At 40.0% G+C, this 142,060-nt stretch overlaps 11 protein-coding genes across 22 annotated transcripts in view; 4 read left to right on the top strand and 7 right to left on the bottom strand.

Moving 5' to 3' along the window:
• eral1 (Era-like 12S mitochondrial rRNA chaperone 1) overlaps positions 1-394 on the top strand; it is an 8,371-nt gene extending 7,977 nt beyond the window's left edge. For all 3 annotated transcript variants that reach the window (XM_040151150.1, XM_040151151.1, XM_040151153.1), the window contains exon 11: positions 1-394. This exon is cut by the window's left edge and continues 890 nt beyond it. The gene's annotated coding sequence lies outside the window, so the exon portion shown is untranslated.
• A 5,909-nt stretch (positions 395-6,303) lies between these two features.
• Positions 6,304-30,533, bottom strand: LOC120803064 (flotillin-2a). 5 transcript variants are annotated; one of them, XM_040151364.1, is made up of 11 exons: positions 30,423-30,533; positions 24,838-24,919; positions 17,912-18,002; positions 13,676-13,799; positions 11,658-11,776; positions 11,419-11,532; positions 11,138-11,257; positions 10,843-11,057; positions 10,162-10,345; positions 9,413-9,562; positions 6,304-8,247 (listed from the first exon to the last, which is right to left on the bottom strand). In XM_040151364.1, exons 3-11 carry the CDS (start codon positions 17,984-17,986, stop codon positions 8,197-8,199), a joined length of 1,152 nt encoding a protein of 383 aa, XP_040007298.1. In that variant the 5' UTR covers positions 17,987-18,002; positions 24,838-24,919; positions 30,423-30,533; the 3' UTR covers positions 6,304-8,196. The 5 variants fall into 5 exon arrangements, with proteins under 5 accessions (XP_040007298.1, XP_040007301.1, XP_040007296.1 ...); XM_040151367.1 differs by lacking the exons at positions 17,912-18,002; positions 30,423-30,533 and adding exons at positions 20,212-20,302; positions 28,411-28,594; XM_040151362.1 differs by lacking the exon at positions 30,423-30,533 and adding an exon at positions 28,411-28,459.
• Positions 28,011-37,463, top strand: si:ch211-283g2.1 (sodium- and chloride-dependent GABA transporter ine). 3 transcript variants are annotated; one of them, XM_040151361.1, is made up of 14 exons: positions 28,011-28,121; positions 30,451-30,616; positions 31,087-31,221; positions 31,338-31,536; positions 34,151-34,283; positions 34,377-34,511; positions 34,697-34,800; positions 34,899-35,023; positions 35,305-35,417; positions 35,535-35,675; positions 35,785-35,884; positions 36,116-36,216; positions 36,358-36,525; positions 36,658-37,463. In XM_040151361.1, the coding sequence occupies exons 2-14, from the start codon at positions 30,490-30,492 to the stop codon at positions 36,808-36,810; spliced, it is 1,734 nt and encodes a 577-aa protein (XP_040007295.1). In that variant the 5' UTR covers positions 28,011-28,121; positions 30,451-30,489; the 3' UTR covers positions 36,811-37,463. The 3 variants fall into 3 exon arrangements, with proteins under 3 accessions (XP_040007295.1, XP_040007293.1, XP_040007294.1); XM_040151359.1 differs by lacking the exon at positions 28,011-28,121 and adding an exon at positions 28,852-28,946; XM_040151360.1 differs by lacking the exon at positions 28,011-28,121 and adding an exon at positions 29,076-29,331.
• Positions 37,464-37,730: 267 nt separating this feature from the next.
• On the bottom strand, positions 37,731-54,950 carry dhrs11a (dehydrogenase/reductase 11a). Its single transcript, XM_040151368.1, has 7 exons — positions 54,520-54,950; positions 40,668-40,877; positions 39,797-39,891; positions 39,158-39,287; positions 38,876-38,968; positions 38,726-38,791; positions 37,731-38,643 (listed from the first exon to the last, which is right to left on the bottom strand). Exons 1-7 carry the CDS (start codon positions 54,649-54,651, stop codon positions 38,602-38,604), a joined length of 768 nt encoding a protein of 255 aa, XP_040007302.1. The 5' UTR covers positions 54,652-54,950; the 3' UTR covers positions 37,731-38,601.
• A 796-nt stretch (positions 54,951-55,746) lies between these two features.
• ggnbp2 (gametogenetin binding protein 2) lies at positions 55,747-64,285 on the bottom strand. Of its 2 annotated transcripts, none has more exons than XM_040151394.1 (14): positions 64,170-64,285; positions 63,204-63,332; positions 62,448-62,528; positions 60,795-61,048; positions 60,275-60,373; positions 58,604-58,717; positions 58,273-58,482; positions 57,959-58,133; positions 57,662-57,850; positions 57,397-57,529; positions 57,136-57,261; positions 56,894-57,042; positions 56,597-56,809; positions 55,747-56,478 (listed from the first exon to the last, which is right to left on the bottom strand). In XM_040151394.1, exons 2-14 carry the CDS (start codon positions 63,294-63,296, stop codon positions 56,275-56,277), a joined length of 2,040 nt encoding a protein of 679 aa, XP_040007328.1. In that variant the 5' UTR covers positions 63,297-63,332; positions 64,170-64,285; the 3' UTR covers positions 55,747-56,274. The 2 variants fall into 2 exon arrangements, with proteins under 2 accessions (XP_040007328.1, XP_040007327.1); XM_040151393.1 differs by lacking the exon at positions 64,170-64,285 and adding an exon at positions 64,090-64,139.
• Positions 64,286-64,591: 306 nt separating this feature from the next.
• Positions 64,592-67,241, bottom strand: pigw (phosphatidylinositol glycan anchor biosynthesis, class W). Its single transcript, XM_040149987.1, has 2 exons — positions 66,462-67,241; positions 64,592-66,227 (listed from the first exon to the last, which is right to left on the bottom strand). Exon 2 carries the CDS (start codon positions 66,222-66,224, stop codon positions 64,731-64,733), a length of 1,494 nt encoding a protein of 497 aa, XP_040005921.1. The 5' UTR covers positions 66,225-66,227; positions 66,462-67,241; the 3' UTR covers positions 64,592-64,730.
• Positions 67,201-79,408, top strand: LOC120802308 (unconventional myosin-XIX). The gene is made up of 24 exons (XM_040149985.1): positions 67,201-67,260; positions 68,678-68,825; positions 69,793-69,941; positions 70,465-70,578; positions 71,764-71,896; positions 71,981-72,050; positions 72,180-72,282; positions 72,388-72,484; positions 72,631-72,707; positions 72,822-72,912; positions 73,181-73,346; positions 73,597-73,670; positions 73,783-73,904; positions 74,127-74,240; positions 74,574-74,750; positions 74,834-74,971; positions 75,086-75,193; positions 75,320-75,390; positions 75,482-75,561; positions 76,279-76,442; positions 76,681-76,810; positions 77,169-77,254; positions 77,360-77,683; positions 77,792-79,408. The coding sequence occupies exons 1-24, from the start codon at positions 67,201-67,203 to the stop codon at positions 77,903-77,905; spliced, it is 2,910 nt and encodes a 969-aa protein (XP_040005919.1). The 3' UTR covers positions 77,906-79,408.
• Positions 79,409-79,664: 256 nt separating this feature from the next.
• On the bottom strand, positions 79,665-81,753 carry znhit3 (zinc finger, HIT-type containing 3). Its single transcript, XM_040149989.1, has 5 exons — positions 81,554-81,753; positions 80,840-80,871; positions 80,667-80,732; positions 80,029-80,106; positions 79,665-79,864 (listed from the first exon to the last, which is right to left on the bottom strand). Exons 1-5 carry the CDS (start codon positions 81,619-81,621, stop codon positions 79,689-79,691), a joined length of 420 nt encoding a protein of 139 aa, XP_040005923.1. The 5' UTR covers positions 81,622-81,753; the 3' UTR covers positions 79,665-79,688.
• A 2,260-nt stretch (positions 81,754-84,013) lies between these two features.
• Positions 84,014-93,946, top strand: vkorc1l1 (vitamin K epoxide reductase complex, subunit 1-like 1). Its single transcript, XM_040149988.1, has 3 exons — positions 84,014-84,880; positions 87,739-87,848; positions 89,485-93,946. The coding sequence occupies exons 1-3, from the start codon at positions 84,657-84,659 to the stop codon at positions 89,709-89,711; spliced, it is 561 nt and encodes a 186-aa protein (XP_040005922.1). The 5' UTR covers positions 84,014-84,656; the 3' UTR covers positions 89,712-93,946.
• Positions 93,947-96,042: 2,096 nt separating this feature from the next.
• gusb (glucuronidase, beta) lies at positions 96,043-106,632 on the bottom strand. Its single transcript, XM_040149986.1, has 12 exons — positions 106,396-106,632; positions 105,967-106,152; positions 105,540-105,721; positions 104,559-104,701; positions 104,195-104,382; positions 102,434-102,586; positions 102,055-102,233; positions 100,715-100,861; positions 99,974-100,058; positions 97,800-97,976; positions 97,552-97,687; positions 96,043-96,973 (listed from the first exon to the last, which is right to left on the bottom strand). Exons 1-12 carry the CDS (start codon positions 106,600-106,602, stop codon positions 96,822-96,824), a joined length of 1,935 nt encoding a protein of 644 aa, XP_040005920.1. The 5' UTR covers positions 106,603-106,632; the 3' UTR covers positions 96,043-96,821.
• Positions 106,633-134,790: 28,158 nt separating this feature from the next.
• The window catches only part of ca4a (carbonic anhydrase IV a), a 9,354-nt gene continuing 2,084 nt past the window's right edge, over positions 134,791-142,060 (bottom strand). The window contains exons 1-8 of one of the 3 annotated variants that reach the window (XM_040150674.1): positions 141,313-141,475; positions 140,323-140,367; positions 139,111-139,275; positions 138,874-139,019; positions 138,171-138,263; positions 137,995-138,061; positions 137,743-137,906; positions 134,791-136,568 (exon numbers count right to left, since the gene is read on the bottom strand). In XM_040150674.1, coding sequence (XP_040006608.1) covers positions 136,389-136,568; positions 137,743-137,906; positions 137,995-138,061; positions 138,171-138,263; positions 138,874-139,019; positions 139,111-139,275; positions 140,323-140,367; positions 141,313-141,388 — 936 coding nt within the window. In that variant the 5' untranslated portion in view covers positions 141,389-141,475 and the 3' untranslated portion in view covers positions 134,791-136,388. Of the gene's footprint in view, positions 136,569-137,742; positions 137,907-137,994; positions 138,062-138,170; positions 138,264-138,873; positions 139,020-139,110; positions 139,276-140,322; positions 140,368-140,865; positions 141,262-141,312; positions 141,476-142,060 lie in introns of those variants that run through there. The other 2 variants (XM_040150671.1, XM_040150672.1) reach the window with 2 other exon arrangements.

Below are 142,060 nucleotides of genomic sequence, written 5' to 3' on the forward strand. Positions count from 1 at the left end.
CCTGCACAGTCATGTTCACTCAGATGTCCCTGATGTACCATCCACCCCTGTTCCCTGCACTCCCACATCACTTTAGCCTTCTCCACTGCCTTTGAAGTGTGGCCATCCATCCCTCTGACTATCACTTTTTGTTCTCCTGCTTCTTCCCCTTTTTCTCTCTCCTCCTCCCTGCCCCCTCTCACTGCCTCTGCTTTTTTGGCTCTTATGATTTTCAGCTCTGCCCCCGAGGGCTGAATTGTCTCCCTAATGGATGGCAAAATGGAGCACTAACCTGATGCTAAAATGGGTCAGATAATGGTGATTAGATTCATTCCTGCTGCCTGTGAGTTAACTCGACAGTTACTCTATCCGGGGCATCTTGATGAATAACCAGCCAGTGGCCTAAAGCAAGGGCGATGGGAGGGAGGGCGGGAGAGGCCTTGAATGTCTCACAGAAGCTGTGTCAACCCCTCAAGCTCTTTCTGCAATGGCTGCTTCCCAGTGATTAGACAAGCCAGTTGCACAGCAGAGATCACCACTTAGACAAGCCAACTGCTGCTTGAAAATATTATAGTTTATTGTGTGTCAGCTGGAACATTTAAACAGTTCTTCAAACACAAGATGCTGATACCCTGCTTCAGATGTGTGTTTTTTTCCAAAATAATGAGTTACTCATTTGTTTGGGAGCCACAAGCTTTATTTTACATGCATCCACAAGTACATCTAAAAACGGAATCAAAAAGCTCTCTTTCAGAATCCCATGAATAACACATCAATCACAGACTTTTCCTTTGGCTCATCCTGCTGGTCCAGATGACATTGAGCGAGGGCCATATAACCCTTACCATTACTAAAACTCAGTAATGGTAACGGTTTGACGGCCCTCCTCCGCAGTGTGTGCAGCCAACAGTCAGTTAGGAATGAGTGTGTGCCGGTAGCGCCAGAGTGGGAATGAAACCCTGGATAGTACATCATCTATACTGTAGTGTCTCTTTATTAAACTTACAGTATAAGATGATATCCTGTCCAGGGCACAATACATGGCTGTTAGCAGCGGCTTGTTGTAATCTGCAAGGTGAAGGTAGACAACTCATTAGCGATGCAAACAGAGGTGGTCAATCAATGAAAATAATATGTTAATAATATGGTAAAGATGCTAATAAATTAACTTGGCATGTGTTTGAATACGGAAGAAAATTCCCTTTTCAATAAAGTGTACTGTAAAATGAGCCTCAGCGACCTCCTCTCTGTGCTACATACTCACCTTCTTGCATGCGGTGTTGCATCTGTTATGGCTCGCTGACACTTCTCTCCTCAATGTGTTCATATTTCAGGGTTGCTCTGTGTCCACATGAGGTTCACAGTCTCCTAACTGGTCTCCTGGCTGGGCTCCGGCACTTAAAAGGCTCCTGGCTCATTAGCATACCCTGATGACATCTGGGGTGGACCAGACAGCACGGGTTGAACTTTTTTCTTATCTGTCCAGTGATGGTCCACACCCTTATTACACCCAGCTGGACTTACAAATATCTGCACAAATATCCCACATGAATCCCATTTTTATTTTTTACAGCATAAACTCTAAACTGTAATTTAAAAAGAAAACCAGAGGACAGAAGCGTGAATCTGTGCGGACAATACTTTTTTTGAGTAAAAGTATTTATTGATATCATCTGCCTTTTTCAGTAGTATATAGTACCATTTTGTACCAAAGTGGATTTTTACCAGCAGCTTTATAAGTACTTTTCTGGAAGCCCCTAATCTTCTCTTATTTCTGCAGAATTCTTTGTGTCCAAAGCCACTTCACAGAATTTGGTTGTGAGCTTTGACCTTTACTGTTCATACACTTAGCAGTAAGCCAAAACATGACTTCTCTATTCTCTATGAAAAAAGCTCTGAGCTTTATGTGGATTTATGCAAGATGGTTTTTTGGATTGGGATTTAATGCTTGCGATGTGTCAGCTGATGACATGTTTTCTGACTTATTCTGTGGATTTCTCTTTCATATGCCTAGATAGATTACAGGATATGGAGAGGTGATATCTAATTTTTATTAGATATGTCTCTCTCTCACACACACACACACACACACACACACACACTGCATATCAAATTATGCCTGGACAACGATAGAGCAGGTTACCTGCTGTAGTTTGTCCTAATCCCATAAAAACATTATTTTGGAAGAGAAAAGGAGTCTTCCTGGGGCATTTTTTTTTTCAGTTTACTTTTTTCTGACTTGGACATAACAACAGCTAAGCCCTTATACCTTATTTTAGAAACTCTGGATTCATTGAATTGAACTCCAAAAATTGCTGCTAAAGCTTGTTGAGTGGTACCTGAAAACGGTCAATCATACATAGGTACATGGAATACACAGGTATAGTGACTTCTCCAGCAACACTGATGAATGCACAGGCTCCAACACCAAGTCATTAACATAGAAACATTGACAGTATGCTCACGTCTTCATTCACCACTACACCACTATTTTAAGGTGAAGTTCATTTATCACAGTTACTCGTGTAAAGGAAGAACTGGAAGTCTTGATATTTTAACAACAACCCAATAATTCAATTCAGTACAAATGTCTTTCTTTCTTAATGGAAGCTGTATGGGTGACATGTTCTTTAGGAAGGTCTGGGTTAGGTGGGACATGACAGTTGCCATGGCAACGCACTCCCTGGGCAGGGTGTGGGAGCTGGTTCGGGGTGTGAGAGGTCCTCCTGTAGGCACAGATAAAGATGGAGGTAGGACTATCTGGGTGGTTTGGTTTCCCTCCAGCTCTTTATCTGCTGCAGAAATGCGCCTGCCTTTTCTACAAATTTCCATTTGCGTTCAAAGATAAGTTTTTTTTATTCTTTAGTGCTCACAGAGACAAAAAGGGAGGACGCTCCCATCGTGCAACAAGCCAGTTTTATCGAGAGCGATCAGGGGAACTTGTTGGGGTTTGATTAAACTGTTTGCAGTTTAGAGAAGGCAAGAATCTTAATGACATCATGTCCCTCATCCCCCATTGCTCCCCCTCCCTCCTCACCCCCAACCCTGCCCACACAAGACCCACTGGCTCAGAGCAAATGCAACATTGTGGGAATATATTATATACGGAATTGGAATTTTTTTTCTTTTTTTTTTAAATCCATCTGTCATTAACCGTGCATAGGTGATGCCACCATTTCAGAAGTCTGAAACATCTGGCAGGGAGTAATTTGAGCCACATCATTTATTTTTATTGGGAGGGAGATTGTGTCCTCTGGGAAGGCCACAAACACAGCTTTGGTTTAACTGGCACAACAGCTATTATGTCTGTGAAGGTTGTGTACGTATTTGCCAGGATGTTAACGACTCGGACATGAGCAGTGTGGCAGCTGAACGCTTGCACTTATTTCACACTTATTCCTTCTTTATGGGGAAAAAAAGCGCATTCAATTGTGCATTAAACTCCTCCGCCACATTTCATTGGGAAATATTGGACTTTTTACCCCATCAAAGGCATCTGACAACTATAATTACTGGCCACATTTCAGATTAAGATTTTCCATTATATATATGAAAATATACAGTGCCTTGTTACAGATAAAGCCAGTGGTTTCCAATGAGAGGACAGAAAATGCAAAGAACAATTAATTGAAATTTGTGTTGTAGAACTTGGCTGTTTCTTCTTTCCTCTCCCATCAATCATCTCATGACCCCTCAGATTTTGCTTGTGACCCGCAAGTTAAAAATGAACTGGAGCATCAGGTCTCCATTTGGGTCCATAAATGAATTTTGATCTTGATTAACAAAACAAAAAAAAAGTTTTGTAATATAATTAGCTTTGGTATACCAGGTAAAATTTGGAAGAGACTTGTCATCTGAGGTTTTGAAAGAGGGGAGATGATGTTTCCCCAAAGGAATGCAAAGCATAGTAACACAGGCCAAAAAATCCTGTTGATCAAAGTCATCTAAGGAAATGCAACATTGAAATTCTGTGTATTGGTACTAACTTGGTAATCAAATGCACGATACAATGAGTCAGAGAATTAAGCAGAGACTTTAATATTTTTTATGCAATTTCTGTCTGACATCCACTGGTTTCCATTCATTTTTACGCAGCAAAAAGTCCATCGCAGCAAGCATCGTATTAACTCATCATTATTCTCATTATCTTGCAGTACAACACTAAATATAACTTTGACAACATCAAGGATGATAGATGATGCTCCTGATGTTTAATGTCTGCGGGTTCCCAGGTATTATTCCTTAACAGCGGTGTGATCGGGGTTTTGCTGCTGCTGCAGCGTCTGTGTTCTCAGCTAGCGTTTGTGAGATGACTCTGACTGCCCTCTTCAGGCTGAATAGGAACGGTCTCGGGGTCAGGCTGTCCAGGCATGCCCCCCCCCCCCCCCCCCCCTTCAGCTGCAGTTTTAAAAAACCCACTGGAAGCACAGTAAGACGCGGCTGAGGACAACAATAAAATAAGCATGTGCGTAAAATTCTAGTAAATACTGAGAGTCCATACACACCCGAGTCCTGCAAAGCAGACTATCTGGGAATAGACACATGTCCCATGTCGGTGTTTTTCTGTCTAGCACTCTTGAGATGCTGCTTGTGCAGGGAAAAAAACAAACCAAAACACACGACTTACAGGTTGTTCAGCTTGTTTGGGTCCAGCTTGTGCCACAAGTAAGAAACGATCGCTGCATCCAGGTACAGTTTGGCTACTATAGCTGTTAGGAAATTTCTCATGTACCTATGATCGGTTGAATAGCGCCATGATGACAGGCCCAACGTATCAGTTTCGCTCTCCATTGTTTCACTGAGAAACCATTATAATCTCATCTAATGGTGTTGGAAGTACCTGCGATTTTGAACATATGGATAAGATTTTCACTGCTTCGCCATGTTTATTTCACCAGCATCGTCGTATCTTTTCCTTGCGGCCTTTCCTTTTCTCTCTCTCTCTCAAACTATTCCTGCGTGGGACCATCAATGACATTTTTGCACGTTCAGCACATGTTGTGATGTGGTTTTTCTCCCCGTGAGCGGGCAGTGGAGTCTTTCTAAGCCATCGGGGCGAGATGCCAGATCAGGCCTTCCTAACTTCATTTCCTGTAACAGACAAGACACGGAGGCCGGCGGCAGGTGGTATGGCGTTTATTATAGGGCGGCACACAACACAGATGAATAATGAACACAGGCTCAACGTGGGTCGGTTCCGCGAAGGCCAGTGTTACACGAGGAGCCACAAGATGAACCCGCAATATAGTTGTCATTACAGATTAATTTCCATGATGGACAACAGATGCACAGATGAAGACAAGAGTTATATTTGGTCTTAAACCAACATTCGCTTCGTGAGCTCTACTTGGCCTAACGGGACAATGCAAATCAAGAAAATGGATTTTCGGCACAGGATATTATGACCAGAATAAGGAATGAAAATACATCATCCAAGAGGTCCAGATTCTATTTGAAAAGCTGTTAAATGCTACTTAATGCTACGTTTGTATTTATCATATAAGTAGATATATAACTGTGTTCCCTTATACAGTTGTAGTACTGTGTGTCATAAAGTACAGTACATAAAAGATAAATAGGAGAAAGAGCTATACTTACAGTTGAATACTATATATGAATAAAGTTCTCATATTCTACAAGTCAATCTTGGTCCTACAGTAAATTCATGATGGAACATCCCATTGGTATTCCCATGTGTATGATTGATACAGTTAACAAACTGCACAATAAATGATCAGATCTCCGCATTATTCAACAAAGGCACTGTGCATAGAAACAAAGTCAGCTTTTCTCAATAAAAGGAGCATTGCAAAATGTAATATTACATTTTTCACAGATGAGCCACCGTGTTTTTAGAGTTTAAAAGTGGACTGTTAGAAACTGGTGCAGCCACTCAATCAGGTGTGTGAAGGTTTCATGTTGACAGATCTGTCAGTCATGTATTGTATAGCTGACTGTAAGGGATGTTTGTCTCAGTCTCACTCTCCCACAGCCTCACCAGACCACAGTGAAGTGAAACACTGGAGAGCTCTGCCAGGCTGCAGTGAATTATCGCAGTGTGAAAATGGGCCAGTTTATCCACGATCAGGTGATCTCTCTCAGGTTTGAATGGCTAATGACTAATATTAGTTGCTACTTATCACTTGTAACAAAATACTGCCATTTCAAATTATGGTAAAGAAACCTGTTACTAATATTGTATTTGCAAAAAGCCAGGCAGTGTTTTTCAACAAAATTTACAGCAGTTAAAATAGCTGCAGAAATGCATTAGAATTTGGAGGGAACTTTAAAATCTGTCGAAAACAGAAACAAGATGAAATTCTCTCAGAGCAAACAAGCAACAAGCATTATATTTATTTTACAGAAAATAAGAAAAATGGCGTGATAATGATAACTTTATAATGGTCACATAGTAAAACAAAAATATTTAAGCTCACAGACTCTGAAAAGTGGTTAATGAACATTCATGCTGTGATTTACCAGACACAAAACACACACACACACAAAAAAAAAAAAAAAAAAAAAAAAAAAAAAGCCGCCAAACTAACTATAGTATGCAGGTTGGATAATGCAGCAAAACAGCAGAGTTTGATATGAAAACATGAAGCGAGGTTTGGAACTGGCAGCAAAAAAAAAAAAAGGCTCATTCAGTTTAATGATGAACTTAATATGGGTTAAAATCCCGGAGACCCTGCCATCTAGAGACCGAATCTTACGTGTTACACACTGATCCCACAGTGATGATTTCATACTGGACCACTGCACTGATCACTGGCTCTCATCTGGATTTCAGCGTTTTAAGGATTGTAACAATTTCTATGTAGTAATTAGACTGACCTGTTGCTGTAGGTGTAGTCATTGGGCCAACTGCCTCACCCATACATAATGTTCACATTACACTTTGCAAACTGAAGACCACCCGAGCTCAAACACCGTGTACAGTGTTTGAAGCCTGATCATATGCTTATTTTTCCAACTTCTGGCTGAATGGAATCACAGATTGGATGTGGTCAGAGGTGCAAAACAGTGGCAAGTTTAAACCCACAGAGGTCAGAGGTCACTTTTTTTGCCATAAAAAAATTTAGTATAGGGTTACTCTTTAAAGTTGTAAAATATCTACACAATCTGCAAAAGTGAACATTTTTAACAACATCTGAGGAACACACTACCACATCTGAGTATAGGAGAACTAACACTTCATCGCAGAATTAAAGCTCAGACCCTGAACATCTACCAGGTGCTACTTGAGGTAATATGGAAATGTTCAGTAAGCCTGGCAGGCATCCAGGGTCTGTATTAAGGCTACTCTTATCTAAGAATGGCTTTGTGTTATGTGTTTGCTTAGAGTTATATCTGTCTTTGTGTCCAAATGTGACAAAAGTGAAGAGTAAACACTATTGTTAGTATAAGCAGATGTTATGTGAATAGGGAGCATTATTTAAACATCATCCATCTATAACAGTGATACACTCTGACATAAATCCAGCTAAAGCCAAACCACTGTCCTAAGGTTTGGGCACTTGAGTGGTGAACAGGCACTGCACATCAGAAAGAACAAGAACAAGACAGGCAACATGACAACTTACCGCAAGCTAAGGATTATCAATACAGGAATACAAATGATTCAAAAACCAGATATTGTACACAACTGTAAATCTTACAATCACAGTGGGTGAAGATCTGGTGAGCCTTAAGTGTAACAGCGGTTTGGTAATCAATCAAGTCCTCTCTGAGTTAGAGATAAATCTAAATATTCTATAAGAAATCATTTTAAAAGTACAGAGGAAATAAAAGCAACCCATTTCACACTGTGCTCAGTCTGCTGCAAGCTATTTCACCAGCTGGGCTCTGAGCACTAGATGAACTTATCTCTCAAAATTGCCCAACTCAGCTTTGGATGACCTGTAGGACTGAACAGGACTGCGGCATTTAATCCTGGCTAACTAGTGCAGTGATAAAAATCAATGTGTCTACAACATGAACTAAAAACAACAGAAGAAACATATAGTCTGGTCCTTTAGAAGTAAGGCCCCAGCTTTTTTTCCTTTAGAAAATTAAAAACCTCTTAAAAATACAAAGTAAATACAGATCTCAAGTGCTCCTGGTCAAAGGCAGTTGCATAAAAGGGTCAGAGGCTGAAAACTGTTTTCATGCTTGAGGCAGATATATGTCGGAGGATTTGGAGGATTCAGAGTAACGAGTCTTTGGCCTGATTCATCAGATGGCTGCTTGGCACTGTGGGCTGGTCATCTTCTGGAGCAGAGGGATCTGTGGGATCAGACGACAGAAGGTTTTGCTGGTTTTAACAGAGAGTAATGAACAGAAGGGCCTAGTGAACAGTGATGTCACACATTCAGAAACTATAGCTATATATTATATTACTCTGTCAAAGCATTTTTCCACTTTGGAATGAAATCCGAAACATTTTTTCTGAAGAAAATGCAGGTGATTGCTGCCAAGTAAAAGAGAATGAAAGCAAGGATGTTCTTTGGACACATTCATCTCCTGAATTCCATTACAAAGTATGGCAGGAGATTTTTAAAGAGTCAATTTGGCACCCTCCGATGGCCAATCGTGGCTAACAAGGGGTAGACATTGAAAAATTTCCGCAGAATTACCCTGAGTCAGTAGGTGCCTGTGTTGACTAAATTACGCTGCAACTGCACCACGCATTTAAATGTTACTTCTATTAATTATGGCCTCCCTTTTCAACTTTTAGCTTATCCTAATATGTTTTGGAAAACATTTGTTTAGACTGGATGAAATATGTAGAAATGATGAATTGATCTGGAAAAAAGAAAAATCTAAAAAAGGTGAAAAATCTTGGTAATTACACTTCATTTCTGTTTAGTCTTAAAGCTGCATTTAATCCATTTTCAGCCACTCAGGGAGCAGCTGGACAAGCTGAAAATTCAACACTGACATATGATCACCTCATAGAGTTGTTATGGTGACCGTGGTAGCAAACTGTTGCCTATTTACACAATAACATTTTCACCTTTTAAGCATAACTACTGTACTTGTAGGCTGTGAAATTCCCCATGTAACTTCCCAGGCTGCTCCTAAACTGCGCTACATTCTGGTGCTATTTTATTGGAAAGTCCCTGAAGACGTGAATGATAAACCAACAGCACGGAAGCTGCAACTTGGCAGGATGGAGAATTGTTGAGCGTCGGTGGGTGTTTCTGCTCTTTTAAGTGCCCTGTGGTCAGTTCCTGTAATAATGTTTTCAATTTCAAATATATGCATCAACAACAGTATTATAAGGCTGCTTAGTATTCTATTTTTTGCTGAAGAAGTTCAAACATCAAAATATTCCAGCAATCACAAGCAAGTAAACATCTTGAAGATAAGAGTCAATATAAGGATTAAGCTTCAGAAGAGGCAATTGATGAGATAAATCAACTCTTTTGGAGAACAGCGCCACTCTCACCTTAGTCAGATCCACCCCAGTGAGGGCATTGACAGTGACAGGGAGTTCAGCTAATAAACGGTTCACCTCTCCAGTCACGCGGCTGCCTTCTCCACTCAGGATGACAATCTCGTTGGTCTTAGACAGGGGTGCAGACACCTTACTGGCAATCTGATAAAACACAGTGAGCATGTGTTTGTTATTTCACGGACAAACAACTCCATTCCACACCATCTATACATGAGATAAACACGTACTGTACCCTTCATTCTCTTCCATTTCTCAGGAAAAAACAACAACAAAAAAAACTTCTTGGGGTTTTTGCCCCACCAATGTGCGTGCTGAGGCTTTAACAAATACTATGTTAAGACATTGTAGGGGATTAGTATTACTCTATATCTGTAAGGCAGGAGAGTAAGCTCACTTTAATAATACATATAATAATGACAATGGCAGAATGTTAATTTTTTTGATTCATAATTGACTTGAGTGATGACCAGTTTGTGGATATGGAGTAAAAAAATCCATACCAACTTCAGGATAGTAAATATTATTTCTCATTTTAATACACCAACTATGATTTTTTAATCACATTATGTGTTTCATTTTTAGCATTCACATGGAAAAAGCGGTTTCAAGAAGACACAGAGATGATTTTGGTGCCAATCCTCTCATGGTGAGAATATTGGGTAATTAAGCCAATACACCAAACCTCCCAAATGTTTGTGATTTCTTTGAAAACCAGTGGTGTATAAATGTATACCACAGACCTTGGGCAGAGCCTCCAGGACCAGAGCTGTCTTAGCAGCCTCTCCATACTGCAGGTAGGCTTCAGCTTTAAGCCTCATTTTCTCAGCCTCTGCCTTTCCCACTGCTTCAATGGAGGCGGCCTCTGCCTCACCGATACAGCGGATCTTCTCAGCCTCTGCCTGCGCCGTCAGGACCTTCCTTATCCTGGTGTAGGGTTAGAGAAGCATCAAGATGGCTGTTTACTGTTTACTTACATTTTCAGGAAGTCATGTACAGTTCTGCAATGTGTCAAATGTGCTATTTCAAAGTATTTAGTATACATTTTAGCATAAAAATCATAGGTTTCTGAATATATCTATCTGTGTCTGTGTGTGTGTGTGTATGCACAGTTTCTCATATCTCATTCACAATTTTGGATTACGGTACAAGGGATGTACCATCATGTGCTGTTGTTCACTGACTGTTGCACCATGGATTCTTCTGTTTAAGGAATTGTGTTGAAAGAAATGCTTAATTTAAGGCAGAGTGCTGTACTGCTGTCAGTTCAATGACACTGGATTCATGAAAATTATTAAAACATTTGCGATGCGAACAAGCATTTAGCATTTCCCCCTGAGAATGGAAACATTACAAGTAAAATAATAGTGAAAGATTTTCTGTGGAGTGTAATGAATGGAGCAAACTGTGTGGGATCCACTCACTTCTGTCCCTCAGCCAACTGCTGCATCTTGTAGGCTTCAGCCTCAGCGGGTCTCTTCACAGTGGCGATGAGCTCCTTGTCAGTACGGTCGATCTCCTTCTCCTCAATTGTGATCTGCTTCTTCCGCTGCACCACCTCAATTTCTATCTCCTCCAGACGGATCTTCTGCTGCTCTTTGGCTGCTTGCAGCTCATACGCCAGCTGAGCCTCTGCTTTCTAGGAAAGGCAGGACGTTTTATTAATACTCTACTTTCATGTTTGATTGTTGAAGATATATTCAGACCTCTCTATTATACCTTTGTGTTCACTTCCTGGTTGAAGGAAGCTTTCTGCATTTCCAGCTCTCGTTTTGAGTCGGCCATTTTTGTGTCAGCTAAGAACTTAACATCCATCATTTCTTTCTTACACTCAGCTTCCTGTAAAAGACAGTATGTGAGAGGTAATGACAGGAAGATGGATTAAGAGCAGTTTGTGGGTTTCCTAATATGATAGCCATTATCCCTTAGTAATCAGAGAATGGATGTTTTTTTAATTGCTCATGTTTGTTGTTTTAATTTCCTCTTAAAGCTCCTCTTACCCTGATGCCAGCATCTCTCTCTGCCTCTGCCACTCCAATGTCTGCATCCCTCTGTACTGCAGCTGTCTGAGTTTTACCCAGTGAGCTGAGGTACTCCACTTTATCGTATACATCCTGTCAGAAAGGTGAATAAATGTGGAGATATAGTATGGTAAGTTATTAAATTATTGTAATTTAAACTGGAAACAGATATTTCATCGATGAATGCATAATGAAACAGTTGTTTCTATTTCTCATACCTTGATGGTGAAGCTGAGGATCTCGATGCCCATGCGACCAACATCAGGTGCTGCCACCTCTCGCACCAGGGTCGCAAATTTGTCTCTGTCTTGGTAAATCTGCTCAACAGTTAAGGTGCCTGAAAGATGGAAACAGTGGTTAGTGCCTTCTCATCCAAACTGTTACTTCTACGATCAATGTCATTTAATAGGCTTCTTTAAAATTGAACACGTCGACTAAGATGGTCAATATGTTGAGAGCTAAATGGCCAAAATAACATTGACATTGTCACATATATAAACCCTCATTTTGTTATTCTCTGCAAACCACTGATGTAACACAGTAATGATTAAAGCTAGAGTCCACCACAGCTTTTATATTCATTTTTTTAAAAATCTGCTCCTCTGACACAGAGGATGTAATACAGCGATCAGCTACAACATCAAAACCAGTTACTGGTTTAAATGTTTTGGCTGAATGGTGTACATATACAGTTACTTAAATAAGTATTTGGACAGTGACACAATTTTTGTAATTTTGTCTCTGTACACCACCAGAATGGATTTGGAATGAAGCCATCAAGATGTGATTGACTGTAGATTTCAGCTCTAATTCACCTTAAGGGGTTTAACAAAAATATCCCATTATTCGTTTAGGAATTACAGCCATTTTTACACACAGTCCCTCATTTTCAGATGCTACAAAGTATTTGGACAAACCAACATAATTATAAATATCAGGATTATTTCTAATACTTGAATGAAAATCCTCGAGTCCTTAAGTCTGGAACCCATGGACATCACCAAATACTGAGTTTCCTCCCTTGAGATGCTTTGCCTGGCCTTTACTGCAGCCATCTTGAGTTGCTGCTTATTTGTGGGTCTTTTTTCCTTCAGTTTTGTCATCAGGAAGTGAAAAGTATGTTCAACTTGGTAGAGGTCAGGTGACTGACTTGGCCATTGAAAAATATTCCACTGCTTTGCCCTGAGAAGCTTTTGGGTTGCTTTCATAGTATGTTTTATGTAATTATCCATCTGTACTGTGAAGCTTTGTCCTATCAGTTTTGCAGCATTTGGCTGAATCTGAGCAGATAGTAGAGCCCTATAGACTTCAGAATTCATCCTGCTACTTGTATCAGCAGTCACATCATCAATAAACACCAGTGACCCATTTCCGTTGGCAGCCATACATGCCCATGCCATAACACTGCCTCCACCATGTTTCACAGATGATGTGGTTTGCTTTGGAGCATGATCCTTTGCTTTTCTTCCCCATACTCTTCTCTTCCCATCATTCTGGTAAAAGTTCATCTTGGTTTCATCTGTCCAAAAAACTTGTTCCAGGACTGGGCAGGTTTTTTTAGATTTTTTCTGGCAAAGTCTAATCTGGCCTTTTTGTTCTTGAGTGTTACCGGTGGTTTGCACCTTGTGGTAAACCCTCTGTGTTTTCATTCATGACTGTGTTTCCTGATTGTAGACTTTGTCAATGATACGCCTACCTCCTCGAGAGTGTTCTTGACCTGGCTAGATGTTGTGAAGGGTTTTTCTTCACCAAGGAAAGAATTCTGTGATCATCCACTTTAGTTGTTTTCCGTGGTCTTCCAGGCCTTTTGGTGTTGCTGAGCTCTCCAGTGCAATCCTTCTTTTTAAGAATGTACCAGATTGTTGATTTAGCTACTCCTTAAATTATAGCCAACTGTCTAATAGGTTTGTTTTGTTTTTTCAGCCTAATGGTGACCTCGAGGAGGCCATGAAACTGATCGTTCAATTACTTTTGAGCGTCAGTATGTATAAAAATGGCTGTAATTCCTAAACAGTTAATGGGATATCTTTGTCAGACCCCTTGAATTAAAGCTGAAAGTCTACAATTCTTTTACACATTTCAAAACTACTGTGGTGGTATACAGAGGCAAAGCTATGAACATTGTATCACCGCCCTAATACTTATGTACCTAACAGTATGTTGGGAAAAAAAAAAACAAAAAAACAACCAACCAACCAAACACGGAGTGACCATTCAGCTTAGGGAAGGTACCCACCAAGGATGGCACGCAGGTGACCCTCGAGGGTCTGCAGTATGACACTTTTGATCTCCACGACCGACTTCCCCAGAAACTGTTCGCAGGCGTAACCCAGCAGTTCGTTCTCTGTCATCACCTTCACCTGGTGCCAACATGGACAAAGATCATCAGCTGAACACACATACACAAATAGCCGCCCAACACAAGCACAAATAGAGGCATACATCAAAACATGACAAATACTAGTTTTTGTGGTATCATCCAACAATCATTTTCTATCTAATCAGTTATCATTATACCATCAGTAATGTATAGAAAAAAGCTGGAAGTTCAAAAGAAATTATAACATAATGAGAAATCAACACACAATTAGAATTTAAGGAATTTTTACAGAGTCTGCAATGCATTAGTGACATAACCCCCTAAATCCTTGATTGTTTTGAAGCACTTTGAGTTACAAGTACCTGAAACTTATGATCATGCATCATTGGTATGGATTTGGCAAAAACACCTTGCACTGTGATGAACTGCTTCAGTTCTTATACAGAAAAAGGGACTATTAAGACATTACTAAAGCAGCAACCTGCTGCACAGCAGGTGCTGGCGATGGAGGACTGTGGGGATGATCACTGTACTTGTTATCTTGTAACCAGTCAGCATGCCTGATTAAACAGGGGTTTAGAAAATATTACCCAAAACTGACATAGATGACATGGCGCAGTCTATATTGCCAGATAAATTACCAATTCTTATAGAACCTACTGAGTTTACATTTATCTTAATTTTAGAGAAGTGAATTTTTAATTTTTGTCATTATCTCTATTAAATCATCATAGTGTAAGTGAACTCAGTGTAGACAACAGAATTCATGAAACCATGGTCAGTAATCAACTTCGCTGTTGAATATCAGCAAATGCAGACATATATTGGACTTCCAACCTCTTCCTTTTGGGCTTATGATAATAGGCAAAGCATGTACTGTACATGCATACCTGTAAATGAAAAAACTACACTAAAACTTCTTGATGCACAGAATTAAATACAAGGATATAGGCCCTGTTAAGTTCTACATTTGAGTAACAATTACACTGAAGAAAATCTGTCATCTAAGAGGGATTCATGCCAACGCAGTGCGAGTCGAAAACACAGAAATCTACTTTCTGGTCCTGTTACAAGGTCAAAAAACAATGAACAGGATCATTTAAATTTGAAGGAATTAAAGGAGGAAAAAAAATAAGAGGAATCAATTACATTAAAATAAAACAAAGAAAATCAATGGCAATGACCTGAGGTTTACAAGATACACACAAGGGCAGTCAGTGAAAGCACGAGAGCTCACTTAGACAGTTGAAAAATCAAAAATATGTGTAAGACAGAAAGTATTGGGTGATGTACTCCACTGGAGCTGTAAGAAGAGAAAGGGTGAACTGGGTCCTTAGGCGAGAGGTCTGCACATGGTTTTGTTTTGCAACATGCACTCATAACAGGAATGAGGGCAACACAATGTCAGGGAAGATGGATATAATTCCAAGTAAACACGCCTGAAAGCAGAAAAGGCCACAACCCAGCCACACAACCACACACAGGCCAGCTCAGACAGCAGGGGGAGCCGTGCCTTGCAATGGCCGCGACTTGAATGAGGACTTGTGTGCAAAGGTAATTTCTTGCCCTTCACTCCTGTCCTGCCCCCCCCCCCCAATCCCGTTCGTGACACCACCCTTCGTCCTGCCTCCTCCAAACCCACAGCTCCTTAAAGATAGAAAACTACAAAGCACAAGTAAAGGAAATGTGACAGGAAGAAATAGCAAAAACATTTTCTCACAACTATTTCTTCAACTCATATTGTTACACAAAGTTCAGAAAATATTCTTTAAAGGTGATGGATTTGTCGGGTCTTTCAACTGATGTGGTTTTACTGAAACTGACCAGTAGAATGTCCAAATAGACAAAAATAATCCTGCTCAAAGTCACGTGGCAAAATGTGATGGAAGAATGTGATTGATTTGTTGGCCTAGATTAACATTCTGCTCTGGTTTGCTTTAAATTAATTCTGCTGGAATGCAGGGTCTAAACATTTGTGTCTCTTTAGTTCAAGAAGTTCACACCACCCCTGTTGCCATGGAACACACACTCCACAATGGCTGTGGCTTAGGTTGGACCAATCAAACGGTGGCATGATGAGCCTCTCTGTGAAGTGAACTGTGTGAGAGCGACGGGCTTTTCAGCTCCAAACAGTAGGCTCATTGTCAGCATGGATGTAGGAAAACACAGCCGAAAGGAACGTCAGTGTCAGTGGCCAAAATGCAGAACTGATAATGAGGCATATTTTAAAAAGAAGTACTGGCATGCGGACAAAAAAAAAAAAAAAAAGGGAAATTCAAAACAGGATATCATTTGAAATGGAAATGCAGAAAATAATGGTATATTATTTTCCAAGTTATAAAAGGAAAATCCACCATAAAACAGATTTCACTTTTTATTACACTTGTTTAGAATTCTGTCAACACTTGTTGACGACAGCACGTTTCCTCAAGACTCAAGACAAGGCAAGACTACGTATCCATGACTATTATACTGACCTGTAGTCAGTCATCTGCACAGAAGGTCCAAGGACAGGGACAGCCGACAAGAGGTAGGGATTCAGGTTGTTGCTCAATGACACTTAAAACTGCTTAAAGTATATTTCCCAATAGTATTGTTTTAACTTTCTTTCATTGACTTTTTTATAGAGTAACAATGCAAAGGTTTGCTTTCTCTCATTAATGAATTAGAAGACTATTCCCAATCACCATGTCTACCGTGTTTCATGGACTGTGATAGAGAACGACAATCACTGAGAGCAGAAGCAGTGGAGATAGCTTTGCCTGAAAACCAGTAGATTACTGAGCCTTTTCTTAACTTGCCTAATGTTTTTTCAACCAGCATCAGAAACTTGGAGGAGAAAATGACACCAGCCCAAACTGACCAATCACAGTTCTTTCAGCCTCCATGACCACTGCAGCCACTGTCAGGCTGACATGTAGTTCCATTTTTGAGTAGGTGCTCATCAGTTATGGTGTAGCCAGCGGCATCACTGTGGTTGCTATGGCAGAGCCTAATGCACAACTATGATACCTGCTTAAGGCAAGCAATCCTCACTAGTACATGCTTTTATCTCATTCATGCTTGATTGCTATAATGTGCATTTTTCTTGTCCGAACAGAAGAAATATAAACTGACTGCAGCTTGTGCAGAATGCTGCCCACTCAAAGAAAAGACCAAATAAGTACAGTCCTGCAATTACCTGACTGGCTGTCGACTTTAGATTTGCAAGATTTTACTGCTGGTTTTTAAAGCTTTGCATGATCATGCTCCTGCTTTATACCTATGATCTGTTAAGCCCCATGAATATTTGAAATAGTTTCTTTTTTCACAATTGTATTTTAGTTTACTTGAAATCCTCTGCTACTGCTATCTTTGTTTTTATGTTTTAAAGAATTCTGAAGAACTTTGTAACATGGAAAAGTGCTATAAATAAAGAATATAATCGTGTATTTAGTGTCCATGTCTGCTGCTAACTTCTAATGTGTAAGCATAGTTACCTGAATAGACTGTCAAGTAGATATACAGTATAGTGAATTTTATTTTAAAGTGGATTTTCTCTTCAACATTTCAAGTGGTCAGCCTAAAAGAGTTCATTTTGGCACTGATCAGGTTTGAAATACTAAATGGCAGGCGCAAAAAAAAAAAAAAAAAAAAAAAAAAATCCACAGAGAGTGATACGGATGCACATCAGGCTCGACAAAAACCCTTCTCCTGTCACACTAGGACCAAGTTAAATAAGACTGTGTCAACAAAATGCAAGAAGATAATGAAACACGAACCAGGAAATCCAGTTTGAGTGGCAACTGAATTGTACTAATTCTGTGGTCGCATTAAAATGAATAACAAGGCTGTGTGCATTTTTTGGGGATTTTTTTGACACAGCACTACTGTCAGTCTGACTGCAGCTTGGTCAGATTAGTTTAACTAGGTATATTCTGCCTAGATATTAGGATAAATCATGCAGACGTCAATTTGAGCCAACATAAAAAAAAAAAAAAAAAAAAAAAAAAAAAATACAGGTGTACATTTTAACTTGAGCCCTCTGTATGAAAAACCACCTCTGCTGTGATTATGGGGTGATGCCAGAGAAAAGAAGAGTGTAAGGGAGGGTGGGGAGGTGTGGGTTAGTGGAGTCTAAACTGTCATTCCTAGAAAAGTGTGGTGATTTACCTGAGCCACCCCAGTGACAGTAATAGCTACACCCTCCGCTGTCTCTACATCCTCACACTTGGGCTGCAGGGTCATAATCTCAAGCGTTATCCTGTGAAGAATGTGGAAAAATATAAAATAAAAATTGACATGTTCGGAGGGAAAACAAATGAAGGGAAAAGAAAAAGAAAACAGGACAAAGTGAAACCATTCACCCAAGGACTCCAGATCACTAACAACGGAGCAAAATGAGATGCTGTCCACAATTCAAATCTTGTAGGATTTAAGTTTTTGTCGTAATTATTTTCAAATGTAGCTTCATTCGAATAACGCAATCTGGTTCATGCTGTGTCAAATCAGAAGGTTTGTTGCAGCGCTGTCTCAGATTTTGTTCAAACTTTGACTATTTCACGAATGGGTCCCACACCTAAGGCCTGTAAAAATATTTCTGTTCAAATACTATGTTTTTATATTTTTTCAGCCCTTGATATTAGTTCATTTTAATAGCCTCAAAAACACCTTATCTGGGAAGCCATGGTTGGGTATTAATATCTTCACAAGTACTGTTCCTAGCCATACCAAACTTCATAGGATGGAAGACAAACATATTTTCTGTATGCAAAAACCATTAAAAGCCTTACTGTATGCCTTTTTTTTTTAATATAAAAGGCCCTAGATTTGAAAAAGGTACAAAACTCTACACAAGAGTGATATTGAGGGTACTACAAACCCACATTTTTGCACCAATATGATATCAATCATTATTTTTTCTGCAAATTCAATCTTTAATTATTTTTTTTTCCCCCAATATTTGAGGCCTCTACCACCAATGGACATAAATATATAAAGAATAAAACAGGGAATGGTAGCATTTTTCAGTCATATTCATAGAACCAAAACTGGACAGTGGCAAGAAAAAGTTTGAGCACCCCTGTTCAAAATTTCTGTTGCTGTGAGTAGTTAAGTGAGTAGAAGATGAACTGATCTCTAAAAAGGCATCAAGTTAAAGGTGAAAGATTCTTTTCAACATTTTAAGTAAGATTAGTGTATTATTTTTGTTTTGTAAAATTTTAGAGTGAAAAATAATAAACTTTCAGCTTGTAGGATTGTTAGAAAGCCAAATCAAAACCCCTTCTTGACTGCAAAAGACTCTGGAATGGTGGTGCACTGTTCTACTGTAGAGTGACACCTGCACAAATATTATGCAATATGCTTGAAGCATTTTGGAAACAAGTCCTGTGGACTGATGAAGCTAAAATAGAACTTTCTTGCTACAATGAGTAAAAGTATTTTTGGAGAAAAAAGGGTGCAGAGTTTCATGAAAACAGAAACATTTCAGGACTAGTTAAGTAGTTTGCATAACACGTAAATTCTAGTACATAATTTGGTACATTGCACATCATTTTCAATAAAGTTATTTGAATCTTTTGTTAAGTATCTTACTATTTGTTAGGTACGGAATATAAAATGTAACCACTTCAATGAATATGGCATATATCAGAGCTAATGACTTATTCTATAACCATGATAGTAAAGAATATAGCTTGCATTAATGAACTATAGTAAAATGAGCCTAAGGAAAACTTTAATTTCTTTACTCCAATCAATATTTCAGAGGCTGGGACACACATAAGTAGAGGTAATAAGGGCAGACCATGGCACAAAATTAATAAAAGATTGTATTTGAAGAAAAAATAATGACTGATATCATGTGTGCAAAAATCACTCTTGGAATTTTGCACTTTGTTCCAAATCTAAGGCCATGTATAAAATCAACAGGCATGCAGTACAGGTTTTTAATCGTTCAGTCATACTGAGAATATGTTTGGTTTCCGCCCTACAAAGTTTGGATTGTGCTAAGAATAATACTTTAAGTTATTAATTCCCAACCATGGCTTCTATGATTAGGTGTTTTTGAAAGTGTAAAAAATTAAAAAATATCAAGGGCCAAAAAAATATAAAAACATCAGAATCAAACAATAATATTTTACAGGCCTTAGTTGACAGACAAACGTGGAATGAAAAAAAAAAGATCTGCCTTTTGCATTTTTTTTTTTTTTTTTTTTTTAAGCCATTTCTATAGCATTCATTTCATGACACCGTTGCCAAAGGTGAGTCAGAGTTCAGATTTATGGCGAAGCCCAAGTTAGTGACAGCCGATTGTCTCCTTTTGACTGCAGAAGAAAACAGTAATGAAGATGAGAAAAACAAACACACACAGACAACGTTAGCTTGCTAGTTGAACCATTTTCCTGTGTCTTCCTTTGGTCTCGAGCACCAGCCACTGCTGTTTTTTCTTAGGGTCTTTAGAAGTGCATTACCTGAGCCACCCCTGTCACATCCAGGGGAACACCCTCCGAGGTTTCGATATTCTCACAGCGACAGAGGATGGTCATAACCTCCAGAGACATTCTATGCAGGCAGGCAGGCAGCAGGAATAGCAGAGGCAAAACAGTAAGTTGGACAACAGCTGTTAGGAATGTCAGAAACCAAGGTCAAGAAGAAGAAGGAAGAGAGAAGGGGGTGGAGAAATAACTTGACCCCGTTTTGCTGGTTTTAGCCCTGAAGACTGTTTAATGCATGTACGTGCTGCTGACGACAGCTCTTACAAAACCAGACCTGTCACAGCTACAACAGAGCTGCTCTTGTATCTGTTAATAAATATTTAAATAAACTGGGACAAAAAGCAAGATCCGTAGGTAAAAACTGAAGTCGGTATTGACAGGATTCTTGATCCCAGTGACTCCTGAAGATTACATTTTCCTTGGTGATTACACAGGAATGTCCTTTACAAACAATCATATCATCAGCTTCGATTCTAGTCTGGCTGAATTGTTTATGTGAGGTTATGTTTCAAAGGTGATAAAACAGACAGAGCTGTTCCTTTACAATAAATCCTGACTTGTTGTCTGAGTCAGCTTCGGAGTCCAAGATATGGGAAGCTGACTGCAGCAACACTTGGAGATAAGACGCTCTGGTTATAAGATCCGTCTCCTCCTTCTTTCCAGAAGTATTGGATCAATGAGTCACAGGCCTGGACATTAACATGATTACTGCAGCATGAGCGGGAAGCCACACTCCCTCAACGTTTTTGTAATGCTGTCAAGCTACTGGCTTATGCACACAGGGCTTTTAGCTCGTGTTCACTACCTTGAGGAGGAGCAGGAGCATCTCTCCTTTTTTCCTCATCCAAGAAAGCATCTGCAATGTCAACCAAACTGCATATGACCAAAATGTAGAATAAAACTAGAGGAGAGGGGATTCTTAGGACAGCTTGTCTCTAAATGGGGATTTATAAATCCAGACATGCATCTACTTTATTTTGTTGTCGAGGCCTACCATGACGTTTCCTAGCAACTAAAGACAAAGAGCAGCACTTTACGGGAAATGGGGAAACCTGAAGGAGAGACACTAGGGTTGAGACAGGGTGAGATCTACACCAGACAGAGCAAAGCATGTTAGCAAAGTAGAAACAAAGAGGCAGGAAAACACTGAATAACACCTTATTTAAAACCAGGAGCTCCAGAGACAAGGAGTATTATCACGGATTAGTTCATTTTCATAAGATTACTGTACACTATCTTTCCCAGTTAGCTTTGCAACAGTACAACATTTTAAGTGAAAAATAAATACATTACAAAACGGGTTTAGATAATTTCCCATTGTTTTGGGCAGTTCAGTCTAAATCTGTGATCACTCAGACATTAAAAAGTCTCATTGAAAGCCAGTCACGAGATAGCGCAGAGACTGCAAACAGTTTAATTGCAAAAAAAGTTGCTTCACTGGAATTAAATCAGTAACTTGTGCCACAATTCTGAGATTGTACAGGGATATACGGGCACATTTTACAGTACGTAGCTTAATGCTTAGGGTTAAAGATTAAACACAGAGTGTGCAAGTCTAAAAAGTGTCAGTGTTTCAGTTGCAGGTTTTGCTTCTTTTCAGAATGAGACTTGATTAAGATCAGACTAAAGATTTTGTTTTCTGCTTTCAAATTCTGGCAAAGAGCTAGTTCTATAGAAACACAAATTCTATTTTTTGTTTTTGTCAAATAAAATAATATGCAGCTTCTTTTCAGTTTCTTTTTCCTTTGTTAATTATTTTCACTGTCAGTGGTTCAAAATGGTAGCTCTGTAAATATTTTGTTTGTAGCTTCCCCTGACTTTGCCGTTATGCACCATCTATTTATTTTTCCAGTGTTATCTCTGAAGCTGTCCTGTTGAAGTCGCATTTAAAATCAGTGGACAGTGATGAGCCGCTGTGTTTACACATCTGTTAAACATTAGGTTTTAATATTGATGTTGTTTGTCTCAATTCATCCTAACTTGTTTATTCTTCATTGACTGTATAAGGGTGGGAAAGAGTGAACAGCCATGCCTCTTCTCTTAAATAACTAAATTAACCTTTTCAGAGTGTCTGCAAAGCCAAACTTAAAACATCTGTATTTTAATGCTACATAGACATGAAAATTAGACTATTTTTATAATGAAAATTGAAACTGAAAAAGACAAACTTTTTATTCTCAATTTTTTAAGTATAAGTTGGGCAATACTGCTTATTTTTAATCATTGCTAACAAATTCCAAGAAAACACCCAAACCATCAATGGATTGATTCTGTCCATCTCCCAAAACTTTCCATTTTCCCTCTGACTGTAGCACCCAGCAAGAAGCCCATTTCTTTCTACTTAAGGTGTAAATCTTTAAAAACAAGTCCCAAATGTATAGTTTAAATTTTATAAAAGGCTCAGTATTTCCTAAAACAGCTGGTCAAGCTGTTTTTAGCAAAAATCACATCACAAAATTAAATAGTGTATTTGTCAGGAACTATTTTCAGCTGTGGATTAATACGTTTTTTCTATGCTAGGACAGTGTATATGTGGTTGACTCAAAATAAACTACGGTCCTGATGTTCATCATTATAAAGCAACACATCATCCAGTGCAATGGTTTCACTCACTTATGTGTTTTTAATAGTTTTTGCACATCAATGGAGCTCTGTGGAATAACAAACATGTGTATCAGGCTTTGTTGGCTTGTTCTTTTCATTGGATTTGTTGACAACAAAAAGAAACAGAATATCACAAGCCTTATCCTTTAATTACACCTGCTTTATAAATTATGAGATATAGTATCTAGTTCGTGTGTGAAGTTGACAAATGGCCTGAGGCTGGTGCTTAAGAAAAGCTCATGACATGTCCAAAATGGAAAGATATTAATTGCTGAGAAGCATGAATGCACTCCACAAATCCATGACAGACTGGTCAATAGATTTTGATATATGTTGTTCCACAAGCTAAAGATTTTTATATTATATATATATATAAAATATATATATTTACAAACACACACACACACACACACACACAACTGATTTTTAAGGACAAAATTTAGAATATCTTCAGTGATAAATGCAAATTAACCAATTCTGTAACCAGGATATTTAATAAAATGTCCAAAATTCCTGAACACAAACAAAAAAAAACCTTTCAAACATTGAACTAAAAACTACAGATATAAAATGTAAACTTGACACAATTATTGGCACCCTTTTGACGAATTTATATAAGTTTCTCAAACAAAATAAATTTAAAAAAAGAGTCACGTGTTTAGTTTTCAGTGTTCAAATGACCTGAATTAACCAAAGAATGATGGTTTTATTGCATAAAAAGGGACTGATTGTAGTCATTGCAAAGACAGGAGAGCTGTCAGAGCATCAGGAATGCTATTATCAAAAAACATAACAATTGCAATGACTACAAGGAAATTGCCAAAGATCTTAAATTCCCTGTTTCAACAGTTAGTAATGTCGTAAGTTTAACAGTCATAAAACTGTTAAGACATTTCCAGGACGTGGTGCTAAAAAGAAACTAAAGCATGTGAACGTTGATACGGATTGTGGAAAAAACACCGGGCAAGACATCTAGGAGCTTCAGGCTGACCTGGAACAATCTGGAGTGGTGGTTCCGGCCTGTGCCATACACTACAGACTAAACCAAGCAGGGCTCCATGAGTGAAAGCCAAGGAGGACGCAACTATTGAAAGAAAATAACAAAAAGGTGGGACTTTGGACAGATGACAGATGAAACCCAAGTAGAGCTCATTGAGAACGCAGTGCATCAGTTTTTTATAGGCAACGAAATGAAGCCCATAAGGAAAAGAACACCCTACCTACAGTTAAACATGGTGGAGGTTCTGTCATGCTGTGGAGCTCCTTTGCTGCGTCTGGTTCTGGAGGCATTGAATGTATCAATGGAATGATGAAATCAGAAGATTACCAAGACATTCTAAAGAGAAATGTGTTACCCAGTGTCAGAAAACTAGGTTTGAGGCAAAGGTCTTGGGTACTCAGCAGGATGACAACCAAAAGCAAACCTTTAGAAGCAGAAAAGAATGGTTGAAAAGATGGACTGTTTTAAACTGGCCATCAATGAGTCCTGACCTAAATCCCGTTGAAAACCATTGGACAGAGCTGAAATCTGCCATTGCAAGAAGGACTCCTGCAAACTTAAAAGAGCTCGACCTCATAGCAATAGAACAGTGGCAGAAACTACCAGCAGACAGGTGCAGGAAGCTTCTAGATGGCTACAGGAAATGTTTAGAGGCTGCCATTGTTGCCAAAGGTTTTGCAGCCAAATATTATTGAAGGGTGCCAATAATTGTGTCCAGGACACAGTTTGTGTCTGTATTATTTCACTATAATGTAAGTTTTGTTTTTTAAATTTTCTTTTGTTCGGTAACCTTGGACATTTTATTAAAATATTTTAATTATACAACATTGGCTAATTAGCATTTATTTCTGTAGATATTCTAAATTCTGTACTTAAAATTCAGGGGTGCCAATCATTTCAACCAGGACTGTATATTATTACATTATATATTATGCAGAAAACTCTCTGTTAATTCTGTCTTGTGCTTAAGACACCTGCAGGGTAAAAGAATCTGTTACCTCTGGATGTCAGAGATTAGCCACCATGCCCATGCCCAGCCTCCAACGACGTATGTCTTCTGATCTGAGCCACAGCAGCCACCTTTGGAAAAACACAGATGAAATGGATGTAAAGTGGATGTAAAAAACATACTGTAGTAGTGTCAGTTAATAATAGTGAACAAAAACAAGGCCTAATGCAATAGGCTTGGCCATTACTGCAGCAATTTGATATGAATTGTTTAGACCTTTCAAATCACCAACCAACTGACTACTTTCTTAAACAGCTGGAAACAATATTCTGTATGCAGTTAATTTAACACATCTGTACAGGATGCATGCATGTGTACAAAGCAAGTAAATTCATTCAACAGCTCACTGTAAGGAAAACATTTATAATAATACATAAATACATAGTCCTATATCTAACTAGCAGCAGATTTTATTTTAAACTCAAAGTAGTGTATAAGTATTGAGAAAGATCTATCAGACAGGGATCAAGTTTTCATGTTCTGCAACCAGTTTCTACAACTAGTTTCTAAGGATCAGGATCATGTGCTGTTTAGAAAGTCATAAAAACATGCACCACTGTTATCTTCCAACCACAGTCCCAAGGATGTTTACTACTGTGGTGTTACACTAGCAGCAGTAGTTTATCTCTGCTTTCTGGTGCCATTTTAATCTCTTGATTAGATGTTACCTCCCTCCCCTCTCACACACTGGTACTACTACTGTATCACAACTGCAAGCACGTGAGAGGGGAAACACTTGTGTGTTATAAAAGTAAAAATGCTTAGTCTTTTTTTCACCCACTCTGATTTAGATGTTCTTCCTGACTTGGAACTTAGTCAGCCTTGTTAAATGCTATGCGCATGTGGTGCAGCATAAGGTTTATCTGACGGCGGGGATTTATGTGATTTAATGCAAACCATTTATCCAACACATACATCATATTAAACTTTCTGGACGGTGTTCATAAGAGCAACTCAAACAAACAGTTTTTTCTACACAATACACACACCTATTATTTTCCTGTAGGGAAATGTAGAACACAAGAGAAATATCCAATGTCAAAACTCCATGTGCCAGTACCCTCCTAATAAAACACTGTAGAAATTACAGTGAAAGTTTTAAAGTGAGTGTCAGATCTTTCCAGATGAGATGCAAATTGGGTTAAACAACACCTATCAGTCCCATTCAGTGGCCTCAGTTTGATAGTTTAATCTCAACTGTTTAGTGTGACATTCCCAGCTGTCACAAGTTAACTGACAGTGGAGGGGACGGAGCTGCGCTATCTTTACTAACACATGCAGCCCCAACAACCAAACATTACAGCAGGCCATACTGAATCACATCACTGATGTTTCCATAACATTCACATCAAAAGAACTCTTACTAAAAAACTCTTAGTGGCATATTGTGAAATTTCAAGTCTAAAGCAGAAATCTATATTATGCAAATAATGCACTTTTCTGGTGTGACTTCACAATATCCCACAGTAAACAGTAGCGTTGTAATGTGCAGACCAAGAAAAAGACATGGAGTACTTGGAAAGGTGAGCAATACTCTCAACTTGAATTCAAGATGATAACCAATTGAGCTAGTTTGTCATGCAGGTCTTTATGTTGCCACATTTCCCTTGTTCTTGCTTCAAACAATTCAATGCCGGAATTTTTTGTAGTTTTTAATTATAATTATACTGACTTTTTAAAATCAATCAACTAATTTTCATTTTTGCCTTTTGCCTTCTTGTATCCTGACAGTTTGACCCGAGACTGACTACAAGCAAAAAGTATACCATGAAAGGATTTTTTTGGATATGCTCTCTTACGATAGAATCTAATTTATACATACTAGAAGGGGAATTTCAATGAAGGAATGTGGTTGGGACAGGTTTTTACTATTTTTACTATTAAAATCCACCTAACTCCTGCAAAATCCCAGTGCAGACTAAAAAGGCATAATCAGGAGCTATAGAAATACTTTGAGCTACAGACCATTTTAGTCCCAGTTGCTCTAGTCTACCAGTGGCATGACTGAGATTCCTGACTGTGTTCACTCAACAGTGGAGGTGGGAGGGGCTCCTTGCAAAGGAATGAGAATTTACAAGCTTAAAAAAAAAAAATCCTCTCTTCAACTTTAGTTTTCTTGATGCTGGGTTTTGTTCTTGAAAAGTGATGCCAGCCTTAACTCACAACACGCAGGTAAGGTAGTGTATTTTTGACACACTTCAAACCAGGCCAATAAAGGAAATTCTGCTTTGGCACCCATCCTCCTCAAAATACAGAAAGTAATTTATTTTCAAATTGTGAAATGAATCGGTCCTGGGATCAGGGTGTGCAAGCCAACTCTGCTCTCAATCTACATTCCTCTATGCGGTGACTGACACGCTCTTGCAATTTTGTTCAAAATGGAAAATCCCAAAGCTGTTTCTGGTTTTTGTTCATCAACAGTGCATAGACAGTAAACTGTCCTAACAGATTCAGTTACAGAGGTGTGCTAGAAATCTTTTACGCACTACACTGCCAATCCACATTTATAAACTGAGGCATGATTTTTTTTTTTTCCAAAGATCAGGGATTCCTAAAATTTTACTTTTACTTATTGACAGAAATTAGTTACTGGCTGTATAGGATGAGTGTTGTGATCTGAGATTTGACTCTTAGATGTTAGTTTCCAAAAACTCTCTTCAAAACACTAGGGAGAATTTTGATTAAAACAAAATCCAATGCCAGTCTGTGGGATCAAAACTTTGACACAAACGAAGGGGCCTGGGGTTGTATATGGGGTGGGGCCCTAGGATCAAGTCCTGGGTGTCCTGTGTCCTGAGTATTAGAAACTTTAGCTGATGGGGTGTGTCAAGCAGACAGTTCATCGGCGATTCCCTTGTCATTTACTTAATTTAACTGTAACCTTATTCCCTCTTCCGCAGAGAGCCACCATATCCTGCCACCAATGTTCAGACAGAGCTATAAAATAAACTCATTATACGTTTTAGTCCAGATTCCGTACATCTCAAGTTCTATAAATATTTGGATAATGGCGGTTTGATTATAATAAAGTGGACAAGTGGATGCAGTTCCACGTGAAAATGTCACACTCTGAAACCAAAGTAAGAACAGATGTGGAGCCAAAACTAATCTAATTCCAACCACAGAGACGTTGGAAGGACACTTGGGCACGCACTACAGCAATGATGCAATATATTTCAAAAAGGATGTTAAACAGAGAAAACAGGTGGATTTATAATGAGAACATTCCAGAAATACTTCGGAGGAGAAACGCGTAAACGTCGGCATGATATGGTGAATATTAGGACTTGTCCCTGTCTCGTCTTCTTTCTCTCGGAGGTTTGGGTGGACCTGTCAACTGCCGTACATAAAGTACCTAAATGGTTCCGTGGTTTGTTTTGTCGTATTACATGTCATGTTATCTTCCGTTTTGACACAGTTATGAGTTAATCTTCAACTCAATGTTAGGAGAGTGTCGTGATAACCTCCCGGGGTCTTGTCTGCAAGCCCTTCGCCGAGCCTGACGAGCCAGGCGGGAGTCCAGGGGCTCTAGTACACATCGTGCGAAAAGGCTTTACGTTACCTGAAACTACAAGGGCCTCGTTTGGTCCAACGGTGTGGCAGTTTCCCATTTTACCGACAGAAAAGAATCGTATCCACGCCTACAAATCTAATTCTGCTTATAAAAACAATTTCCCTCTCTTTTCACCACACTTTCAGTGATTTCTTCCCAACATTCATACAGTTACTCCACGCCCCGATCAATGTTTTTTTTTTTTTTTTTTCCAAAATGGAGTCGAGTAACGCTTGGGTCAGTGGTCCGTAATGAGACGGCGAGCTTCCGTTTACGACTTTCAACATAAAATTCACGTGGATGAACATCTTTGTAAGTCATCGTTTCGATCTTATTTTGAGGGTTACATTGCCGAACTTCCGTTCTCGTTTTCCTATCACTTGACTGAGCTGATCAGCCACCCCTCCTCCACAAGCAGAGGATGCCGTTTCGTAATAATTAAAAATAGGCGTGGTTGTTTAAATGTCCTCTTACCCAAGCGGCCCGCAGCAACAATCACGGCAATTTCCCTGAAAGAGGCTGGTGTTCAATGACCAGAACACGTAGTATGTATCTCCTTTGGTATCATTACCATGGTCGTGGATTGCTGTGATACAGTCATATTGTTATTATGCCACGAACTGCACCATAGCAGGTACCTCCGTATGCATGGTGAACCAGCTGATAAACCCTGTTTTGGGGTGGTCGATCCACATGGCCCACGTTTAGATTCCCAACCTTTGCAGAGTTAAGGTCTCGGACTGGTTTTGATCGGTCAGATTAAGCTTGGTGATGGTTCACTTGTCAGCTTCTTCAAAATATCTTTTTCCACTAACACCCAAACAACCCGCTGAGCGTTCTAGGACTGCCTGTGTACTATATGGGGCCTCGACTTCTCATGCTGCAAGGGCAAGAACTTCAGGCTAACAGACGGCCCCAATGAAGCTAGTGGTGAGGCCCATATACAGCAACGGAATCTCTTCAAGCAATATAACATGTTGTTGAAACATGATTTTTTCTGAACTAACCTTTATTTTGCGGGCAATCACCGAATAATGTTTATTTGTCAAATAGAGTTAAAACATTGTCTCTAAAATGTCGAGGTGAGAAATATGTTGATTCCTCATGAGTGATATGGGACAATGAAGGAAATCAATTAATATCCAACTGGGACATGAACCTAATTGCAAAGACAAGTGAAAACAAAGAGAGCTAGTTGATAAATGCTCTGTAGAGAGCTGATGTGTGGTTTTGTTTGTTGTTTTTCTTCATGGTTACACATTTAAAGAGCCACTATCCATATCTCTGCTTATAATAAAGGTTATCACTGTAGGAAAATCTGTGTGAAATCTGTGTTATAACATGTGTTGCTAAGAACAAATTATGTAATTTTTCCAGAAACTCACATGTGGCATACGAAACAACCTGGTCATAAAAGTGTTTAGATTTCTTGTGGATGTAAAGATCTTGGTGTTACAGAGGAGCAGAGCGCATGTTGACTTTATTAGAAGTCTAAATGAATAGTTATGTCCTGTCGCCTTTCTTTGCATGAGCTTCTTAACTCCATAGATAATTGCTGACCCAATCAACTTTGTCAATGATATTTTAAAAACATGAAGCTGAATGTACTGTCCCTGCAAAATTGAGAATTTTCACACTTACTAAGCAATCAATGTAAAAAAAAGTTTTGAATAATGTACAAAAAAAAGGGAAGCCTTTTCACATCCAGCTAGAAGAGTTATAGTAACTGTCCTGTTAAAAGGGACTTATTTTGGCCTTCAACAGAGTAATTAAGGTTGCCTGTATTGTGAATAACTGTGTTAAAAATTTGCTTTTCAAAAAAAAAATATATATATCTGCACATTTATTTAACCCTTGTGCATTTTACATGTTATTCAACACTACAAATCTGATGAGTTTTGTAACACCTAATAACTTAGACAGACATTTCCCTCTCCGGAGCCTAGAAGCCGTTGCATGCTGGAGTGTTTCTGCTAAGCTAATCATTAAGGATAATAAAAAGGAAGGTCACCCAGACTCACTTAAAATCCTGCCAATGTTTCCATGGAGCTGGGTCCAGACGAGCGACAGTGATCACTGGAAGCAGAAATGGATCAACAGCTCAGCAGACCAACATGGAGCAGGCAGATAGAGTTCACTCTGGCTGGGATCGGCTGTGCTGTAGGTCTGGGCAACGTTTGGAGGTTCCCCTATCTCTGCTACAGGAGTGGAGGAGGTGAGAAACCAGAAACCAGATAAATCATCTTCACACAGAATTATGGAACCAGACCACCCTCTGTACATAATGTATATATACACAGGTCGCAAAACTGGTTCTGAAGGTTACTATAATGTGTTATTGGTGAGCCCTAATTCAAACACTTTGTTGGTAATACTGATTGTGTTGAAAAAGGTTCAAACTGTTTTATTTTGTTCAAAAATTCTGAAATGATCTCAGTGCATTTCCTGTAAGAGTATGTGTCACAAGCCCAACTGTACAGTAAAGTTCTACATGCACAGCTTGTAGGAACATTGGTTTACAATAATAAAAATGTAAAATGACCCAAGATATAAGGTAAGACATTTAGGTGCAGCATGACTTTCACAGCAGTTAAAGATTAGAGGACACCATAAAACTAGCACAGCCGTAACCTCCTTTGCGAGCAAAATGTGTACGACAGTTGACTCGCTGTCACTTCCTGTCAGGTGCCTTTCTGGTGCCCTACCTGTTCATGCTGGTGGTGTTGGGGATCCCTCTGCTCTACATGGAGCTGACTGTGGGTCAGTACATGAGGAGAGGGCCTGTCCATGCTCTGGCTAATGTCTGCCCACTGTTAAAAGGTACTATGTGGCATGAATGAATGTTTCCGGTCACTGAAAAGTGTCCAAACTGGAACATGGAATTTTGTCGGACTGTGAAAAAACTTTATTCTGACATTATTTTTGTCTGTCCTCAGGAGTGGGCATGGCATCAGTGGCAATCTCCTTCATAATGTGCACCTACTACAATGTTGTCATCACCTGGGCTCTTTATTATCTCTTCAGCTCCTTCCAGGAACCCCTACCCTGGCAGAACTGCAACAACACCTGGAACACACCTAACTGTGATAATCAGGCCACCAACAGCAGCTCCACAGCTAGCCAGGAGTTCTTCAAGTATGTTTCACTGTGTGGGAGAAAGCAGTGCTGCTGCTCAGAATTCTAAAAGCAGACTAGATAGTGATTACATTATAACAGGATTACAGAATCGCTGTAGTTTGACAAGAGGCTGGGCTGCCTTGTAACACAAACTCTGCCGATTATATCAGGAGTGAAAAAAAAGCCTAATCTGAACATAAAATTAAATCGAAACCACATATTTAGTAAAAAGCAAATGTCGGTAGATTGGCTGAGGAGTACTGTTTCACAGATCCAGGTAACAAAAAGCAGGTCCTCTTCGGATCCAAGGCACACTGCTTTGCAAAAATTAAAAGCCTTTAATAAATGTACTTACCGCCTTCAACTCACAGCCTTCATTGGGGCATGTAAAAACAAGAGACAGCTCACAGGTAGAACTGGCCGCCAGGCAATCAGAGTAGCACCAGGTGCAGCCAAGAAAGTGGGAGTGCACATAATTAGGTAAATTCCAGCAGGGCATCAATATCTTAAAGATCAGCAAATTCATCACAGGCAATCAATAACATCAGATATTCACAAACAATCATATAGAAAAATAATTTCAAAAACAACATATCCTAGCTTATGATATAAAACATATATAGAGATGATTTCTCATTTTAAAAACCACTACTTCACTGAAGTCAATCCCCTTTAAAGAGGAGAGAGGTGACTAAGGAATGTAAAGGGATTAAAAAAAAGGTTTTGACTAAATCAAAGCAGTAGGTATAAAAGCCATAGGAATGTTCAGGAGGCGGGGAGATTAACTAAAAACATGGTTACAAAGAGGAACATTTTGGAACGTCAAGTTAAGGGCCACTATGAGTCCAGGTGCGAATGAAGAGTTGGACTCTGTTTAGTATCTGTAAATATAGTTGTGATGGGAGGATTACCCCCCCCCCCACATGACATATTGATCACAAAGCAAAGTACATGTCATACCTCCCTCTTTTTTCTCTTTTTTTCGGTTTCATTAACCACATCTTATCACTGACATGTGTGGGATATCACTCAAGGTGAAGGTTAGTGATAAGACTCTGGCAAACAAATAAAATATCTTAAGGAAGAGTGGAAATGTTACTTTTAACCTTTTAACTTCATCAATAGTCTGATGTAAAATGTGAAGAAAAAAATGGGAAGAATTGGGATTCGCTTGCCAGTATGCACTGATGTCATGCAGAAGATTTTCATCCTAGATTCTTCATTGTGGATAGCTTGCTGTTTAGACAGTGGAATGAAACATCACATTTTCAAATTGGTTTACTTATTAACTTGTTTAACTGCAGTTAGTGGATCAACGTGGGAATGGAATGCATGTCGAGGTTAAAACATTTTAAATTACGTGGAATTTGTCAGCCAAGCAAGTGATTGTTAAATTTTAGTGAATTATTTGGTGGTGACTGCCAAAACTCCCTTGTGATTGCTTAGGAAATGATTCATTTGTCAAAAGTCATAGCGGGAAGCTTGTTTGGTCGGCAGTTACAGGGTTACTCTTGGTAGACAAACACATTAAGGCTCCTGCTCCCACATGATTTAAACTCTAGAAACTCTCATGTCTTTGGGCTGTGGACGGAAACCCAAATGAACATGCAAAATCATTTTTGCTGTAAAGCATTAGCAGTAATCACTGATCAGTCAGTCAGAGGGAACTTTTATTTTGTGTGACAACAGTCCCCGTTGAGAGTCCACACCCACACTAGTGGCTCTGTTGGGCTGTCATGTTCTTTGTATGGACAACCAATTTGTTAGATAGATAAAGGTTCATGTTCCAAAATTAGTTTTTGATCTTTAGTAGATGTGTTGAAATGAATATAATAATTGGCCAGAGGGTGGTGTCAGAATGAAGGTTTTTGGCAAACTACATTAGAAAGGTTTATCACGTTGTGAGCATTAGTGTGTTAAGAGATGTGTGTGTAAGTATTCATGAAGGTATTGAACAAATCCAAATTTTTATCTGTTGATGGTGCTAGATGAAAAGTAAGGGATCACAAAAAATTCACACAGACAAAGAATATCTGGAACGTGTTGCATGGTAATCCAAAGTCAGGGGATCACAAAAATCTTTGGGGTTCATCTTCTGGGTACCATGAACAAACTAAATTCCATAGCAATCCATCTAGATGTTGAGGTATTTCACTCTGGACCGAAGTGGTTGACCATCCCTAAAATGAAAATCCATATTGAAATTAGAATTTCCCACCTGAGGTCACAATAACTTGACATCGAATCATATTACCATTTGCATCATATCAGGGAAGAGATATTGCTGGGCAATACTCTGGCAAATAAACACTTACAGAGATAGTATTTAGTTGATAAAAATGGTAAGCAATCAAGGGTGGTCAGACTATGTCAAAACTAAAACCAGAATGGATCGGAAAAATTAAAAGGCCCAAAATGGAACCCTGTTGTCCACCACATGTAAATGCTTCCCTGCCCAATGTCCATCTGATTGCAATGACTACTTCATCACGACAGGAAATAATTTTGGACTCATCAGTATGTTAAAGCCTGTAGTGTGTTCATTTTAGAGGCATAATTAGAGGATTAATGTAGAATGTAATCAAGAGTTTAATAACTTCTATGATGTCTCTTTTTTTTGGCTTCTTTGGAGATATAAGATGCTGGAGCAGACTAGTGGTTTGGAGGAGACAGGAGTGATACGGTGGGAACTTTGCCTTATCCTTCTCCTGGCTTGGATCCTCATTTACTTTTGCATCTTCAAGGGGGTGAAATCAACTGGCAAGGTGAGGGAATAGAGAGAGAAAGGGAGACTGAGACCGGGAGAAAGACTGCTGGACAAGGACTGAATAACACACCTTGTTTGTTTCTGTGTGTAGGTGGTGTACTTCACTGCTCTGTTCCCGTATGTTATCCTGATCGCACTGCTCATTAATAATGTGCAGCTTCCTGGAGCATTAGATGGAATAAACTTCTTCATTGTGCCAGAGTGGGACAACCTGCTCTCAGTGGAGGTAAGAAAGACGACAGAGCACTCCAGGAATTCGAAAAAAATACTGGTTCTGTCCGACCTGACTGGAATATGAGAGCAGTTAGCTAAAGATTTATACTGTTAGTATTGGCATAGGTATTGCTGATTGGTACTAGCAGTGAACAGTGTTAATCAATAGTTTTGAATGAACATCCCTCTGTGTTGCAGGTGTGGGTGAATGCTGCAGCTCAGATCTTTAACTCCATTGGGATTGGTTTTGGCTCCCTCTTCGTCATGTCCAGCTACAACTCTTTCAACAACAATGTTCTGAAGTAATAAGTCAGAAATCCTCACCCCCCCCCCCCCGAGTTGCAAAACTGATCTCTGTGCAGTAAGAAAGTGATATAAAGAACATCTTCTCTGCCCGCAGGGACACCCTGACTATATCCATCATCAACTCCCTCACCAGTATCCTGGCAGGTTTCGTCATTTTCTCTGCCTTTGGATACATGTCTCATCTGCAGGGCATTCCCGTCAGCGATCTGGCTGTTGATGGTAACAAAAGTATCGGTATTCTTGCAAGACAATGGTCCTGTTCCTGGTACATATGTTACAGTAATTTTTATAAATGTATATAAGAATTTGGACTATAGAAAAGTCAAGTGACCAAGCTACAATCCAATGAAATATGAGTCATACTGGCAAAATAAAAAAAAATGATGATACGACAAAGGAGAGGAGAAACTCAGTTTAAAAACGCCGACTGAAAAGAAGTTCATTCTTTAGAATGTAAACTTTTTAGTCGGCAATGTCACATTGACATCTTGTGTATTCAGGTCCAGGACTCGTTTATGTCGTGTACCCACAAGCCTTTGCCAACATGCCAGTGTCTCAGCTCTGGGCTGTGATGTTCTTCTTCATGCTGTTTTGCCTTGGACTGGACAGTGAGGTAGTTAATTGGAAAATCAGGGAAACAACATTGCAACTCTGGTAATAATCTGGAGGGGGAAAAAAAACTCTTAAGGAGCTACAGTACAACTCAGATTTCTTTTTTCTTTTTTCTCAGTTTGCAATGGTTGAAGTGATGGCGACCAGCCTCATGGATCAATTCTACCCACAACTGATTACATTTTTCAAGCGGAAGGAGCTCTTTGTTCTTGCTGTTTGTGGTATAGCCTACCTTTTAGGAATACCTTGTGTCATGCAGGTACAGAGTTTGACTCTACTTCACTGGACTTTTAACCAAATTATATCCAAATTATAAGAACTTCAGTCTTGTACGTGCCGTGCTTAAGAGTGTTTCTCTCTCTGTCCAGGTGGGAATCTATGTTTTCCAGCTGATGGACCATTACACTGCAATAGTGTCCATCATGTTTCTGGCATTCTTTGAGGTTATAGCCATCTGTTGGAGTTATGGTGAGAAAATCATGTTGAGCTATATTCCTTTTTCAGTGGCCAGTTAATGTGATGATACACAGCAGCTTGCTCCAAAGGTAGACCCATCTTACCCATTTTAAGGCTATATATAGTATCTGACCTTCATTTTTATAGCCACAATGCTATAAAACTACAGCAACGTGAAAATAAAATATGCATGTCTGTTCGCTGACAGGTGAGGATTTGTCTGAAGTAACTTTCCACTTACAGGTGTGAATCGGCTTTCAGACAACCTAGAAGAGATGAATGGAAAAAGAGCAAATATCTTCCTCAGACTGTGTTGGTTAATAGTTGCTCCTGTGCTGATCGCTGTAAGTCAGCAGGCTTTTTTTTTTTGTTTGTTTTCTTGTTTTTTTACATCAGCTAGATTTAGATTTTTATTTTCCCTCTAAAGCAAAACTGAGATTCATCTAAGAGTGTCACGACTAAACTTTAAATGTTTCTTCCTGCAGGTCATCCTCGTTTTCTCCATCATCAAGTTCAAACCAGCCCGCTATGAGGACTATGTCTTCCCTCCTTGGGCTCAGGGGGTTGGTTGGGTCATTGCCATGGCCTCCATCATCTGGATTCCTTTGGGCGCAATTCACACATTGTGGGTGCTGCCTGGCTCACTCATGCAGGTAACCCACACTTACCATTTGCTTGTTCTCCATTCAAAACACTGCATGTAATACCCATGTGCCTCCGTTACCATGTCATGTTCATATAAGATCAAGTGGTGTGTTCATATTTTTGGTACATTTCTCCAACAGAAACTGAGGCTGTCAATCACTCCATACAGCCTGGATGAGATGTCAAAAAAACCATATTATGATAGGGGAGGAAGAGACAGATATCCAGTCATAGCTGTCATCAGCTCCAACATCTGTGTACCTGAAAAACCTCCTGTCCAGACGAACTTCTGATACCTTTTTCCTTTACACAACCAAAATGTTCACCATGCCACCGTTAATGGCAGATTGTTAACAAGCTCAAGTTAATCAGAACGTGTTTGCCATTACTCTTTAATCTTGAACAAGCTTCTGGTAAAAAAAAATAAATAAAATAAACAGAAGTATGCTACAGAAATTATTTACATGATTGTGAAAACGTGCTGCTGCATGTCTGCCGTGCAGATAATTTAAAATGCTCTGCAATGCAATTTTTTGTAAGCCTGTTCATTAAACATGAACAAAACAGCAGAGGTTCAACAAAATCTCACAATTTTGCTGGACCTCGGCTGTTTTGTTCATGTTTAATGTGACAAGATTTTGTGGACAGATACGTGTTTACAAGAAGAATGTTCGTGTATGCATTCTTGTGTGCATCTTCAACATCTGGCCCGCATTTCCTGTCATGAGAGCTCCCAAGGACAAAGGAGTGGCCCTCAGGACTAAACAGATGTTTCACTAGCCTCATTTGTGGACTTTACTTTGCTAAGAGCGCCATCTTTTGGCCATGTTTATTGATGCACTTGTGAGTGTTGACAAATCTATGATCAGATACTGTACTTAAATGTAGCACTTACATTCTAGCTAATGAAATGACAAAGTGCCACTATTTAACATTCACAGTTCATACATCTTCCCTTAAAACTTAAAGCACTGTTGACCAGTTCATTGTGGCTAACACATTTATTAGGTCAAATGCAACAGGGCACTGCTGATGAAAATGATATGTGCTGGTGGTTAACAGATGACAACATGGGTCATGCAACTCTTACATCATGTCATGTAAGGTGTAATAAAAACATAACAACAAAGTCCACAGCTTGGATCTTATTTCTGCAATGAAAAGTTGATGCTAACAGTCTGTCTGGTGAACACAACACAAAACATTACTTACGTCTGGGCAGAAGTTTTTATTTAGTCATTTAATGAGAAATTTCCACTGAAAGGTACACATTTCTAGGGTATACATGTGCACTGAGTTAGTTTCCTCCCATATGTAAGTTGCCAGTGTTTCCTTCTGATAACTCCCCACAAATTAATCAAAAGTGCAGAAGAACTGAAATTACACAGGCAAATTAGAGAAACCCCTGTGCTTAACAGACAATGGAATCTCTGTTTTATTCTTTTCCTGATTCCTTATATGGGGCTGAAAACCGGATAGATCCAAACAAGGGTAACCCAATGAAGATGGTGAGTACAGGTGGCAGGATGGACACACTGTTGCCGGTTAGTTACAGCGAGTATGAGATAGTATTTTCTATGGTTAGTGAATGAGACCACATCTATCTATGATCAGAAGTTAAAATATTCATAAAAAAATTATAAACAGCAATTACTCTATTTAATTCCAAAACGATATGTCATATGACCTACAAAAACAAAACAAAAAAACATGTGCAATCAATGGCATACTCATCCCTCTGAAGTGATGGTCGTGCAGATGACCGCACAGCAGAGCAGCAACTCTCCTTTGTCATTTGTTCCTACTGTAGTCTGGAGTCAGCCCAGTTCAGGACTGGGCTCAATAATTCACACATACCAGGTTGCCGCATTCAGTAGTATTATTGTAGTGGTTTACCAAGTCCACACCCTTCATTTCCTTGCACAGCCTCCTTGAGGCTCCATCACTCCTTGACCACATCTCTGCAGATCCAAAACAGCTGTAGTTGATTTATTTTACCCCCCCTTCCCTTGCCCAGCAGAGGTCGCTAAGGAGTCACCATGGCTGCCATCTTTCTGCTCCTCCTTCAGCTTCCTGTTTAACTGCTATGACACCTGCTCTACTGGCCTCATCTGCACATCTCCAATCTGACAAAAAGAACAAGGGAGATCAATACAGAAACCAAACCATGCACTTACTGGTATAAAAGCAAGAGTAAGACAGAGATACCTGGACGTGAGGAGGGGCACTGAGGACAAACGTGACTGCACTGGCTATGTCTTCTGCTTTCAAACACTGAAAAATGCAGAAAAGAGGTATTATTGATGCAACAGTACTCGGGGTATTTTCACTTTGTGAAACACATCTGTTGACTCTTACTTTCATACTCTCATACACTGCAGCTGCTTTCTCTGGATCACTGTTATGGTGCCGGAAGGCAAACTCAGTCTCCACTATTCCAGGGGATATACACTGCAGAGGAGGTGAAATGCGTGAGAAATGTACTGCTTACTGTTGTCAAATGCATTCACAGAGAAAAACACACTGTCTCTCATTTCAAAGTGAAGGCCTATTGTAGAGATCAATTTTGTCATCCAGTAAGTTACCAATGGCACAGGCCAAAGAAGGACCTACGCACTCTGGTGGTGAAAACTAACTTACTGTGGCTCTAATGTGGGTATTTGCTTCTCGAAGCTCTTGGCGTATCCCCTCAGTTAGAGCAGTCACAGCGTATTTAGTGGCACAGTAGAAATGCTCATCAGCACTTGGCACCATTCGGTGCCCACCCATACTGTAGAAGATAGAAGAAGAGATAGAGATGTATGAGACAGAAACTACATTTTGTATCTTAATCTTGATTCAATCCAAATTAAGGTAATAAATTCCTAATCCCTACAGTCTCTGATTTACTTGTCATGTTATTTTAAATGCCTCCAGTTGCTCACTTATACAGCAATATTTCTCACAAGTCAAGTTTATTTGTATGGTTGAATATCATATACAATGTCTTAGTGCGTTTTAGAGGTAAAGAAGGGTTCCCAAAAATAGCCATTAAATCAGTTAATAGATCTACAAAATTCAACAAGTCTATAATAAATTCAACTTTTACTATAATGCCAATTAAATAATTGAATATCAGTCCTTCACATTGTTAGGTGTCCAGAATGGGCCAGGTGGGGCTCAAAATTGGCTTTATTTATTGCCTGCTGGATGAAAATCATCCCGAACAAACAGGCTGAAGTATCATCAGATTAATTTTTACATTTTCTCTGAGATTTGAAGGTTGTCCGTATAGTTTACCTGTTAATATTGATGATGTGGCCATCATCCACATTCCTCTCCTTCATTGATTTGTATGCCTCACGGGTGCAGATAGACAAGGCTAAGACATTCACCTGCAGGGGAGATGAAGAGAGCAACTTCATTTAACCATTTATGTATCATCAATGTGCTCAATCATTTACAGAACTTAATTGTGTTTTATTGTTAAATCTTATTTAAGAATGCCACTTGATAGCACTATCAATTCAGATGACTGATCTTTACTGGGTCAGTGGGTTAGATCATCTGAACCTGCTGTTCCAGTACAGGTTGTAGCCTCTAATCTGCTACTGTTACTCATAGATGGCAGGTTAAAGCCAACATGGTGGCAAGATAGGGAGGTGACCAAACAAGGTCAGCGTACAGATTAAACACTGGCTAAAAATAATCTGCTACACACATTCATGTGGGCTGCCATGACAACAGATGGACAAGTGTTACGAATGCAGGACTCTGGCGACAGAGACTTCAGAGCAGGGGGTCCTCAGTGGTCAAGAGCTCAGTGAATCAGGATGTAAAGTCACAACAAGAGAAATAGTGCTGGCTTTCATTAGTGGGCCTCTGCTGTGCCAGGGGTTCTCCTCAGAGCCACTGAAGCTGCCTCTGGGAGACGAGGGGATCCACACATTTCTGCTTTAGCTGTTACTCTACAAACTCGAGATTTCCACTCACACTGGAAAATCATTTCAGCTCCTCCCTCTGCTTCTCCCTTTGAGCAGAGCAACCTCAAAATCTATAAAACATTCATGTAAGGAGATAATTCTACTCTCATCCCAGCTAAAAATTACAATTTTCTTTCCAGCTTGTTTCTGCCTAAGCATTAACATTTGTGTGTCAGTGATCCACCCACATCAATCATGTTCCTCCAGCCCTCTGTCCGTCCGCTGAGCAAGGGCTCATTGTGGGCCAGTCCAGCATTGTTGATGCATACGTCCACGCCCTTGTGCTGCGTCTTGATTGCTGAAAACATGGACAGGATCTCCTCCTCATTGGACAGGTCACACTTGTAAGGGATAAGTGTGCCACTGTAGCCTGCACTCTGACATTCTGCTGCCAGCTTCTGAAAAACACAAATCAGACCCAATTTGACAACACGCATAACTGTTCAAAGATAATAAACACCACAGTTTTGACAATATAAGATGCCACATATGTGGCCATAAAGTTATTATCAGGACTGAGACACTGTTAGGCAAGAGATACAAATGATTAACCTCCACCACCATAATTAAGACAGAGTCCCACCCTACGCCCTACTGACTCAAACACTGAGAAGGCAGTGAGAATGTGCAGCCATAAAATCAACACCACATCAGTAGAAGGCCAGAGTCAGCAGCAGTGTAGCCAAAACCACTCCAGTCTGATTATGTTTTTTCCTGATAATAAAAAGCATATTAATAGAAATTCCACCTTCTACCAAAGTCCAAATCGTGACCCTGGATGAAAAGAAGCAAGCTTTGCACCGATGGGATCCCTCTTTCTTTGGGATACAACTGGGCTGAGCCTGCAGCAGGCCGAGCAGGCTACACTCCAACCAGGTCAGCTGGCTGTCCACCACTGTGGGGTTTGATACCAACTGACACATATCACCCCCGCTAGGCACAGCTGCACCAGTCACCTGATGTCTCATTCTGGGTGCCAGTCAGACAGGAGGAGTGTGGGTGATATGGGCGGGGCTGGTGGCAGACAGAGATGATGGACAGCACTGTGTAACACTCTGCCTGTGTTAGTGTCTGTGCAGCCAAGAGGATTAAATCTTCAAGACGTCTAAAGAAAAACTGAGCCTCTAAACCTTTTACAACATCTTACAAAAGCTCCTGTGCCCTGAAATAATGAGTACATTTTGTGTTGGTCTTACTTGATACATGAACACGAAGTTGCATGCGGATATTTTCAGCACAGGTACAATGGAACCTGATAGCATTTTTTTTTTTTCAGAGATCTAAACCTGTGGTTCACGGCCTTATTTGTCTGACATACCTTCACAGCCCTCTCAGATGAGCTCATCGAAACCACCTGTCATGCTCCAAATATGCCCTTATGATTGGATTATAAACTGGTCATTTAACACTACAGATTACATAAAAGTGGAGATAGTTATCATTTCCATGCAACTGATTTTAAATGTTGAGGCTTGCTTTGGTCAAGTTTACATCCATTCTACAACCACTTAGAGTGGTAGAAGCTGGATGTTTCAACCACTTGTCCAGTATTTTCAGCTATCAATTCCATCTGTTTATACAATACTTTTAGCAAATGATTCCACGTGGTTGGGTATCACAGATTTAAACAATCAAAAATAAATGTTGGCATTGGTTTCAGTCCAACATAAGGAAACAGCAAGAGCTTATTTTCAGATTCATCACTGTACTGTTGTCCAACCACAGAAGAAGAGGTCCATCAAAACACTGTTAGAAGTACTAACTCTGGACAATCTGTAATGATAACAGAACAGAATTCAGAGCAGCAACGTGACATGTCGAGGGGGTTGACCATGAGTATTTAAAATAATCAAGCCAGCTAAATATAAAAAGGTCAGGATTTACTTATACCTATGGCTATCTGTGGATGAAAGCAACAAGTTCACCACAAAAATGGCGTTGTGAGTAATGTGGTAAATCACAAAGAGAAGTCAATTAAACTTGGCATTCAATCACATCAAAATTCATGATATCTACCTGGCCAAGAGTATGAGAGGGTTGGACTGGTTCTTTCACTCCTGTCCAGGCATGCAGTTAATAGATTTGTACAAACCCCACAACTTTCAACCATTTCTTTAAGGTCCACAAACACAATTAGCCCGTAACGACATAATCCCCCTTTATATTTGCAAAATTCCTTCAGTTGAGTTGCATTGTAGGCAGAACGTAGCATGTAGTAAAGATAGGAAGTACATATCCAAGGTCACAAATGTTGTGCACTTCCTGGGATAAAGCTAAGAGGCAGCGTGATCTGATATCTGAAATTTCATGACAGTTTACATCCAGAACATAAATTAAGAAAGCAGCAGCAGAAAGTTTGAAAATCATCATATGTAGTAGTGTGGATAAATGTAACTATGTTGTGGGATTATCTTTTCAATGACTGACACTTGGACATACTGTTTGTACTGCAGTATATCTGCTGATCACAGCAGCCACTGCTGCAGCTCCTTAAGGAAACTAAGTATATTTGTGAAGACTGCTTTTTATAATCAGGATGAAATTGGATAGAGGGATCACTTTGGCTTTTTTGTAACAAAATGAGTAATAGAGTGAATGCACCCTATCTCACACTTGGAGTTTGCAGATTTCCCTGCTCTTCCTCTAAGCTGTTTAACATGGATTATCCAGAGAGAAGGCATTACATGAATAAAGCTGTCAAAATGCTAAACACTGAAAACACTTGTCTTATCTGTAAAGACTAAAACCAACTCTTTTGACCATATTGTAGAAAGGTGAAGCTCTCCCTTTTGTCCATTCCCTTACTGTGAAGTTGTGATCACAGTCCTGTTCAACTGAAGTAACATCTTTAAAGTTAAGTGTTCGAGCTGCCTTTAGACCACGGCTCTTAAATTCAGACTTGCCTGAATCAGGAAGGAGAAGGTAGACGGACTAGTGGAGAGGCTCTTCTCTATTCAGAAAGGAGGTTACCATAGAGGGGAAGCCAGGCCTGTCTTTTGTTAGAATTAGTTGTGTTACTAAGACTTAAGTAGGAGCAGCAGAGCAAACAGGCTATGATCTTGGTCCAACTACAGGAAGTCTCAGGCTGTGAGTGTGTGTGTGTGTGTGTGTGTGTGTGTGTGTGTGTGTGTGTGTGTGTGTGTGTGTGTGTGTGTGTGTGAGTGTGAGTGTGAGTGAGAGAGAGAGAGAGAGAGCGCGAGAGCGAGGGAGCTCTGGAACCAGCTGTAATGCTTCGGTCAGTAGCAGCCCTCATGCTGGCCATGCCTACAGAAATAGCACTACACCGCACTGTCCCACAGGTAAGCAACCAAGCCTGAAAGTGAAGCGACAGCAGCATAGTTGGCAAAATGCAGTCTACACACCGTTCATTCATCCCAATCCAAACTGAAACAGGATATCTTCAGGTTTTGGCATGCTCAGCATCACACCTTTAAAGGGCTAAGAAATGAGTGTGAGACAAGCATACACCATTTCTCAGTGACAGACTCACACCACAGCGCTGCTAAATGAGCCTTGGTGAAATGAAAAATAAAACGAAGCTACATTAGGTATGTTTGAGGGCAAAGTGTACTGGAGGTGCCCAGGACACACCCAAATCAACCGAATACAACATCAGAATCCAATAAACCAAAATGGAAACAGCTAATGACATTATGTAACTCTTTTTCTCTCAATGCAACATTCATGTTCTGAACTACTTGGTGTACTAATTTTATTTTTCCATGTTACTGGTTTTCTTTGGACAATATTTATGAAATTCAAAACATTTTAAACACACAAACCTATTTTCATATCACTTGTATTATCAGTTACTTTCATATGGTTTGGTCTTGTGTGGACTGCACAGATACAAAGAACTCTGTGACTTAAATAGAATCGCTGTTTGCAATTACCCACACAGTCTTGATAAGACCAATACCGAAGATAAAAACCTACAAAAAGGTCATAAAGCCTTTACATGTTAGAGTAATGGGTGTACATACACCCACGCAGCACTCTCAGATATACTGTATGTGTACATGCCCACATAGTTACATTCATGGCCTTTAAGCCCTTCAGGGGGCTGTTATATAAGGTCAATGCAAGGGACATTGCTGTCCCACACCATGGTTATCAATCATTCACCCACTCACGTGGAACTGGTGTAAATGGACCAGCAAAACAATTCGCTTTAGAAGGTGAAAATAAAGATGCTGTAGCGCTGACGGCAGACAAGCTTTAGGAGGTGAGCCAGATCAGTAGCACAAGGCAGTAGCGATGAGCAGAGACAGCTGAGAAATATCTGTCTCAAGTTGACTGCTGAGTTCTCCAAGACACAAGAGGGTTTGTGTTTTAGGGCGCTGTGCCTCCTCTTATTCTCTGAAAAGACTAGTAGGCGGTTAAAAAAAGAAAAAGAAAAAAAGAATTAATGCATCCATAATTCAGCCAGTAACCCCTCCCCTTTTCATCCTCTCTGTCTTGTCTCTTAAGTACCTGTGACACACAAAACAATTTTGCCTGTCATGATGCATTTTCATCCTCATTACCCAGACTGTTGTCCAGTGATCACAGAAAGTGTGCACAAGGAGGGAGGAAAGGGGGAGGGAGGGTTGGCAGCCAGAAAGTGAAACAGAAGGAGCGAGAGAGAGAGAGAGAGACAGAAAACAAAACCTGAAGCATACTGCATTAAAGCTGATCAAAATGCATTCAGATTTCATTTTGATATACTCTGTAAGAAGGCAGGAGAACAGTAGCACAGGAGGGTCCTGCAAGTAGAACTGCATGGAAAAATCCACCCAATAGATGAACTCACTTATGACTAATGTAGTGCCATTATCTTCACAAGTGTAACCACTGAATTGTAAGAAACGATTCCTCCTAAAGCCATGAATCAGAGAGCCAAATGGTGCTTGAAGCCACTCCACAGAAAATGAGTAAAATTCATCCCTCATTTTATTTTGAAAACAACAAAGAAGGTCTCTGAGGAACACATCCAGTTGTGATGGTTTATTCTGCTAAGTCCTCTAACTCATTATGCAGCTGAACTACTGTTGTGCGACATACAAATAAACTCTTTCAGGTTTCACCTGAGCACAATCATACCAAGTGTGGGGTCAAAGGTGACAGCAGACTGTATAATATGATTGCAGCAGGATAGAAGGGATGGTTGTGCTATTATCTCTTCTTCACAAACTGAAAGATTGCCGCTAAAGGGTCTAAAGGTTGAACAGGGTGGCTTTACAGTACTTCCCTCAGGAATGTCTAATCAAGCCGGGGAGATAAGAAAAATAATTACACTCTTTGTTAGTAACTAACAAATTAACATAACCATGGGGTAATTCAGAAAACCTAGCAGCACTCTGAAATACAGTAATGGGTTTACTGAAAAACACTGTCTATGATTACAAGTACATAACAACTGATGTTCGGTATAAGTATCAGGCTTAAATGAAAAGGCTTTTATAACCCTGAAAGACTACAGACAGAGCAGGCAGCCAGGTGTTGTGTAACAGACTGGTGTAACCAGTGCGGTTGGATGTTATTTTCCCAAACAAAGTGATTAAAACCAGGAAGAGTCAGACACAGGTATTTATCCTAAATAAGAAAGAAAACTGTGCGAGTTTGACATTTCTGCAATACTTCAATACTACAGTAACTACAGAGAGCAGCCTTTATTCATAATATTCACATGGGCATCAGATGATAAAAATGGCTCTCCATTTCTGTTGTTTGTAGTTAAAACATGCTGAGGGGTGAAGCTACTTTCTTGTGAAAAGCATGAATCACATGCCTCTTCTATCTCATGTGATGTGTTTTTTCTGCACCTGATGCTGGCCATTGGTACAACATTGCTCTCACCGCAGGCCTGAGGATGGCCCTAATGCTGGCTATGACCCACATTTTAATGCATACTAAGTTTATGATAACTTGAGCCCTGACCAGACAACAAAAAACAGACATAGGAGAATCTCATGAAGACAGCATTGATCTGACACAGTCCAAAATGAAAACCTTTCAAACTGGGCCAGCCTGGGCTGGGTCTTTTCAGCATGTGAACTTAAAGTAGGCATAAAATGTTTCCAATATCAAACAAACACTCAGCAACTAATCCAATTTGGCTGCTGTTGATGCCAAAACAATCAAATTTGCATTCTTTCTTGTCAGCCCCAACCCCAAATGGAAATACTGAACTTGGTGAACTCAAGTTGTTTTTGTGTTTGTGTTTTAGATTCATATAATCCTTTCACCACAAAGTGCTTTCTTTCTCATTCTGCTCACTCTACTCCAAATATATACATCCACTGAGCACTATATTAGGAAAACCATACTAATACTAGGTAGGGCCTCCCTTTGCTCTCAAAACAGTCGAAATTCTTCGTGGCCTGGATTCCACAAGATGTTGGAAAATGTACCCACTCTGATGTTTGATGTGAACATTAACTGAAGTTCCTGACATGTGTCTGCGTGGTTTTATGCATTACTCTGCTGCCTCATGATTGGGTGATTGGATAACTGCATGGATAAGCAGGTGTACAGGTGTTCCTAAATAAAGCGCTTGGTGAGTGTACATTCAATTACAAGTGCTGGCCTGCTGCTGCAGTTGCATTTAGCAGTTACATGACATCTTCCTCCCTTGCACGTCAGGCCTCACACACACACACACACACACACACACACACACACACACACACACACACACACACACACACACACACACACACACACACACACACACACACACACACACACTGAGAGGAGCTTTCCAGCAAGTCTTCAACAGGACAGGACAGGACAGGACAGGAAGCACCCTACCTATCATAGCAGGAGGCCCGGGGAGGGAATGTCAATGCCAGTAAACCTTACATCTTGAAAGATAAGCACAGAGAGGACAGCACAGTGGTGGTTTAGGGGGAATGATTCATAGGGGTCACTGAGCTGTCTAGAAAATCAGACTGTTAACTGTATGAGACCCAGGTGATCTAGCAAAAATAAGTAATTAAAACAAACTTGACCCAAGAGTTTTAGGTAATTTATAGAGTACTGAGAAATGTAACTGATTGAAGTGTTTTTTTGATATATATATATGCAGCAATACTGGTTGTATTATAGAACTGCATTGGTGAAACTGAAATCTTAATATCTGATTCCACTGGCTCTTTCAGGGGGTATCAAGCCATCAGTCTCCTACGTATTGTATCTACCTATTCAGGTGTGTTTTTTTTAACCCTTGTTTTGACCCTACACATGTCAGCTACACAAGCCGATTGCTGTAGCCTAATAAAGTATCGTACAGGTGAGGGTTGACCCATATGCAGAACAGATACATTTATTGAAAATGATTCATCAGTTTATCACCGTTATTGTAGGATTTTTTCATGATAATGATCAAGTTCAGTTTTATCTCCCAGCCCCATCTGGACGGCTGCTTTGGGAGGATTCATACATGAGGAAATTCTGTGATCTGTTGTGGTGGTGCGAATGGTGCTTCTCTTGGGGGCAGAATCCATGGACACACGATGGATTATTAGTTAGGTATATGTCTTTGTCAGCTCACAGCTGTAGTGGAAAATATACAGTCAGTGGAAAAGCTTTTTGCATTGGTAAGACAAAAGCTTGTGAGCTGAAAAAGCCATGAGGTCACTCAATAAATTCAGGAGGAGTTTGACACAGGAAATAAAATAGCCACTGTGCAGGTTAAGCAGTGCTGTGATTTTTTTGTACAACTGATGACAAGTGACATGCCAAAAAGCACAATCTTAAAACAAAGTGATTGGACTATTCACAGATACTATATTTAATGCACATAGGCTAAATGGGGTTTTGCAACACATAAGTGAATTTGGGAAATGTTTAAACAAGCACCCAACTGTACATTATCACATCACACATATCACTAAACTTATAAAACTTGAAGAACAAGATAGAAAATATATAAAGAAGAATCAGGACACAAACTAAAAGAGAAATAGAAACACAAAGTGAGGCAGAGAGTGTGAGACAAAGAGAGTAAAGCTTTCTGACCTGACCCACTTCAAATCCTTCCTGAAGTGAAATCTAATTCACTTTGAATAGACGAGCTGTCCAGACACAACCTACAGGGGGTGGTTGAGACAGCTTCAGATTTTCAGACAGAGACACACTGATTGACTTTTGTTGTGTCACCTCAGCTTTTGAAGCATGACTGAGCATCTTTTAGCTCCTTCAGAATGGGCACCGAATCAAAGCTGGTCAGCCAAGGTCTGGAATTAACCTTCTGGCTCACCTGCCAAGGGCTTTGAGTTTTATTTTAGGATTTACTCACTCAAATAAAAGATGCTTAGGCTAGTTAAAAAAAGGCTTCTAAAAAGAGGCTTTTGCTTTGTGCAGAGCTGCATTAACAGGCAGCCAATCAGGAGTCTGTTAGATACATACCCACTGGAATAGTGTATTGGTCAGCGTCGACAAAGTCTTAAAAGAGGCAGAAACTGAATATGACTACTGAGTTCAAATGCCATTATCTAAAAGGCGTTGCCAGCTAGAGTGGTGGGTGGGCCATACTGATTTAGCATTTGGTGGGTACAACTTCAAAAACTCTGACAGTCTTACAAATCTCTGCTGAATCTTATCCAAAGGCCAACAGTACTGTAAATCCAGAAAAAAAAAATCATCTGTCTATCACTTATGCTGCTTGTTTTCTCAGTATTGTTATCATAACCTGCTTGTCTTTAATGCTGAGCACAATAATTTGACATAGATTAGATTCTTTGGGCATCTTTAATGCAGAATCTCTTCCAAATCTCTTGCTAACACAAGCCAACCACAAATCTGTTTAACACTAAAAAGCCAGAAATTATGTTTGCTAAATTTATCTGATCTAAAGTTTCAGCAGCCAAAGTTTTGAATTTTGCCTTTGTTGTGTGTAGCGTCAAAGCACACAAGAAAAGTCCGTTTCACTTTATCAGTTTTGAACGGACTTGTCCAAACAAACAGATTTATTATCCTGACGCAAATGTTCTTTCGGCATTTAGCCTGGGTTAAAAACAAATGTGACTACTTGCTGTTTAAAACACTGAATCATTAAGTAAAGAGACATACTAGACAGTAAATAAATTATCAGTAAATTATTTTATTAACCACTGAAGTGACACCAACTAAGCTTGTGGCCATTCCTTCTGGCCGAAATAAAAAGCCATATTCATTAATTTGTGATGAATTCTTTTAAACAAGCGTAAAGAATCAGTTTTTGATGCTTCTGGATACAAAGCGACACAAACTATACTTTTTAGATGCATAAAAGATCTTTAGATGCACTGATTTTGATGGATTATGTGACCTCCTGGAGGTCAGCCTACTGGGGGTCTCCTCCCCCAGAGCAACAGCGGCACTGACACTAATTTCCTCTACACAAGCCCTGACCTGCAGATGATGTAAAAACATAAAAATTATACTTATGGTTATCTTATATTTACAAGGTATATACGCATATGCTAAATAAAACTCATATTGGCAAAACCAGTTATAGAAGATTCAGAGAGCAAATACATTTCAGTGCAACCTATCCAAGCTTCATTTGTAAAATCGAGTTTATTAAGTAAGTAAGTAATAACTGATCTATCTTCAGGGCGGGCGGTATACCAGTATGGAATTTCCCAGCCAAATATGGCAAAGAAAACAAATAAATAGTGTCATCAATCTAATATTTTTGTTTTTAAAATCAGGGATTTTTTGAGTTGTGGTGATTAGCAACAGGAGTTCATACTCCCATAACTGGGTATTTACTACTGCATTATATTTTGCTAGGTAAGCAGATACCTCAAACCCACAGATAGGGGCTATGTGGGCCAGAGCGCCTTAGAGGTCAAAGTAAAAAAGCTCTATTCAGTCATTAACTAGGTGTCCTCTTCTTCCTCTGAGTCAGATGTGAACATCAGACTTAAAATCCTTCTAATATGGCAGCAGTTTAAAAAAAACAAAACATGCATACAGGTTTTTCTAGATGCCCCCTCTGTTTGACGGTGTCTCTCCTCACCACTCAACTCAGATGCTGCAGTGCTTGGTTGTACTGAATATGTGCATACATATGCCTCTCAATGGCACACTTTTGGACTGCACTGTCCTAAGCTCAGGGGCCACTTTTAAACTTTCTGTCACCTCAAAGAATACATTGTTTGCACGTGAAGAGATTTTTCTTCAAGCTAAATAAAAGCTTCTTCCCCTGGTTTTGGAGGGTTTAACAAGAGTTAATGAGAAGCTGTGTTGCTGCTACTTGGATGTCATCTCCATTCCTGCACAGAGCCCATGGTGACCACACGTTTCCCTTCAGCTTGCTGCTCCCCCAACTGCCTACTACATAGTCTCAGAGACACCAAACAATACTGCTGCCACAACTCTCCACTCCCCTCTCTCCATGTTTTGTTTACAGAGAAAAACAGAAACCTAAAACATATGAATACATTTCTGCCTTTCATCATTGGTTTATCTAGTTTACTATGGAGGTGAGAATATTGCTGTTTGAAAAATTGACCATAAAAGCTTTATTTCACCATGTAAAGAAATAAACACCAAAAAGGAAGTCAGGAACAATTACTTAGTGATGGACACTTGCATCCCCCACTAGCAGCATGCCAGCTTTGGCACTATTACAACAAGAACCAAGTTTATATAGCAGAGAGAGTACAATACTGGCTTAGTCCCTCAACTCACACAGACATCTTGTACAAGTGATGAAATCTTTCATAGAATTGAAGAGTTGGAAACCTGTCACTCTATCTATCTATAGTTCGGCCAAATATTTACTAAGGTGAATCTAGGTTTTGGTTTCACGTATTGTAATCCATAATAAAGAATAGTTAAGATTCCTCTGGCTGTGATGTAGTCAGCTCTTTAATGCTGACTGACAAAAGCAGTATAAAGATTTTAAATGTTGTGACCTTGTTTTAGTCTTGCACAAGTCACAGACAAGTCCTGAAATGAGCTGCAGCAGTTAACTATTGACAGGAGGCACCATGTGACCAGAGTATGAATGGAGGGAGGCTATCTATTGCGTAATTCACACTCACTATATGCATGTATGGGCATGGGTGTGTGTGTGTGTGTGTGTGTGTGTGTGCAGTCAAGGAGGGGAAAATACTTGCATGTCAAAAACAATAGCTGACCGAAATATGGGGGGGAAAAAAAAAAAGCCCAATTTTTTAATCACTGGAAAGGAAACAAATACTAAAACTTTGAAATAACATACACGCCTGTTTTTCATGCTTTCATAATACCATCATCAGCAGAGTTCCTGAAACTGATGTTACTCCCATACTAATCTCAAGTTTTGCAATGTTATTGTTACTGTAGCTATGTTATTGCAAACTGTAAATAGTGCAGCAGTAGAAATGGGTATAACAGCAGTAGTACCTTATAGAGTTGAAACGATAAGTTGTTTAATCGATTAACTGATTGCTGTAAAAATAATTTTGATAATCAGCTAATTGTTTCAGTTTCTTTTTCAAGCCAAAAGACACAAAAAGCTACACATTTTCTAGTTTCAGGTTCTCCAGTGTGACGACTTGTTGCTTCTCTTTGTCTTTAATAGATGTAAACTGAAGACCTTTTGGTTTTTGGCTGGGCGAAACAAGACATTTGAAGATATACCCTGGGTTTTTGGAAGCTTTGATGGGCATTTCTGAAAATATGAAAAATAATGAAATGAAAATAATAATTAGTTGCAGCCCTAGTACTGAATAGCGCACTATAGGGAGAAAAGGTTGACTCGAGATGACGATGTATTCTAAGTAAATCCCATCCCTTGCTTGTGGTCTTCTGTAAACGGCTTGACTGGAGTATCAGAGGTGATCAAGTCCAATGTAACACAGTATCGCATTGATGACCCCTTGTTAAGAAATGCAGACTAATCCGGAAGGCACTGCTCTAAACATCAACTGTGAACCATGTTAAGATGTACTGTACCTTATTCATCTCTTCAGCCAACCTCTCTCCCAACTTAGTTACAATTAGTTGTAACTATTTCCAATTCACTTCAAATTGATTTAAGTTCATATCAGTTAAATTAGCTACATTGGCCTGAAGAAGATTTAATCTATTTAGGCTACCTACATTAGTGGGAAAACTAAATGTTTGGGGGAAGGAAAAAAAAAAAAAAAGTAATTTCTGTGACACCTACCATAATATTTTACTATATTGTGTTATTCACAGTAGATAATATTCTACACATATGAACATACTTAAGTGACATTCTACAGTTCAAACATGAAAATATTTAAATTTGACAGTTTTGTTAAAGTCACGCATGCTGAGCTCCACTCCTCCTTTTTAAGAAAAAACAAACACTAGTTGCCTAAAAACTGGCTAAAAATAAGTGTGGTAGGCATTCTGAAGTCCAGTGCTTGAAGCTAGGAAATCGGTGGAGGGAGAAGAGTAAGGCTTAATTATTGTCCGACAAGATAAGCAAGGTGCAGTGCCTTATGGCTTACGGTTAGACAAGAGTTAGTGGGGTGGGGCCAGTGACACTTGTCCTGGAGGAGATGTCTGCCTTCATGTCAATCTCCACCAAAGTCTTTGTGCCAGAATGTGTGTCACACAAGATGAAATACACTAACTGCAATTCATTTGAAATTTTGCCTCATATGTTAGTTGCAGTCATAAATTCATGGGTTCTATACGCAGTTGACAAATTTGCATGCAGTACAAAAAATAATCACCCCCGGCACCAATTACTTTCAGACTTTCAGTGAGAGCAGAACTTAAATAATGTTTGGAACTGTGTTTTCATCTCTCTATGATACAGCTAATGAGCACTGACCTCAAAAATGTGATGTGTATCAGATCATGTTTGTCCCAAAGCTCATCAGAAATTAATAGTGCTGCACAAAGTCTAAGTACGAAAAATGAAATAAAGGAGTACATCAGTGAAACAGTTGGTAAACTTAAATTTACTTGGCTTGGGTTGTTGCAAAATTGATTTTAGACAACATATACATGGTTACATAAGGTAGAAAATTTGGGTCATTTTTGTCAGGATGATTTTGTTGTTCAGCCTGTTGAGAGACAGTGGAGAGGCTGAAACCTATGCTCAGGAAAGACAGTCTTATAAACAGTATACAACCCTTTATTTACAGTGTCCTACAAGACTGGGTGACACCCCGACTCTCCCGTGGGCATCCACTGACACCTCCTCTTTGGAAAGTGGGGTGAGGTAGCTTGACTCTACCGGAAGAAGTTTATTACTAACACTGGCAGCGGGTGAATTAGGGATTGACAGGGTGACCTACTATTTACTGGCCCACACAACGATCAGTTGTTAGCAGGTACCTCCCTTACTCAAGTGTCTTTCAGCGCGCGCGCGCACACACACACACACACACACACACACACACACAGAATAACTGACAACTCTGTAAATGCTGGTCTGCTGCTGCTGACCCTGAACTCCAGCCTCACTAGACTGGGTCAGCTAAAAGAAAGTGATTTTTTTTTTCCAGCAAGGATTAATAACAGAGATTATTACAGATTAAGGGTGTGTGGGATATGCGGAGTGAGCGGAGCTGGTGTAAGAGCATCATTACTGCCTTATTTGGTAGGAGGCAGTGTGTGCCATCCCTTCACTTATCAGTGTTGAGGTACAAGGTACAACAAACATCCCTGAAATATTTATTTGGGAAGTTGGTACCGGCAGCTTGTCGTGATAAAGCTATGGTTGACACCCCTCGTGACGCCACTCTCGGTGTCATCTATAGTTATTTTTGGATGAAATATAAGTAAAATATATCATCCTCATGAAACTACTGGGATTAACGAGGCACTTCTTCCTTGGTGAAATCGGTCGCCCCACGTTACGTCGTGCCTGACTTGTTCATTTCAAGAGAGCTACAACGGCGGCGTTACCTACATTTCACAAATAGCGCTGGACAGCGTCCAACGCTGGGCTAAAGGTTTCTAGCTGAAGTTGTAAAGCTAATGTTAGCTAGCGGTTAACCTCAGTAAGCTAGTTCTTGTTGCTCTAATAGAGCTAGCTTCTCCTGTGTGTCGGACCGACTCAATTCACAGCTGTTAATGACATTAAATTGAATTGCCCACCTCTATTTTGTCGACATTCCTGGCACAGCCGACAACCCTCATGCCTTGCTGGACTAGTGCCCGGGCTGTAGCCGCTCCAATCCCCACGGAGGCTCCGGTCACCAGGGCCACTCTGCCTTTCCACCGCTCCATCTCCTCCGTACTGTCTACACCGACACGGTACACGAAACAACAGCTCCTGTGCTGTGCGTCTTGCCTGCTTAGTTCAAACTGTCACAGTTGCAGCGGTCAGTATTTTTGCGATAATTTTCAAATGGAGGGATGCAGCAGCCACAGCCCCCTGTCTCAGTCTGTGCAGCATCCAGAACGGCGACGGCCAGTGCGCGTAAGCCCGGATCCATGCGCTCCCCTGGATGAAATACGAAGAGCCTCGGAGTGTGTAACTGTTAGGTTCACATCACCTCCCACTTTCTGTTTGAGCCCTCGGGCCTGGAGTGCTCTCCGTGTGGTTATCTACCGCCACCCAGTGGAACAAAATAAAACAACACAAGTGTTTTGCATGTTGCCTTCACGTATTCCCCGTGATCACAGCTTTTAGTCGGGACATATTACAAAAGTAGCTGTAAACGAACTAACGCTAGTGTTACAGCTATCCTGATATTTCTAGAAATCAAGCCTCACTGAGATATTCTGTGCTAAACTTGCGATGCAACACAACTGACATTTCAAAGGATTTCTTCAACTAAAACAGAATTAAAAAACATACAGCGATGCCGTTAACACATCGTACAATGTCCCAACTGTAAAAGACGCCACTGTATCAGAGAACTCAGCACTATCGAAGTATAGTGCTATAATATATATAGGGATCAAGGTGTGACACAAATACGCTCAAATGAAACAGACTCCTTCAATGGTGAAAGTGAGCTGTGCAGCAGTAAATTTGAGAATTTGTCTCATTCACTTACACTTACAGTAAAATACGCATTGGATTAATCAAGAACTGTGCTCTCGGGTGTTCAACTGAACCGGGGAAATAAATGATCACGGGTAAATACAAGAGAGTTCCTCATGTAATTATTGGTTTGATATGAAAACCCTTAAGTATTCGACTGTGAAAGGAAACTGGAGGGTCATGTATTCCTAGTGGTTACTTGATAAAGGCCAGGACTCACAGAACTGGCTCACAGAATAAGAACTCTAGTAATTACCGATCCTCGAAGATCAAAATATAAATGAACTCTCATAAGGTCAAGAAAAAAAAAAACAACAACAAACAAACAAATGTATAATGCATACTAATAAATATTCTTTATTTAGTAAATTTTGCACATTGCGCTCTTAACATCACACCCAAATCCTTATTACAAATGGATGTTTATTCTCTGTAAAATCTCTATGTTTAGAATTTCTGTACACATTTAATGGTACAACCTTTACCACTACACTGAAGTGTCACCAAAGAGAAACGAGAAAAAGAAGAAGAAAATAAATCCCCCCGTAAAATAAGACTCCTAAAATTTAGCAAAGCTCGATTACTGATCCCACTGTGCTCTTACCCAACAACAAATAGCTAGGCTTGGTCAAAGAGAACAATTACAGGTGAGAAAGTGGCAAAGAAAAGAGATGGAAAAGTGTGTTGGTGTACAAGTGCAAAAGAGAGAGAGAGATGACCAACAGAAATTAAGAATTACATTTACTTTAAAGGAGAAAGACTGAACAAGACACCAAATGTAAGTCAGAATTTCATCTTTCTAAACATGTTGCAGCAGTGGTCATGAGTGTTTTTCCCAGGGGAAGATGTCATTAGTGCAGTTAGTTGACACTGGTGGTGGCAAACCACTTTCCGCAGACTGGCTTACTCCGCTCATTGGAGCGGCAGTAGTTGGTGAATTTCTCTTTCAGGAGTTGTCGGTACTGGTGGCGGTTGTTGTAGAAGGATTGGTTTCTTTCTAGAAATGCCTGGATTTCATCCTGTGTCAGACAGTTCTCTTCATCGGAACTCACCTCGGAATCATCCTGTATTGAGAACATAACGGGAGTAGAGGAGGTTACATAAGTGCTAGAATTAAACAGCAGATTGTCTGCTGTGACAAAGGTGTATTTCTAATCATTTTAAATGACATTTCTCACTAACCAGAAGCTCGACAAGACTTATGTTTGCCTCTGGAGGCCTAGCGTGAAGGCTGAGGTTCTTTTGATGTACTGTCCATGGTAACCGTAGTGCAATGCTGGCAAATGTATCGCCACATAAGGAAGAGAAGATTTCTTTGGTTCGGCAAGTGTGCGATGATGGTGGACTGTGGCCTGCTGTGTCCCCAGCTGACATACAACTTTCACCTTTTTGTACCTGTAGAAATGTGCATACTTATATTGGTACACAGCTTGGTATTTTCTGCATACAGCATATGAATTCTGAAGCTTGTTCTCTCACCTGATCGTTGCATAAACCCTTGCCCTTCCTTTTCTTTTTTTTACTCTTGCATTGAGTGTTTTCCTCAGAGTGTTGCCAGCAGTCCACACAACTGTCTATTCCATCCTCCTCCTTGTCTTCAGTACAGTGATGGACATTCTGGTCATCTCCTTCAGAAGGTAAACAAAAACAGACTGTGAGAAAACAGACTAAACTACACAACACTGTTTGCTTTCAGAGTCCGTAGCATCTTAGAGCCTGACCTGCTTCGTCATGGTTGCATATTCCCTCAGAGCAGGCAATATCAGAGCCTTCTCGTGATCCTGTCTCACTGCCCTCCATGCTAGAAGAGTAGCCGCAGTCACTGCCAATGCTGTGGGGCAACAAATCTGGAGAAATAGGGAAAAAACATTTTCCTCTCAGGGTCATTATTTGTCCTTATAATAGTCTTGTCTTGCTAATGCAGTAACCCCCACGAATATACAGGTTTAATGGCTTGTGGTGATGTCTGTGTGCATCTTTACCTTGTTTGGTGTTGTCTGGGCAGCTACAGGAAGTGCTTTCATTGGCAGCGATGCCCTCCTCACAGACAGCCTCCTCCTCCTCATCGTGGCTACCACAGACCTTGCAACTGCCCTCCACAGACTCAAGAGAACCCTGCAACAGACCAAATGGGTCAGACTGAAATAAAGGCAAACAAACATCTAGATGCAGAAGAACACAGACGTCTTAATATAATGTGAAATGGGAGCGTTGTGCTCCAGACTCTCAGTGTTAGTGGAGGATTACCTCTTCCAGATTTTTTTCCTTGTCCTCTGCCTCTTGTTCAGTTATGTCATAGCCACACTTGTTTTTGCGTCGATTTTTTCGCTTTTGCCTCTTTTTCTCTTGCTTCAGCTCTTTGGCCCTCTCCTCCTCAGACAACTCCTCGACAAACTGTTCTAGCCGACTGATCCCCTGCATCTTCTCCACTGCCATCTAGGGACACGATAAAACAGATACAATATAACACAGCCATAACGCATTAATTATCTGATAAATCAGTTTGAATTATACCATACACATACTGGCTTAGAAGTTGTGTACCTCAAAACTTTTGCGTAGTGCATCAATTCCCAAATGGAACAATATCTGCCAGGTCTGCTCCTCTGCTCGTAGTTTCTGCCAGATCCTGTGCAGCCGCTCGTAGAGGTGAATACCCAGACAAGTCAGGACCTCCTCTTGTGCAATGTCAATGGTCTTGGCATGTCTCTCTCTGCGTCTTTAAAAAATAATATCAATAATTGAATGTATACTACACAGAAAGAATCAAGGTGTGAAAGAAACTGGCTCAAATAATAAAGACCTCTTCAATGGTGAATGTGAGCTGTGCACCAGTCACTGTATAAACCTTTACTCACTCATATCCTCCTGCAAACTCAGGCTCTGCCCGACCAAGGAGGTGAGCGATGAAGTCCGTTTCACAGCAGACATGGATGTGGCGCTCATGGGGGCAACAGCATAGTCCTTCATATAAGGCAGCACAGTACCCCTTCTCTTTATTGCAGTCCAACTCCCCCACCAGGATGTTATATGCCCTCAACACTTTATTCTTACAGTCGGTGCAAAACCTGTGGACAACAAAGTATTATGCAATTGATCCAGTTCTTTTTAAACTTCTAACGAATTTATATGAGGGGGAAAAAAAAAAAAGACATGTTGGAAATAAAGGCTATGACAGTAACACATTACCTGTGTTTACGCAAGTATGTCTCCAGCGTCTCTAGGAGACAGGCACTATCAATGAGCACCACCTCATCCCTGCACTCCTGAGACATCAGCTCCCATACATCCATCCAGCTTCCCCTGTAAGCGAACATACAATTATTATAGCAATGCTATCACAATGCACAATTAGCATCTCTTAAACCTACAATGACTGATTTTTTTTAGCTACTTGGGGGCAGCGGAAATAAGCTGTATATGCAGCAATGACATATCTCTTAAGCTGCTGTGGTGAAATTGTTGTCTACTTACACTTTTAGCAGATAGAGAGCAACATTAACATTCATTAGGAGTTGTGTTTCTGGCCACCTGGTGAATCTAATTCCAATATTCGTTTTCCTTTTAGTTCTGTTTTGGCCTCTACCGACTCCTGAGGGAAATATCTGCTAAATGCTCCAATATGGTCACTGCACTTAAACAACACTAGGATATCTGACTGACGCTGCCTATTCAGTGTCCACCGTCTGGCTTAAAAGCATTGAACTGCTGCTGTATGTCCCCAAACACTGCCTAAGATTTTCTAACAGGAAGAATTATTCAAATATTAAAGCAGAAGTGCTAAGTTATGGATATGTGTTAATGCCTTGGTTTAAACTACACTATAATTATCAGTTTCAGAAGGATTAACATGATTCTGTCTGTTTTATTTAACAAATTTGAATCCCAACTAAATCATTCACTGAAAGGTCTTCAGTATTTACATAAACCAACACAAGATAAGAATGATACAAAGTGTTAGTGCAAGTGGGGATTGTACCTTTTTTAGTAGAAAAACATTCAGTAGTACATGTAGATAAATGAATCTCCAGGATTGTTTTCATAGTGCTACCTTCTGATTTAAAAACACCGGTCAAATACCAAGCGATCTGTTCTCATTCATAATGCTGTTACAAGCACATACAGTCTATAGTGTAGTTATGCAACTAGGCTATATACTACAGTTTTAAATAAAACTGTAGTATACTTTTTTTTTTTTAGTACTTTAAAAAAAAAAAAAAAAATCATCATTGGCCAGAGGTATCAAAGTTTCTATATCTTGGAGCTACAAAATGTTACATTCACCACATTACATAATTCTTGGTAAAAACCACAACCCTGGTCGAAAGCTGTATACATCAAAAAGCTTTGACAGTGAGACAACTTCTTAAAAAGCCTCAAACACCCCATATTGGTTTCTAACTAATTTTTCATTTGTCAGCAATAAAGCTAACCAACTTTTGAGACTGAAGTTTATGTTTGTGTATATTATCAACTGTAGGGGAAAAAAAGAAACAAAAAACATGAAGTAAAAAGTGATGATTTACATAAACAAAGATATTCTGAAGGCTGGAGAAAGAGCTAAACTGCCTTTTCTAACTTGTGTTTACCTCCAGGGGGACAAATGCTGTTCAAAGGAAAATAAGATACTACATAATCTCTCTTCCAGTGCAATTCATAAAACCTACCACTCTCTCTGTCCCCCCTTCACTATAGTTTGATAGAAGACAACTTAAACACATTGGTCCTGCCTGCTAGGGACAGCTGCTATTCCACTTCTCAAATGCAGCGTCTAAACAATACTTTGATAACATTCTGGAAAAAAACAACATATACAACAGTTTGATTTGGAAAACAGATGAAAACAAGCATATTACTCACCCCAAAGGTTTAGGTTTGTGTGTGTCTAAGGAGTGTAACTGGCACCGCTTGTTCTTTTTACTTTTTGGAATGGCATCAATCATTTCATTCAGCTTTGACCTGTAAAAAGTCCAATAATGTTTTCATGAATTAATAAATACACCACGATCATCTTTGTATTTGACACTGAACAAAAAAAGTATCAGTACTACAATATTTTACAGTTTGTGCATAGTCTGAGGTTCATTTGTTTGAACCCTCTCACATCCATGTCTCAAAAGGACTTAACATTTGAAAAAATAAAATCAGTACAATTACAGCATACTAAAGAGAAGAGTACTGGATCAGAGCAGTGTTTCAACTTGGTGTAGCATTATCCTTATATAGTATCCCAGAAAGCACTGTTGATATCTTGGTTCTCTGGATGGTAACTAACAGCTGTTTTCATATTAATGACAACGGTTTTGGTTGATCTCTTTTGATACACGGTTTAATCAATTTTGCAATGAAAATGAAAGAAACACATTTCTCTATATCTTACCCATGGACGTAGAAGAGGGTGTAAAGCTTCTTTACATCTGCTAAACAGGCCTTGGTGACAGAGAGCATGCCCGTTGGTTTCACTGTGAGGGGCTCCAGGGCCGGGTTCCCTGATTCCACCAAATGTGAGAAGAGGCGCTCCACACTTCGTCTGCAGCCCACGCATGGCACTAGCTGAGATAATGCAATGTACACCTCTCTGGACGTCACCATCAGGGCGATATTCAAGTCCTGTTGCTTCAACTTTGAGTGATACTAAAGGCGAAGGAGTCATACATCTGTCACCACTTTGCTGACAAGTCACATGAGTACAAACTATACACCTTTCAGGTCAGTTTATATACAGTGGCATTAAAAAGTTTCTGGTACCGTGAATAGTAAAATGAGTAGAAGATTAACTGATTTCCAAAAGGTGTAACGTTAAAGATGAAACATTATTTTCAACATTTTAAGCAAGATTAGTGTATTACTTTTGTTTTGTACTAGTTTAGAGTGAAAAAAAGGAAAGGAGCACCATACAAAGGTTTGGGCACCCCAAGAGAATTGAGCTCTCATAACTTTTACCAAGGTCTCAGACCTTAATTATCTTGGTAGGGCTATGACATGTTCACAGTCATTGTTAGGAAAGGACAAGTGATGTAAATTTCAAAGCTTTATAAATACTCGGACTCCTCAAACCTTGTTCCAACAATCAGCAGCCATGGGCTCCTCTAAGCAGCTGACTCTGAAAATTCAAATAACTGATGCCCACAAAGCAGCAGAGGCTTTAAGAAGATAGCAAAGTGTTTTCAGGTAGTTGTTTCCTCTGTTTATAATGTAATTAAGACAAGTTAAAAGTTATGGTGGAGGTCAAGATCAGGTCTGGAAGACCAAGAAGAGAGAACTGCTCGGGGGTGGATCCATCATGCTTTGGGCTTGTGTTGCAATCAGTGGTACAGGGAACATTTCACTGGTAGAGTGAAGAATAGATTCAATTTAATACCAGCAAATTCTGGGAGCAAACCTCACACTGTCTGTAAAAAAGCTGAGGATGAAAAGAGGATGGCTTCTGCAACAGGATAATGACCTTAACAAAACACCTCAAAATCCACAATGGACTACCTCAAGAGGAGTATGTTGAAGGTTTTGCCATGACCCTCACAGTCCCCCGACCTACATATCATTGAAAATCTATGGATAGACCTCAAAGAGCAGTGCACGCTAGACGTCCCAAGACACTGAACTAGAAGACTTTTGCAGGAAGAATGAGTCGAAATTCCCCCCCAAACAAGAACCGAAAGACTCTCAGCTGCTACAAAAATCCTTTACACGCTGTGATACTTGTGAAAGGGGGTATTACTAAGTACTGACCATGCAGGGTGCCTAAACTTTTGTCTGAGGCCCTTTTCCTTTTTTGTTATTTTGAAACTGTAAAAGATGGAAATAAAAAAGTAATCTTGAATAAAATATTAAAAGGTATGTGTTGTCTTAAACTTTATGCCTTTTGGAAATCAGTTGAGCTTCGACTCACGTAATTATTCACAGTAACAGACCTTTCGATCAGGGGGGCCCAAACTTTATCATGCCACTGTATATAGGCAAAGAGCAAAAAAAAAAAATCAGATGCTTCTCTACATTAAGAGGGGCCACTATGTATAAAAGTAAAACTACTCACCTCAGAAAATTGTTTCCAATGAGAAATGTTTATTTCACGGCTGTCAACATCCATGACACTATCAGAAAATTCCATCACCATCTGACAACATGATAAGACAATACACAACAGTTAATGTACATCAATGTGTCTGAGAATGTTCTGTGTCAATGTTTACATTATTAATGTGTCACTTTCTAGGCATATGAATATCACATGCCAATAATCAAAGTCAGGATCGTCCTCTTGGTTGTTTAAGTTTGTACAATTGCCATTAAAAATTCTTGAAATTTAGTGCCTGTGAGGTGGCCATTATTTTCGTGAAACATGGGACAATAGCAGGACAATAACCTTCGAGGTGTACATTGGGGTGTATAACTGTAATATGTCATGTATTATTAAAGAAATGTATCTGCACCACCCTAACATGGTAAGAAAGTCAAGCTAGTTGAATGCCTTACAGCTTATATAGTGTATCATCTCTCATCTCTACAGGGCCATAGAAATGTACTTATTTGTCTATTCCTTAAGCTTTCTTTAATTGGCTGTCTAATTGATTGTGCATAAAAGTCAATAAAACTGAAAAAAATGTTTGTCCCCCAGGTTGGGACTTCATACTTGCTGGGCAATAACTAAGCCTTTGCATCAGATGTTATGAAACTGATATGGAGTGCTAACACCTGACCCAAAGAGGGTTATGGTTGGGTTTATAACTTCACATCTGTGATCTTAATAGCTATTCTCCTTGTGGTCATAAATATGGGAAAGCTTGCTTACCGTGAGAGTATCATCGATATACAGTGGAATCTGTCTGGCGAGAAATGGGTAGTCCTCTTCCCCTTCCCTGCAAACTGCTACCAGACGTGCCATGACTTCTCCCTGTTTCTCGTTTGTGGTGCAGCTCGCCTGCAGGTGACACACAAGGGACCAACTGACAAGATCTGACATCAGCACAGGCTACAAGAAGCTAATGCTAAACGATTGCAGGTCATTGCGGGGCTAGCTAAAACATCACCTTGTCACTAAAGTAAAGCCTGTCTTTCAGATTACCCGTAACTAAAACACGATTCAAAATGTCAGCTATTTGTTGACGTTGAAAACATCTGATTTAACATCACTAATACTGCTGCAGAATATACAGATTTGCCTTGACCCAGATTTAACCAGCTAAATTAGCAGAACAACTTGGCAAACGAGTGTTCGTCCGGGGAAGGGGCATGATGTTTCAGTATGTAAAACCAGTTTTCAGGTTTTTTGTCTAAAAGTATTGAAGTTATGCAGACAGGTTTAATCAAGCTAATATCTATCAGTTGGGTAGGATAAAACAGTTATCGGCGGCTAGCCAGTTCGGGTTAGCCTTTTAGCTAAATGCATTTGCCATTACGGTTTTAGATATAGAGGAAGCCGGTTAGTGTATTCTGTGCCCAATATTCTCAAGCGATTATTATACACTTAAATTTCTAATACCTAAGCAAATAATAAATATGTTGCAGTGATGATATAGTTTGGCGCCCTGTCGATGTCAGCAAACTTGGCTAACTTACTAGTTAGCATAGCTATCCTACAACGCTAACGTTAGCAAGCTTGAATGCGGCTAATACAAAGTTAAAGTAGGTGACTGGCCACTTAGCAACTGTCACTTTCATAAGCTTCTCTAACTAACCTTTAAAGGGTTGACCATACACTGTCACCTTGACAAAATAAACGGACGAATGAATAAAACGAATTACTGTTCGTACTTACCCGCTTCCAAAAGTTCTTCTTAAAAAAAAATAAACAAGTGCGACAGTGAGAGACGCTGCTACGGTGGCGGAATCTTCATGTCTGATTTGACCTTTGCCCTCCGACGTCGTAACCGACGTTATAATACGTGTCGCCTCCAGGGGGCGCGTTGTGGCTCTATTTTGAGATTGAGAAATGTTCAGTCATTCATACAAGCAACTCTTACAAATCCGGTTTGATCCATTGCTGCACATTTTAAATTCTGTCTCTTTCATGAAAGTTCAGGCTGTTGCTTACCCAGTCTTAAAATCCGAATAACCAGATCCAATATAAATGGAATGCATTATTTATCAGCAATGGCTAGACTTTTTTTTTGTTTTTTAACAAAAACAAATGCAAATCAGTTGGAAACACTTGACACAGTCTGATTTCAGATCCTCACTTATTCAGATTTTTACTCAAACATGTATTTATTTTCATAAATTAACATATCAGGCACAATAATATCTTCAGCATTACAGATCATATCTTCTTATAACATTAAAACTTACAGGTGAACCATATCGTTTTACAAATGTAATTTTACCAGAATTTCAATGTGATTCCACAGAGATGTAAAAAATATATTACAAAGCAATTCATGAACATGTACAACAGCAAAACACACACTGAAAATGAACTGCTACAGCTAAGTGTGTCCACTATTGAGTTGGTCAGTCCTGTCATGACATTTGCAACCAAGAAAAATAACAACTGATTCCTGCTGACAGCTTGAACAAGGCAGAATCTTTCTATTTCACCAGTCTTTTTGTCAGAGACTGAGTCTGATTGTTTTTGATGCAAATTCCACGACGAGGGTACACAGTGACTGCCTGATGTTCTTTTGGAAAACAGTAAAACCATATCAACTATACCAAGACAGGAAATAAAAAACAAAGACTGAGCAACACTCCAGAGGCAGAAAGGTAAATTAGATAAGCGGCGAGACACTGGCTCCACCAGTGTCTGACATGTGTACAAGGCAGCGTACAGCAAAAAACTACCAAACAAAAGGTTTAAAAGTGCTTTGAGCCAGTCTTTAACCTGGGATCTCGGCTGCATCACATAAAGTCCAACTTGAACCCCTGCCATGTAGATGGCTACATAGCCCACTACAGAGAATATGCCCTCCTTGTTAGCATGCAGAAAGTCCTTTTCTCTATTATTGTTGTGGATGATGAATGCCTTCAGCCCTGAATTCTCCAGAGTGAACTGATAAAGCCCACTGATCAGAAGGGAAAAGACCCACGACTGACTGGCTGGTAAAACGGTCAAAATCATAGAAGCCACAACTCTGACGATCGCTAGTGTGAAGAAGAAATTCCAGTGGACGCCATACTCTGTCACATGCTCGTGGTAGTTGGTCATTTTGACGCTCACTAGTCTTCCCATACCAAGAAAGACCAGGGGCCAGACAGACACGAGCTGCTTTGTGATATGATTCATCTTGGATCCTGAGATGTTCTTCCTCCGTGCCTCTGGACAGACGAGGGCATTTGCAAAGACATACGCTCCAACGCCAAAGTCCATAACCCCTGTCCCATAGGTTTCTGTTTTGGCATAGCGCCGTGGGAAAACACTAAAGTCTACAGCAAGAATGCTGATGGCCGTTTTTACATTTACAAACACTCTAAACAAGGTCACAAAGGGAACCTGGTTGAACTGAACATGACTCTGAAGGAAGGTGCTGACTGTGGTTTTTGGGTGCTGAGTCGAAGGGTGACCGCTGGTGCGATTGATATAGCAAAACATAGAAGCCGAAACAAAGGTTAAACTCATGATGACCTGGTGAAGGATGCCGCTCAGGACGGTGCATGACATGACGAGGGGAAGAATAAGCACAGTGAAGTCTAGAAGCAGGTGAGAGATCAGTGGAAGTGGCAGTGGAAGAGTCCCTTTGGCCTGATGGTAGAGGATCAGAATCAGTCCTCTGTTGATGAAGCATACTGGCGAGAGAAAGGAGCCCAGTGCCACCTCCTGCAGACTGGTCCCATTGAGATTACTGACAAAGTCTTCCTTCAGTCCCCTCTGAGACATGGCCTGCAAACAATATAATTCATTATTTACTTTAAGAAAGACTGTACTTAGAAACAATCTGAATATGCTGTTTATGACACTATGACATCACCCATGTTAAATATACAGGGATATTGCTACTCTGATTTAGAGCTGTAAAAGAAAGTGTTATCTAATTACGAGTGGAGTCAATTAAGTTCTCCAATCTACAGTACGACGTTTCATAAGAAAGTTGTGTGTCTAGTTACCATTACTTACCACGGGTTTATCGCTTAGGCGGTCGGAAATGCAGGTTCACAAAAATACCCGTTTTACAGCATAGCTCTTTGCAGTTGCTTTCAAATCCCAGCCTGACCCAACCATGATGGCTACAACAACACGATAGCGCCCTCCCTTGCTTCCGCATTCAGTCCCGTGACGCATTCAGGACAGCTCGGATTTCTGGAAACTTCCGAACTAACTGGGACATGTTTTCTAGCGTGACAAAAATATTCCGAAAAAGTGCTCTTAGTACTAAAACTAGAATAAGTATATCATGAAGACCTCTGGTTTACTATCTGTTTCAGAAAACTGATAAATGCAGGTTGTCCAGAGGGGTGTGAGTCGACACTATTAGATACGAATAAGGAAAACTAGACATAAATTGATAAATATAATTTCAAGTGTAATTATGTGGCAATAAAAAAATAAGTCCCCAAAGCAACAAGGTTTTAAAGTAAGAGAAATATAAATTTGGGCAGTGGTGGTGGACAGCTGGGCCCATGGAGCATCAGGATGAGGGCGGGAATAAGAGTGTGGTTTGGGAGGCAGTCGGACAGGCAGAAGGCAGTCGGGAAGTTGTTGTCCTTGAGGAATTCCTGACGGTAATGGAAAATGTTGAGGTTCGGGACTGCAGAGTAGAGTAACCACAACTCGCCCTTATCAAATTCAGACATAGTTCTTGTCAACGATTTTCCCGCTGAGTTTTAGGACAGACACGAGCGTCACTGGAAAATCAATGACTTCTGCGGACGACCGACGTCACGTTAGAGCTGGATTCAGAAATGGAGGGGGATCGGTAAGTTAGGACACTACAATTTCGCAACTGGTGGTTTAGGGGGTTTCTTTTTTAAACTGGAAAATGTAAAAGTAAATGATAAGTTTAACTTTACCTTTAGTACCTTTACCGAGCGCTACCGGTGCTCTGTTTTGATTGGTCGGTTCGTTTTCAAACGCTTTGTAAAAGGTATGAACTCATACCTGTGACCGAATTACAAAAACCTAAGATGAAAATAGTCCGTACAATGCATGCAGTAAATTACGCCAAATTTGGTAGAAAAAAATTGGCAACAATTTTCTGTCTTTTCCTAACACACACACACACACACACACACACACACACACACACACACACACACACACACACACACACACACACACACTGTGGAACGTGACTGAAGACTGTCAAATTGTTGTGGGCCACTTTAACTCGCAACAACAGCTATTTCATTAAATTTCAGCTCGTAGACATGGTTTACGCAAGCGGCCCGAAACGCTTTGTGTCTATCAGCGGCTCAGAATATTATGGTAGTTGCAAGTGTACATGACAAAATTAACTAAATTGTTAGATTTTTGACTGCAGTTTGGTAGGAGAACAGCAGTCAAGGACGAATGAGACAAATATCTACCTCTATATGATTGTTATACCAGCAGTATTTACTCTTTGGACGCGTCTTGCTTTCTCAAATGATAATACAACACACTGCTATAACATGGAACGTTGTAGTGTTAATTGTACTGCATATGTTGAGATGTATTGTGTATCAAGGATAGTATATGTGTAGCGTTAGATATAAAATTAATGTCATTAAGACCATTTACATGGTTTAAAATAGCGTCACAGAATGATGGCATCTAGGCTACCTGCTATTGGATTAAATCTGTCTGCACAAACGCCTCAGACTGATGACAGTCCTCAGGTCAGGCAGCAGGTCCAGGCCACTTAATCCTGGCAGGGGTAGGGTATGCTTCCATTTGTCAGTCTGAGGTGCCTGTGACTGAATGAATTACACATGTCACGTCGTCCAGTAAGTAGTTCTGTAAAAAAAATCACAGAGCAAATTACCTGTGTAAGACGATGGGCTGTTTTAGCTTCTAAATTAAACCACTGATCATGAAAATATGACTTTTGCCAAGAATCTCAAACTGCTGCAGACTGGCAGGTTCAGACTTGATGTCATGAGAACATCAGAGGTTTTAGGCACAGCTGTCTGCTATCTGACCTCTGGAAAGAGGTGTTCACGATTCAATATATTTGCAGGAATAACAAAAACAATATACATAAAAAACAATCCGTCCTCTTCCTGGTTTTTGTTTAGTCATGTTTTTTTGTTTTTTTTCAGAATGTTAGTTTTGTTTAGTTTTTTTGACTATTCCTGTTTTAAGCACAATATCCTCTCTGTGTGTTGGCCTCACATTTGGCCTCATACACATAGGTGAAAGGATTTGTCCACAAAGACCACTCTCCTCACCCGTCCCTAGATGATTCACTGGAGGGGGAAATTCAGGCTTTCCTTACTGATGAAGACCAACTCCACACTTATGACGACCTCACCAAAGTCAACCCTGTGACCCCTACAACAGGTAACAAGTGAACATGGGGGGCACTTAAGTCTCTTCTAGAGTCTCTAAAGTACTTTGAAGACATGATATGTCGTGGAGCTTGGAGGTGGTAGTTCTAAATGGTCGTTTTGATGAACATTGTACCTCTTCCACTTAATATGCTGATCTTGAAACCTCTACCATTGTATGTCAGTGTCTGCTGAGTGTTTGATACGTTGCATAAACCTTGCCTTTATTTATAAATAGGCAGCCAGTGTGACACAGTGTTTTCCAGCTCATGTCACCTTGAACTGCAAAATTTACTGTGTGTTGTTTACACACGTCATGATAAAATCTGCAGGGATGATTTAAAAAAAAAAAAAAATGAATGCATGAATGATTGCAGTGTGTCCAAAAATGCTGCACAAAATGACAGTTTTCACTTGGGCATGATTTACTTTTCTTGCATACACATGCCTCCAAAAGAAAAAAAAACAATAATTCTTGGTTTCCTTATACATTTGTGATATGATAGGACCATAGGTAAATATGAAGCACAATTTCTTAAAGTTTCTGTGTGCAAGATTTTTTAAAAGAATTTTTCATTTTTACTCTCCACTTTTTGTCTTGACATAAACATGCAGTGTCATTGTATCGGGTAAGAAAAGATTAGCATTTGTCACCGATACTCTGCGAAGACTTTTAATATAAATTTCAAGGTGCTATTCATTTCAGCCCAAGGGAGAAAACTTAACAGTACAGCTTATTAACAGCAGAGGTCAGGGTAACAGCATGGGATTGCTATAAAACTCTTGTACTGATTATGCTGCACCTGTTATATGAAACATGTTTGTTTAAATGGTCAAAGAATGTTACTATTAGATAAACATATCTTTGCCGTTTAATGCTACTGTGAGTTCCCTTGTTCCTGCCTCTGGTGGTTACCATCTGTGAAATATTGGCTAGTCAGTTATTTTCCTGTTAAAATCTAATGATGTTTCCCTGGCAGTGCTGAAATGCCTGCAGGCCAGGTACAGTGTGAAGGTGTTTTACACCCATGCTGGCTGCACCTTGGTGGCTCTCAACCCCTTCCAGCCAATCCCAGACCTCTACTCTCTGGATGTGATGAAGGAGTATCACTGTGCTCCTCAACCCCAGGTATTTACAGCATCACAGCAGTCTCTCACTCTCATCCAGCTAACTTATGTACATTTCTCTCTCGGGTTTTTCATTATGTTGGGGAAAGATGGATGGTGGCCGCAAGCAGGGGTGTGGATGTTGAGGGTGGGCGTGGGTTCTGTGCATTGTAAGAGCCTGGCTTTTTCAAAGGGCTGTTTCCTGGACGTCAGCATTAAATCACACACTAATGCACACTTAAAAAAATGACCCATCTGGTACCATGAGTGTGTCAACAAACCAGCAATAGAGGTTTCATCAGTATGTCAGATGTTTAACAACTTTGCAGAGTTTTGAAGTGAGGAAAAAAAACCCCAAACTATCCCTGTTTATGGTCACTTAAACCACCACTTCAAACATAAACTCCACAGTTCTTCGTCTTCCTCCTTTTGTCAGCTTCAAAGTCAAACTCATTAAACATGGGAAACTCTGCAAGGCACTTACGGCTCTCCCTGCGTTCGTGAATGACCAGCATCCTAATAAGTCTGTATTTTCTTGTCGACAGGAGTTCAAACCACATATCTTTATCGTGGCAGAAGAAGCCTACAGGAATGTTCAGGGTCAGCTGGAGCCAGTGAACCAGTCCTTGGTGGTCAGCGGTGAGAGCGGTGCAGGAAAGGTAAACCAGCACACAGTGTGCTATAACCAAAGTCTAAACATAACATTCTGCATCAGTCAGGGTTTCGGGATGTCATTTTATTTCCTTTTTTTTCCTTGCAACACCACGGATTCAACTCATCAAGGTGGGATATTGGTCAATTTACAATGTATAGACTAAGCTGATTAGAGTTTTGTAAGGTGGCTTGTTTAAGAATTTTAGGTTTTTGCGTGATTCATGCCCTGAAAACTATTACTGCATATTTGTCAGCAAAATGGTGTTCATTATTTTTCCTTGTTGTTATTCACTTAGTTCAAGATCTTATAGGCAGCTTGGATGTTTGTATGTGTTGGTACTTCACTGATTGATGTAAAAGCAATTCAGCATATTTGACATGGTCTATATACCCAAATAATCCTCAAAGCCACAGGAAGTGAGTGATATGTCTTAGTTTTCTAAGTTTTAAACACCAACAGTGGCTGGTTGTGATGAAACAGAACCTTTGCTGGTTTCAGCTTTTGACACACAAGAATGTTTATCCTCTCATATCATTGTTTTTTAATAATTTAGCTGCTTATGGGATTTTGTCCGGTCAGACCAAATAAGCAATATTGAAAAATTACTTTAGGCTACAAGGTTTTAATTACAACCTTAGTTGATTTTTCTCATTTCACAGACTTATTATTAATTAGTTGATTAATAGAAAAAACAAGAATAATCAGTGAGGAAGATAGGTGGAACATCCTACTTTTGGTCAGACAAAGCAAACAATTTCAACATCCACCTATAGCCACAATGCCAGAGAATCTCACAACATCATCATTTGAAAGATGTCACACTGTTTGATAGTTGATCTCGGAATATATAACAGCAATTAGCCTTTAGCAAAGAAGATTGCACTAAAATCAAACAAAAAGAATAACATGGGTAGAGTTGATTAGTTGCCCAATAGAAAATTAGTTTTCCACAGTTTAGATAATCGATTAATCATATGAGTTGTTTATCAAGCAAAATGCCATATGTTTCCTCATAATGTGAGGATCTGATGTTTAGGAATATTGAATAACTGAGTATTTGACTGTTGGACAGACAAAGCAAACAATTTGAATCTATGTAAATTAGTTTGCAATTTAGTTGACTAATGATTTGTTTTGTCAGGCTGAGGTCTAACTCTCGGTGGTCTGTGAATGGTTTGTTTCTTTACAGACGTGGACATCCCGTTGTCTGATGAAATACTACGCCACTGTGGCGGCCTCCTCCTCAGTGGTGAAGAGTCAGGACACAGTGGAGAGGATAGAGAAGAGGGTGCTGGACTCCAACCCCCTCATGGAAGCTTTTGGTGAGACAACAGATCACTGGCGTCTTGGTAATGTGAAAATTACTACGGTAGACAGTCACTCATCAAAAATGTACTCTTCATTAGGCAATTCATGCACGCTACGCAACAACAACAGCAGCCGCTTTGGAAAGTACATCCAGCTCCAGCTAGACGGGTACCTAAGTCCTACTTCCTTCATCATCACATGAGATAACATCTGCCACCTGGCATCAGCTCACTCCCTAAAAAGTCAACTATAGGATAGGTTATTTAATCTGTCCTACATCTTATTTTTTACATGAAGGTGCCAGCTGTTAGTGGGGGCGTCTGTGCAGACGTATTTGCTGGAGAAGACCAGGGTGGCCTGCCAACCGGCTAACGAGAGGAACTTCCACATCTTTTATCAGGTGATTTAACAGACTCACACTAAAGTCTAAATCCTAATGTGGTGTTTTAGTTTAATATTGAGGCATTTATACAGATGTAAATGTTATGAGCATATTGTTTTTCAGATGATGAAAGGGGCCACAGATGAGCAGAGGAAGGAGTGGAGGATGCCACGTGGCCAACGTTTTGTGTGGCTGCCGAATGCTGAAAAAACAGTTGAGGGTTCGTTTTTAATTTTCATATGCACTTAGGATTTTTTTGTCTTTTTTTTATTTACAAATTTTATCCATTTTTTTAAACAGTGATTTTTTATTTTTTTTTTTATTTTTTTTTTTACAAGTAAGTGCTGTTCATTTGATGTTTTGTAGAGGATGGTTTTCATGAGACTGTCGAGGCAATGGTTCATCTGGGCATTAATGCAGAAAGGCAGACACAAATATTCAGGGTAAGATATTTATCCTCAACTTTCAGTGTAGTTTTGTGTGCATTTTCTAAAAATGATCTTTATTCCTCTGTAAGCATAGGCTTTAATTTCTCTGTTTATTGTAATACTTTACAGATATTAGCAGGGATTCTGCAGCTGGGGAATGTGCATTTCTCCTCTTCAATGGATGACTCACAACCTTGTAACCTAGAAGAACAGTCTAAAGGTATCAGATATGATTTTGTTTAAGATATTTAATCAACTCTTATCAATAAAATCCTATTTCTGAGTGCTTAAAATCTCTATTACTTATACATTTAAGGCTAACATAAACAATGTGACGTTAGAGGGATTTGTTTTGAAAGACCTTATAGAGGTTGTACTTTTATGTGTCATGCTGCTGACTGAAGAATAAATTCCCTGACATTATCTATCGACAAAGATGTTGAGAACAAGATGTGGTTAACAGCCTTCCTCTCCTGCCGGTGTTTCAGACTTCTTGCAGAGGGCTGCTGAGCTGCTGTGTGTCCCTGCTGAGGAGCTTCAGGTGTGTTTAAGAGTGAGGACTCTGAAGGCGGGGAAGCAGAGCGTGCTCAAGCCCTGCTCCCAGGCAGAGTGCAGCATGAGGAGAGACTGCCTGGCCAAGGTCATCTACGCCCAGTAAGAATGCGCATTTGACCATCAAATAACACAGCAGCCTGCGATGTTATGTGATAACGGCTGGTCCTGCAGGATCTTGTTTTTGTCCTGTGACTAAGGCCCTGTTGTCGTCAAACACTTCTTTCCACCAAAAATTGAAATGTGAAACCAACCTGCCTTTTTGTTTAGAATAAACAGTCAGGAAGAAGTCTGATAAATGATACTCACTTTTTATTTTCGTAGGAATAAATGTGTCACTTTTTTCCAACAGAATATTTGAATGGCTGGTTACATTCATCAACAACAGCATATGTGCAGACAAATCCACGTGGTGCAACTTTATAGGTGAGAGCAGTATTTATTTATTTATTTATTTATTTATTTAGACTACATTGAATACACATCTCCAGCTTCTTTTCATAAGCTCACACATTCCTCTTCTCTCTATAACCTCCAGGAGTCCTAGACGTGTACGGGTTTGAGTGTTTCCAGATCAATAACCTGGAGCAGCTGTGCATCAACTACACCAACGAGAAACTGCAGCAGCACTTTGTGGCCCATTATCTCAGGGCTCAACAGGTAGTGATAGTGTCCATCAGTTTTCAGCTTCCATGCAGAGAGATCTCAGCAGAGCCATAGAGTCTCTGATGGTAATCTGCTCATTGTGTTGATGTCCAGGCCTCACACAGTCAGGAGGCTTCTTCAGTCTTTATGGAATCTCTTACCGAAAACAACAACTTGTCGCACCTTATGTGTAATATGAGAAATACTTTACTGTTTATACTGCACATGTTTTTCCAGGAGGAATATGTGTCAGAGGGACTGCAGTGGTCTTTTGTCAAATACCAAGACAACCAGAGCTGTCTGGATCTCATAGAGGGGAGCCCAGTCAGTGTGTTTTCTCTTCTTAATGAGGTACCTTGGTCCTTTTCTTGTTATTTATTTCTTTATATAATTATTTTTATATTTTTATTCTTAAAATGATAACAAAGCTAATATTAGTTTTTCAAAATAAATTATACAAGTAGGGATTTATCTTTTTGCGTAGAAAGCAGTTGTAATTTTTTTATAAAGGGACAAAATAGACATAATTTTCCTCCAGCCCTTTTTAAGGTTTTTTTTTTTTCCATGCTTAAGAGATTCCAATCATTTTCTTTGTTAATAAATACAGTGATTTTATTACTAAATGTACAGTAGGTATCTATAGTAAGTGGATGTTAGACAGCTTTTTACACACCTGTTTTACAGGAGAGTCGTCTTAATCGAGCCTCGGACGCCAAGATGTTCAGGGTTCGCTTGGAGAAGGAGCTCTCTGGCAATGTCAACATCAGCTGGGACAAGTTCAGCAAGGTGCCGCACTTCACTGTGGCCCATTACGCTGGTAAAGTCCACTACCAGATACAGGGCATGGTGGAGAAAAACAAGGTAAGAAAAGCTTTTAAACTGCTTTCAGAGAGGTTGAACATACAGATCCATCCACTCATCTTCTACTGGATTCTGTGTTTTAGGACCCAGTGCCACCAGAGCTCACCAGCCTGCTTCAGAAGTCTGATAACTCCCTGCTTCACCAAATATTCACTGACAAGGAAACTGAGAACCTGACTACCAAGGGGCTCAGTAAAGTCACAGTGGTCTCCAAGTTCAAGGTGGGAGACAGCTAAAGCCTATATCACCAGGGTTGTATAAACCTGTCTGGCCCCGTAGAGTTCCCCCTGAGAGGATTTAGTCACGGCACTAATGATGTTAATGTCTGATTGTAGAACTCTCTGGAGAGCCTGATGAGGATCCTCCACGCCACAACTCCTCATTACACTCGCTGCATCAAACCGAACCCAGACTGCAAGCCGCTGACCTTCAAAAAGGAGGAGGTAGATGTTCCACACACATTTAATACTGTTCTATTTTTCAGCAGGACCAGAATGACAATGAGAGGCAGTGGTTTCTACATTCACGAAAGGGAAAGATTCTCATGGACATTTCTTTTCTGTTGTCAGGTTATCATGCAGCTGGAGGCCTGCGGGATTGTGGAGACCATACACATTAGTGCTGCTGGCTTTCCAATAAGGTGAAATATTTTTCGTTTGTTCAGCTCTTAATCTTGACATATTGCTCTGTCTCTCTAGGATCTTGGTTCACCTGTCATTTCTATCGTGCAGAATTCCTTTCAGAAGCTTCATGAAACGTTATGGACTGATTGTGAAATATTCAAAGTTCAAGTCAGAGTGTCATTGTGTTGGTAAGTCCAGTTTGTTGCTGTGCCCATTATTGGTCAATTGTGGTGTGCTGACTATGGACAAAGATTGATTTTCTTTCCTTTCTTTAGGTCTGCTGGTTTATTCTCCTTTTCCTTCACTAGACCTCTTAGTAAATTTGACCCTCAGTTCTCTACTCTCCTTGGGAGTTTTCAATTTGGTCTATAAAAACGGGCCTTTCTAACAAAATTTACCACTCCTTATGAACTTTGAAGGTAAATGCATGTACCTCTGGCTATCGGATCTTGCTTTGCATGTTGTTTAATGCTGTCTAGTGTGTTTCATTTCTGTAATCATTCTTGATGGAGCTTATTTGTCTTAACCCACTGTTCAGCTGCTTTTTGTGCCAATGTTCAAAGAACCTACTCACTAAAGCTGATATTGCCAATTATTTAGTTAACTCTTCACATCTCTACTCTGTCTTCATATGCATTTGCATGTTATCAGGTTTGAAAGATACATTGCCTCCACAGTAATAATATCAGAGTCTGTGGAAGCTGTGCTGTCGGCTCTGATGGATTTCTTTGTGCTCTCAAGCTTAATCCTCTAAACACTTTTCACCTCAATGACTGACATACTCTCAAACAAATGCTATGTGGGAAAACTGAATCTCTAGACGGTTTGAGTGCTGCTCAGCCATTACTTGAATTACGTTTCTAGTGCTTCACTCTGTCTGACTCATGTTTGCCTCTCCGTCTCAGATTTGGAGGCTGACGGCGATGACATTCTTCGGCAAGAGGTGGAGAAGCTCCTCGGGGTGGTGTTACACCACCAGGCTTCAGATCCCTCACACTGCCTTGACAATGAAAAACACAATTCATGGGTGCACTGCGGAAGGACTAAAGTTTTTCTCACCCAGTCAATGGTCAGTCATTTATATACACAGGCATTGTCACACACAATATTAAGTATATGTATGACTTTGTACGAATATGCAAGGAAAATAGTTTTCAAATTTACTTCATTATTCCAAGAATGTCTTACTCAATCTGATCATATAGCCCTTAGAGCGTGTTTTAAATGCTGAGTTACTGGACTGTCGAGCAAGTTAGCGCTCTGGTCTCTTTTGGGAGTACTGACCGGCCTTGGCCCTTGTCTCACAGCTAGATTTGCTGGAGGATCAGAGGAAGGAGATCCTGTGTCAGTGTGCCTTCTCCATTCAGTGCTGCTGGCTGCGGTATCAGCGCCGCAGACGCCACACCCGTCAGAAGTCTGCTAGTCTGATCCAAGCAGGTAAACTCTTAATACCCTGGCCAGGTACGGCTGAGTGGAATAAGCAGAGCTCTGTGGGCCTACTCCCACTGTGAGAGTCTGCTGGCTGTGACCTGACTTGACTGGCCAACAGGAACCAGCTGCTGGAGTCTGTACACACATCTGTTTGCAGGCTGGCAATGTTTATCCTTTCAGAAGCAACAAGCTGCAACACATGAAAACTCATCTGATTAACGGTTAACGACAAATGTTCTTATGATACTTCCTTCTGAATGGGAGTGTATGCACATTTCTAACCACAGTGAGACAAACTGTGCACAGATTAAACTTGCAGAATGAATGGCTGTCAGATGTTTAAATGTTTTTATGCTGGCTGCAGCGGTGCGGTCCTGGCTGGTCAGGAGGCAGGTCCAGAGATGGAACAGAGCAGCTGCAACCATCCAGTACACCTGGAGGAAGTGGAGGGTGAGATTTGTAAAGAACATGTAACATCATATGTTATGTTCTCTTGCTCATTCTCCATGTGTAGTTTTGAATAATATGTTAATTACTGTTTGGTTCTCGTGGCAGGCTCTGTTGAAATCCTTGGCTGAGGCAGAACTTGATGATGCAAAGGACCTCGTGGGAGAGGACTTGCCAGCGTTGAACCCAGTTATCAGGGAACGGGGCTCGGTGCAGCTCTCCACCATCCAGGAGCCTGTCACAGTGCGAGGGTGGCCCATGGGCCTGGCTCTGGCTTCGGCCCCCTCCATCACCGTGTCTCTGACAGCCACGGGCTTCCAGAAGATGATGTCTGTGATGGCCTCACTCAACCTGCCCTCCAGGAGAGGGGAGTACAAGGTGGAGACCAACCAGTACAAGCAGGGGCTCGCCTCAATACGGGCTCAACCCAAGGTAGGGGCACAAGTTCACACAAGTTCTCTTAATTCATCTGTAAAGTTTTTGTCAGCTGGGTGATTTTGATGATTGTTCTTTTGAGATGCATTTTACTTTCCTACATAGGGATCTGTGAAGCTGCACTATCAGCGATCTCCACTTCTCTATGCTGACAGGCAACCAGACCTGAAGAGGGATGTGACAGGGTTCAATGAGATCCTGCTAGAGAAAACTTTGTAAGAGGTCCCTCTTTTCAGAACACTAAAGGCTGAATTCATGGATCCAGATAAAATATAATCTGACACAGTGGGAACAAACCTGGTATTTTATGCTGACATTTCACATTTTTGCATCTAACTTAAAACAGTAATTGACTTAAAGAATGGCAAGCTTTATCTTACTAAGTATTATACAAGGGTGCAAAGACTTGCAAAACCTGCACCTTTGCATAATAATTACGTTTTACCTAACAGGAGGTCAGGTAAAATATTGCCGTGTGCTACAAACTTGGCTTTGAGACCCAAAGATCATCTTAAATTCAAAATCAGTCAGTGGACTGTCGAAACCCTTCCCTCTGCTACATTTGAGATAAAAAAAAATTTTCGACCATCTTTTGTATGTGATCCACATTGAAAATAATGAATGGGGTGCGAGTGATTACGATAATGTCATTGCAGGCCGAGAAAAACACATCTTTTTAAAAATGAGTCTTTGTCCCTGTGTTGAGAACGGAAATTACATGGCACAATCATAGCACCTTTAAAAACAGAGGACTGTGGGTTTTTGTCTCACGATTGCATCTCTGGAACATCTGACTGTTGGGTCAAAGTATTGGGCCTTGGATAAGTGCCTTTTTTTTTTCTTTTTTTTTTAAATCTACAAGCAAAAGATAAATGGGCTGTTAGTATATGTATTTATTTAAAGGTAATTATTTATGTGTCATGTCACAGATGTATTTTTGGGTGTAAAGGCAGTGGTGATTCAGCTGCACGACTGTGGATGTTAATATTCTGCATTTATTTTTTGACTGTGGTTGGTGCTGGGAACAATGGCAATTAAGCAAGTATTGCACACAAAGCACATATTGCACATTAAAACCACACACCTGCTTACATACTGACAAAAAATCCTTAACAAGCATATATACTACTGATGTGAAACGGAATGGTTGGACCCAGCTTTAATCTTAGTGCTGCTTTGGTTGATAAAGGGTCTTTATTATAATATGCACATCAGCCAGATGTTTGACTAAACAACCTTTGATGTAGATTTTTATCAGCTGCAATCCAAAGCAACGCAAGTACTGTATAATATACCAAATTCTTTGTAAACTACAGTGTTTTGTGTTGGAGAACAAACTTGTCTTGACTAACATTTTATTATTGCCTTAAAGTTTTATGACATTCACAACTTTTAAAATTCAAAAGATTTTTTCTCTTTACCATAAAAATGTTACAAAACACGATGCATGTAACTTAACACTGATGTTTATCCTCCTAGCGTTTGATCAGACACATCACCCACAGGTTCAGCTCTTCTGATTCCTAGCATGTCTTCATTAACTCGCTGAATTATTTCCTCTTTTTTATTCTGCTGTAGATTCATGTATATTTGTGTCACAGTCAATGTGTTTCGTTTAATCTGTTTTTTGTCAAGGGTACCAAGGGATCCATGTACAAGAACTTGAATTGTATTAATTTAAAATGACTGTTTTGCTGAAATAAATGTCAGTGTTATAAAATCTTTAATGTACAAATTTTTCTTATTACTCAAATTGTCTGCGTGTGATTTTACTCTTTTCCTGTTTACTCAGGAATTGATGTTTTAAAAAAATTAAACATTAGTTTAGATGCCACATATTGTAACATAATATACAGAAATAATAAAACATGCAGTACATGGCACAGTGTGGCCTATTTTAAGACATTTTATATAAAAAAATAACTTTTCCCCCTGCAAAAATATCATCAAAAAGTGATCTGATAAACTAAGTCTGGCACAATTTTACAAATCACCGGCTTCATTAGACATTTGCTTCATTTTCTACAATTTTCAAACACTGATCTGAAAACTCAAGAAACAGGGGCTCCTGCATTGCAGCCTTCATCGCACCGTCTTTGCTCTCTGCACTGTCAATAGAGCGCAATAACTGTCTCAGATGGGGATTGCAAAGAAGATCTCTTAGTTCTTCTGACTGACCTGGAGAAGAAATAAGAAAACATGAATTAATGACATCTGACATTTTTGAAAACTTAGTTTATGTGGTCAGAAGCTGAAGGAATATCTGACATAATGGTGCTGCCAGTAGTGTTAAGACAAACTGAAGGGTTAAGAGCAGATGAAAGGTAATGTTAGATTAATACCTAACAGCTGGAGCCTCTGCAGAGGCACTTTGTCAATGATGTCATTTTCATGCAGAAGATCCTCAACACTCCAAGGCTCTGCAAAGACAGTAAAGCAAAAGGTGCTTTTAACACAGAAGGTTGAACTCTGTTGGTATTTCAGTCACTTTATCCCACCACCTCTCTTTGCTGTGACTTAATTTATTAAAAGGGACAATTAAATAAACACAATTTTTGAAACTTAAAGTAACATTTTTCACTTCTTAAATTCAGCATCTCCTACCCTCTCTGCCTCAGTATAATGTGGACATTAAGATTGTTGACATGGTGTTGGACATTAAGTATTATAGATCATCACCGTAGTATATTGTTTATTGTCTTTCTATTTTCAGTAATGGTTAAAAATTCACATGGCTTCATGAATATGATAAATCTCACTGAAATTTAAAACATGAGATGATAAGCAATCAGGAATGTATATTGTAATCCTGAGGCTTTTGATTTACTTTAACATTAAAACCACTTGATTTGATTCTATTCTACATGAATTTGACTTTTTGTACCTTTTTTATTGCAATGCTAATTTTGTCCATGTTGTCCACACCCATCCATAATTAATTTGATAAATTTGTGAGAGAATGAGACATATAACACCGTACCTGTGTTAAAAGCCTGCTTTGCTTCAGGAACAATGGGTGCGGGCTGTTCAGCAGGGAGGCAAGTGTCTACGGAGCGAAGAACTCAGATGAGTAATGACAAGTCTAACATTTCCTTTGAGTATGTCCACAGTTAAGCATCACCACAATAAAGGACTGAGATCAAGCTATGGTACCTTTATGCCGCTTGTAGCAGCCAAGTGAACAACTGCAAGGAAAGAGGAAATACACCCAGATTAACTTTTCGAAACAATAACGCGTGCAATACTGAATCAAGGCAATACACGCTGACGTCAGTAATATGTACATATGTTTACGTGTATAGATATTTTAAGGAGGGGGTTTCATTTATTAGAAATCAAACAAACGTAACTTTAAAAGTCATAATGAATTAATTCAATAATCAACAAACTCGAGGCGATGTCGTTTCACGGTACGAGTTTTACCCCGTTCATTCAACAGTCAAATCGCGAACCGTTTAGACCCGCATGGGTTGCCGTCACATGTGGTGGTGATATCCAAAATTGTTTTCACGTGTAACATTAAGAACGTTACTTTAAGACAGTGGCATGGTCTATAAATATGCACACTTTTATCTTTAAATTTAGTCATGGGCGTCCCCGTGTGTTCACGTTCTGGGAACCAGTGCCAGGTTTTACAAACTTAAGTTAGTGCACCGCAACATTCTTGTAATTCAGCTTTAACTCGTGGCGGATTCGGCTGGTATGTTTGGTATTCTTTACAGTTACCAAAAGAACACAAAATCGTCCTCGACAATATTGGCTTCTGGTCTCAAGTGACTGTCTAACGTTTGACTAGCATGGTCGAAAACCGGGGGCTAACCAATAATTAGTTAGCTAGCTTGCAGACCGAAAGCTTAAATTACTTACTATCTTATTTTGCAGACTGGACATCTGTATTTTGGTGTCTGTTCGCTGCACACATTACATATCTGCATCCTGGCAGGTTGAGAAAAATTAATCCCGGATAAATTTGTCACTCGGATACTGCTAGCAGATGGTTGAACACGTATGGCGACGGGGAAATAAGTGATACCGATTCCGGTTGGTAATGCCACCTTCAAAATAAAAGCTGGTAAATTCCCCGAAGGTTCAGCTAGTAGTCCAACACTGATGAAATCCAGACACCGGTAGGGTTGGGCGAACCTCCGGTCAGGCTGGAATACGCTTTTCAGTCATCATTAATTTTTGTAACTTTACTGCAATTACTGCAGTTAACTTTCCATGACCTCCAGCTGTATATCTTGTGAATTGTCACTGCTGTTTTTCTCTTCGTCCAAGTTAAGAAACTATTTCAGATTTGCAGTCAATTTCTACAATTACGCCGAGTGAAAACCTAAATATCTTATATGAGTACAAAATGATCATACAGTTTAAAAACCATAATTCTTGAGCGTTTTAAAATAAATATCCGCTGTCCAGGTGTCTGGGTCTGCTGTGGGAAGTGGTACAATTTATTATTTTTTTATTATTACCTTAGAAGTGTTTCAGAATATACTAGTGTATGTAACTAAGGGATACCAGAGTGCTTTCGATGTCCAACTCCTGTGAAGATATCAGCTATAGAGGAATGTCGACACCATTAATTCTCAAAAAGTAGCTCATTCAAGGCCTGGCCAATGAGGTGTGATGATGGGCGTGTACTCAGAGGCCCACAGAGGGAGAAGAGAGTAATGATATAAAAATGAATGCACAACTGAGACAGTTCAGTTGCTCCCGGGACCAGCTTGGTTTATCGATCTCTGTTTTTAATACACAATGAATCTACTTCACACTGCGCTCTGAAGATTGCATAGTGTAAGACGGAAGACCACGAATCGCGTGGAAGAGAATCCAAACCCATCTGGCCCTGGCGAAGGTTGAGGGGTTTTCTTCCATACTGCGTGCCACTCCTCTGAGATACAATAGAGTGAGCTGACACAGACAGGAAGAGGAAATAGAAAATGGGGAGCAGGAAAAGAGTTGGCTCCGTTGGTCAAGTAGCGCAAAATGAGAGGGATGGAGAGATAGATTCTAAACCTACTATAAAAACAAAACAGTCACAAACCTAAAATTCAGCCTACTTAACAGAACTAAACCAGTTGTATGAAACTTAATTCCATTAGGCTGTGAGCAATAGAAATAAAACAACTCAAACTGGTGTAGTTAACACCACTTTTATTGAATTAAAATACAGTATAGCATCTTCTGCACCCACAGAAAGGACTATATCTATCCATGTATGTGTATTTGTATATATATATTTAGCAAGCATACACCACTGACCTATATAGCTCAACACAAACTATTCTTGCACAGCTGTCACTTGAGAGTAGCAGGTCTTGTTACAGGGTAGAGTATGAAACGGAGAGCTGTCTCGTGACCGACTGCTTGGCATGTTCCCGTTGTCACAGCGCTCAACTCACGGGGACAGGGAGGGCAGAGACACTTGGGTCATGGTCCACATCAGAAGTCCAACTTGTGTCCAGATCTGCGCGGAAGCCGGAGGTACATGGTCATCGTAAAGCACACCCCCGCAGTTAAACGCTATTTTCTGCAGATTGTTTTGTCAGTTAACCATTTAGTCTATAAAACGTTAGAAAGCCCGCGTGGACATGTCCCACTGGCTTGTTCTGTCTGACCAGCGGACCCAAAGGTCTGATTTTACTATGATACAAACAATAGGTGGAATAAAAACGCGTTCAAAGGGAAACGCTGGATTCACATGGCTTTACCTATTAGAACGAACTGGTAGATAGAGCACAGCACACTTCGAGCATTGTTTACAACAGTCCTCACAAAAGCAGGCGTTATTCACTTCACATTTATGACCGCACTACTTGACTAATCTGCAGGGTCTCTTTTTATGTAAGTATCCAAGTAGCATGTAGTTTTTTTTCTATCACAAGGGGCCTGCGTTTGAATAAATAAAGGGTTCTCAACAAAGAATAAACACTATTTTCCGACTACAAAGGGAGTCTGCTACCTGTCAACATCGGGGAAAGCCATCAAGACGACGAGCTCTTGGTTCTCCTGCGTTTCATTTCGCTGTTGTGGTATTTCTCTGCTATCTTCCTCTCATGCCCGGCGGGGCAATGGCGGTTGGTGTTCAGCTCGATTTCTCTCTTGGATCTCCCTTTGCCACCAGCGTGACACGAGTATTCAAGCAGATTGTAGTAGTCATATTGATCGTAAAATGCTTCCTCGAAAGAGACCAATCTTTCCATGTCAGTCGCCATTTGGAAGCGGGGTCCGGCGGTTTCTTACCAGACGAGTCTCGCAGGGAGTAAACAGATGATGTCACCTTGTGTTTATATACACGAGGTCACGTGATCATGGCTGTGCCACTGGGTGGCTCAGATCGACGGAATGGGAAACATGGACTTTATCCTTTGATCAATATAGTGTGTTTGTTATTAGGGAATTATTCCCATTCATGGTTTGTTGCATGCAATTTAACTTTTTATTTATTTTGTCCTTGCGCCATGCTTTCTTGTTGTCTTTCCTGTTTTGTGAATATTTGGACAAGTGTTGTCTGCATGCAGTTTCTGACAAATTAAACGACATTCATATCGAACCAGTGTTGGAGACTACATTTGGTGTAATAACAACGTTGCTAACGTGCCGTAATTTTGTAATGAAAGTAAGTCCAGGGACATTTAGTGACCGAAATGTATTATGGAAGTTACGTAGTAAGTAACGATCTACATTGCACATAGTGTGGCTACTCTTACTGGCATGTTGTATGTGTACTCCGTTAATAGAGATTGATACAAAGTAAATATTACGCCCAACATATGGGCTAATAGAGTATTATAACTCAGTACGTTGTTAGGAACCTATGACCCGAAAAGCTAGATGATGAACGTGGTTCCGCATAGAGAGCCCCGCTCACCGTGTTGTTCCACAGCTCGGCGGCCCGCCCCTGACGGCGGGGCACGTCCTGACGCTTTTTCCACGTCGCTGCTCTGTCTCACAGGCGAGCTCGCTGCGTATGTATGCGTGTCTCCAGCTAGGCCAGAGAGTGATGGCGGCGCCCGTCCTAAGAGTGTCCACCCCTCGGTGGGAAAGAATAGCTAGGCTTCTTGTTTGCCTGCTGGGCATACTGTTGTCTCTATATGCTTTTCACGTCGAGAGGGAAAAGGCTCGGGATCCGAGTTACACGGCTATGTGCGATGTCAGCAGCTCCATCAGCTGTTCTAAAGTCTTCAGCTCCAGGTAATTTGAATTCAGCAAAGAGCGCCTACAGTGGCGCTCAATGAAGCTGCCTGCTATTGTGGCAATCTGGGAAGGGCTGCACGGTTTAAACTGTCAAATGCACACAGCTAACATATGCCTGCTGCCCGCTACTACTAAAGCTAACTGCAAACCATACCTACTGGCACACAGCGAGCTGAATGTTAATTGAATGGCCTGTTTGAAATAAGTAAACTGTTATCGAATGATGTGCTTATTAAATGATAAGGTATCTAGTTAGCTCGACGAGGCTAACTTTGCTAACCGTTAGCTAACGAAACCCATCTTATACTTCTGAGCCAGTTAGCTATCAGCAGAAAGCCTTCAGCATCGATAAATTATAAATTGATGAGTTGCTGATTGCTAATGTTAACTGGTCGAATGGCTGTTCTTTGTGCATGTGAGGATAACACGTCTGTAACACCAACTTCAGACTAACGTTATTGTTGTGTGTGTGTGTGTGTGTGTGTTGTTGCTGGAATGAGCTATTCATTCTGCCGACCAGACCTAGGATTTCTGGATGTTGGCCGGTTGATGTTGAAAGTTTTGTGCAACGCAACTTTTTAACCTACTAGTTAGCGCTCACAGTAAGCTGTCACGCCGCTGTCATTAGCTGTCGTGCTAATGTCAGCAGGCAGCTATCAGTCAGCCCAAGGGGTTAGACCCTCCGCCCGGGCTAATAAAAGGGACATGCACATACTGTAGCTGCTCCAGAGGTCAGTGGAAGGAACTATAACATTGTTGGCTACCTGAGGTTTCAGTGCTGCTCACCATTACGCATTGATACCGGTTAGATGAGTAGTCCCACACACGAAACTGCTGCTAGAGTATTACTTTGATTTATTTCTAATGGGCAAATAGCTAGAATTATATTCCACGCAAAATAACATCCCTTTACATTCTTAAGATCACAGTTTTTGTGTAAGACCAGTTCTGAGTAGTTGCCATACCAGCTTCACTGTGGGCACGGAACTATTGATGAATCAAGTGAATGCCACCTCTTTTATCAGGCTGAATGCCAGGCTTTGCAGGCCTTGAATACATAGCTGAAAGCAAACCTGGAATGCAACCTGTCTAGGACTTACTACATATTTATTAAATGAGTGAGTGAATTCTTTGTCACCTAAAGCAAACTGTAAACCATCAGTTGTGAGTGTTTTTGTATTTCAGGGATTGGATGTCACAATTTCCTCCTCAAAATGAAGAATCATAGCAGTTCAGTGTAGTTTTAACAATTTGGTTTCCAGTAGTCTAATTTCTATTACCATCAAGGGCTGTATATAAAGTGAATACCCTATGCATCTTATTATATTTGTTTTGTATATTTAAATGCATGTTTCTGCAAATGCTTATCTGTTTAAGATAATGCCTTGAAACAGTAGCCAGAATTTGTGCTGTAGGGAAATGAATGGAAATCATAATTTTTATATACTTTTCTTGAAATCATTTAAAATGGTAACATACTTTCATGGAGGCTTTAAACAGGTGTTGCCCTTAAATCTTACTACCGTTCTTCCCAAATATTTCCTAGAATGCAATTTAGAAGTCGACTGTGGCCCCCGTCAGCTCGTAAGACAGTTACTCTGGGGCACAATTAGGCATGTTGTTGTGGTAAATGAGAAGAAATAAAACAAAGGTTTGCGTTATTGAACCAACATCTCCATGCTCCTGCTGTATAGCCTCAACAATAAGCAGAAATTGGTATATAAATAGTGATACACCTGTTTTGTTGTACATAAACAAGCGTGTATGTAGATCAGTCTATATTCAGGTATTTTGAAATTGTCTCCTAGTCTTCTATGCTGGGACTCTGGAACTTGTTCATTGATTAATTGGACGTCCGTCTTTTTTTGAAGTCAAACGGTAGGGGTACCCAAGTAAGTAGGACCACATTAACTATTTTAGACATGTTTAGACGGACAGCTTCACAGCTGGACTAAAGCTTCAGTTTTAATAGGTGCACAGAGTGTAATATGAGACCTCATGTGTTACATAGGTTTAAAGGTCCTGGTGAACAGGGGAATGTTAGTAAGAGGTGAACACAAGAAAGATTACTTAACCTGGTGTTAACCAGTGGTTATGCCCCTCAAGCACAGAGAAATTAAATGTCAACTTCTTGACACATTACTGAAATTGTTCTTAATTAAGAGATACAAGGGGTTATGGTGTTAGGAATCAAGTCATGTCAGTTTGATTGTCCACTGCAGTCACAGCAACGGTAAGGAAATGGTAATAGTAAGGTGCTATTTGTTTGGTATTATTCTTTTTTTCCTCCCAAAAGGTCCAGATGGGTTTAGTTTGGCATATATCATATTTGAGTGACTGGTAAGTCCATCCATCAGAATGTTCACTGTAGAGCTGCAGTGATTAGTCCATTATCAATTTGTCAATTGATCAACACGAAATTAATCAAACTATTTCAATAATAATAAATAATAAAAAACAAAATAATTGTTCCACTTATTTTTCAAGCAAAATAGCCAAACATTCTCTTGTTGCAGCTTCTCCAGTGTGACCATTTGCTTTTTTTTCATAGCTTTATATCATTGAAAACTGAATATCATTGGGTTCGGGGCTGTTGGTTGGCTAGTATTTCGAAAATTGGGAAGTTTTTCAGGGAAGTATTTTATCACTTGACCTGGATCTGATTGCCGTATTTTATTTATTTATTTAACCTTATTGCCAATCATTTCCGTCATTTAGTCTGATTCATTGGATTTTGATAGTACTTAGCTATGATCCAGTCTTTTCAGTTTGCTGCAGTTTTCTTCTGCATTCCTGAAATGAAGTTGTAACTGCTTTCTTCTATGCTGAAGGTTTTTTAATTTTTTTTTTTTTAGGTGGGGTCGAGGATTTGGACTCTTGGGCTCAATTTTTGGAAATGATAGTGCACTGAACCAACCCAACAGTGTCTATGGGATTGTCTTTTATGCCTTTCAGCTCCTACTAGGTAAGATGTCATTTTATTCTGAGTAATCTGTTAGTATTGCAAATTCAGGTGACATATCTGCTGAGCTATTGCAATAGCATCTAGCTCTGACTCAATACTTTCTCTTCCAGTGTCATGGCTATATTTGATCACACGAAGTGGTCATGTATAAATATAATTATATAGTTAGGTGATAGGGTGGTACTTTTTTACTGAACTGCAAACAAGATTTTGTTTTTTGGACTTAGTATTAATTCATTTCTAATGAGACTGCAGCAATAACATAACTGTGAAGTAACAGTAAGAATTAATTTAGGTGATTAACAGGCCTTAATTCCTGTAGTTCCAAGTTTAGTGCCTTCAATCTTTTAAATTGGACTCCTGCTGTGCTGTGTTTGTCTCAGTCTAATTTTGGCACTGACAGTTAAGAGTCATTATAAATATTTCTCCTTATGTGTGATGTGTAGCAAGTTTAAGGTTCTCCCTGCTTTGGTTACAATCATAGTCCCTCCTCCCCTCTTTACAGTGATGGCGATGCCGATTCAGTCACGCTGGTTTGACATGTTTGCCTGCTGAGTGGTCTGTAGGCTTGCCTGGCCACCTGGCGCTGGCACAGAACAAGAGGTCCTTTTAGCCAAAGTAGTCGCCACTCATTTGACTAACACAATAGCAGCCCAGTTATGCCAAACGCCTACAGCGGGTCAAGAGTTCCATATTAAAGTCAAGACCACTCAGAACTTGGATTATTCTCACAACCGTCCAATATCTGTGAGTAGGCATGACTCCAAAATCTGCATAACCAAGGCTCTCAGTTCTGATCAGTGCCATTGTACATTTTGGGACTATTGTTGAAAAGGATTTTACTGTAGACTCAACTTTCACATCCAAATAACATTAATGCTATAGTTGAGCATTTTCCCAAGGCCTTCTGTGCTGCTCCTATACATAATAACCAGACAATAATATTTGTTTTTGGATAATCCAGCAAATTAAACACCTGTCAAATCAAAGTACTTAATTACATTGATGGAAATATTTAAAGAAATAAAAATCCAATGTGTCCATAAAGCAGCCCAGCCCATAGATGTACAACTTTACCCACAATGGTCTATTACACTCAGAGATATTAATAGTTACAGGGCATAAACTGTTAAAACGACAATTTCTATCTCCTTATGGTATGGTATATCTCCTTATATTGCCACATTAGCCACCCCTAGAAGAGAACATATTGTCAGAATGTGTTCTGGGTATTTCCAATTTTAAAAGGCCTCTCCTTTGCTACCACAACATTATAAATAAGTCAGAAAGGGAGGACCTGCCTATGACAAGGTACATGAAATAGTTTTGTAAGAAAGAGAGAATCCTCTTTTGTTGTTTAGCAGTGATTGTTAAAAGCCTGTTGAAATATCACAAACACTGAGGAAACTCAGCCTTACAACTATGACTGCACCCCATGTGACAACAGAATAATATGACCAGTCTAGTCATGTTTCAGCTGAATGTCATCACGAGGAGGCTGGTCATATAAATAGAGAACTGTCTGATGCTGATAGCTCTGTGACAAGAGCAGAATCATCAGGTTCCCTGTGTGTTGCAAGGTTGTGTCTTTTTTGCAATCACTTGCCTAAGCCTTAGTTTGTGTTTCTTGCCATAGGAATGACTGTCAGTGCAATGGCCGCCCTTATTCTCATGACGACATCCATCTTGTCGGTGGTGGGTTCGCTCTACCTGGGCTACATCCTCTACTTTGTCCTAAAGGACTTCTGCATCATCTGCATCACCACATATGCGCTGAACTTCATCCTCTTTATTCTCAACTACAAGCGACTGGTTTACTTGAATGAGGCCTGGAAGCAGCAGCTCCAGGCTAAGCAGGACTAAGCTGTCGAGAACGGCAAGAAAAATACGACAAACAACACACAAAAAAAAAAGAAATGTGACCTCTGAACATTTGACTTGCCACCAGGAGACCTTGCTTCCAAACAATGTTTATTCTGCTGTGTGTTCAAAAAAAATGAAGAAATTTAACTTAAATGTTGGGCCTGACATCTCAATGTTGATTGCAAACATGGAAGGATTTATAAGTGAAAGATGATTTTCTTTTAATTTCTTTTACCTTGTTTAACATTGTACTCACTTAAGGAGGGGGCTGGATATGTGTGTGTGTGTGTGCGCGCGCGCGTGTGTGGGGAAACACAACAACCCGAGCAAGCAGAGGCAGAGGGCCACAATACAGAACGATGGAGGACAGCTCTCTTTTGAACAAAAAGGATCGAAGAATGGAAGAAAAAACAGGACATTAAAGGGGTTTACTTGAAATGGTTAGAAAGGTCCTATTACTGCACAGCAGAACTGCACTAAACTTGGAATCGAATAATGGGTCCCAAAATGAGAAAAACACTCATTAAGGTTATCGTACAGTTTGCAGGTTCTACGGTAGGGCGGTGGGGTACAAAACAGTTAACATTTATACAGAATAGGTTTTTTTTTTTTCATGTTTACACTTTGTAGTATATTTCTTTTTGAAGAGGACCACTAAAAATAAACATGGGACATTGTGAGATATTGTGTGTAGATCAGTCAGATTGTTTGTTTTGCAATTCTGTAAATAGCTGCTGAGCAATATTCCAGGCTAGATTGTGATTTAGTGTTGACACAAACCTTTAAGGAAAAAAAGAAAAAATAACCAACAAAACGGGAGAAAACATCAGTAAATCTGGAATAAAAGTGATCAAGGTAAGAGTTAGGTGAATGAGTCTGAGGATGTCCTTGGGCCATCTTCTGTCCTGTAATCCTGGTCGGGCATGCAGTTCAGAGTTGTGTGGATTTCTTTGTTATACGTGGTTACTGTTTCATCTGAAGCCACCAACACAAGTCTTTTAAACAGAACTATAGGTACTTTTCACCAAGTTTGCATAAAGGCACCCTCACCCTTTTTCTTGGTTTTGTTATTGTGTGAAAAGCATTCCTTACCACCACACAAGTGGGATCCATAAAGACTTATGTGCCTAAAGGAGTGTTAAGGTGAATTACTTTTTTTTTTTTTTTTTTTAAACGTTTGGGGGGTTAATGCCATGTTAACACCATTTTTGCTCGTTTTTATTGTCACAGGTCCATGGCTTTATTTTTCTGATCACAATTTTGTAAATTAAGATACCAGTAAAGTGTTTCTTCCTCCCTAACAGTCTCATGAGGTAGCAAAGGTGGCTGCACTGTGATTGTCTGCTCAAGAGTGGAGTGGCCTGGTGGCAGAAGCATCTCTAATCTTTTTTTTTTCAGTTGCTTTCATGTTCATCTGGCTTATGTTCACTGTCCAGGCCTGTATACATTTGATGTCAATTGAACAGTAATGGTGATCTTGCCAAGCTGAGTTACAGTTCATTTGCAGGACGTGAACAAAACTTGAAAATGTTATACTTTGTTGACATGAATGGCAAACGCGTAATAAGGGGTTAGATTCTGTATGACAACAAAACAGTATGTTAAGCCATATGTGGAGTTTGTGGGATTTTTGCTCTAGTGGGAACGACTGTCTTAAGTGGTTGATCTAACTTAGCGAGGTTTGTACAGAGATAGATCACAGCGTGGAAAAAGCAAGCACAGCTACTAGTGGCTTTGCTAGAAATCCACAGTATTGTCACTTCAGTAACAAAGTAGGACCATTGTCTCTGTTCCATCCAGCATCCACTGATCAAAGTATCCTACTTGTCAGATGCATGGTACTCTATCTTCTGGCTTTAAGTATATGTTGGCCATCAGACAATCTTACACACACTGTCAAAGATCTATAACAGCTGTAATAATAACTGTAATAATGTGATTCATTTGTGGTGTCAAACCAGCTTGTTAATAGTTTCCATCACTGCTATTCTCCATGCCCCTTCATGTTTTAAAAGGATACAAGTTCTCCTAGCAAGTTTTTTTTTTTTAATGGGGTGAAGGTTGTTAACGTCTTAATGATAGCAACAGTCAGGAAAGTAATTTCAGTGACGTGCTTCCTGTCGTAACATATGACGTCATCAGTTGTATATGAAAATGGAAATTGAGGTGATATTTTTTTTTCCTGGGATACAAAGTGAAATTTTTTTTGTTATTGCATGTTATTGCTATTTACTACTTATCATATATAGGCTCTTTGACATCACTGTTGACTATTTTCCAAAAGTATAATGTGTTATATATTCCAAATAGTTTTTCCTACATTTCAGGCAGACAGTGGTTTCCATTCATTTCACCACTGGCTTACGTAAACCTTAAGAGACTTGACACCTCCATCCCCCCTTAGTTCTTCACAGTGAGGATAATTTATACTGTTTGTCAGGTCAGTGTTTGTCCTCCCAGCTTAAGTTTAAAAAACAAAACAAAACCGTATATCAGATAAATGTGATACAATTTTCATACAATCTGAATGCCAATAACAAAAGGCAAGCAAATCTTAACTTCAGTTTCAGCTCACTTAACTCCACACACCCGGATTTTTTTCATTTTCAAACTTTGTCATTTTAGGAAATTTCAGATTTTGTGCAGCTCCCTCTGGAGCCACAAAAGGCTTTATACAACTTTTTTTAATATATGCAGTAGTGCCCCCCAAAAACCTGAAAAAACTGGAGTGTAAAAAGTGTTCCCCTTTAAGCAAATTTCAGATCTTTGCTATTTTATGCTATTTTTATGCTATTCTATTTCTATATTTTATGCCATACAGAAAAGAATGTGACCAGTGCCTGCCTGGATGAGAAACTCATTTAAAAACACTATGATCCGTTTTGGAAATTGGTTGCCAGTTGTGTTAAGTTGACATGATTGGTAGTAAAGTGGCAAAAAACAGTACAGTCCTTCAACAAACTGTATGGTCCTCCATATGATTTGAATGTTTCCATCATTTCTTGGCAAGTCCTCTTAAAGATCTTCCTTACACAGTATTGCCTGGTCGGGCTTACTTCAGGTTCTTCATCTAAACTCAGAATGAGATTCCACAACCACAACACTGTTTTGTCTTTGTCCTTCTTCTGGGAAAACCTGTGCACTCACATATAAGACAAGTTTCCTATGGATTTACTTTCACAAGTCACAGCTTTTTTTATATAGAAGTCAAACTGACATTTCTTGCTAGTTTTTTTTTAGCAACAACTATCGGTCCTGTAAGTATTGACCACAAAACTGACAAGCGTACATTAGGTAGCCTATCCATATGTTAATGGCTCCAGTCATATGCAAGCATATTACACTAGTTATGTGCAGTTACTTTAAAGAAATGGTTAAGGAAATTGGGTGTTAAATGTTTGAAATCTTTTGCTGGTAAAAGGATGTTGTGTGATGATGTAATGTCAAAAAGGTCAAAACAATCGATATTGCATTCTCATGAATATTCACTTTGGCCCTGAGGTATAACTGCCATGTTAGTTGCATCACCACAGCCAACAAAAGTGCCTTCTGTTTGATCACTAGGCCTTGAGCCAAAGATGAGCAACAGTAATAGCCTTGTTAAACGAAGAATGGTAACTGTAACAGGCACCTCTGCTTGCCTTTCTTAAGATTTAATCTGATAATTGGTCATTCCCAAAGATTTAATATCCAGTGTCAGTGCGAAATTCCATTCAGAAATTGCCAGACAAAATGCCCTGTCGAATCATTGACCGTTCCTTTTATTCCCTTCCTGAACTCCACTATATAACTGTCATCTTTATTTCTTCTAGCTAGGATGTGTTTGTTAGCTAAGAATACACTCTGTTAAACTACATGATTGTAATGTTCTTTTTCCATCATTAATGCCCTTTAGCTGTATAGACTGTTAACATTCTGGGTTATTTTAGTAAAAAAAAAAAAAAAAAAAAAGTTGAGGGGTTGGCGGGCTAGGAATCCATGTGTCAGCATAAAATGTTTATTAAATTTCTTTGTGGAGGAAAACTTACTGGGTTTGCTTCTGTATTGCCAAATATGTTTTGAAAATGCTGTATTTTCTTACATGGAAAAGTGTTACATGAATGGTAGGAGGGTGCGAAAAAGTAATGTTTAAATCCATCTTAAGGGAAAACTGTGGAAAAGGTTGACATGAGTACATTTTTAATTGTGTCATTGTCATGTGGAAATGATCTACCATTAAAACATTCCCTCTGAAACTACCTGACATTTTAAGTTTTTTTTGAAGGAAATTAATACTGTTAACAGTAAATGTGACTTAACTGAAGGGGGATGAATGCTGAATTTAATTTTGTTACCATGACTTTAAAAGGACGAGTTCACAATTTTTAAAGTCTCTGTTAAAACAATAATCAGATGCCTATATGAACACAGAAACAGGTTTTGTTTACTGTAATCATTCCTCCTGTTCATACTGGATGTTAAAAGTCCGCTTTCCATGCAAAAACGTATCCCAGAGTTTATCTACAGAGTAAAATTAGGCTTCAGTATTCCAAGTTATACAAATGAAGTACATATCTACCAATACAGTCTTTTTAACACCAACTTCCTTCTTTGCGTTACTGCTCCTCAGTTGCAGTTCAGCAGGGAAACTATCTGGTGAAACACAAACAGGAAGTTTTACACTAAAAAGATTAACCTTGAAAAATAATCGACTTGGTCTGACTAACTCGGTCAGGTGAAGATTCATTTTACCTCTAAATGAACTTTGGAATTCATTTTTGAACAGAACAAGGACCCTAGATTTTGTCTCCCAAGTCTTGCATTGGAGGCAAATTATGATGGGATCACTAAATGGCCAATATGAACAGGAGGAATGATTACTCCAAGAAAAAGCTGTTTCCAAGTTCATATGGGCACCTGACTATTGTTCTAAGACAGACTTGCAAAATTAGAAAAATAATAAGATATATTTTTTTAACTTTTGAAAACTCTTCAAGAGCCAGAAAAATTATTGTAAAGATTTAGTAGCACTCCCCATGATGAGTAGACTGAACTTCACGTTTCACATTTTTTTATAAAGTATTTTATGTCCTCTTTTTTTTATATTAGCAAAGAACAATGTAAAAAACATTAAGGTAGTATGGGCTTGAAGAATTTGGAAGGATTTAGATTCAATAACCAAAATCAATACTGGATGGAGATGCAACTAGAATTACCGCCTCGCGGCTGTATGCCTCCGCCAACCAGTTAAGTTGCAGTTTACATCCACGTCTGTCCAGACTTATACGTAGTGAAGACTTTGAAGGGATTTAATAATAAAAATTTTTTTAAAAAAGGATTAGGTCCATTTGCAGAAGATGATGAAGTCACAGTGAAGTTGATCTTTGACTGTTCACGTCATCATTTTATCCTATTGGACATTTGTGTGAAATTTTGTAAGAAGTAGCATATAAATGATTGAGTTACAGCCAGAAACGTGCTTAGCGAGGTAACAGTGATCTTTACCTTTGACCACCAAAATCTAATCAGTTCATCCTTGAGTCCAAATGAACATTTGTGCCAAGTTTGAAGAAATTCCCTCAAGGCGGTCCTGAGATATCACGTTCACGAGGATGGCACAACTGAAAAACATAATGCCCCTGGCCAGGGAGGCATAAAAAAAAAAAAAAAAAAAAATGCTACTGAACACTAACTTATATGATCTGAGATATTCAAAGCATACAGTATCTCCAATAGCTAAGAACCATGTGTCTAAATTATGATGTCAGTGTGACTAAGAAAACGTATTTAACTTGGATCAGTCATGTCTGGCTGTTCATTATCAGCACTGATACAGATTCAGTTTATCGGATTAGGAAGTGAAAGAGCAGTGTGTTTAATGAAACATCACTGCAGTTATACAACACAATTATTGTGTAAACAGCCATTAAAGCTGTACCAAATCCAAGCACAACGTTGCAAATATGAGGGAAAAAAAGGCTGTTTCACATGTTTTAGCATGACAAAGATTTTCATAAAATGTCTTGGAAGTAAGTATACTCCCAGCTACTGCATGTTTGTAAGAAAACTAAGGAAGAGTCTAAATAGTCAGTGTTTGTCCAGCTGTAAAACAAAGGTCAATCATGTAATGAGGGCACAAGCAGAGTCACTGATAAGTGTTGATGGCAGTCACGCCACCATCACCACGTCACTTAACCCTCTAGGTTACACAGTGTGTTGGGTTTTTGAAAACATTCATTCAGTCACAGTGATTTGGGGAATCAGCACCCAGACTGGTAAGTATACCTCAGTGTAATCTATAACATTACATGGATAAAGTACTTGAATTACTTAAAAAAAAAAAATCATCCAATTTTGTTTTTAGGGTGTTTTTAGTTGTTGTTGCTCTTACAAAGCACAGAAATGACAGAGGCTTACATTTTTGAAAACACCTTCCAATACAGGTGATATGTCAAACTGCTGAAACACCAAGTGTTGTGCTTATTATAGAAAATGTTTCTTTAAACGCACAGAGAAAAGCAACAATAGAGGAGCTGGTGTGGTAACTCCTTTCCTTTACACTTTCTCTGTCATGTTATGTCCTTTGTCTGCCAACTGTGCTCAAATCATCTGACTGGAGGAAACGATTGATTGGACTGATTGGTTTTTGACTTTACCCTTTTATGACTGCAACTGAAATCGCACCACCTCACATATCTGTATGAGAATATCCCGAAACAACTAAACAAATTCCCCAAGTCTTAACTCAGGTGGATCCTAAGGAAACCATATCAAAATTATAATAATGATTCTAAAATGTGAATTCCACTATTGCTGAAGAACTGAAGGCTAATTTTGATCAATATCACAAATTGTTTATATGTTCAGAAAAATGTTCCAGATTGCTAGAAAAACCCTTTTAGTCATAGATCATAAATGCAGACCACAGGAATAGCATAGCTAACTTGTGTTTCATGGTTTGATCTTAGGCTCACATAATGAACTGCTTTCTGAGGAAGTGTCCCATACTGTACGTACTTAATTAAATTCCCTGAAGACACTGACTGAATTTTACCAGCATTCTCCCATAAGGCATAGTGCTTACATGGGATCGAGCCTGTCCTGATTCGGGTGCCCCAACAGTGGCGGGTGTCAGAGCAAGCAGGGGTACTTGGTCCAAAGGGGTAGTCTGCTTGTTTCGTTTGCCAGTCTCCAGTACCTCTCCTTCAGGATGAAGGCTGCTGCTTTGGGCTGCCTTTGCCTGCTGAAAATACCCTTCTTGTTCCCCACTACACGAGTGACCCCTGCAGACACAAGGTGGATCAACAAGAACCGTGTCAAGCACAGGACGCAAAAACAAAGGAGCCTTTTGTCAGGTCTACATGCAGATCAATTACCGTGTGAAGAGACTCTTTTGTGAGTGAACTGTGCGTCCTGAGGTTTTACAGGTGAATAGCTCTGCATTAAGAAACTATTACCTGCTGATTTTCCTTAATATTCCGTGTAGTGTGTTTTAGTATTGTCTGCCATATCTTTCTCAATATCTCAAGTCTTCCTGGCAAAGGTGTGGATCATTTTATGCTGTTTACATGGAACATGAATTCATATGCTACATAGCTATGTCAGCGAATCAACTGTGGGTTCACACAGTGAGCCACATGCGGCAGGTTAATGATGTGTATCTGGCCCCAACAGAGCGTCCCTCTACAGAGTCTACCTGTAGTCTCCCTCTCAGCGTCAGGTGTTTATTGTAGGGTGTGCCATGTTTTTTTTTTTTTTTTTTTTTAAAACAATGTAACAACAATGTAACGTGTTCAGTGTATACATAAGAAATGGCAGCAGCTGTGGTTCTAGAGGTTGTTGTGATCTGCAGTTGTAATACCTTGTGCAGTCATGAAGTCGGCAAAGTTCCAGATGAGTTCACCGACAACATACTGCTTCCTCTTCTGGTCAAACACATTGTGATAGTTCTGCAGCACTACCTTCTGGTATTCCTCAGTAAACATCATGGGTGGATCCTGGAAAGTCAAAAAAAAAAAAAAAAAAGCTGCCTTAGGAGCGTACAAAAAAATTAAACATAAATGTAAATGCTGGCTGGGTAACTGAAGGTGCATGTTTGTGAATCCTCACACTGTGAAGCCCCGACACCGCATCTGCTCCATATTCGCTCTGAATGATGGGTTTCTGGTACTTTCCATACCAGTTCTCAAACTGAGTGTTGAGCTGGATGGGGATGACCTCCAGGTGGCCTGGATCATGGTACCAGGAGAAGTAACTGTTTACACAGATTACATCCACAAAGGGTGCCTAGAGACAGGATATGAAAATACATGACTCAGATATACTCCAAAACATCCATGACTTTCATGTTGATAAACACAGTTTGATCAGTTCTTTTATAAAACAGACTACAAATAAATGCTGTGACAATAACCTCAACTTCTTGTAGATTTGTTATTCATTTCATATACAAGCAAGGAATTTTCTAGTAGTAGCAATTGTCCTGTTATGGGGCAAAATATGAAGCATTATTCACATGACACTATCTAATCGCCTTTTACACCTTTGCCGATATAACAAAAAATTTGCAGGCAGTCTTCACTCTGCTTTTTGGATTGTAGCTGTGGCAGTAACTGCTCACAAATTCAGAGTTGATTGGCCTGTGGTAAATGAACAGTGTTTGGATAGTGAATTCAGAGGTACTATATTCACCCAGTCAGATGCCTTTACAAACGATTGGCCTCAGTAGTCAGTGGCTGCAAACTAATAAGTACCTTAAAAGCTACAAACATCACCCTGAAAAATACTCCTCACAGCAAGGGAATGTGAAAAATCTCAGGCGTGTCAACAACTTAGTCAACGGGCGCTTCTGAGTCTGGACAGGTAAAACTCTGAAGGATTACCTTGACAACTCGACTTTTACTCCCTTACTTTTCATCAGGCACTTTGTCTGATTCATTAGATGCCATTATGTTAATGTATGAGAACATTCAGTCAGGTGTCATGATCTGACCCACCGCACTGAGAGGCACTAAAATATATTTTGCCCCTTTTTTCTGCAAGCCTCTGACACACGAGTACTCTAATAGTCTATAGAACTTTTACAATATTTCAGAATAATGTGTCTGATAGTATCATCAGTATTTGTCCTTAAAAGGCCCTCTAAACATATTTTCGGGGCCTTTATCATCTTCTAACTTTGAGTGATGTGGTCCTACATGAACACACTGTTTTCTGCCAAAAAGTTTTAAAAGTTTGGGTTATCTTACGTGAAGGTTTCTGTGTGTTGTTTTCTCTGTGCTCTTCTTACAAGTTTGACATGAGCGGCACTTAGGCCTGGTTCATATTTCTGCGTTGATCGAAGCGGAGTCTACACCGTAGCCTACGCAAGTGGCCTAAACCGTTGTGAGCGTGCCCTCGATTGTCTGCGCCGCTCTGCAATTACACCGACAAAACGCTACAACAGCTACTTTTATTGAAATTACTACAATGCAGAAACGAGAGGAGACGTCGGACGGGATGGTGTGTACGACCACTGAACTGATTGAGGCAGAATGAGGATGAGTTTTCTGTGTGTCCAGCAACAGAGAGACATGGACGAGACATGCTACCAATCGGACCAGTCACAGTTGTTGCGGTCTGCGTTGCCGTAGTTACGTTTCTAAGGAGGCACACGTCAGGTGCCGGCATAGACTATGCGGCTGCAACGTAGCTATGGCAAAGATTCAACGCAGAAGTATAAATTGGCCTATACGTGGGAAAAGGTGACATAAATTACTTAAACTATGTAATAATAAAATATATTTTCTCCAAAGATAAACTTTGATTGTTACTTATTTAGTCATTGATATTTAATGTTACAAAAAACCCTAAGATTCTAAACCAATTTTTCAAGTGCTTTAAGAGGTTTTTGTTTTTTCCACTGATGCACAATTCAGGCCAAGTTAGCAGAATTGAAATGATTGTTATCAAGCACATGTTGCATTTGACATTTACTCAACACCAGTCTATAAAGCAGTGTTCTGCTGCTCTGTTTTGGACATTTTTTAACCTGTTTGACAATCTGGAGTACATATTTGCATCACTGCTGCAAGTTAATCAGTTAGCAAAACAAGATTTTCAGAAGGCGTTAAGTTACTCCTCAACTAAAGAACAAAAACTTTAACGCTCCAATTGCAAACAAACATTCTCAGACATTGACAACACCTGCATCATTAAGAATAATTCACATGGTAACCAATGTGCTGAGCAGGTTTTAACTTTGGTATACTGCTGATATTTTAGAGAGTACTGTAAAAACTCACCCCTTTGTCCCTAGCATAGTTACTGTCTGTGATATAAGTGACAGGCCGGGTAGGGTCCAGAGCTTTGGTATGTTTTATCAAGGTCCTTCAACAAAAAAAACAACAAAAAAAAGCAAAGGTTACTAAATTTCAATTGCGGAGTGGGGGGTGTTAATCCTGGAATCAGTTACATTACAGTGATATGATAGTGAATAATCACAGCAATGTCACAAAATGCTAACAGTCGATTCACACTGTCCTGTTATACTCATGTAATTCAAAGAAACTGTGCTCTAGAATTATATGTACACTTTTATCTTCTCACACATAACATACCGCTATACTTAGAGTATGGGAGTTTGGCAGGTCAAGTATTTGTTTGCCCGTTTGTCTTCCTGACTATTAGACTCAGACTATTACTGAGCTCCAGCTGTTAGTGTTCTGGGCAGCTCCATGACTACTCTTACTGCATTCCACTCAGAGTAAAGGCGTAGGCTGTGACTGACAAACAAACCAGTATCTCTCCTACAGAAACCCATACAGGCAGTTTAAGAATGCTTCAAAGTTTTTATAGATCTGGGGCTTTCAGGGGCTTCCTGGTGTCCCAGTTCTTCTCTCTCTACACTGTCAACTATCAAATAAAAGCAAAAATGCCAAAAAAAAAACAATTTAGAATTTCCAGTCACTTTCTGTGAGAAAATTATTTAATGGGGGGGGGCATTCAGTGCAGTGCTTCACATCTAAAAAATGATCAATACTCACTTGAAATACAATTCAGCAGGGGGCATCTCTGCAGCAGGCTCATTAGCTACTGACCACATGACCACAGAAGGATGGTTCTTGTCCCGCCGCACAAGCTCATCCATGACGACCAGGTGATGGCTGAGGGAGGCGTTTCCAAAACTACGACTAGATTGGCAAGGCACAAAAGACACAGCAGAGTCTGAGCTGACAGACTAACATACCAGATACATCAGCCATTTCAGGTGACACAGCAGCCCACAACACTCATTAACATCTGTAACAGTGAAGAGCGAGTTGTTTTATGCTACAGCGTGAGATTTTTTGGTATGTAACCATGCCGAAATGATAACGTTGTTCTGAAGATAATATGAGGCTGAGCTAGCTAAACCAAGTGGGTATCTTCATAAATATTCATGTATCCTAACACAAGTAAATACTCATGTTAGGAGTCTACTGCCGTGCTGGCAGCTCTGTGAGGCTGTACTTAGGTACAGCAGTACTATGAGCTAAATGCTGACATGCTGACACTGACAATGCTAACATGGTGACGTTTAGCAGGTATAATGTTAATCGTGTTTACCATCTTAGTTTAGTTTGATAGCAGGCTAACATTTTCTAATTAGCACTGAATAGGCACTAAGAGGCTGATGAGAATGTCATTAGTGTTGCAGGTATCTGGTCACAGATTTAAGTATTGGACAAATTGAAATTTTGACCTGATGATGGCGCTGAATGAAAATTGAAGGGATCATGTAAGAGACTACAATTAATTTTTATTATTAGGACATGAATGTGTCTACCAAATTTCATGGTAATCCATCCAGTAGATGCTGAGGCATTAAACTGGAAAAGTGACAGCTTTGATCAGTTGGATAAATCTGAGGGCGTGAATGTCGGAGCAAAAAATCATGGCACAACATAGTCATTGGATTTCTATCAGGACCAAAGTGGTGGACCTACAGACCATCTGACTGACAGACCAACAATGTTGACCTGTTTTTGATCAAATCAAACTGAAGTAAACTGCTTTTAATTCATTCAACTGGATAAACTTCCATTAAATGTAGATGGAAATTGTTTTGCAAGTGGCCGTTTCCAGTCTGCAACTTAGCCAAGATCTCTCAACATGACTTTTATCGGTGTTAGACTTTTCTAACTTAAGACAGGGTGAAGTTTCTTGCATATATATTTTGTTGCTCTACTTTAACAGCAGATGGGTTTTTTTTCAAGAGTAGCGGTGATGGACACCACAAGTCAGATTGTCCTCTGTCCTCATACACTGGGACTAAAAGTAAGATGTTTACAGTGTTGACCACTCTGTCCTGTCAAACACACCTAAAAGCCACACAGACACTTACATGTCCTTGATGCCCACTCCCGGGCACTCATCTATCACTACGATGCCATGGCGATCGCACATCTGCAGGATCTCCTCAGCATAGGGGTAGTGGCTGGTGCGGAACGAGTTGGCCCCTAACCACTTCAATAAGTTAAAGTCTTTGACAATCAGGGGCCAGTCCAAGCCTTTACCTCGAATCTAAACACACAAGGTAAACACAAGAAGGGAGAAATTGGTTACTGAACTGGATCCCCTTTTTTCATGTTGATGTCATGTCTATTTGTGGGAAACTGGCTGAAGATGCTAACTTGGTAAATGTTAGAACAGGTATGGTGCTTCAAAGCTAAACAAGACTGAGTCTCTTGGTTAAGCTTTTGCTTCCCTCTAGTGGTACTCACATCAGAGTCCTCATGTTTATTGACGCCATGGAAATAGAAGGGCTTATTGTTGATGAGGAACTTGTTGCTGGTTACGTTAATAGTGCGGATGCCAACCGGTAGAGCATACACATCTTCCTGTGTTGATCTCTCATCGGCTGCCATTAAGTGAACCTGGATGTTGAAGTGAACAAGTGCCAATTTCAGAAAATGTTTAGTTCTTGACAACTCTGCCAAATGCATCTCTTCCCGCAGACCTTGTAGAGAAAAGCTTGGGGTAACTACCCAACAACTCCAGGTAGTTAGGAAGCTCATTCACAACTTAGACCTCAAAGTGGTGCAGAAATTGCAACTGTATGGAATAAGTTGGGAGAGCTGAAGCAAAACCACCAACATATGACATATCACCATTTTAAGCACATACAGTACATGTATGCACACAAGATAAAATTATAAGCAAGATATTACAAGTAATTGTATGAAAACCTTTAGTACTGTCGGATACAATATCTGTTTTTTTAGGTTATTTCACTGTGAGAAATTTAAGGTCAAGACTTTTTAAGGCAACTTCAAGTGTCACTAAAAGGAGCAGTGGATATCTCAAGCTGAAGGGAAATTTCATCAACTGTTGCACAATGTATGAAACTTATCAACATAATCAAAAGATAGATCTTTTGCAACAGTTTGTATTAAGGTTATTAAAAAAAACATGCTTAGCAATGCATGCATTGATGCAGGATGTATCATGGCTTCCTGCTGCTCACCATTAAGAAATTATCAAGTTAGGCCGAGTTTATATGATTAATGAAGCTGTTCTGCTCAAACTGGTAGCCAGATTTAAACATGTAAATGCTGCTGACACAAGGACATTTGTCACATTTACAATCTATTTTTTCTTTTTAATTTTATTCTGTTTATCTTTTGTTGAAAGATTGCTGAGTGCAGTACGGAAGAGAATGTTGCACTAAAGCTAAAAACATCTAGCAGGTGCCAGTTGACAAATTAGTGGAGAATGGACAAGAAAGTGTAAGCTTATGTCAACAGTTTACACTGTAATGAAGCGAGAAAGAAAACGTCAAGAATAAGTTCATTGCTGGGTCACACAGTGACATGGAGATATTTGCATCTGACTGCAAGTCAGAAACAGCTTTATGTTTCCGTGACAACAGGTCCTGTTCTGCTTTCAAACAGACATTTCAAATTCATGGGTCTGAAATTCCCTTTTCTGTGTAACTGTGTAACAAGTAGCTCTGAACAGCTACTTTGATGGCAGATCAAGGAATGTATGAGGGGAATTAACATTTATTGATTTATGGTCCATTTTGTTTTAACTAATCATAAACTCGTGACTAGTGACTTGATCATTTATTAATGGTGATCAACAGAAATTTCTGATATATCCTAAATTAATTTGTTTAATCATCATAGTTATCAATTACTTAAACATGTCTTTTGTATCATTGTTATAAGTGTTGCTGATGCTTTCATTCCAGCATAACTGTGGTGGTAGTTTTACACCACCACAGTTACAGTTACATTATTGTACAATTATATGCATTAACTTGTCCTTAGTTTGGACACAAAGTGGAGGATGGAGTCCTGTAATCTTCCTTGTGGTAAATGTTCTGTTGAGTTCATGAAACACTGTTTAGCCACACTGACAAACTATAATTATTAAAGGTGATTCTTTAACCACTCTCACAAATCCAGTGGCGGAGCCCATGTGAAACTTTAGGCAAAAAGTCACTTTGACATGCGCTGTATGTAAACGTACTGTCTTACCTCCAAAGAGTAAAGATAACCTGGATTCTCGTGCATCAAGTACGGCCACCAGAGCTTGACATCTACCACTTTGAGCACCCCAGATTGCTCGCTGGAGGTGGCTACACAGTGTCCATCTTTGTCTGTCAAAGTGACCTTCAGGGTGGCTGTGGTAGCACCTTGGACTGATACTGTATATTTGACTAGACCTGAAGGGACCACAGGGGGAAACAGCCATGTCTAACAAACAGACATAAACTATAAGACAGTTGTTATGTGTGACGCAGATGATATTCAATCACTATGATTTTTTGTAAATCACTAGTTCAAAAATTTGAAATTGAATAAATTAGTTGTTTCATTGTATTTGGTTGCGTTCATTTACCGGTGTTATCCAAGAAGTCAGTCATCACAGTGATGTCATCCACATACGCCTTAGGAGTAGTATACAGCAATACAGGGCGATGTATCCCAGCATAGTTGAAGAAATCAAAGCAGGTGTTTTGCACAAAAAAACCAGCAGGATACCTGTTGAGCAATTACATTTCCCTCAGTATCTGGATATTCACTGACAGGCAACTGTACACACTTTAATCTCGCCCAAATGCTATATAAACTAGAAAAGGCTAGATTCCCTAAATAAAGAAAAAAAATCTGTTCACAACACTGGTAATAGTAAATGGAGCTTTCTGGATATATTAGAATGGCAGTAACAGTTAAAGCACAGAGGATTTGAAGTGCAAGTAGTGAAAAGAGACAATGTAACTGAAATAAGATGAAATGTCAAAAGGTGTAAGTACTGAAAGCAGCTGAAATGTCATTTGAAGTGTTGCCACTGACAGGAGTTGAAGTATCCTCTGTATTGTGAACACTAAAAACAGCTGAAGCGTGACTGCAGCTGTACTGTCAGTCACAATATTTTTATAGCGGGCATTTTTCAATATTTTCGGAAATTTCATAGACAAAACAATTAGTCGATTAATCATGAAAATAGTTTGCCAATTCATTGATAATGGAAATAATTGTTAGTTGCAGCCCTACACCAACGTTAAAAAATTTAATTGTCTGGGGGGAAAAAAAATAAATAAATAAATATTAAACTACATTTTCTCAAGAACTAAAAAGATATGAAAAAAATGAAAAGATGTTTTAAAGTGGAAGGGCTATGGCCTTTTTAAAATTTGTATTCCAGGTCGAACTTGAAAAAGGTTGCCACCAAACCCATTAAAGATTTTGAACATTTGAAACAAAGCATGCATCACCTGAATTCTAAAAATGACAAAGATCACTGAAGCAAGCACACTAATGAATATAAACTTTCATATCAAGTCAGTGTTTTAATTAAAGCTAGAAAGAATGAGTTTACTTGGTCTGGTCGTCCATGTACTGGATCATTCCTGGAGGTAGAGTCTCCAGAGTCAGAGTGTTGTTAACAGCAATGGTGATTCTGCACGGCGTAGTTGGGTCCTTGCGGATTACACTGCCTATCTCAGCCTCAAAAGGAAGATGGCCACCTTGATGCTCGGTCACTTTCACCCCGTTCACCCACTGCAGAGGGGAAAGAGTGATTTTGTCGAGGGCTGAGCACGTCAATTCAGTCGGTGATGTAAAGGGATTGACTGCATATTGAATACAGGCAAGGACAGCTTAGTGATTTACTGTGTATTAGTGATATACAGTAAGTCTTTACACCATCACATGTGCCATATCTCTACACTGATGCAACTGATGCTTATGAGCCCCCCCCCCAACTCTGACTGGAGTTTGCTTGGGGAAATACATGCGGTACCCACCACCACTGAATAATAGTGAGCACTTCCCACTCTGAGAACCACTCTTGTTCCTTCATCTGCGACCCAGCGGGCGGGCACCACCACTTCTCGCTCATACCACACCCAGCCAATGAAATCTCTCAGTGAGGGGTCCTGGGTGATGTCGTTGTAGCTGGCAGGAACTGGCATGTCAATCACTGGGCCAGTCTAGGGAAAAGAAAACAGTCCATGTCAGTGGAAAGACAGTGAAACTGCTGTACTCGGTAGTGAGACTGTAGTCAGTTAGTTTTGCACGTCCTCTGGTAGACCCACTATTGCCTGTTTTCGGCCTATTCCCCTGGCTGTCTAAACCTCATTGCAGACGACTGGAAGTGAAACTCGCGGGACCCTTCTCAACTTTTGAAGCCGTCAAGCAAACAGAGCGAGGCCGCTTTCTTGTGTTCCGCTCACCTCTGCCAGGCGACTTTTGTACCATGCCCTCTCGAAGCCCTCGTTCCTGCCCGGGGACTTGTCAGCCCTGAAGTCCCACCGCCCGCTCAGCTCCTTCACCTCCCTGGAGGAGGACTCCCGGGGGAAGAGCATGCCGCTGCCCCGCGGACGCACCGCGTCAAACACAGCGCACACGCACAAGGCACCGAACACCCCGAGCCTTCCCATCCCGGACCAGCTCTTGGTGTACACCGAGAGAGAGACACACACACACTGGGCAGTTTCAAGTGCTGATTAAGTCACATGATTTTTTCCGGGGTCACGTGACCGCAGAGCCGCTTTTGTCGCTTTAGCGTCCATTAGTGTCGGAAGTTTCCAGTTTAAGAGGTAAACGTCGTTGAAGGACCCCCCCCCTAAAATATATAATTAACATTTTTTTAATAGAAAAAACAACATCTCCCGTGAATGTAATGTGATATTATTATTTAATATGTATGTTGTCATTTAATATTTTTGTATATTAATGTTTTGTTTTGTTTTTCTCGATGTCTTGTCTTGTCTATGTCGTCTTTCCCCACCAAATGAAAAGCCCCGGCCTGGCAAACGGAAGGCGTCCATAGCACCATTCAACTTTTTCCGAAATCCCATCATTCTCTCGCCACTGGCTCTTAAGTCGTCACTCCGTGCTGCGCCAGTGAATAGACGTCACTAGATGGCGCCAGACTCGCGCACATCGATGTCGGTAGCGGCGCGCAGAGGCGTCAGGTCACTGATTCCGTCGAATTGTCCAACAGCGCCTCCACATCCCCAGAGTTCCGCCAAGCTCACAACGGCCATGGACCGATTCACATGCTGGTCGGCCCGGGGCAAACATTTGCTCTTTGACCCCCTGTTTGTGGTCATTCTATGATAACACAGATTTATTTGAGAAAAGTAGAAAAGACAGGTAATAATGCAGAACCCCTTAAGGCGCTTATCATTTGAGCTAATAATGCACCTTGTTGGTATATATATTCCTAAACAAATTAGCAATTCCTCAAATGACCACAAACCAACTGACACACAAAGAATATGGGGCCCCTGAGGGGCCTGGGTTTGGCTCTGTTGGTTATCCAGCCATGACTGTGGATTCAGAATTTAAAAAGTGAGCTGTTAGGATATTTTGGAAGTTGGGCTGTAATAAAATCAGTGATTGTACCTTGAAATTCTATGACAATATAAAACCATCCACTACCGCACAAGCGTAGTAGCAGTAAAAGTAATGTTTGTAATTCACAGTTTATATCCACCAGTTAGTGTTTGATGTTTTGGTTCCGTGTCAGGCCCAGTTTTGAGTCTCTTGCAGGTTGTTCTGTAAAATCACAAAGGTTCAGAGTGCCCCGGTGGGCTGAGGGGTTTAAGGCACTGACCATGAACTGCAGTGTCCCTGGTTCAGGGCCGCCGGCTGGGGACTTGTGCTGCCATCTCTCTACCAATAAAGGCATAAAATGACATTCAAAAACAAAACAAAAAACCAACTGTTTTTCCAGCCTAGCTGTCAGTTTGTGGGTGGCCCAGTTTGGCTGAATCATTAGGGAAATACTGGGACTACACATTGCGAGAGCGTTTGGAGAGGTTCAGAGCTTTGTAACCTAATTTCTGCAGATTGTGGGGAACAGGATTAAAAAACATAAACCTAAAACATAACAGTCTTATCTGTGAGGTTTCTTTCAGTTTGAATTTGACATACAACTTTTGAGATGAAGGAAAAGCTGTGAATCCATCAACACTGTCAAAGGATTTGTTAAAACTTTCTTTTGTAGTTTTGTACATTGCGTTCAACATAACACACATCACGTTCTGCTGGCCTGTATAGAACTGTATTCATGTTTTTGGTTTTATTTTGTTTGTTTTTTGAACTTCTGATTCATGTCTGCAATTTTCTTTAACCACATTACTTCCTGGTTCCCCTCCAAAAATGTTTTTTCTGATTCATTCTTGGGGAGCATGCTTTCTCATTAAATCAAAAATATTGCAGTGAACTTCTCATGACACAAGAGGTAATCACATCAACAGAATTTATTGTTGGATTTTTTTTTTTTTTTGTTATGCTGTCTGGAATGAGAAGAGTCAAATTCACTGTGCATCTAAAGCACAAATGAGACAGATTTGAAATAAATTGCTTCAGAGAGTGAATCCGAACTATCCATAGCACTGCTTTCTGCCTGAAGTTAACTTAAGGTTAATGGTGAGTTCAGTCTTAATTTCCTGTCCCAAGTCATTTTCCCACCAAGTTATTTGGGATGTTTCAAAATGAAAGTACTTTTAATCTATTTGTGGAACTATCAACCATCCTTTGGTTCCCACCCCATGTCAGTGATAACTTGTTCAACATATCTATTCTTGGATGACATAATTTGGTGATTTGCGATTATCTTTAGCCAAATCCTGCATGTTTCCAACTTTTCCATCACTACTCAGTTGATTTAGGTGAGACTAGACCAACAAGTCCATTTTCAGACATCCAGGTAGAATTTTGTGAAGCTTTAATGACACAGGTTGGTCCTAACATGCTTCACAGAACAACAAATGACTTGACTCTCAGTATCCATCCACAACCTGTTCCGATCACTCTTGTCAATTCCACACTGCTCCACAGGAAACTGTTTCCTTATACCTGCAGGCTCTTGCTCTTACTTTGCAGGTTGTGCTCACTTTCCGTTTTTCCACATTGCTTTGACTCCATCTCAAAAGTTAACAGATCTTAGAGAACTTAGTCACAACAAAGACCTCTCTTAAACTCTACCTCAAACCAAACTTCATTAACTTATAGCCCTTTAAAAAAAAGGAAAAATCAAATGCTGAGCCTTTAAGCATTGTATCTTGGATTTTAACTTTTACACATGATGAGTTTGTCTTTGTTTGTTTTTCCATGTGCCCACTGATTTCGCAGCCCTTGACAGAGCCATGCGACTCAACACACACACACACACACACACACACACACACACACACACACACACACACACACACACACACACACACACACACACACACACACACACACACACACACACACACACACAATGCTCAGAGGAGCTGTAGTTTACAAAAAAAGTCCTAACCTTGACTTTGAAAAAGAGCTGGCAGAGGTCATGGCCACATCAGATCGCCATGAGGCAACAGGGGCTTCTCTTTTGGCAAACATGTCAATCTGTCAGAGCACTTTGTTGTCTAAAAATCCTCTCTGTCCTTTTCAGTCTGTAGCATTTCATTTATTTTCATGTGGAATTGCCATTTACTAGGCTGCGTGTGATTGTGGGATTAACCTGGACGGATATTGATGTCTAATTTTGGTTGTTTTTGTGACTGTAAATTACACAAATTTGTATTTCTACCTTATTTAGAATGCGGTTAACTATTTGTGAATCACATATCAAACGAGCTCCAGAAGTCCTGATTGCAAGGAGAAATTTAGGGAACACTGAGCATTTTAGTTGTCATATTTATGATATTCAGAATCCAAGTTATTTTATCTTCTGCCTCACAAATAAGACATGCATTTGGTTTCACTGATGTCATCTCAATCCTTCTATCCCTGTCATTTTTAAGCAGTAGTTATTTTCATAGTTTTTCAGTGTTGAAAATTGTTCTTACTTTTTTCTTTTGTTTTTTTTTTAGTTTTTTTCTTTTAAATAAATTGGAAAAAAAAAACTGTCTGCAGTAAAAATAGTTTTGAAAGGGAGTTCATTCATGCATTATTGATCAGTAAGCAAAGGGTAGTGAAGAAGAGAGAGAGCAAGAGAGGGAGATGCAAGCCAGAATTTTTGCTGATATGCTTTTCACAGTCCTGCTGCACCCACATTACCACTACATCAGTAGTGAAAGAAAACACTGACGTGTTCAGCTGTGAGGAGTAGTAACAGCCTAGCTCTGACTTGGTCACATTGATAAGTAAAATAAGTTGTCCTCAGAACAGAGATGAAACAAGACTCTGGCTTAAGTAGAAAAGTGCGAGTTAAAAGTGCAGAGTACAGCAGTCTGCTCAAAGTGCAAAATGCAGCCAGTACTGTACATTCAGTATCATTGATATAATGATATTCGAATATTGTTATCTCAATCTGCAGGCATAGTTCGAAGACTCGGACATTTTGTATTCTCCGCTAACATGCACAAGCTGATTAGATATCAGCTCTGTTTCCTCATCGATGGGTACATTCGGTTTTATGAATGAAATGAAGCAGAACATGATTACAGACCTTGAAAGTCATTCATCTGGTGGAAGGCCGACACAATGTTTAGGCCATTAAACTCTTGTGACAGCCATTTATCAAACAGTGAGTAGTGAGTAGCTGAATAGAACAATGTGTCGCTCCTCAGAGAAAACTTTAACACAAGTAGAGTCATCAAACACTGTGAGGAGCACTCATATAGTTTAAGTTGGTTTAACTCTTTGCACTGTCCATTTATTTGAACATGTCTAATAATAGTCATCCAGTTATCAACAGAAACCGACTGCTGCTAATCCACTGGTTCCAGTGTAGTGGGGATGTACTTGTGTGTTTCCTTTAGTGCTCTCTGCATCCTGTTTCTTTTCATTGTTGAGAGTGTCCACTCTGCTTGGATAAACATTTACTGCTTGATGGCACATCTGATAAGGACCCTGAATTAAGTGGCCTTGCTCCTGAATCCTCCAGGCCCCACTCTGAACCAATGTGCTTCAGACTAGCTCGTCAGTGTATTTGATCCACTGAGAGACAGGCTATTCTTTAAATTCATTATATAAATGCATTATATAATTCATTATATAATAAAATGCAAATGACAAAGGAAAGAAGGGACGTCTCTGGACCTTGCCTTCATGTTTTGCTCACCCATGTCAGTCTGAGTGGAAGGAAGGAGAGTTTCTTTGCTCTCTGCTTCTACTGCAAGTTGTGGACGGTCAACATGTGTTACGAGGTGAAGCCGGCCATTGAGACAGCTTGCTGCGTGCGCTCTTCCTCGCTTCACGTCCTCTGTCCAGACAGCACAGTCTTTAGTTCAAGACTTGTATCTAATACAACAAAAAGCATAATACAACCTATTGAGAGAATAAAGTTCTCATCATGTAGTCAAATTCTGAGCACATATTAATGCAATAACTCTTTGGCAGAGGATCTAATGAGGCATAGCATCCAGTATTCTTCACTGAGAGATTATGAAGTGAGTGGAACATTACAAATGGATGTGTAAATGAGTTGCTAAAAGAGGTTAAGATGCAGTTGGGATGTAGTCAGGTGTGATATGATCTTTTATCCGACCTTCTAGCAACTGCAACAAAAAGATTTTAATGGCAGAAATTTGACGGAAAATCCAAAGAAGAGATTAATGTAGCGTTTCCTTATATTACAGATTTTAGTTGTTTAATTATTTGCTGATATACAGCTTATTTTTTTCATAGCCTCATTTTTTTTACATAATATATCCTGCTTTGGCACATTACTGGTCTTTTATTTTTTAAAAATTACAATATGCACTACCGTCTCTCTCCAGAGATATGAATGTGTGGCAGAGAGAAGAAGCCCAAAAAAGGGTGTAGCTACACTGAGGGTCCAGAGAGGCTCAGTCAGATAGCACTAGTGGCAGATTGGCTGAGTGGGCGCACGCATGACAGAGAAGGAAGTCATCTCCTAAGTCCCGCTGCACTTCCCTCTGTGCCAAGGTTTCACACTGCCAAAGCGCCGGCTGTGATCAGACGCCTGCAGAACCACCACCACCTCAGCAGAGGCCTGCTCTGTCTTCCACGTTTTATTAATGGCTACTTTCCTGCAGTAATGCTGAGTTTCAGGAGCGGCAGCTGTAAAATGATTACGCTTCTCAGACCAGAAGGAGCGAAACAGATTTTCAGCTCGCCAAGAGGGTCGCCATCTGTCAAAGTGTGCGTCAGATCTGGTAGTTTCATTTGCACCCAGGATTTATGTGCTGTAATTGCTGTGTTGTTGATGAATAAAAAATAAATAAATAAATAAAAACAACTTCCTTTTCCTGCAGATGACATGACAGCAGATTGGTGCATGCTGCTCCCAGTGGACAAAGTAACACAGATGTAAGACAGCAGCATCTGACAATGTGTCAGATGAGAGCGCCTCAGCTGCACGGGCACACAGACCGGGCCGATCGATTTTAATTCCAATTCGCAATCCTCTCCCCGTCCAAACAGGGTGAAGAAGATGTACTGCATGATGGCTGTATCACATTTGACCCCGAGAAACGGTCTTTTTTTTTTTAACATAGAACAGTTATGGATTACAGTGTTTTCGACATCTCAGCTAAATTCCAAGCAAACTGCCTCAATATCCCTTTCATTTACAATCTTGTTGTCACGGCTACCTGTATAGGTGAGGTACAAGGTCAGCTAAAGATGAAGTGTTTCACTGCAACCTGTTAATGGCCATCACAGGTCGTGTGGCTGGAGCTGTTGGAGGGAAACGTAATAGCTCTCATGGGAGCAGGGCAGAGCAGAGGTCAACGACCTTTTTGAATGGATTTTGGACGCCTCATCATTTTTAGTGAGAGGAAGCAGGTGTACTAATATTTGCACCTCACATTTTTGTGCCATACTCGGTTGATTAATAATTAATCAAATGATTACATAAGGAATTGTTTGCGTTAGAAACAAAGCGATGCAGATATTTTAAAGAATCCTATCACATGCAGCGTGACTGCTGTTATGCTGTGGCTTGCATGAGCAGAACTGCTTTGTATTAAAATAAAAAGTTTCAGTTTCAGTTTTTTTTCCTCTCATAAGCAGAGTTACTGGAAATGTGGTTTGTTTTGAGGCAATAATGATGGATTTTGGCAGCCTCAGTTTTTACATTCAAACACCTTGAGGGTAGAACATGCCCACTGATCGGAGGCGGGTGATTTCTCCCTATTTTTTGTCCTCGCTGTGCCAGAGTGACAATGGTGCATGAGAGAGGGAGGCTGAGCTGGACGGAAGAGGGAGAAGAAGATGAGGAGGAGAGAGAGGAAGGGTAAGGACAGGAATCGGGCATTCCTCATGTCTTCTCCCACTGTTCTCGTGGAAATTGGAGTGTTGAATAATTCATAGCCTGTGGGAGGTGAATAATGAATATATGCAAGTGATTAAAGGATACACGCTGATCAGCTAGAGCAAGACATAGAGGAGGGCTTTCCCTGCTGAGTGATCTCTCACCTGCTTAAAAAAAAAATGCTCCAGTAGAGGAGCTAAAATAGCACACATACAATTGCACTGAGTACAAAGTGTTCAACCTGCACTGTGAGCTGGATATTGCTGCTTGCAAACACAACATATGTCCACGTGTATTCCTTGATGTGTTTTTGGTCCAAGGCTCCCTGAATTCCATAAAACTGTGTAAATGGAGTGAAAAGGAGAATCCATGTTTAAAGATGGTGAATAATTCATCACTGCAGCATCACGCAGAGCTGTGTCTGCATGCTGGGGTTTCCTATACAGGGAGGGGTGGGAGGAGAGCTGGTGCATCTGGTCTGGGTTTTATCTCCCTCTCCCTAAAACACTGTTTTTCAATGAGTGTGTGTGTGTGTGTGTGTGTGTGTGTGTGTGTGTGTGTGTGTGTGTGTGTGTGTGTGTGTGTGTGTGTGTGTGTGTGTGTGTGTGTGTGAGAGAGCATGTAAATGAGTCTGTGAAGCTGTGCGTGTGTCTATGCTGACACATCTGAGCCCCTGCATGCGTGGTTGTTTTTGCAGAAGGTGGGTCATTGGTTCCAGTGATAAAAGTGACTCCTCGCATCCACCCACTCACCACCCACTGTTATGCACAACTATTCTAAATATACACCTCGCATGTATGTGATGACGCAACACACCCCCAGGCAGGACAAAAGAGCACGCTGCATTTTTACTTATTAAAGCGCTCGGGATGGATGTGGATGTGTGGTGGAGGTTATAACCTGGCAGTTTCATTGAAGCTATGGCAAAACACCAGGGAGCAGCTCAGCATACAAAGTGCAGAGGCTGGTGTATGATGTGTACTGTTAAGTCAGTAATTCCTTGTATGTCTCAACGTGTTCAACAGCATGTGTCATGACAAAATGAGAGGTGTGTTTGGCAACGCATTGTGCAGTGGAGTGAATTGATTTGTGCTTATTTAAGGCAGTGCTGAGGATTCCCCTTTGTAATGACACCAAGCAGCTGGGAGACCATTCAGCAGGGACTACAGAAATAATTCATATTGACAACACACACATATTGAAGAAATACCATATGTAGGTGTAAAGGCTTTCAGATGTGCAATAAAGGTTCATATTGCGTGGTTAAATCTACTATGGCTCAGGATGAAAATAGAGCTCATGCTGATGATATTCCACCAACCCCTGAGAAAAATATCTAGGCCTTTAGCTGCTAAATGCTTCTCTATGTTCACTAGCTAGTCGCTAATGTTTTCTGTCGTTTGGAGCTCGGAAGCTGACGTAAATTGGCAGAAAACAGCTGCCTGCTGCTGGATAGGATGTTGATCAGAGCAGTGAGACTGAACCAAAACAGTTAATCTGCGGGCCATAAGCGAAAATAAAGCAATGAGCTTAAAGATGCTAAAACACTAATTAGAGCTGAGGGGAACTGTAGGGTTTCGTTCACTGTATAGTCATAATTCCATGTGGGTTCATCACTATAAGTGACTCCTTTAATATTACAAATAGTTCATATGAAAATATTGAAAAGTGCAGCTTTAGAGCCATGGCTAAAACCCTGCAGTATCTGAAATGTTTTCTAATGTGTGTGGAGCCTGTTCTGATTGTTTCAGTGTTGACAGAGCAGAGGTTCATGCTCCTGGTGTGGGTCAGTGTTCTCCAGAGTGGAACAGCATCCTGGGGACTTCAGCTGAGAAAATAAATCAGTGTTCCTTCTTTCCTTGTATTGAATCGTTAAAGCTGACCAACACAGCTCCCTAGTCACTTTTCTCTACGTGACCTGCAGAGAAAATACAATGGACAAATTAGTGATATCACAGGTCAAATTTTAATGGATTTAATTGTGATATAACACAAGAAAGGATAACAGACACGCAGATGAATAAGCACCATTGTAAACGGAGCTCAGTGTCATGAGCATATTTTCACACACTGATCATAGTTGTACTGTTTGTTACATATTTCTACACTCACGACATAATTTGTTATTAGAGGAGTGGTAATCTGGAGTAGTTCTGATCAGTGTTTGGTTCCTACAAACAATCGAACACTCAGCTTCCTCTTCCTCCTCCTCTGTCTCCTCAGTCTCTGAGGAGAATGAATGAGAGGCAGGCGCTGCAGGAGAGCCTTCACAGAGAGACAGACACAGAGGATGTCTGGGGCGACTGTTTCTCAAGAAACCACACACATACACACATTCCTTTGCTTTGAAAAAGCGCATGCCACAGACTTGAGGTCTCAGTGTTCAGGAGCTCACTTGGCAGCAGGTGTTGACTCGGGGCTGCTTCAATCAGCTAAGTGAGCGAGCTCTTCTCTTAGGTAAGAGGACACATCTATCAGCACATTTAGATGCTAAGAATGTCCACCTGATAGTTATCTTTACAAATGTGGCTTCTTTAAGGTGAGCCTCTGCTCCAATGTTTAGTTTTCTGAAACAAAAAAGGAATTTTCTAAAAATAGTGATTTACCAGCAATATCTTTGCATTTGGGTGATAAAATAGCTTTATTTGCCCGAGGGATTTTGTTAGTGAAAGGTGAAATATCACCACTTGACAAAAAGAAGCACTCCCATTAAACAGTATCTGACTTTAAAGCTGGCATGCAAAAAAATAGGTAAATATTAGATATTTTAAAGGAAATTTTGAAATTTGGGGAAATGAGCCTCCTGCACCCAGCTGCTGTTTGCAAAGAAATATTTAGAGTGTAACTCCCCAAAAAAACTGCAACTTTGATGCCGGTGGCACGAATCTATGGGGAATACAGTGTGGGTCAGTTGGTCAGTCCACCACTTTAGTCCAGACCAAAATACCTCAACCACTATTTGATGGATTACCATAAAATTTTGTACAGCAATTCATGGTTCCCAGAGGATTTAGCCTACTGACTTTGGTGATCCACTGACCTCTCCTTTAGCTCCACCATGAGGTTGACATTTTTGGTTTTCAGTGAATTGTCTTGACAACTACTGGATAGATTGTTGTGAAATGTGTTTCACACATTAATGTTTCCCACAGGATGAACTGTAATCTCTTCAGTGATCCACTGATTTTCCATCTAGGAATAGCATCAAGTCAAAAATTTTACTTTGTCTGTCTGCAAAACTGTTGACTTTCCCATCAGCTGTACTTAGTACTTAGTGTGTATTAGTGCTTAATGTTAGAGTATTTCAACACAAAACTAAGATGATGAACATGGTAAACATTGTATCTGCTAAATTTCAGCAAGCTGACTTTAGCATTTAGCTCAAAGCACAGCTTTGCCTAATTGCAACTTCATAGAACTGTCAGCATGACGCTATCCTGTTACATTTCTGTTTGCGTGTGGATTAACCAAATGAGATACAGTGATCTTTAGAGTTGCTGGTAGCTGGATTTTTGAAACTTTGGATAGAGCTAGGCAAGCTGTTTCCTTCTTGATTTCAGTATTTATGCTATGCTAAGTTAACTGCTTTGTTGTTCTAGCTCCGTACTTAGCACACAGACATAAAAGAGGTATTGTGCCTCTCATCTAATTTTCAGAAAAATCCCAAATTCCCAAAATGTCTAACAATACCTTTAAGATGGTTTGAAGCTAACCAAACAAAAACTATTTATAACGATATCTATATTTTGGATTTTTAGGGATGTAGTTGAGCCAATTTTTCCTTCCTTTGTGAAAATCAATACATTAGTATTTGGGATAAAACCTTTTCATAGTCATATTCTCACGTACACCTCCACAGAGGTTGGCTTCCTGTATCGCAGCCGATGCATTTATTGTTCTGGCATCAATGCAACAAACTATTTCCCACCTCTTTTCTTGTGCTTGCGACGAGATGTAATCAGTGTTTATGATCATATCAACATAGAGGGGTTGCGCCTCAGAAGCTGGTGCCAGCACACTGCAGGGTCACCAGTCAGCTGCAGCAAGCAGCCGGTTGAAGGTCTTTGCAGAGGGGTAAAAGTCATGTAGAATAACATGTCGCAGGCAAACTCACTGATTAACTGTCTGGCTTGACTCAGTAGCCTTATTCTCCCTCCCTATTGTGTCCCAGTGTACTAAGAATGGTTCTGTGCCATGACGTGACACAGCTTTATTTCCCATTGTCCTAGGGTGGACAAGGTGTCTCTACTTTTTCCCTTTGGGAAATTTGTGAGGTTGTGCCACACAAACTGGATACCTGCTCTTTCCTGTGCTTTACAAGCAGACAGCTCACAATCCTCACATCAGGTCCTCTGACAGAATATAGAGCACGTTGCCATGGATTCGCCACAACAGTCGCCTATCTAAAAAGCTCTGGGAAAGTTAGGAGGAGACATTCTCACTGTGCTTAGATTTAGTGAGGTGACCCCACCACATGAGGAAGGTGTGGTGATGCATTCCCTGTCCATGTTTCCAACTTAATGACACACACTGACAGTTATTGAAAGAGACGTAAAAGTGATGTTTTCATAAAACGCCTTTGTGCCAAGTCAGCACCTCAGAATAAGTCTGCTCCATTCAAATAAATCGGCAAAGTTTGATGAGGTTGCTCAAGGCTACAGGAAGATGGACATGCAAAAAAAAATTGGAAACAAAGGAAAGAAACAAAAGCAATCTGTGACGCTGTTCAAATAGCATCTACCAAACATTTTGGTGAAAGACGAATTTTGTAAAAAAGAGGGTTTTTTTGTTTTTTTTCTTAGATAACAACTTAATGATGTCTTGCTTTTCACAATAATGGTGTTTGCTCCAGTCAAACCATGTCATATTTAAGAAAACTCAATGGATATTCAATGAAAATTTTTGACTTCTTGACACTCAGAGACAATATACAGATTATATGTCATATCACCAGTATACAGCAACAGTATGAAAATAACAAATCAAGCTTGTCATATATCATATGCAAATACTACAAAACATGTTGAAAAATCCTTGGCATAGATTTTGAATCAAAACATTTGAACAGATACTTCACAGGCCAGTATGTGTTTGTCAAACCTGAATTTGTTCCTCTTCTGATAAATGTAAATTAACAATGGCTTTATCTGACAAGACAACATGCTGGTCACCACTTATCTTCACCTTGAAGCCATGGACGGAAATGTATGCATGATGTTAGCAAAAAAACTAGGTCAGTCTATGTATAGGGAAGGGCAGATTTTTAGAACACAAACTTAATCTTGATCCCTGCTCATCATCTCTATGTATAGTCATGGTGGATGTTTGATGTGGTCAGGCCAACATGGGCTTTAAGGCTGGAGGTCTAGCGAAGGTTATGATCGAATATGCAGTGACAGCGGAGGAGAAAGGGCAATAACCATGAGAGAGTCGTGGCCTTGTGCACCGGCCACCGCCACAATAAACAAACCACGGTGAAACATCTGGAAATGCATAAAACATCAACAAGGTTTTAGGCTACAAGTACAACAGTCCTGTAAGATATCTCTTCAGATTAGTCCTTTAATAAACTGCTCTTACCCAGATGTTTAAAAAAAAAAATTGACATACCATAATTTTCAATTATACTACACTGCCTGTCAGTGGTTGATTCCCCTTACATGCAATGACCTAACTGAAGAATATGAATTCAGCAGATGATGTATTGTTTTCCTTATCTCCAGTTCTCTAACTCATTCACTTCCCCCCAGCCGAATACAAACAAGATTCTGGGTGTCTATCTCACATCCTCCCTCTGGGGTGGGTGCGTGTGATGTAACCGTCCCTCACCCTGCGCCCATATAGAGACTCATCACCTATGTCATCCTGCGTTGGCTCAGGTCGTGGCCCGGTCCCTTCTCACACAGTGCGTCTGAGACCTGTGGGTCGGGGTCGGTAGTTCAGCTCTGCGCCACACATCTGCACCCAAACTAACACAATGAGAATTAGACAATGTTTGGGTGGGCGAGCTCTACAAGCCTGTAATGTTTGGTCATATATTGGCAGCTCATACTTTGTCAGAAGCCACGCTGATGGAAGATTCTATTGATATTTGTGATTTATTCAGTGTTAAACATCCCATTGTTAGTACCCAATATGACATACATTATGAGGTTTATACATTGTAACGAATATCTTAGTATATGATTGATATAAACATGAAAACTGGGAAACCTTTTGGCTTTCCAGGTTGTGAAAAATCTATTTTTATTTATTGATTTATTTATTTATTTTTAAGTTTAACTCTTTAATCAATCAGGTGGAACCCTTCGATGTAACATCTGAGCACGTGCAGAACACGTCACCTGAATGACAGCTGCAGTTTTGATGACATTTTAGGAAGTGAGAAATCCAAAACTCCTCACTGACGATTTACTGACATTTATAAAGGCATTCTTGATGACTTATTGGAAAATCATTAAGTCATTCATGAAAGGGAATTACATACTTTATTTTCCAGTCCTGGAGTTATACTGTTAAGTTTTCTACATCATTAATAAAAGGGCTCTTCCACAACTGTAATCTTATAATCTGAGGTTTGAAGGTTAACAGGTCTCTAATAAATAGATTTTGTGTCCATTGCAGGAGCCTTTCCACATAATTAACTAGAGAGCTACATATAAAAGCAAAGAAAGTTAGGCTGGAGATGGGTATAGAGTGACCACAAACAATTTTCATCTTTTAAGAGTAGTCATCCAGCTAGCAGCTCTGTGTAGCTGTACTTAGTGACAACAGTGCTTTGAGCTAAATGCTAATGCCAGAATGCCAACATTATTTAAAAATCTGACCTGATGATGGCACTAGATGAAAAGTTAAAGGATCACCAAAGTGATTACAATTCAGCCTGAGGAGAGCATGAATGTTTGAACCAAATTTCATGGTGTTCCATCCAAATGTTGTCAAGACATTTCACTGAAAACTACAAATGTCAACCCGCTGGTGGTACTAGAGGAAACGTCAGGGGATCACCAAAGTCAGTAGGATTCATGCTTTCCGTACCACAAATGTCTGTACCAAATTTCATGGAAATCCACCCTATATTTGTTGAGATATTTCAGTCTGAACCAAAGTGGTGGACCAGCTGACTGTTGGTATCTGCAATCCATAGAGCCATTTTGCTAGTTTGGCCAAAAACGTCTCATTGCTTTATGAAAAAAATGATTCATAATGTAAATGATTCGTTACCCATTAAAAAATTCAGTTGCACAACCTCAACATAGTATGGTCTTCTAATACAATCAGTGCCTCTGTGAAGTATCTGGTTATGCTGTCTCCCCCATAAAATAGCAGAAAGACACGTTCTGTACAGTATCGTACAGTGTGTGTGTGTGTGTGTGTATATATAAATGTGTATATATACATATACATATACATATATGTGGGTACAGAATGTGATTTTTTACTCAAACTACACTTCTGAAGTTTTACATATTCTGTTTAATATGCATGTGCATATCTTTTACATAATCCATAGTTTCAACTGCCTGCTCCACCTCAACCCTGTACACCATCTTCTTTTTTATTTTTATTCTTTATTGCTGTTTCTTACTCTTCCTTCTTGAGGGCCTCTGCAAAGGTATCCCTCATTTTATTTTATTGTGTTGCTCTTTTTGTTATATATTGCTATTATTTGTATATACTAATTAAAATTTTTAATTCTTAAATTTTTTTAAAACTCTTTTTAAGTTTACAGTTATGCTACATTTCTCACCAAAGCCCCAGAAAACAATAGCGTTTTCATGTCATCATATGTAGCACTTTATTCTAAAATTGTAAATGTAACTGTGGTAAGATGACAGTTAGGTCCTTCTATCCTTCTAATGACGCCATTAATTACAACTCATAAATGCCTTAAAAAATGCCTTAATAGAAAGTGGTGGAGATCTGCTTTTTTAATGTTATTGTTGTTGTTGTTATAGTCATTGTTCATCACAGCCCATTGTTCATCACAGCCCATGTTAACACCACTCTGGAGGTATATTTCTCAGCGAAGTCCACAAAACTGAGAAAATGTCATGATTAAATTGTAAAACGCAAGTTGGCAGGCTTTCTGCTGTTGGAAAAAATCTAGACAAGGATAGTGGGTAAACACAAATGTTCTTTGTCTCATACGTAATCAAGCTTCTCTAATTAAGAATTACATTTATTGTGAAAGTGAAATTTAATGAGCTGCTTAAGATGCCTCAGGTCTGTCTATGTATAAATCGCTGTCAGCAAAGTTATTTCACCAGAGAATGTAACAGAAGGAAACCGTTGCATGATTCGATGCCCCACCAAATGACACAGAGCCTATTTGCTTATTATACAACCAATAACATCATCATCTGGATCAAAGGTCATGGCCAGGGCGGGTGAGGCACCCCCAAGTGGCGCCCCTGTTTTTATAAATAAACAACAACTCATTTTTCCAGCTAGTGACAAAATCTCATCCCTTTTGGAGAATAATTCAAGGCAGGATGTGTGAATGATCAATATTAATAATCCAGGGGCCCAATGTTTTGAGAACCGCTCATCTGGGAGAGAATACAGGATCGGAGAAACCCAAACATGCTTAAACAAATGCCGACATGACTGTGGGAAAATAGTGTATTTAGATACGACAGATCCCGGGAAAAATAATAACTTTTGTATGGGTGAACACCAAATAGCTTTAGTCGGTTACAACTTAATCTGGTTGCTAAATGATCACTTTTAATAACTGTTGTTGATTGTTGAAATATGGATCTGCATATATAAAATGTGTGCGCATAAAATGAAAGTCAACAGTAAAGATCTACTAGCTTTGTCCTTGCTAAAATTACATTAAATTATTCAGGTGTAGAACCATTTATTTTATTATAAATGATGCTGATTATATTCAGTGGATTGTTAGATGTTTCAGAATAATCCTCACACTTGCTACAGAATGTGATTTTGTTTTAAGTATGAAGTTCAAAGTTCATTCTTGGCTTCGGAAACAGCAGTTTACATAGTAATCTCCCCACAAGGTCCATTTAGTATGTGTTCTAGAGCTTTTGGTCCTGAAGTATCAGAAAAAAAAATACACTGCTGCTAAAAGGACTGTGAGGTCAGATTATTTCATTAAATATTGTTTTCCAAAATTGCTAAAATGACTGGTGGCGGCCAGATTAAAGCGGGAGGCTTGAAGTCACAATGAACATGCAGTAAAATCTGACAAACAAACAAAACACTGTGGACCACAGGTGGCATGAGGTCCTAACAACAACAGCGCCTAATGTTTAACTGGCAGCACTTAATATCCTGCCACTGACCTGACTGTCAACTCCTACCATTCAACAGGGGGCCCTGATCCTCATCTCACCATCAAACATTATATTTACATTAACACATTTCAGTATAATTGATAACATTATTTAAAACTAATTCACACGTCACATTGAAGTCTGTCATCTTGAGTTTAAATTTGAATACATTCTTCACCCCCTCCCTAGTCAAACACTTGCTGTCTCCCAGAACCTGTAAATGGTGTTCAGCCCCCCCAGGGACTCTTTTGGCCCCAACACCCTGGAGAGGAGACACAACAGCAGAGGTAAGTCACTAATGTGTGCTTCTTTCACAGGACAGGCCTTCATCAGTGCTAGCTGAGAGGCAGCTATTAACAAAGCACACATTCATAGAAAAATGGCAAACAATCAATAAAATACATTCAACCTCTGTGTTTGTGCAATTGTTTCTTACCCATTACAGTATTCGTAGATTACCAAAGTGCAAATCTAGGTGATGTGCTTCAGGTAGTCATTGTTGAAGCGCGCCGGCTTCGCTCGGGTCCTTTGATGAGGAGAGATCACTCGGAGACTTAACTCTTAGTAAAACCAACTGCGTTATTAAACCTTACAGATATATCTGGAGACACAACTCGCTCGCGTACCCAGTTATTTCTGAGTTACACATAGTATGCAATAGTATACGTTTGCCCCCCCCCCAATATTCAGTACTTTGTCACGGCGAGGTTCAGTCAGCTCCTTCTTACAGATGTTTACTGCCCTTTTCCCGTTATCTTCTGTTGGCACTTATCTCATGCCAGGGCACAGTGACCCTGGGTGTTTCTTGTCCTTTGAATGAGCCCAAACAGATACTGAAATGGAGAATGGAATGTACTAAGTGATACCTCTCTATTCTGCAGTGTAACTAACTGAGCAAAACATAACACAAACTGAATATCATTTCCCACATCATGTAAGTAGAAATAATGAGGAGGATCCTTCATTACGCAAGGTTAACAATAAACTCTGAGCCTCAGCTTTTAAGCCAGCATGGATGAAAAGTTCTTAAAGTCAACAGAAAATAAACTTTGAACATCCATGACAACTGAGCAACTCCGCCTGCTGAGAAAGATCATGTGATGTGACTGTATTCAACTGTATTAGTTATATTAATTGGTTTTAATTATTTTTAAAATGTAACTAAACTTTTATTGTTTATATACATATTTTTATCAACATACTCATATACCATATAGTCCTTTACCTGGCTAAAAGGCGAATGATAGTTATTTATGAATTTTAAATGCATGTTTGTTTCTGTTTGTCCTGGTCTGGCCCCTTGTATTCATGTTTCTCTGTAAATCCACCCATCCCCCCTCCCCAAAAAAGATGAAGACTGCAAAGGGATCCTTTGCAGTTATTGAGTCTGTGTGATCCGAGAAATCCCCCAATCAACAGCCGCAAAGCTATCTGATGCTGCCAAACGTTGTCAACTGCACAACATTCTTTAGGGCAGAATGAGGACACCCACTTGCAGCTGATCACACATGCAAACAAACAAATGTGGCTTGGGGTATACATGGAGGGGGTTGGGGGTTGATAAAATGAAACGGAGAGAGGTGCTTCACCCTGTGGGGTGCCTGCAGACTCCTTTGAAAAGTTCTCCTCTTCTCATTCCAAATCAGCACAAAGTCAGCAGAAGCGAGGGAAAGAGAAGCCCCTTGTCCTCTTCAGGGCAGCAGGAAAAAGGCTGAATGAACTTAAAGCACACATCTGCAAGGCTCACAGTGTCCCAGACTGCAAAGCAGTAGAATTAACTGCCAAGAGCCTGCTGGACAGACAAGTGTGTGTGATTGTTACGTGGTGATAAAATCATTTGATATGTTACAATAATAGCATCATGTGTGCCTTGTTAATAACACATAATGAGTGTCAGTCTCATATTTCAGCCCTTCGTCATGCAATCCACCATAACATTTGTGGTTATTTTTACAACTGTGTTGCTTCCTTATTGGTTTCTTGTATGCATACATGCAGTGCACTTGGGTTTGTGTGTGTGTGTGTGTGTGTGTGTGTGTGTGTGTGTGTGTGTGTGAGTGTGTCTGATTGACATGGGCAGAGAAATACTCAGTAATGCTACCCTCTGAATCCTGCCAATGCATTCCCTTCGAAACTAGAGTGCTTGTTTAATTCAGTGTAAAATTGAAGAAGTCGAATATGATCTTCACCTCTGGGCCGCAGAGCTCAAAAGCCCATGAGTCTTATTTGACTCATGAGGAAGCTGTCTCTTGTTTTAATGGGTCACCACATTGCTAATGATGACCTGCTCAAAGTCCACTAACAGGAAGAAAAAGGGAGGGAAGTCTTTGATATTTCCTCTTCCCTTCCTCTGTTTTAAAGGCGTCAGGGGCGAGGGCTCATTCAGTCTGCCCAGTGTGCAGTTTTGGCAGCCACTGAGCCACTAATCTCGCTAAGGCTCCCTTGAGAAAGGTGGTGAGGTGGTGTAACAATATATGGAAGATATTTCATCAGCTTCTGGAAAGGTCGGAGCACTTTGCCACAGAGAGGAGAGGTGAGAGACAACTGTCCCATTGACCTGCGGCAGGCTTTTCATTACAGCTTGCTTGAAAATATCTGAGGTCAGTGCGGAAAAGCAGAAAAAGAAAGACATTTGCAAAAATGAAAGAAATGTGTAGGCCTATGCTTGGTAATGTTATCAGGTGAGGGAAAAAACAACTCCTGCTTCTACTCTATATCTCTTAGATAGTATTTCAGGATTCTGAGAACTCAAAACCTAGATCCCAATATTCTTTTATTCTTATAAAGTTATAATGCTCAGCATTTGCATGAAATCAAACATTATTTTGATACTGTTTATTATGGTTGCCATCTTCTCAGCAATAGCCATTAAATGTATTTAGCCTGCATTCAGTAATTACCCCTCTATATAGTAGTTTTTAGTGGTGGGGTACGCCATTCCCCTTTCAGGATTCAAATTACCTATCTACAGAAATTCACAGAAAAATAATGTAGCATGTAATCCAGTGTATAATCATCATCTTTGCATTATCAGCCTCACTCTTCACTGGTCACTCTCACCATATCATAGCTGTACTAAGTTCCTGCTTATGCTAACCTAAAATTTCCTACTGCTGCTTTTCCACAATAAAAGCGTCTGACTTGCAAAACATGGGGTAGCTTTTATTGTGAAGCAGTCAATTCAATTTCAATTTTCAATTCAATTTTATTTATATATTGCCAAATAATAAGAGGTTATCTCAGGGCACTTTTCATATAGTTATATTTACCAAGACCCAACATTCCCCCATGAGCGAGCACATGGTGACAGCGGCAAGGAAAAACTCCCTTTTAACAGGAAAAGAGGTTAGTGCTGACTGACAATGACAATCAAAAATATGTTTACAAAACAGGGCCACGGGCAACCTGGGCCCTGTTTGTCAAATGAACCGTAACTAATTCAGCCGAATCATGCTTTTATCAGGCTAAAAATAATCCAGTTAACTGTCTTTCAGGTAAGTAGTTTCTTTGAATGCAGTTTGAGAATTGATTTGTTAATCCTGGGATGAAGTTATCCCAAATAACAGTGCACTCCTATTTTGAAATAAAATCTCTCAAAAAGCATCTTTTATTGTATTAACAATTTTCAGCCAGATGAGATCTGCTGTTACTCATTTAATATGTTTTAGTATCAAATGGCAAATTCCCATTTTAATGTCAAATTATATGCCACACGTTCTGTCTCCATTGGTCTTTTAACTGAGTTTATGTCTTTTTGCTCACAGTATGAAACTACATTTGGTTTGGTTCTTTTTTAAATTCTATTTTGTTCTGTTTTTGTCATTTTAGGTAACTCTTCATTATAAAACTTAAACTATGTTTTAAATTAATGAATTTAAATCATTAAATGAGTTACACCAACAGATAATATTTATTTTGCAACAACTTGCATGTTCTCATCTAAAATGACTCTTTCATTATGAATCTAATATCTCGTGTATGGGGTTTTCCGTAAAAACATCTTGGTCAAATCTATATAACTGTCAATCAGCTGCACTTCTGCAGGTTTGGGCTTAAGGACCTGTTGCTCAACAACAGCTCCACATCAAGTTTAAATTTGTCAACGTAATAATCTGAATAACTTGGTTATCCACCTATGACGAATGGGCCCCATGCCTGAAATCTTTAGGATTCTAACTTATAACTTTAAGAAGCTTTAATCTAAAAACCAGAACAAAACAAAAATAAACCAACAACAAGAAGTGTTTCTCCAAACTGTTCAGAAAAGATCAAATAGTGAAGGGCTGAGTATTTTAATATTAAACTTGTCGCAATTTTCATTTGATGTTTGTCTTATGTTTTACTGAAGGGATATTGATTAGACATGAATTAGAATGGTAAGTTTCATACTTTTTACAACACTATAAATACAGGTCAGCTGCCCTGAATTATTGTCTTACTTTTTCTTGTTATTGTCTTTTTTCCAGGTGGAGCCAGTCACGAGGAAAATCCTTTGTTATGCTTTCTTACATCACAACCGCTGAGAAGACCATGACTACGAAGACAATACTAAAAGAAAGAAAAACAAATCAAAAACAGGAAGCTACGAGTTCCTTCTTGAGAAATTGAACTTGGTTAAATGATTTCTTTAGCAAACCTCTAGAGGACTAATGTATCTTAAGATGACTCAGGCGACATTTAACAGCAAACACCCCTCTGACACCAGTCTACGGAATGCTGTTTTATCCTGTGTTTGACGCATTTTAGATGACAGTCAATCTGTGGCTGTCAATCTTCATATGATTCACTACTAAACAATAGAATTACAAAGAATTAAATCATGTACCATATAAAATTAAAATAGCAAATAAAGCTCCACTGTTCAATATTATACATAATTCAGAAGCGTTATCACCCAACTCTGAAGCTCAGCTGAGCTATTTAAGTCCTTTTAGCTCATTGTTTTGGTTTTATGCCGATACAATTATTGTATTGTTCGGTCTCACTGCTCTCACACAAATTTCCCCCAACACGATAGAGCTGTTTTCAGCAAAAGCCTCTGATAATCCTGCAGTACACTGACCACCCAGCGCCAGATGGGGCACAAAGTTAGCAGCTAACGTTACCTGGGCAAGAAGAAGTCAGACATCTATCTTAGCAGCTAGACGCAGACATTTTGTTCAGGTGCTGCTGAAGACCAAAACTTTGGTAAAAAGAGAATGAATACTGGACTTACATTCACGTGGCCAGAAACATGACTCCAAATGCAATCCAAATGCAAATTGTTTAGATGTGTTTGTAAATAGGCAATTATTTGCTAACATGTTAGCCATGATATAAGGTACTATATCTATATATGGGCTGACAGTCATCTTATTTTGGAGTTGTTCTGCCCCTAAAAAAAATGTTTAAGATTTCACTAGTCCCATAATAGTCCCATTACTCTATCAATCTCAATGGAATATTTCAAAATTGGACATGCTAAAGTGTGTATCATATCAGATTTATTAATAAAGTCAGATGTTTCTGTCAGTTTCACTCATTCATTTCAGTTAATCTAGTCATAATATAATCTAGTCTGGATATTCAGGTGTGTCATTTGTAAGCATTATCAGATCTGACTTACAATCTACAAACGCTACAGAAATTAGTTTGAAAAATAATATTAGCTGCTATACAGCAATATAAAGAGATATGCGTGTCAAGTGCATTGGCAGATTTATTGTATATGTGTAGAGTACCATACAGTGTGGGAACAGAGAAAACAAGCACACAGCAGTTCACAGAGACAGTGTAGGCTGAAGCACAATTTATTTTTTTCATATTATTTTAACATACTAATGTCTTACTGCTGGTACCATGTTATGCTTATCCATCCATGTATTAGTGGATGGCTCTGTGTAAGGTACACCATGGGCGGGAGTTATTTAGGGATAAATGCACCTTCATCTCATAAGTCCCACATTATAAAACATAAACCATTAAATTGCACCAGGGGACCTTATAGCCACTAGCTATCATGTGCTATTGACCCTTTCTGAAACAGAATGTGTGTTGAAAATGTCATTATCACTGCAAAATAAGCCGTTGAACAATGAAAAATCATTGAAAGAAAAAAAACATCTGTGTTTTTAGCTTTGGTTACATGCATTATATCACTATATAAATATAAAATATATAGATACTGAAAGTATTTATTGAATACCCAAAGTTCACATCATTTGGACTGAGCAGGACTGAACAAAGCTCTACACAGCAAAGTCCAAAGACATTTCCGTCTCCTGTCTCTCGTCCTGTCATCCGGCAGTTGACTGTCTACATGTGGTAGCTGGCTGTCTCCTTCCTTCAAAAATATAAATATTGCTGCTTGAAAAGAACAAACTTTTTTTTTTTTTGCATGTTTGCATCAAACCTTTGTTGGATGGGGGACCAAAACATGTCCCTTTTTAGCGCCCCCCCCTCCCAAGTGTGGATTTATTTGCATTCAAAAAGCAGCTGAGCTCTTTGATGGGGGAGGTTGGTAGGCAGAGTGCCAGGAGTGGATGGTGGAAGGAGGTGGGTGGTGGGATGGAGGAGGTGTTTTGATGTACCAGCAGGCAGCAACCTTCCACTGTCATTGTGACTGATCAGAATGACTCACGAAATTCAATTTCACTATTGGAAAATGAGAATGCCACTCACTTCCTCACGGTGTCTGGGTGAACTGGGTGCTTTACCAGCCAGAACAGAAATTGTGGCACTGGTAGGAGGGTGGATTCATTGTATTTCACTCCTAGATAGGTGAAGTCATAGATACTGTTGTTCTCCAATCAAATATCCTCGCCAGAGACTATGCTTTGGGCAGGATATGAGAACATACACTGTGTCCTGCAGACCCACCTCTAGCAAGATTTCTGTGGCCCCTGACACATTTTTGAGAATCCATTTCTATTCATCAGAATAGCTCTTCAAATTTTCACAAAGAAATGTTGAAGAAAACATAAATGTGGTCATTGAATATATATGAACACTAGTGATCAGCACGTGACCACAGTTCTGACTTCTCAGAAGTTCTTCAGAAAAACCTGCCGTAAATCTAGTTCAGCAGGGAATGTAGGGTCAACGTAAGGCTTCACATCAATTTTCACCTTTTACAAGACCCTTCACACTGTGAACTGTCCTGTGCCCGAGAACAATGAAGCCAAATTACATTGTTGTCAAAAATAGAACTACTTCACCATGTCTTCCTCTGGCTCTTTGTGAGCACTGGTACTTAAGGTACCTTTGTTTCTGTTGGAGGGGGACTGTCTGTCACCCCAGCCTGAGCCTTCTTCCTGTTGATTGCGGCCATCTCAGTCCAAGTCCGCACTCAGGTCATGGTGGAGCGTCATTTTCACAGCCAATGGGCCATGATATCAGCTTCCTCACAGCAAGCTTTGTGCATAAATTTTGATTTCTTTCCATGCAATATCACAAAGAACAGATAATCAACAATGTGTCCCGTTGAGAGCAAATTTACTTAGATAGGGTTTTCTTCAGGTCAACTTATCATATCTTTGCTATGGCTCTCAGACAATTGGGACCTTTGCTGGTATAAACCTTGTCAGGACCAGTAGTCCTCATGGAGACCAAAACCTAACGAACGAAGTAAAACGTCCTTTCTTAGGTCCTGGCTAAGGTTAGGGTTGGGCATGGATTGGTTATGGTTAGGGCTAGGGTTAGGGTTATGCAGTCCACAATGAATGGACGTCAATGCAATGTCCTAACAAGGATAGCTGCACAAACCATCTTATCATTATGCACACATCATGACCACAGTAGAACTGGAGATTACGCTGCCACATCCATATCATTATGAAATATGTCAGCAGTGTACAGAATAAGGTTCCTTTTCACAGACAGCATTTCTACTGACAAAAATATTGAGTTTATTTCCTTGGTAGCCGATCCAGATTTATGAATTTGTGGAAACCGTTTCCATCAAGTTCTATTCAACTTAAAGGTGTGGGAAATGATATTCCGTTTGTGTTATGTTTTGCTCAGTTAGTTACACTGCAGAATAGAGAGGTATCACTTAGTAAATTCCATTCTCCATTTCAGTATCTGTTTGGGCTCATTCAAAGGACAAGAAACACCCAGGGTCACTGTGCCCTGGCATGAGATAGCTGCCAACAGAAGATAATGGGAAAAGGGCAGTAACATCTGTAAGAAGGAGCTGACTGAACCCCGCCTCGACGAAAGAAGTACTGAATATTTGGGGGGGGCACGGGCCAAATACATACTATTGCATACTATGTGGAATTCAGACATAACTGGGTACGCGAGCAAGTTGTTTCTCCAGTTTTGACTGAAATCCCCCTGACTGTAGAGGGAATTTCTTTTTTTTTAATGAGTGATTTTCTGCCATTAGTGTTTCAGAAATTTCTTCTATATCTGTGCATCCACCTCTCTTATCTCTGGATGAACTACTGTCTACAGTAAACCAGGCTAATCCAGATCACTTTCCCAAAGTTGCTACTCCTAAAGGGATTACCATGGTTAACCCATCACTTTTGCTGACTATCAGAGCAGCCTCAGAGGCAGGTCTGTCTGCTTCACTGACTCCACTTTCATGGGTCAGAAACTGGAAGCACTGAGTTGCCTTGGCAGCTGGTGATCTCATCGCCTTCTAACCAGATACTGTGATGCTCCTCAAACACCTCAGACAACCCTGTCTCCGTTTCTATCCAACTAAACTGCAAAAGCAAATACAGTTAGGTCCATAAGTATTTGGACAATTATACAATTATCATAATTTTGCTTCTGTACACCACCACGATGGATTTGGAACAAAGCCATCAAGATGTGATTGAACCGTAGACTTTCAACTTTAATTCAAGGGGTTTAACAAAAATATCCCATTAACCGTTTAGAAATTACGGCCATTTTTATACATAGCCCCTCCATTTTAAGAGGCTTAAAAGTAATTGGACAAACCAACATAATTATAAATATAAGGATTATTTTTAATACTTGGATGAAAATCCTTTGCCTGAAGTCTGGAACCCATGGACATCACCAAATACTGAGTTTCCTCCCTTGAGATGCTTTGCCGGGCCTTTACTGCAGCCATCTTGAGTTGCTGCTTATTTGTGGGTCTTTTTTCCTTCAGTTTTGTCTTCAGTAAGTGAAAAGCATGCTCAGTTGGGATGAGATCAGGTGACTGACTTTGCCATTGAAAAATATTCCACTTCTTTGCCCTGAGAAGCTTTTGGGTTGCTTTCACAGTATGTTTTATGTAATTATCCATCTGTACTGTGAAGCTCCGTCCCATCAGTTTTGCAGCATTTGGCTGAATCTGAGCAGATAGTAGAGCCCTATAGACTTCAGAATTCATCCTGCTACTTCTATCAGTAGTCACATCATCAATAAACATCAGTGACCCATTTCCATTCGCAGCGATACATGCTTATGCCATAACACTGCCTCCACCATGTTTGACAGATGATGTGGTTTGCTTTGGATCACGATCTGTTCCTTTTCTTCCCCATACTCTTCTCTTTCCATCATTCTGGTAAAAGTTCATCTTGGTTTCATCTGTCCAAAAACCTTTTTCTAGGACTGGGCAGGTTTTTTTTAGATGTTTTCTGGCAAAGTCTAATCTGGCCTTTTTGTTCTTGAGTGTTACCGGTGGTTTGCACCTTGTGGTAAACCCTCTGTGTTTACATTTATGAAGGCGTCTCTTGATTGTAGACTTCAACAAATATACGCCTACCTCCTCGAGAGTGTTCTTGACCTGACTAGATGTTGTGAATTCTGCGATCATCCAGTGTAGTCTTCCGTGGTCCTCCAGGCCTTTTGGTGTTGCTGAGCTCACCAGTGCATTCCTTCTTTTTAAGAATGTACTAAATGGTTGATTTGGCCACTCCTTAAGTTTCTGCCACCTGTCTGATTGGTTTGTTTTGTTTTTTCAGCCTAATCATGGCCTCCTTCATTTGCATCGACACCTTTTTGGACTGCATGTTGAGAGTTCCCATGAACAGCTACCAAATGCAAATTCAACACTTGGAATCAACTCCAGACCTTTTATCGGCTTCATTTGTCAAGAAATAACGAGGGAACAGACCACACATGAAACCACCGTGAAACAGATAAAAAGTCAATTTTCCAATTACCTTTGAGAAATTAGGGACTATGAATAAAATTGGCTGTAATTCCTCAATGGTTAATGCATGCATGAATGACAGGGTATCCTCAGAGGACCAGAGTGCAGATCAGGATGCAAACAAGGCTAACAGTTAAAGAGATCCAAGCTTGCTGTAAGACTGTTGTGTTATTTTGACCACGACGACCTCTGACCTGCCCTGCAATTGAAGCTCAAGTGTCACTGAAAGGGAGACTGAAGATTTTGAAAAGGCTATCTAAACCTACTGATTTACTCATTGTCTTACTGTGAGATCAAAAGGCTTTAAGTCGCTTTGCATTTTTTCTCATCATTTACCAAAGAGCTGGATGTAAACTAATGTCAACTACTATGTGTACATGACAGGCTATTATCCCCACTGATAGGACATGTGTGCTAATGACTGTAACAGTCACTGTGCTGTGATAAGTAGGCTCCTAAAAAGATATTAGCAGTTAGGGATCCCTTGATGTATTTATGTGATTTCCTCCAATAAAAGCCATTTTGTGCTAAACTTTGAAGTACAAATGAACATTCTGCTCGAATGCTATCTCTTCTGAGTTTAATTTAAGAGGAAATGAATGCTTGGCCCTTTTTGATTTCTTCCTCCAGATCTTTATCCCGGTAAAAAACAGAGGCAGCAAAGGCTGTTGTTGCTGGTTAGCTGTTCCTACATTACCTGGCAAGCGAAGCAGTTATTTTCCACCGCTGGCAAACGTTTCATCATGACTACCATTGCTGGCAGACGCATCTGTGAGTTTTATCACTGACAACACAATAACTAAGTTAGCATGTGTATCAATTGGATCAGAGGAAAACTGATTGGGTTACAAATATCTCTTGATGACAGCTTGCTGTAGAGACACACACATTGCAGCATCAATCAACAGGCAGCGTGGGATTTATTTCAAGGTTGAGATGCAAGAAGTGGGGGCATCACATAGAGAGGCAGTAAAGGTGACGCTGTTTGTTTTTCTCTTGCCCACATGGACAAAGACTGGCCCAGTGACCTTTAACTGCAGCCGGCAATCTGATGGGCTGCTGTGAGTGTTTCAGGGAGGGTCACATTCAATACAAGGATGCCTCTAGTTTATCTTAGGGAGAATGGTGCTCTTTGTCCCAGGGTCCTCGGGGACAGGGGGCATTTGAGGGGAGATTTAGGAGTTAGTGAGGTTGTATGGGTGCTGTCTGGTGACTAGAAGACCAAAGTACCATTGCCAGATATTAAGTATGCACCCCTTGATTCCCAGTCCCTCCCGATGCTTAACTGAAGAAGCAATAGAAGCCAGAGCAAGGGAATGAACTGGAAGATTTCGTTCAAGCTTTTGTGCATACTCTCTGTTGGTTGCCATGCCTGTCTCTGTGAGACGCTGCTGTCTTCCTAAGCCTGTCCATCACAATAAGCCTTTTGATTCCTTAATGGGGTGGGGGGGGGGGTGTAAAATAACCTGAAAGGGGAAGAATTTTGAAAAAGCACCTGCAATCTGTCTCAGAGGCCAGTCTTTTTATACATTTTAGTGTGTTTGTATTACACCTCTGGTAGCTTTGATAGTGAGCTGTGTATGATACAACATTCTCCCCTTTTCAGTAGTGTGTGTGTGTGTGTGTGTGTGTGTGTGTGTGTGTGTGTGTGTGTGTGTGTGTGTGTGTGTGTGTGTGTGTGTGTGTGTGTAAGTGAACTCTGACCAAAAAAAGGCCTCTATAACATCAAGAAGAAGTCAATTAGAAAAAGATTAAAATTGAGATCTGTGAGTGTTCTCAGGCTCTCCTGACAGACTGAAGGGGAATCGGACAGAAAAGTAAGAAGCTTGTCTGTGCGTCTGAGCTAGCAGACAAACAACAGAGCCAACAGAGTGTATTCTAATATCAGGTTTCACAGTGTAGAGATGCGGGGCATGACTGACACTGAGGCTACACGCTGTGGTGAACACTGGTTCAAAAACTTTAGCTTGAATTGGTTCTGTGGAAGCAGAAGAGACTGTCATTAAAAAGGCATGTAAGTAGTTTATTGTTCAGTTGGAACACATTCTCCATAATATGTATGACATTTTCAAGCATTACCACCTGATAAGTAAACTCGATTGGTCATGAACAACTTGATACTTCATATATGCATTCAGTACTATATAAACTTAGCATTACATAAATAACAATAACTGTGCGTCTCATATCAATATACACATTCAGTACATAAATACATGTGTACAATGACACAGCATAGAAATATAACTTGATGCCTTATGAAACAATGGAAAATTTACAAATTCCTTGCTCGATCATCACAATAACTCTTGCTGGAAAATTGCACAAATCTCTCACTAGAATACATGAAGAGTCCTCCTGAATAAATGAGTGAGAACTCAGTGGGGTGTGATTCACAGTCAGTAACATTCAGTGCATCAGAGACCCTGTAATACAAGCCATGAACACAGTCACATGTTCTCAAGATAAGCTCACTCAACTTCACAGGTCAACAATGGGAAATGGAATGACTGTGGTGTGTGTATGAATTTGGCAAGGGCGGTTCTGTGTGCGCAGCTTCACTCCAGCAGCCATGTACATGTAGCTCAAAATAAACATCTGGAACATCAAGACGTGCTGATTCATGCCAGTGTTTAAGATGCATGAAAATAATGATGTTGGTTTGAAAAGAGAAGTGACACTTTTTATTCTGGTTGATTTTCCAAAGAGTTGCTGTCCCATAACGCTGCAGACGCTCCCTCTTCCCTGAGCTGTCACTCACGTTGTGACCCAATGTTTAGCATTAGCTTCTCTGAGGCCTCACCTTTGTCTCAGGTGACTGAGAGACTGCTCTGCTCTCAGAACAGACTGCAGTTTTTCATCATGGATTTTCCTGACACTGGATTCCCGCAGAGAAAGGCAAGACCTCAACCCCCCCACAAACCAACTGCTGACTGAGTGGCTGTGAGTGGTTCACCTGGCGGCCGCACTGTGTGCTCCAAACTGCTGACTCCTTTGACCGCTGGCTTCGAAATGGAGCTTGTTTTTATGACTCAGTTCGGCTATTAATAGCTCCATGCCGTTCACATGCCCCACTGAGGACAACACATCACGTGCGGGGTCATGGGGCTGGCATCGGTGCTCAGAGCGCAAACCATCGGCAACTTACACTGACATTAGCAGAGACTAAATTTACCTGACATTGGACAAGGTGGATGAGGTTTAAAGTGTATGAAGATGTGTGATGTGTGTGTGTGCTGGCGTTTAAAAGATGAAAAATTAGGGCATGACTTTAGGGTCTGATGTTGAATTCAGCTGTCATTTTGCGTGTTTGGTAACCTGTTTTATGGCACATTCATAATGTTGAAATAAGACCTACTTCACCAGGCATGCATGAATGCTGATTAAACCCTTACAGCACCTTTCGTTAGGCATTTCTTGACCGCCTTTGTCATTTGTGTTGTAAGAGAAGAACACCAGGTGAGTCATGCCTGCACTACGATGTGCTTGATCATCTTAGCAACCATGCAATGATGAAGTTACAAACAGTGGTTCAGCTGAAGAGTGATACAGAACTTAGTGTGTTCATGGATGTTGCAGTGCAGCATGGGATGCCTTGCTCTAGTTGGGTTGGGAAAGTCCCAAGGCCGTGGCAATGGCGGCAACAAGGAGGGCAGAGCTGGCCAGGATCACCACACTTCCCGAACGGAACACATGCCGGCCATTCAGGGGCTGGACCGGCCTGAAAGTCCCCACCATCGGCTTTCCATCATGGAACTTGAGCTCGGAGAATGCCTTCAGCTGGAAGAACAAAAGACAAACACAAATGTTAGGCCCCAGTTTCTGGAAAGAGATCATCAAGGTGTGCAGTTTCACTGAGTTTTTGAATGCAGTGTTTTTGTCTAAATTTGTACATTCAGGAACAGTGGTGGAACGTAACTAAGTACAATTGCTAATGTACTGTACCTGAGTACACTATTGAAGTACTTGTACTTTACTTGTGTTTTCACAGGCAAATCTTGTACATTTTACTCCACTACATTGATCTGACGCCTATAATTACTACTTACCTTACAGACTGACAATTTATATTAAAAACAAAAACAAACAAGCAGACATAAAAACCCCACATAACAGAGCTTATAAAAAATTGTTAACGATTGAACCAGTGGTTTCCAAGCATTTTGGCTTATTACCCTTTACAAAAAAGCAGTGTGTTGTTGGTAGCTGGGGCCCCTGGTCACATTTTAGATAGCTATGAGTTGTTAGCAGTACCACCGAAGCATTTTCCCTTTGAACTTCTCATGTCTTTCCATTTAAATCACATACAAATCATTTGAGGCCCAAATCGGTAAAGTTATCAAATATTTCACAAAAGGTTATAGAAAGCTAGCAAGATTTTATAGAAAAGTACAGCACAGGAATATAAATTTGTGTAGCGCAACTGTTTTTTTCCCCATCTTCACTACCTCATCTATCATCTAACAATCCTTCTGCATGGGGCTCAACCCCTACCTTAGGAACCACTAAACTACCTCACTGTATATGAAGCAGTTATAACTAGCTCAAAAGGCTACAACATTAAAATGCTACTTATGCATTTATGCATCAGTAACAATCTAATAATGTAATGTTCAAAAATACATCGGTCAGCAGGGCCATTTTTTTGCAGAATGAGTTCTTGTACTTCTGATATTCTAAGTACATTTTGCTGATAATATTTCACTTAGAAAAAAATTGGAATGCAGGACTTTTACTTGTAATGGAGTGCTTTTAGATACGTTACCTAAGTAGCTACCTGATCTGAATACTCCTTCCACTGTTTTAAGAAAAATCTTTTTGATGGCTGTGGTTTTAATTTCCGATCAGAGACCATACCTTTGCAACCAAAAGACAGATGGGTTATTTAAAAAAACAAAAAAAACAACACAATTTACTTTTATTCCGTTAAATTTTTCTGCGCTTTTATCCTGACCTGATCCATGCTCAGAGGGATGGGATTCTCAAACAAAGTCCAGATCACAGCCTCAGTGCACCCTGGGGTGGTCAGAGAGCCCTTGTAGCGGTAGTAGGAGGTCAAATTCTGCTCAGATGGGATCAGCTGTGCCAGGGAGATGCTCAGCAGAGATGTGTTGTCATCTGAACACAGAGGAGCCAAAGATGAAACATTAGTAAAAATGTTATGCAGCCATGATTTTAGTCGGTTATACTGAACTTCAATGCCTACTTGCGGCTTTGATGCTTCGCAGAGTGTTGATGATAGGGTCATACTTTCGGTTTCCACTGCTGGATTTCTGAAAATGGAGAAAAACACATTTCAACACTCTCCCATTTAAACCTGAGTTCTGTTGTGTAATAGTATTGTTAGTTGTCTTTCAGCAATAACGTTTTAAAAATGGTTACCTCATAGAAAAATCCAAGGACTGCAACTCCTTCTGGGTCTGATAGTGCCGTCGTCAGATCAGTGTAATGGTGCTTCATGTGAACTATGTGCATCTGTGGATGAGATTTTAACAAAGTTTTTTACAAAATGTGTTTACAATGTATCCAGTTAAGCAGTTCTTTATCAAAAACATGTTATAAGACTTTACTGATAAAAAATTATAACGATCTAAACAATCTAACAATCAACCTATTCCATGAAAAGACCTAAACCATCAATATATTGATCAACCTAACAAGTATTGTCTGTCCATCCAAATCCTGATGTAGCTTATTTGTCTCTGCAGTAGAGCTTCACTGTTGTCCAAAAAAACACAGCAGCGCACCAGTGTGTGCACTGGGTGACAAACGTAAACAAACCTTTAAATCTACAACAGTATCAGTTAATAAGTGAATTAAAGGAGGATCCAGAGTTGTCAGGTGACTTACTTTTCCTACATTAAATGAAAATACGATTTATGCCTGAGTGGACAGTATGCGTGTTACAACATAATTACTGATTTAAAGATTCTACTTCATATATGCCTGTCGAGTGTCTTTAATATGAAAGATCTGCCTTCTGCGTGTGATCCAGATCAACATATCAGTTATTCTTCACCCACAGTGACACTTCACCACGATAGATGCAGGCGGTGCGTGCTTCGTATAGAGTGCACTATGATACCTCCATGGGATACTGCTCCCCATCGATGGTATGTTCGGAGCCAGGCCCTCCGTTGTTGCCCCAGTGGAGGTGGAACTGTACGGCCTTGTAGGTGGTCGGCAGGTTTCCACCTGAGATAGTGCTGAGATGAGGAACTCCGACCTGAACTGGTGGGCACACACACCAAACATAAAGAGTTCAAACAGCAGCTTCCAAGGAGCCGAGGCTATGAGATGTTAAACGGAAAAATACACTCACCCGAGTGGCCGTTGTTCTTGATTGTGCCACTGAAGATCCGCTGGTAGTTGTTGAACTGGAAAGGAGTCAGACGCTCGTCTTTCAAAGTCTTTCTGGTGACGACGTTGATGGGCGACTGGTATTTTCCCGCGCAGTTGCTGTGGGCGTGATTCCACTTGTCTGGTACTAAAAGAAGAAAAGACCAGTGTTAAAAACAGAAATTTCATTCTGGTTTTAGATCTCACTGTAGCTTTTGATACAGACAGCCACTTGATTCTAATTGAATGTCTTAAGCATTGGGTAGGTATATATTGCATACTGTTTTCGACTGGTTTTATTGCTATCTCTCTGAGAGTATGTATAGGGGATTGTGAATCCTCGACTACACAATTCATGCATGGAGTACCCCGGGGATCGTTCCTTGGTCTTTCACAATTCTTTTTGTACTATATGTTAGATTTAGGTCATATATTTCAAAAGCATCATATCAGGGTTCATTTTGATGCAGGTGATTCTCAGATCGACATGTTCTTCTCCTCACTTGGTCAAATTTCTTCACACTTAGGGTCCTTGGCTTCGAACATTAAACTTCATTGCAGAAATGTCACATTTCATTAGAGGCTTAATTTTGATCACCAACTTAACTTGGCTGTCCAATCCTGCCACTGTGACAGCTTCAGAACATTTTCAAAATGTTTACTGTTGTTTATCTGCAAAGTACTTGGAAACTGTAGTCCCTGCTTTTATTACATCCCGATTAGATGTCTGTAAGTCTGTATGTTCCTGTCTGAGTGGGTAGAGCCTTACCAAACTTAAAGTGGTGCAGATGCTGGTTGCATTAGCAAGACTACTAATGAGATCCAAAGAGAAGAATTTACAGTATATAAACAAAGCTAAAAACCCGGAGACCAAGACCGGGCCTGCCTGAGGAGATCAGGCAAGAAATCTCTTTTATTTTCATTAGATCTCTCTTTAAAAACACATTGTTTCAGATTTACATTTTCTTAAATTGTTTAACTCTGTGCTTTTACTGCATTTGTTCTTTTAATTTAATCTTTTAAATTGCTCCTTATTTTAATCTTAATTACAGGCATGTTAGTACACTTTAAATCTGTTGGTTTCATGTCTTTTGTGAAGCACTTTTTTGTTTGCCTCTGAAAAATGCTATATAAATAAAATTATCATCTTATTTTTAAAAAACTGTCACGCCTTTCTGTATTTAAATAAGCTTACCGTTGCACTGATGATCACAGGAAAACTGGGACTGATAGCACCAATCTGAAACACAGTAAATAAAATCGCTTTTGTCAAGACAAGGTTTCCATGGACGAGGTACTCACAGTCTCACAGTTCTACCCTGAGTTTTGATGTCAACAGCAAATAATGTAAAGAGCATAAACACACACAGTCGATTGTGTGATTGGCAACTGTCCCGCTAGATTTTGTGTATTTACAAACGAGCCATTTTATTAGCAGTTTTTTTTTTTTTACAACTGCAAACAGTGAATTGTTCTCCTAATACTTTAAGTCAACTGTTATTCCTGACCATACAAAACCCCTAATACACAGGAACTGTCTTCCTATTCACAAAAAAAGTTGCTTTATCTTTCCGGTTATCAGAATAAACAGGGAGCCAATCTTTTGCATCAGCCAGGTCCCATTCTCACGTTTGTCTGGGGGTTTATTAATATTTCACAAACGGTTTGCCTGTTTCCACTCTCAGACAAATATCTGCAGCTATCTCTCAAATCAAATATTTATGGAAAACACACATACCATCGGGAAATATGCGGGGAGGGTCTCCCACTCTGTTATTAGAATTGTGTGAGGACCTCTCCCGGTGTTTGTGAAGGAAGTCAGTGCTCGGTTTCTTTGCCATGTTGGTAAGTCTTTTTCCTCCTGCTCTGGCATGATAATGGGTACTGAAAATAAACGAAGCAGGGGGGCAAATATTTTTTTTTTTGGGGGGGGGGGCTCCGATTGTATTCACTGGTGCCATCATACTGGCCCCAGTGAGTGAAGCAACAATTTTTTTGTTTGTATTTATTTACTAATAAAGCTTTTGTCGCGGGATGTGCGTGTGTGTGAGTGGAGTGTGAACAAGCAGAAGAAGGAAAATATATTCAAAAAATAATAATATATAATATAAATAATAATAGAATATTTCTAATGACTGCCTGTCACCACAGGTGTGAGGGGATTAGGGTCCATTTCAAACCTCACAGCACTGACGGCAGCGGTGGAGATATGTCCCTCTCTGTCCCTCAGAGACCTGCACCGAGGCCAGAGCTACACTCATCCCGGTCCGGTCCCGGACGAAAGGAGGGTGCAGCCCCGTCAGTCATCGTTCGCGACCCATCCAGCGGACGAGACCGGAGACGCCTGCTTGCTGAGCGGAGGTGGGAAGTGACCCAACACGGTGACTCGGGTCCCGCACTCCCAGAGCGCCTGCACTTCACCCGGGTGTCTCCACTTTCCACTCTGACCCCGCGGCATCTCCGAGGGAGATGTCTGACTTCTCACCCCGCGGCGTTTTTAGTTGGCAGCGACAGCTACTCGTCTCTTAACCGACATTCTTCATACAGGCTTGAGATGAGCTTATAGGACGCGGTGCGCCGTCACAGATTCAACGAAATGACAGTTTACCTCAAGCACATTTGACTAATAAAACTTTTACCGAAGTAATATTTACTTTATCAAGGCAAGGCTTTTACTTGTAATGAGTATTTTTACAGTATGGTAGTGGTAGTTTTACTCAAGTAACGACGCGGAATCTCCCTCCATTGCTGTCTGTAAGCAGAAATAGCGATTTCTACGGCTCACGGTCGCTTGTTCTCACCCCGGCCAATCAGATTTCTGTCCGCGTCGCTCTGGACCAATCGACGCTTGTCTCAGGTCTTTTGTGCGGCGCCGAGCGAATGGACAAGGCGAGCGGGACCCACGGGGTCTGAGAGCTCTGTCAAAGAGGACG

Source organism: Xiphias gladius, chromosome 17 (assembly GCF_016859285.1).
Source record: "Xiphias gladius isolate SHS-SW01 ecotype Sanya breed wild chromosome 17, ASM1685928v1, whole genome shotgun sequence".
In the NCBI taxonomy this organism is placed as follows: Eukaryota; Metazoa; Chordata; class Actinopteri; order Istiophoriformes; family Xiphiidae; genus Xiphias; species Xiphias gladius.

Excerpts from the sequence above, each read along its gene's own strand:
- gusb (XM_040149986.1), bottom strand. The coding sequence starts at position 106,602 with ATGGGAAGGCTCGGGGTGTTCGGTGCCTTGTGCGTGTGCGCTGTGTTT. Across the intron at positions 100,059-100,714 it reads CCTGCTGAATTGTATTTCAA|GACCTTGATAAAACATACCA; the intron begins GTGAGTATTGAT and ends TTTTTGTTGAAG. Across the intron at positions 97,977-99,973 it reads ACTATGCTAGGGACAAAGGG|GCACCCTTTGTGGATGTAAT; the intron begins GTGAGTTTTTAC and ends TCCTGTCTCTAG.
- LOC120802308 (XM_040149985.1), top strand. The coding sequence starts at position 67,201 with ATGACTTCTGCGGACGACCGACGTCACGTTAGAGCTGGATTCAGAAAT. Across the intron at positions 74,241-74,573 it reads TGTTTTCTCTTCTTAATGAG|GAGAGTCGTCTTAATCGAGC; the intron begins GTACCTTGGTCC and ends CCTGTTTTACAG. Across the intron at positions 75,391-75,481 it reads GCTGCTGGCTTTCCAATAAG|AATTCCTTTCAGAAGCTTCA; the intron begins GTGAAATATTTT and ends TCTATCGTGCAG.
- si:ch211-283g2.1 (XM_040151361.1), top strand. The coding sequence starts at position 30,490 with ATGGATCAACAGCTCAGCAGACCAACATGGAGCAGGCAGATAGAGTTC. Across the intron at positions 35,024-35,304 it reads CAGCGATCTGGCTGTTGATG|GTCCAGGACTCGTTTATGTC; the intron begins GTAACAAAAGTA and ends TTGTGTATTCAG. Across the intron at positions 35,676-35,784 it reads GAATACCTTGTGTCATGCAG|GTGGGAATCTATGTTTTCCA; the intron begins GTACAGAGTTTG and ends CTCTCTGTCCAG.
- ggnbp2 (XM_040151393.1), bottom strand. Across the intron at positions 62,529-63,203 it reads ATATCGATGATACTCTCACG|ATGGTGATGGAATTTTCTGA; the intron begins GTAAGCAAGCTT and ends TCATGTTGTCAG. Across the intron at positions 57,530-57,661 it reads AGGAAAAAAATCTGGAAGAG|GGTTCTCTTGAGTCTGTGGA; the intron begins GTAATCCTCCAC and ends GGTCTGTTGCAG.
- LOC120803064 (XM_040151367.1), bottom strand. The coding sequence starts at position 28,459 with ATGGGAAACTGCCACACCGTTGGACCAAACGAGGCCCTTGTAGTTTCA. Across the intron at positions 11,777-13,675 it reads TCACCTGCGTGCCATCCTTG|GCACCTTAACTGTTGAGCAG; the intron begins GTGGGTACCTTC and ends TCCATCTTTCAG. Across the intron at positions 8,248-9,412 it reads CTGGGGTGGATCTGACTAAG|ATCCCTCTGCTCCAGAAGAT; the intron begins GTGAGAGTGGCG and ends CTGATCCCACAG.
- vkorc1l1 (XM_040149988.1), top strand. The coding sequence starts at position 84,657 with ATGTATGCGTGTCTCCAGCTAGGCCAGAGAGTGATGGCGGCGCCCGTC. Across the intron at positions 84,881-87,738 it reads TCTAAAGTCTTCAGCTCCAG|GTGGGGTCGAGGATTTGGAC; the intron begins GTAATTTGAATT and ends TTTTTTTTTTAG. Across the intron at positions 87,849-89,484 it reads TGCCTTTCAGCTCCTACTAG|GAATGACTGTCAGTGCAATG; the intron begins GTAAGATGTCAT and ends TTCTTGCCATAG.
- znhit3 (XM_040149989.1), bottom strand. The coding sequence starts at position 81,621 with ATGCAGATATGTAATGTGTGCAGCGAACAGACACCAAAATACAGATGT. Across the intron at positions 80,733-80,839 it reads CTGCTACAAGCGGCATAAAG|ACACTTGCCTCCCTGCTGAA; the intron begins GTACCATAGCTT and ends TTCGCTCCGTAG. Across the intron at positions 80,107-80,666 it reads AAAGCAGGCTTTTAACACAG|AGCCTTGGAGTGTTGAGGAT; the intron begins GTACGGTGTTAT and ends CTGTCTTTGCAG.
- dhrs11a (XM_040151368.1), bottom strand. The coding sequence starts at position 54,651 with ATGGAGCGGTGGAAAGGCAGAGTGGCCCTGGTGACCGGAGCCTCCGTG. Across the intron at positions 39,892-40,667 it reads GCTGGAGGAACATGATTGAT|GTGAATGTCTTAGCCTTGTC; the intron begins GTGGGTGGATCA and ends TCTCCCCTGCAG. Across the intron at positions 39,288-39,796 it reads CACATCATCAATATTAACAG|TATGGGTGGGCACCGAATGG; the intron begins GTAAACTATACG and ends TATCTTCTACAG.
- pigw (XM_040149987.1), bottom strand. The coding sequence starts at position 66,224 with ATGTCTCAGAGGGGACTGAAGGAAGACTTTGTCAGTAATCTCAATGGG.